The 125,459-nt window shown below is 35.9% G+C and overlaps 4 protein-coding genes across 6 annotated transcripts; 2 read left to right on the top strand and 2 right to left on the bottom strand.

The window, feature by feature from the left end:
• The first annotated feature begins 20,512 nt into the window (after positions 1-20,512).
• LOC130074067 (cortexin domain-containing 1 protein) lies at positions 20,513-55,543 on the top strand. The gene is made up of 2 exons (XM_056239580.1): positions 20,513-20,659; positions 54,249-55,543. The coding sequence occupies exon 2, from the start codon at positions 54,303-54,305 to the stop codon at positions 54,480-54,482; it is 180 nt and encodes a 59-aa protein (XP_056095555.1). The 5' UTR covers positions 20,513-20,659; positions 54,249-54,302; the 3' UTR covers positions 54,483-55,543.
• A 7,780-nt stretch (positions 55,544-63,323) lies between these two features.
• Positions 63,324-81,984, bottom strand: fah (fumarylacetoacetate hydrolase (fumarylacetoacetase)). Its single transcript, XM_056239574.1, has 14 exons — positions 81,794-81,984; positions 81,139-81,249; positions 80,935-81,056; positions 80,354-80,403; positions 78,388-78,478; positions 76,578-76,675; positions 75,817-75,869; positions 75,203-75,302; positions 68,272-68,402; positions 66,832-66,907; positions 66,672-66,718; positions 64,822-64,923; positions 63,816-63,933; positions 63,324-63,664 (listed from the first exon to the last, which is right to left on the bottom strand). Exons 1-14 carry the CDS (start codon positions 81,956-81,958, stop codon positions 63,588-63,590), a joined length of 1,341 nt encoding a protein of 446 aa, XP_056095549.1. The 5' UTR covers positions 81,959-81,984; the 3' UTR covers positions 63,324-63,587.
• Positions 81,985-83,625: 1,641 nt separating this feature from the next.
• Positions 83,626-94,670, bottom strand: zfand6 (zinc finger, AN1-type domain 6). Of its 3 annotated transcripts, none has more exons than XM_056239576.1 (7): positions 94,513-94,670; positions 91,555-91,708; positions 88,693-88,762; positions 87,158-87,237; positions 85,654-85,800; positions 85,211-85,312; positions 83,626-84,357 (listed from the first exon to the last, which is right to left on the bottom strand). In XM_056239576.1, the coding sequence occupies exons 2-7, from the start codon at positions 91,697-91,699 to the stop codon at positions 84,209-84,211; spliced, it is 693 nt and encodes a 230-aa protein (XP_056095551.1). In that variant the 5' UTR covers positions 91,700-91,708; positions 94,513-94,670; the 3' UTR covers positions 83,626-84,208. The 3 variants fall into 3 exon arrangements, with proteins under 3 accessions (XP_056095551.1, XP_056095553.1, XP_056095552.1); XM_056239578.1 differs by having other exon boundaries at positions 85,654-85,797; XM_056239577.1 differs by lacking the exon at positions 94,513-94,670 and adding an exon at positions 93,630-93,721.
• Positions 94,671-95,745: 1,075 nt separating this feature from the next.
• On the top strand, positions 95,746-108,372 carry mthfs (5,10-methenyltetrahydrofolate synthetase (5-formyltetrahydrofolate cyclo-ligase)). Its single transcript, XM_056239579.1, has 3 exons — positions 95,746-96,012; positions 98,728-98,992; positions 107,384-108,372. The coding sequence occupies exons 1-3, from the start codon at positions 95,902-95,904 to the stop codon at positions 107,605-107,607; spliced, it is 600 nt and encodes a 199-aa protein (XP_056095554.1). The 5' UTR covers positions 95,746-95,901; the 3' UTR covers positions 107,608-108,372.
• The last annotated feature ends 17,087 nt before the right edge of the window (positions 108,373-125,459 follow it).

The raw sequence follows: 125,459 nt of genomic DNA, 5'->3' as shown, positions 1-125,459 counted from the left end.
TTAGTGTCTTTAAAACACAGGTTCCTTTATCAGAACAGATGTGAGGTACAGTAATGCTCATTGTTTTGGACTGAAACAGCCCTCAGTCGACTCCATCTTGTTACGCACAGTTCTTACCCCGCCACACTCACAGAAGTGATGGTGCCCTTTTTATATAAAGATGATGAAACACAAACACAGTGAAAACATTCATCTTCCAGTGTTCCACTCCAGTAACTCTTTTGATGATTTATGATGGAGCAAAAAACTATTTCCCTCTAGATGAAGTGAGGGTCAAACAATGAGTGATCAACACTGGAGGAGGTCGGGAAGAAAATGCAATTCAAGAAAATGCACACACAAGTATACACACACTATGATGACACAATGCTTGACTCTTTTAGATTAATTATATACAGTCTGAATTTCACATGAGATTACTCATTTTAACTAGAAAAAGAAAAGTTTGTCAAGGTAAAATTGTAATGCTTGTCAAAGCCTGGTATGAAAGTTTTAAAAGCTTGAAGTCGGAAGGTAATACAATCAGGACATTAAAGAGATGCCATTGATATGTTGTGATTATTTTCTAGAGTGTTGCTAGGAAGATGCTAGGGTGTTCTAGATGGTTACTCACAGTTTTTCTCAGTCGCTTTGGTACATTTCTCGAATCATCCTCAACATTTGCAAAACAGTAAGTGCATTTCTCAAAACAATTTGTACAAATAGCAAAACACCATGGATTACCTGCAAAAGCCATTCTCTTGCTCAAAATCCTTAGTTCATCTCTCAAAAGTAAATATCTGTGTCAATGAACATGCCAGTGCCATCAGAATGACAAGTCCTTGTGTCATTGTGTACGGATAAGACAGTCAAATTGCTTAGTCATGTTGTCAATAACAGTGTACCCTGGAGGGATGTTCTGATGTAAACTATGCATAAAGTTTTGATGACAATTATTGTAAATTGTAGGTTACACACCTTAGTGTATGTGGGAGTTTGATTTCAAGAGACTGGACAAGATTCATATTTACGCTTTTACCGTTTGTAATGTTATTTGTTGACAAACCATGTTATTGCAATACAGAAAGGAAAAGACAGCACTGCAAAGCACAAAGAAAAAAACTGGTGATTGAAAACCAATGCTATGAACTAATGCCCAAATGTTGTGGGGGCTGAGACAATTCAACAGAGACCCATTATAATAGATTTTGATCAACATGACATAAGCAATTGATAATGTAGGAAACAGCAGAGAATTGTATGTAATCATTTGCATGGATGTACCAAAGCATTTGCAACTTGTTCAAAGAAATGAGGAACTACTTTTTTGATGTGCACAAGTGACACAATGATGTGAAGATTGAACAGGTAGTTTTGAGAATTTCAATTCTGATCTGAGAAATGGACCAAAGCGACTGAGAAAAACTGTAAGCTTTGCTAGACATTTTTTCTGAAGTGTTCCAAGTGGTTGCAAGACAGTTGCTAGGTGGTTGCTATGGAGTTCTGAGTGATCGCTATGATGTTCTTAGGGTGTTGCTAAGGTCCTGTTTACACTAGTGCGTTTTCGTTTTAAAAAGGTTTAACTCCAGAGTTTTCGACCCTCGGAAACGGAGACTTTTGGAAACGCTGCAGACACCGTTTTAGTTTGGAAACTCCAGGGTTGCGTTTCAGTGTAAACGGACCCAAACGGAGACTTTTGAAACTGAAGTCGTGGCTGCCCACAATAAACTACTAGAGCCGTCTCTCTCAACAGCTTGGATGGATGGATGGATGGATGGATGGATGGATGGATGGATGGATAGATGGATAGATGGATCCATCTATCCATCAATTAAATGGAGTTGTGCCAGTTTTCCTCCTCTAGTTTCTCCGCAGTGCTGCTCTGACCTGGTTTAAAAAGCTCTTGCACTGCAGACACCTGCATAAGAAGTTTTGCTGATCTCTTCTTTATTAAACATGCTTTCCGGGCAAAGAAAAACTAGCCTGCGCTTTAACAACAGACAGGGTTGGCAGATCAAACTGAAAAGCCAAACTAAACGAGGGGTGTTCATTGAATTTTAATATTCAGCAGTCAGAACAAACTTTGAGCCCTGTAAAGGTCAAAAGTGAAATTCCCTACTGCATGTTGTTACATCAGCCATCAATGTCTTCATCTCACCGGCCCCTCTGCTAAATATAAGAACGGACATAATTTTATACGCATTTTAAGAACAGCTTTCAAAAAGGAATTCAATTTACTTTTCTTTTTTGATCCCAATAAAAAGAAAGCATTTATTTGAAATAGATTGTTTTTGCAACATTGTACATCTTTACTATATATACATGTATATTTATATATAACTTTGTCTTAGATGTCTTTCTCTTTGTCTAAAATCCCTTAAGAGAAATAGTATTGAACATTAACAGTTATTGACATACATTAAGAGTACACTGAATGTGGACTGGAGCACCGATTATTTGGTTTTGGAAGATGAGAAAAGGTTTTATTTGATGAAAGAGATATGGGGGGTTGGGGGCATTTATGCATCAGTTTGGAATATATGAAAACAGCAATGTTGAAAAGTCCCTGAAGCACATTTGCCATTTTGAATAATGTCAGGTAGCAAATATTGAGCTATGAATGTCGATATAAAGATATTGACTAAGTGCAAGTTTCCATAAAGATATTGACTAAGTGCAAGTTTCTGTTTACACTGTTCATCATGAGATCGAGATACCCAGCAAATGACAAAGTGCATTCATATGATCTTCTACACTGCACCAACTTCACTTGCTCAAAGCTCTCTTGTTTGTCCTTGTTAGGCATGTTTATGGGACAGGCAGACGGAGTGGCGCACCTGTACCGACAGCACTAACTGCTGACAGAAACATCCAGAATGCAGGAGGATGGTGAGAGTGCCTCTGCTGCTTGTCTGCTTCCATTAGCATCACAGACTTTTCACTGATACATGTGACCGCTCATAATCTCATGTTCAGTGGGATTAGTAAAACAAACAGCTTTTTAGTGATAATGTGTAAATGTTTCAAGACCGTGTAAACATCTTATGACCTGCCAGCTCTGAGGTTAAGTGAAGTATTTGCTTATGTATATGTCACTGTGATTTTCCACTGGTTTTTCAGTCAATTTTCTTCAAATATCGCTACATAAGAATGGTAAGATTAATACAGTTTGTTTTTTTTTACAATCGTTTGGACACATTTCTCAATACTTAGGTATTTCCCCCCAAAACTCTTCAAACAGTTCTCCTCACCAATTTTCAACTTGGTACAGCAGTTCACATTCAAAATGCACTAAAACTACCAAAACACTTCGGACATGTCTCAAATCAAGCCATTCTTTCATAACACTAGCACACAAGTTTCTCAATCATAAAATTCTAACATCAGGTAGCATTATACTATATTTTCTTTTGCAAACTTTCTTTACAAAACGAGCATGACACTCTCTACTGCTTATGGTTCACTGCAGAATATGTTACATAGCCCATGTTTACATTACAGTACAAAATTAAAGTTTTCCCCTTTTGAATGGATGATAATGCAAGTGAATTACTAAACACTTAGGTGTTCAGTTACTTATAATTGCTTTGATAAGTGTTTGATTTTTTTAGATTCAGAATATATTTCAATATGGTATTACTGTATTGCAGAAATGTTGCAAATTTATGTCTTGTTCGTTTTTGTATGTTAGGTTTTTGACTTAAGTTTAACAGTTTTGAAAAGAGTATGTAAACATGTGCAAATTGGCCTATACATAAAGTTTTGGTGGTGTTGTGTCTAAGTGAGCAAAGAATTCATGTAATTTGAAAGTAGTCACTGAATGCATTTTGTGCCATAGCAATGATAAATTAAAGCTGCAAGCAGCATTTAGCGGTGTTCAAGCATTTAAGGCCTTTAAGGCCCTTAAGCACAAAAGCATCAAAAGACATTAAGTTGTATGTAGCAAGCATTTAACCACTGAGAATAGACCATGTTTTAGCATGATTTACCATGATATACCCCATTTCAGTGTGTTTTTTCATTATTTACAATGTTCCAGTATGATTTACCATGAATCTAGCATGATTTACCATAGTTTACCATGATATGCCAAGTTCTAGTATGATTCACCATGATTTATCCTGTTCTAGCATGATTTACCACAATTGAACATATTCTAGTATGATTTAATATGATTGTAGCATGATTTACCATGTTATAGGATGATTTACCATGATATACCACATTCTAGAATGATTTACCGCAGGATTGTAGCATGATTTGCCATGATACACCATGTAATAGTATTGTTTACAATGATTTACCATGTTTCTATCGTGATTTACCATGATGCACCATATTGCTAGCATTAATGTGAAGTGTCAATAAAAATGAAGTGATAAACTTTGACAAAATATAATTGTGTTATAATAGTTCACATGGAAAAACTGGTTTGCTTTAGTGCAGAATACTGGTGAAAATCAAGTGTGTCAAAATGAAAGTGAGCCAATAAGTGGTCTTCTACTGCCCTCTGCTGGTCACTCTACTTAATAATAAAGTGTTTTCACAAGTGCTTTTGCATTCATATGTAGACATATGCTTACACACACACACACACACACACACATGGGATATGTTATTGTGAAAATCTCTTTTAATGGTGTATAAGCATGCATTTCACATATTTCTTTGTGATGTAATAATATAAAACTATATTAAAACTAATAAAAAAATAGCTTTAAGCGTTTGTTTGTTAGCCAATGCTGAAAGCTGATAAAAAAGATTAAAAATGTCGGTAACACTTTACAATAAGGTTCATTTATTAAACATTAGTTAATGTATTAATTAACATGAACTAACCATGAGCAATACATTTGTTACTGTTTTTGTTCATCTTTGTTAACACTAGAACGGCCACGACGGTCATTTTGACCGTTTTGAATTTTATATCTGCAATAAATTTGTTGAAAAAATAAATAAAATCCTGCTGGTACCTGACTTTTCCTAAAAGTGTCTGTATTTTCATTTAAAATGTTTTTAATATAAATTACACATAAGGCAAACAAACAAATGAACATATTTACCTATTTCGGCCATAGACGGTCATATTGACCGCACTGAATTTTGCGGTATTCTTTTGTTACATTTCTCGCGGTTGACCTTTGTCTATTAGGAAATAATCAGAAGATTCAATTGCAAAATGACAGATATGTTTATTGAGAGCTGGTCAGATGCTGGGAGAGTGAAGGTGTGCAAATGTCCGGTATGAAGCCCTTGGCAGCACAGGGACGCTGGAGTGAGTGCTGAACCAGGAGTGCTGAACACGGGATGACACACGGAAAACAGATACAGGCAGGGAACAAACACGCAGGAAAAATCCACAACGATCTGACAAAGGGCCTTTCTCAATCTGTGTTCTTGTCTGTACTTGTGTCCTTGTGTTCTTGTGAAACGTCATCTTTTGTGGCCCAAGTACTGTCCCAATACAGAAGTTTGCATTTTGGCAAGAACAGTTAAAAATCCCGGATGTGTTCTTGACACGCCCATTTTACCGAGGATGCATCGGTTGGTAACTTGTGTGAACTTGACGGCAGAAATATCCCAGCATTCAATTCGGCATTCGAGGAAGGAGAGGCAGGTCAATACAGTATTTCGTTTTTCTACAATTACGTACACTATTTCATCACTAAATTCACTTCTGAGAACATTTGATGCGAGAAATCAACTGTGTAGATTTCAAATATTGGCATTTTTACGAAAATGTATGGCTAATCGAAAATGTGCTCAAACGTTTTCGGAAGTGAGAATCTCCATAAGCGCCGGCGGGTGTAACGTTAGCTATCGAGCCAACCGGCCAGTTTGCTCACAGACTCGTTTTTCCCCACAGCCAAGAGACCATTGCAGCCTGGCTGTTATCGTCAATAATTCTCGTTATGTTAGGGTACTGCAGACGGTGTCTGTGCGGGGGTATTATTGCGCAATACCAGCAAGAACACATCGTCTCAAACTGTCAGCAGCGTTCTGTGTGCTCGTCACCTTGTGAGTTCATTCTTCCAAGAACAACTAGCAAGAGCGTTCTCCCCAAGAACACAAGTCCGTTCTTTGCATTCTTGGTTTTGAGAAACACCCAAAGACTAGGCGAGAACAGTAACACTGAAAAGGGTCGAATCGCTGATCAGTTGCAGCTGGCGCGTTAATCAGAGCGCACGTGCTGATCAGCTGCATTGATCAGCGACCACGCACACACACACACACACACACACAACAAGACGAGAAAGGAGACAGCGAATTCATAAACCGTGACATTGTCTCTCTCACTGTCAAAAGAATATCTAAATAAGATACTTTTAGTTGTTATTATCTTGTTCTGAGTTATGTTGAAGGGATATGGAAATATAGCTCTGTTGTGAATAGGCCCTATGCGATAATTACGGGCTACTGATATTATTATTTATAAATGTATAATTAAACTTTTTAAAATGTACAGTTTGGTGTTGTTTTGTTTTTAAAAGATATCTTAATACAACAAATGCATTAATCTCTCAATTGGGTATTTATCATTAAAGATATAGAGTTTGCAATCTAACGGTCAAAATGACCGCTTGTGGCAGTTCTAGTAGTTATGGAATTCTGGCACTTCTAGTGTTAACGTTAGTTAATACAAATCCAGCTGTTCATTGTTAGTTCAGGCAAGGAACGTATATTGACAAGAAGTGAAAGCCAATAGAACGTTCCATTGCAACACCAGCGCCCAGCAGCAGCCCTACGCGTCCGCCATTTTGGGGTGAAAGCGACTCGGCAGTCATATATTGTACATATATTTAGTCCAGTGCAGAGGTCATTTTTAGGTTGAAATAATTAGGTGATTATTTTAATTCACAACAGTTAACCTTATATCCGTTAAAAAGAAGTTGCTACTAGGCTTTTCCCCCACATAACTTGAGACAGGGAAGTTCAAGGATTTAATTAATTATATTAATCTCTACATTAAGTGTGACAGGTAAGAAGAATAAAGTGATGTAAGTTCATAAAGTTATAACGTTAGACCGTTTCCCAGGAGGTACACATAACCTTACATACAAAAATAAGTTCAATGAAATAAACGAATTCAGCAAATAAATGTAATTGTACTCAAATGTAAATGTTGGACAATAAATATATAACAGCAATAGAATAGCTTTACACTACAGCAAACTGTTTTTTTGCAGTACTATTTTATATTAATTTTCTTCTTCAGAACCGGTGCCCAGTTAACCAATTCCCTGGAACCGTTAGTATGCCTGCTTAACGATCCGCTTATCGGTTCCAACCTCCAATATGCAGAAACATTTGGCCACACATCATGAACAGACTTTAGTCCCATGAAACTTAAACTGGAATGTCACTGTTTCTATCACTGCGACTTCACGAACGGGTGAACACGCGCACGCACACACACACACACACATCACTTTTGAAGTAAAATTGAGGATGCAGTGCATGTAATGCATCGAGATATCAAATTGAACTGAATCGATGACATGATAATCGGAATCGAACCGAACCGTGAGACCATTGTAGGTTCACACCCCTAATACTCTGTGCTGTGTCAGCGAGTTAATAATAATTAACAAACAAAATAAGTTATAAGTTCAATAAGTTAATACAAACAAACAAATTTGTACTTATTCCCTCACCCAATGAGAATCGATAAGAGAATCCATAAGGAATCGAATCGATAAGCAATATCGATAATGGAATCGGAATCGTTAAATTCTTATCAATTCCCATCCCTAATCAAGTGTGTCAAAATGAAAGTGAGCCAATAAGTGGTCTTCTACTGCCCTCTGCTGGTCACACAAGTGCTTTTTCATTCATATGTAGACATATGCTTACACACACACACACACACACGGGATATGTTATTGTGAAAATCTCTTTTAATGGTGTATAAGCATGCATTTAACATATTTCTTTGTGATGTAATAATATAAAACTATATTAAAACTAATAAAAAAATAGCTTTAAGCGTTTGTTTGTTAGCCAATGCTGAAAGCTGATAAAAAAGATTAAAAATGTCGGTAACACTTTACAATAAGGTTCATTTATTAAACAGTAGTTAATGTATTAATTAACATGAACCATGAGCAATACATTTGTTACTGTTTTTGTTCATCTTTGTTAACATTAGTTAATACAAATCCAGCTGTTCATTGTTAGTTTATGTTAGTTCACAGTGCATTAACTAATGTTAACAAGATTTTTATAAAGTATTTGTAAATGTTGAAATTAACATTAACAAAGATTAACAAATGCTGAAGGAGTATTGTTCATTCTTAGTTAATGTTAACTACATTAGTTAACATTAACTAAGAATTCGTCGCGGGGGGCGTTCCCGAGCCCCGCGACGATAGATTTGGATCAAGAACCCCGAGAGAACCTTACCTAGCGTGCAGAGACTTTCTGTTTTCGAGTTATGAGTGAATTTGTACTTGGGGGGCGTGGCCCAACGTTATACTTTCGTTTTCAGCCTTCCTGTGACACAATTGTAAATAGTAATAAATAAAATAAATAAATGCAGTCCATAATACTCCAATAGATGAATTTGGACAAAATGTGATTGTAAATGTTAAAATAATGATTTAATAAAGTCTACATTTCAATTATATATAACAATATTAGGGAGTAGTATGATGAAATGACAGCAGGGGGCAGTAAAATACCACTTATTGGCTGTTATAGCCATCCAAAATCTTATAGCCATCCAATTTACACTATTATAGCCATTCAAATGAAGAAATGATACCTTTTCTGATAATTATTGATCTAGAGAGTCCAGATAATTGTACTGCACTGGTTTTAAACATTAAGATATGACAATTTTACAATCATAGATGGAAAAGGCCATTTACAGCCAATACAGGCAATTTACCATAGGAAATGCATGGTTTTAAAGCTTTTCAACAGTTATAGCGCCACCTATTGTCCGATCTCCATGAAACTTTGCATGCTTCTTCACCATGGTATGACACATATGCTCATCAATTTTTGTCAAGTTCTGAGTTTTTATTTATGATTTATAGGCTTTTGAGTGTATTTTGACACGCCCCTTTTCTAAATGACCCTATTATAGCCATACGAAAAATGCAAAAGTTCAACTTTTTTTCGATAATTATTGATCTAGAGAGTCCAGAGAATTGACCTAGACTGGTTTGGTTCCGATCGGGCGAAAAACCAGGGACTAGTTCGCAAAAGTAGGTTTTTAACATATTCGTAAATATTTAATGAACGATTTGATTGACAGCAATGGTTCTAGAGGCAAAGTTGTTTAGCATGAGGAGATCTATCAAATGATATGCATATTGTGGGGATGTGTGCAACACCACGTGATTACAGAGCCGTAAAACTCGTTAGCTCCAACTAGTGGCCGATTTCTTTCAAAACTCTTACAGACCTCTTGGGCCATGAGTCGAACATGCCCATCGAGTTTCGTTCCGATCGGCCTTCGTTAACCTTGTCTAATAGGTGCTCAAATTCATTGGCTAATGGCGGCCATGTTTTTTGAGTTACGCCAATTTCCTCATACACATACATGGGGCCTTGGACCAAGACACTGCATACCAATTTTCAAGTCAATCGGACTAACGGTCAGGTGGTCATAGCCCTTTTTATGTTTTTTTTAATGTTATAGCGCCAACTAGTGTTCGATCGTCGCGATCTTTTTACTGTGACCTCAGACTGTCCTCATACACATATCTCTTGAGTTTGGTGAAGATATCTCATTTACTTTTCGAGTTATAGCCATTTTAGTAAAATAGGCTCCTCCCACAACGATCATTTTACTCCCCCTAGCGACCGTGAATCGAAAATTCAACTTTTTTTCAATAATTATTGATATTCAGACTCCAGAGAACATGTATGCATTTTTTTTATTTTGATCGGGCGAAAAACCAGGGACTAGTTCGCAAAATTAGGTTTTTGACAAAATTCAAAATGGCGGAAAAATTTGCATACCGGAAATGAAATCGGAGATATACGTTTTTTACTTCAGGCCTCCAGCTTTCCAATGATATAAGACACTTGAGTCTACGACATACGGTTTAGGAGTTATGAGCAGTTTTGCGCAATTGATCGCTGTAGCGCCACCTATAGGCCAATCGGGCTCATACTTTGATAACCTCTCCTCGATTTTTGTACTACCATCTGACAAAGTTTCAACTCTCCAGCACTTACGGTTTGGGCTGCACGATGCGTTTTACAGGAGAATAATAATAATAATAATAATAATTAAAGCTGCTAGCAGCATTTAGCGGTGTTCAAGCAGTTAAGGCCTTTAAGGCCGTTAAGCACAAAAGCATCAAAAGACATTAAGTTTTATGTAGCAAGCATGATTTACCATGATATACTACATTTCAGTGTGATTTTTCATGATTTACCATGTTCCAGTATGATTTACCATGAATCTAACATGATTTTCCATAGTTTACCTTGATATACCATGTTATATGATGATTTACCATGATATAGCACATTCTAGAATAATTTACCAGGATTCTAGCATGATTTACCTTTTTTACTATGATTTACCATGTTTCTGGCATTATTTACCATGATTTACCACGTTGATAGCAATTATATGAAGCATAAGAACAATTGAAGTGATAAACTCTGACAAAATATGAATGTGTTATAATAGTAATTGTTATATAAGTGATTTTATAGTGTCTATATACAAAAAAAGACTATTAATAAGAAGAGTGGCCAGCAGAGGGCAGTAGAAGACCACTTATTGGCTCACTTTCATTTTCAACTACTTTGTTTCTCCAGTATTCTCCACTGAAGCAAACCATTTTTTTCATGTTAACTCCATAATGCATGCTTACACACACACACACACACACATTTTTGGGATATGTTATTGTGAAAATCTGTTTTAATGGTATATGAGCATTTCACATATTTCTTTGCAATGTAATAATATAAAACTAATTAAAGAAAATGCTTTAAGCATTTGTTTGTTAGCCAATGCTGAAAGCTGATAAAAAAAAAGATTAAAAATGTCTAATGCTGCTGCTCCATCTAGTGGACAACAGTGCTATTACAGCCTACTTATACAATAGGCCATGTTTTTCATATAATTTAATCTACACACGCTCATTCTGATGTAGATAGAGACATTTGGAACTTCAGGAGCCAATGTGACTCAATTGTCACTTCAATAGACGATTTTTGACTAAATGTTATTGTAAATGTTAAAATAGTGAATTTATAAAGTCTAAATATTAATTATAGTTGAGTAGTGTGACAAAATGACTTTTTTAAACAGCAGGGGGCAGTAAAATACCACTTATTGGCTGTTAGCCTTTTTCAAGCTGTTATAGCTGTTCTTGACCTTATTTTAAGAAGCTATGAGCATTTATTGAAAAGATATTGGCTTTCGGTCAAGGCTACATATTGAAGTGACCCTATTATAGTCATCCAAATGAAGAAGTTATACATTTTCCTATAATTATTGTTCTAGAGAGTACAGAGCAATAGATGAATTTTGACAAAATGTGATTGTAAATGTTAAAATAATGATTTAATAAAGTCTAAATATCAATTATATATACAAATATTAGGGAGTAGTATGATGAAATGACAGCAGGGGGCAGTAAAATACCACTTATTGGCTGTTATAGCCATCCAAGCTGTTATAGCTGTTATAGCCATCCAATTAACACTCTATTATAGCCATCCAAATGAAGTAATTATACCTTTTCTGATAATTATTGATCTAGAGAGTCCAGATAATTGTACTGCACTGGTTTTAAAGATTAAGATTTGAAAATTATACGATCATAGATGGAAAAGACCATTTACAGCCAATACAGGCAATTTACCATAGGAAATGTATGGTTTTAAAGCTTTTCAACAGTTATAGCGCCACCTATTGTCCGATCTCCATGAAACTTTGCATGCTTCTTCACCATGGTATGACACATATGCTCATCAATTTTTGTGAAGTTCTGAGTTTTTATTTATGATTTATAGGCTTTTGAGTGTGTTTTGACACGCCCCTTTTATAAATGACCCTGTTATAGCGAAGCAAGGGGCAAAGTTCAACTTTTTTTTGATAATTATTGATCTAGAGAGTCCAGAGAATTGTCCTTGACTGGTCTGGTTCCGATCGGGCGAAAAACCAGGGACTAGTTTGCAAAAGTAGATTTTTAACATATTCGTGAATATTTAATGAACGGTTTGATTGACAGCAATGGTTCTAGAGGCAAAGTTGTTCAGCATGAGGAGATCTATCAAATGATATGCATATTGTGGGGATGTGTGCAACACCACGTGATTACAGAGCCGTAAAACTCGTTAGCGCCAACTAGTGGCCGATTTCTTTCAAAACTCTTACAGACCTCTTGGGCCATGAGTCGAACATGCCCATAGAGTTTCGTTCCGATCGGCCTCCGTTAACCTCGTCTCACAGGTGCTCAAACTTCATTGGCCGATGGCGGCCATGTTTTTTGAGATACGCCAATATCCTTTTACACATACATGGCACCTTGGACCAAGACACTGCATACCAATTTTCAAGTCAATCGGACTAACGGTCAGGTGGCCACACCCCCTTTTATGTTTTTTTAATGTTATAGCGCCACCTAGTGTTAGATCGATGCGGTTATTTTACTGTGACCTCGGATTGAGCTCATACATATGTGTACCAAGTTTGGTAAAAATATTTCATTTCGTTCACGAGTTATACCCATTTTAGTAAAATTAGCTCCGCCTCCTTCGAACGTTTGGGCACCCCCTAGCGACCGTGAATCGAAATTTCAACTTTTTTTCGATAATTATTGATATTCAGTGTCCAGAGAATCTTTCTGCACTGGTTTGGTTCCAATCGGGCGAAAAACCAGGGACTAGTTCGCAAAAGTAGGTTTTGAACAAAACCGGAAATAGCGGAAAAATTTGCATACCGGAAATGAAATCCTTGAGGCCTTTTTTGTTCGGCTTGAGCCAAGGATTCCAATGATATAAGACACTTGAGGCTGCGACAAAGGGTTATTGAGATTTAAGCAAAATAGTGCAATTTTTTTGTTTTTTGCGCTATAGCGCCACCTATGGGCCAATCGGGCTCATACTTTGATAACCTCTCCTCGATTTCTGTGCTACCTTAATCCCAAATATCAAGTCTCTAGCACTTACGGTTTGGGCTGCACGATGCGTTTTAGGGCGGAATAATAATAATAATAATAAAAATCGGCACAATTACAATAGGTTTTCAGCACTTCGTGCTTGAACACCTAATTAAAGCTGCAAGCAGCATTTTAGCGGTGTTCAAGCAGTTAAGGCCTTTCAGGCCGTTAAGCACAAAAGCATCAAAATACATTAAGTTTTATGTAGCAAGCATGATTTACCATGATATACTACATTTCAGTGTGATTTTTCATGATTTACCATGTTCCAGTATGATTTACCATGAATCTAACATGATTTTTCCATAGTTTACCTTGATATACCATGTTATAGGATGATTTACCATGATATAGCACATTCTAGAATAATTTACCAGGATTCTAACATGATTTACCTTTTTTACTATGATTTACCATGTTTCTGGCGTTATTTACCATGATTTACCACGTTGATAGCAATTATGTGAAGCATAAGAACAATTGAAGTGATAAACGCTGACAAAATAAGAATGTGTTATAATAGTAATTGTTATATAAGTGATTTTATAGTGTCTATATACAAAAAAAGACTATTAATAAGAAGAGTGGCCAGCAGAGGGCAGTAGAAGACCACTTATTGGCTCACTTTCATTTTCAACTACTTTGTTTCTCCAGTATTCTCCACTGAAGCAAACCATTTTTTTCATGTTAACTCCATAATGCCTGCTTACACACACACACACACACACACACACACACACACACACATTTTTGGGATATGTTATTGTGAAAATCATATAAAAAAAGATTAAAAATATCTAATGCTGCTGCTTCATCTAGTGGACAACAGTGCTATTACAGCCTACTTATACAATAGGCCATGTTTTCATATAATTTAATCTACACACGCTCATTCTGATGTAGATAGAGACATTTGGAACTTCAGGAGCCAATGTGACTCAATTGTCACTTCAATAGACGATTTTTGACTAAATGTTATTGTAAATGTTAAAATAGTGAATTTATAAAGTCTAAATATTAATTATAGTTGAGTAGTGTGACAAAATGACTTTTTTTAAACAGCAGGGGGCAGTAAAATACCACTTATTGGCTGTTAGCCTTTTTTCAAGCAGTTATAGCTGTTCTTGACCTTTTTTTTAAGAAGCTATGAGCATTTATTGAAAAGATATTGCCTTTCGGTCAAGGTTACATATTGAATTGACCCTATTATAGTCATACAAATGAAGAAGTTATACATTTTTCTATAATTATTGTTCTAGAGAGTACAGAGCAATAGATGAATTTTGACAAAATGTGATTGTAAATGTTAAAATAATGATTTAATAAAGTCTAAATATCAATTATATATAAAAATATTAGAGAGTAGTATGATGAAATGACAGCAGGGGGCAGTAAAATACCACTTATTGGCTGTTATAGCCATCCAAGCTGTTATAGCTGTTATAGCCATCCGATTTACACTCTATTATAGCCATCCAAATGAAGTAATTATACCTTTTCTGATAATTATTGATCTAGAGAGTCCAGATAATTGTACTGCACTGGTTTTAAACATTAAGATATGAAAATTATACGATCATAGATGGAAAAGACCATTCACAGCCAATACAGGCAATTTACCATAGGAAATACATGGTTTTAAAGCTTTTCAACAGTTATAGCGCCACCTATTGTCCGATCTCCATGAAACTTTGCATGCTTCTTCACCATGGTATGACACATATGCTCATCAATTTTTGTGAAGTTCTGAGTTTTTATTTATGATTTATAGGCTTTTGAGTGTGTTTTGACACACCCCTTTTATAAATGACCCTGTTATAGCGAAGCAAAGGGCAAAGTTCAACTTTTTTTCGATAATTATTGATCTAGAGTGTCCAGAGAATTGTCCTAGACTGGTCTGGTTCCAATCTGGCGAAAAACCAGGGACTAGTTTGCAAAAGTAGGTTTTTAACATATTCGTGAATATTTAATGAACGGTTTGATTGACAGCAATGGTTCTAGAGGCAAAGTTGTTCAACATGAGGAGATCTATCAAATGATATGCATATTGTGGGGATGTGTGCAACACCACGTGATTACAGAGCCGTAAAACTCGTTAGCGCCAACTAGTGGCCGATTTCTTTCAAAACTCTTACAGACCTCTTGGGCCATGAGTCGAACATGCCCATAGAGTTTCGTTCCGATTGGCCTCCGTTAACCTCGTCTCACAGGTGCTCAAACTTCATTGGCCGATGGCGGCCATGTTTTTTGAGATACGCCAATATCCTTTTACACATACATGGCACCTTGGACCAAGACACTGCATACCAATTTTCAAGTCAATCGGACAAACGGTCAGGTGGCCACACCCCCTTTTATGTTTTTTCAATGTTATAGCGCCACCTAGTGTTAAATCGACGTGGTTTTTTTACTGTGACCCCAAACTGTCCTCATACACAAGTGTGTCAAGTTTGGTGAAGATATCTCATTTACTTCTTGAGCTATAGACGTTTTAGTAAAATAGGCTCCTCCCACAACGTTAATTTTGCGCCCCCTAGCAACCGGAAATCAAAATTTCAACTTTTTTTTGATAATTATTGATATTCAGACTCCAGAGAACATTTCTGCACTGGTTTGGTTCCAATCGGGCGAAAAACCAGGGACTAGTTCGCAAAAGTAGGTTTTGGACAAAACCGGAAATAGCGGAAAAATTTGCATACCGGAAATGAAATCGGAGATATACGTTTTTTAAGTCAAGAGTCCAGCTTTCCAATGATATACGACACTTGAGTCTACGACATAGGGTCTAGGAGTTATGATCACTTTCGCGTTTTTGTTGCTATAGCGCCACCTATGGGCCAATCGGGCTCATACTCTCTCAACCTCTCCTCGATTTCTGTGCTACCTTAATCCCAAATATCAAGTCTCTAGCTCTTACGGTTTGGTCTGCACGATGCGTTTTAGGGCGGAATAATAATAATAATAAAAATCAGCACAAATACAATAGGTTTTCAGCACTTCGTGCTTGAACACCTAATTAAAGCTGCAAGCAGCATTTAGCGGTGTTCAAGCAGTTAAGGCCTTTAAGGCCGTTAAGCACAAAAGCATCAAAAGACATTAAGTTTTATGTAGCATACATTTAAACACTGACATAATAGATGGAAAAGACCATTTACAGCCAATACAGGCAGTTATAGCGCCACCTATGGTCCGATCTCCATAAAACTTTGCATGCATGTTCATGATGTTATGTCACATATGGATTTATTCAGAAACATGGAACTACACACACACACATTCTATTGTAGATTAAACTGTCTCATTCAGGGTTCACATTTGTCAATGTGACAATGAATTTTGACTAAATGTGATTGTAAATGTTAAAATATTGATTATATAAACTCTAAATATGAATTATAGAACAATAATAGTCAGCATTATGACAAAATGACTATTTTAAACAGCAGGGGGCAGTAGAATACCACTTATTGGCTTAATATGCCATTATGGTCATATAATTTCCCCCCTTTTAACTGTAATAGAGGCAAATTTTGTCCGATCTGTCTGAAAATTGTCATGCTTGTTTAGAGTGATAGGTCTCATGTTCTGAGTTGTTTTTAATAAGATCTGAGCATTCATTGAAGAGATATAGGCTTTCGGGCACACTCGGTCAAGGCTACACATTGAAGTGACCCTTTTATAGCCATCAAAATGCAGAAGTTCAACCTTTTCTGATAATTATTGATCCAGAGAGTCCAGAGAATTGTACTGCACTGGTTTTAAACATTATGATATGAAAAGTATACGATCATAGATGGAAAAGACAATTTACAGCCAATACAGGCAATTTACCATAGGAAATGTATGGTTTTAAAGCTTTTTAACAGTTATAGCGCCACCTATGGTCCGATCTCCATGAAACTTTGAATGCTTCCTCACCATGGTATGACACATATGCTCATCAATTTTTGTCAAGTTCTGAGTTTTCATTTATGATTTATAGGCTTTTGAGTGTATTTTGACACACCCCTTTTATAAATGACCCTGTTACAGTGAACCAAAGGGCAAAGTTCAACTTTTTTTTGATAATTATTGATCTATAGAGTCCAGAGAATTGTCCTAGACTGGTCTGGTTTTGATCGGGCAAAAAACCAGGGACTAGTTCGCAAAAGTAGGTTTTTAACATATTCGTGAATATTTAATGAACGATTTGATTGACAGCAATGGTTCTAGAGGCAAAGTTGTTCACCATGAGGAGGTCTATCATATGATATGCATTTTGTGGGGATATGTGCAACACCACGTGATTAAAGAGCCGTAAAACTCGTTAGCGCCAACTAGTGGCCGATTTCTTTCAAAACTCTTACAGACCTCTTAGGCCATGAGTCGAACATGCCCATCGAGTTTCGTTCTGATTGGCCTCCGTTAACCTCGTCTCATAGGGGCTCAAAATTCATTTGTCGATGGCGGCCATGTTTTTTGAGATATGCCAATGTCCTCATACACATACATGGTGCCTTGGACCAAGACACTGTATACCAATTTTCAAGTCAATCGGACTAACTGTCAGTCCTTTATATGTTTTTTTCATGTTATAGCGCCACCTAGTGTTCGATCGTCGCGATTTTTTTTACTGTGACCTCAAATAAAGCTCATACATACGTGTACCGAGTTTGGTGAAATTATTTTATTTTGTTCACGAGTTATACCCATTTTAGTAAAATTAGCTCCGCCTCCTGCGAACGTTTTGACGCCCCTTAGCAACCGTGAATCGAAAATTCAACGTTTTTTCGATAATTATTGATATTCAGACTCCAGAGAACATTTCTACACTGGTTTGGTTCCAATCGGGTGAAAAACCAGGGACTAGTTCGCAAAAGTAGGTTTTGGACAAAATCCAAGATGGCGGAAAATTTTTCCAGACGCAAATAAAATCGGAGATATACGTTTTGTCCGTCTTGAGCCAAGGATTACAGGGATATAAGACACTTGATTCTGGGATAAATGGTCTAGGAGTTATGCACGATTTCCTACTTTTGCTTGCTATAGCGCCACCTATGGGCCAATCGGGCTCATACTTTGATAACCTCTCCTCGATTTTTGTACTACCATCTGGCAAAGTTTCAAGGCTCCAGCCCTTACGGTTTGGGCTGCACGATGCGTTTTACAGGAGAAAAATAATAATAAAAATCAGGACGATTACAATAGGTTTTCAGCACTTCGTGCTTGAACACCTAATAATAAAAATCAGTACAAATACAATAGGTTTTCAGCACTTCGTGCTTGAACACCTAATAATCCATTGTTTAGCTCACATAGACTGATGTTTGCTCACTGTGTGAAGAGATTTGGAAAAAAGTGACCTAAGTATTGAGAAATATCTCCTAGAATGTCACTTCAATATGTCTTAAGTATAAATAAGGGAAAGAAATCTATGAAATCAAGCAACATTGCTTTTGGCTGCACAATTTATCGAAATTATCGAAATATCGCAAATGTATATTGGGATATGCATATCGCAACAGCTTGCAATAACTGGGGTCGTGAATAAAAGACAAAGAGAAAATCACTCACTGCTCTTGGCTGAATAACTTTTGTAGCTTTATTAAGAATCAGTAGGCTATATATTTAATTCATACAGTGAAAACTAAGCAGTGTTTTATTTTTACATTTGATTATTCAGTTTATGTTGTTAAATAAACCTAATGTCTAACTGACACCCTAAACCCTGTGGTTTACACTTATGTTAAAATAACACTTCTTATGCTACAGTAAAACATTGCAGGTTATCTCATTTAAAATATATTTTTAAAGATAATTTAAGTTTATTTTACACACTTTAAGCATTATCGTATCGCATATCGCATTATTTAATGAGTTATCGCATATCGCACTTTTCTTCAATATCTTGCAGCCCTATTTTCAAGTAGCCTAATTTTTTGTTTAAATGACGTTTAGATAATTTATCAGGAAAAACATGATACTCGTTAGGGGCAATTCACAAAGAATGCTGTGGCGAGCAGGACGAGGACAAGGTCGAGGGCCGTGGGAGGACGGCGCGGCGCGAGGCCGGTGGCGTGATTACTAATGAGTGACACCTGCGCGATGCACCGGTCTCGTCAACAGCGGTCTCGTGTTATTAAAAATTGTTGAACGTTCGCCGGTTCCCGCCTCCTTCTTCCCATAACATCTGAACTGCATTACAAATGCATTTTTGCATTCCACTGCACTTCCTTTTTATGTTCCTTATCCTGTATACTACGTGTTTATATGTAAACAAGTGCTAGGCAGACATCTTTTACAAACTACTTATATATTTGCATATATATTAATATTTTGCACTAAACTTTACCTTGGATGGGCGGACAGACAAAGAAGGAAAGAAAGAAAGAAAGAAAGAAAGAAAGAAAGAAAGAAAGAAAGAAAGAAAGAAAGAAAGAAAGAAAGAAAGAAAGAAAGAAAGAAAGAAAGAAAGATCTACAGACAGACGGACAGATGGATAAATACTGTTGACAGACAGACAGACAGACAGATGGATAAATGCTGTAGACAGATAGACAGACGGATGGATACTGTAGACAGACAGACATGTAGATAAATACTGTAGAGTAGACAGACAGACATATGGATAAATTCTGTAGACAGACAGACAGCAGACAGACAGTCAGACAGATGGATAAATGCTGTAGACAGACAGACAGACGGATGGACACTGTAGACAGACAGACAGCTAGATAAATACTGTAGAGTAGACAGACAGACATATGGATAAATTCTGTAGACAGACAGACAGTCAGACAGCAGACAGACAGTCAGACAGATGGATAAATGCTGTAGACAGACAGACAGACAGATGGATAAATGCTGTAGACAAACAAGCGGACAGATGGATAAATACTGTAGAAAGACATACAGACAGACAGACATACAGATGGATAAATACTGTAGACGGACGGACGGACGGACGGACGGACGGACGGACGGACGGACGGACAGACAGACAGACAGACAGACAGACAGACAGACAGACAGACAGATAGATAGATAGATAGATAGATAGATAGATAGATAGATAGATAGATAGATAGATAGATAGATAGATAGATAGATAGATACAGAGACATACATACAGACATACATACATACATAGATACATACATACATACATACATACATACATAGAGACGGATGGATAGACAGATAGAATGATGGATAGACAGACAGACGTCAAGACAGTCAGATAGATATGCTCAAACGTTGGTCACAACCAGAAAATGTTGTCTGTGAGTGTACAGTATGTGGAGTGGGAGTCCCTCACTTCCATTTCCAAATACTCATGCTCTTACACACACTCTCTCTCTCTCTCTCTCTCTCTCTCTCTCTCTCTCTCTCTCTCTCTCTCTCTCTCTCTCTCTCTCTCTCTCTCAGTCTGTTTTAAGAAGCAATGCAGTACGAGTGAGCTCTGAGTGCAGCAGGATCCACAGCCTCAGTGTCAGGCGCTCTGCAGCATGCATCAAGAAACACTTCATCCACACTTTCTGCTCCACGGGATGTGAGTTCAGGTAGGACCATATCCTTTCTCTCCTTCATGTCATGTCTCTCTGCTGCTCCCGATCCCTCGTATCCGCCTTGGGAATCCAGAACGAAGAGTCTGGTCACAGTGTCTCTTGTCTTGTTTCAAGAGAACCAAATAATTGTTGCATGTTTCATTGAATGAGAGGTGGTTTGAGCATTTTTACCTGTTTAAAGCTGGATAATGATGTTGAGGATTGACGACTTCACCTTGTTTTAATAACTGAGTTGTCTTTCATGGTCAAGGGAATGCAGAAAGTTTTTGCAATCTTTAAGATGAGGATGTGATTTTTGTGTGATTCACAGGCTTTTGCCTGTGAATCGTTCAGTCTTTCATGCAATCGCCATAAAAAGGCAGAGGCATTTGTATAACCGTTTAAATTTCACAATTCATCATAATATCTTTCTGTCTGAGACAATGAACTGTGACTCTGTGAGAAATTTAAAGTGATATTTAGGTATAAATGTGTTGTTTTTTTCAAGATGTTTCTTCTGTCTAAAGGGTTGATTGAATTTAAAGGCCTTTGAATTTAAACTTCTGTACTGTTTATTTTATCTTTTGTTAATACTTAATAAGAATACACGCTAACTGATAGCTGCTGATGGCTGCGATTTTGAGGACAATTATAACACTAGTTTTGAAATAGAAATTGCATGACTGATTTGAAAGAATGAATCTTTAAAATATCTTGAACATATGTCTCTCATAGACTTCTGCTTTAAACACATTATTCTGGCATTAAAAATAAGTCAATCAGAGCGCATGACTTACTGTATTAATCTCTAAATTATGATCATCTATCTCAATTTAGATATTTTAATAGCACTGTAACGAAGGTAAGGTGAAGCTACAGAAGCGTGTCTCAGCTATTGATTCATATCAGTCAGTCAGTCATGATCAAGCAGAATCTGAATCACTGTAATCATTTATGACTGATTCTCTCAGGCGACTGTCAACATTTTCAATGTGTGCTGTATTAATGATCACATATAGCACAGAAATACATGAGTGACATGAGCATGCTGAAAATGTGCTGAGAAAACAAAAAAACATCTAGGAACGTTATACTGAGATCGTTTTTAGAAGTTATCAATCAAATGAAAACTGCATTTCATGTACGCACGCACGCACGCACACACACACACACACACACACTGAAGATATATTTATAATAAATAAATACATCTTTTTGATGAATACATCACTATCCCTTTAAGAATCTTACAGTTTTTCTGTCTCTGAAACAACTTTCCTCCCCTCCAACCACCTGTCAAAAAAGACACATTTCACAATCCAATCAGAAAAAATATCCAGTCCTTCATTATTCTGTATCAGAAAATAGATCAAATTATGGAAATCAAAATGCTCTTGACTTTGAATTGAATACGAGTGGCAACATAATGAAGGATAACAGAAATAATCTTACAGTTATGTCATCAACCAATTTGCATCCTTGGACTATTTTGTAAAAGATCATTTTGCAAAAAACAAACAAACAAATATACCTTGATGGAGCATATGTTAAACAGTTCACACACTTCAACACCCCAATTTTCAAACCAAAACTACTACTGAGGGAGCCAAACAACCAATCCCCCCCCCAACAAAGCCCCGCCCCCTTTGGTGAGTACCGGCTTTATTTTTCCCACTTCAAGCACTAATTACAGTTCTGTTTGTAAGTGTGTTTGCATTTAGCTCCAGGGAACACTCCTCTTGCTATACCGCACACTTTCCCCTCCACCCTCCGCTTTTCCTCTTTATTATGTTCAATGTTCTCTCTATTCCCACTTGTTTCTCCCTCACATTCTCTCCTCTTTCCACAGGACACTGCATCATCATGTGGTTTCAAACTCATTTATTTTTAATGTAGAGCACAATAGGATAATTTTATAAGCACTTTTATGTTCAAATTCTGGGTCCAAAAATAGTTATGTTACGAGTCAAATTGATCCAAATTGAATTCAATACAATTCAACAAAAATCACAATATGAAAAACATCAACAACAAAAAGTAAAACAGTGAACCTTGCACGTTAATAAATCTCACACATTACAAGAAAATGTAAACATGAGAACATATTCTTTATAAAACTGTATTTAACAACCGTTTTTAAACATTTGTTTTTCCCAAAATTAATAATATAAACAGTATGTTAAATAGGCTACTTTTTTTATAAAAAATAAATAAAATAAAAAGTAAAAAGATAAATATTATTAATGTGTGCTTTCCTGAAGCTTAAGAGCTTGGTGCTAGCAATGCCAAGATCAAGGGTTCGATTCCCAGCAAATTTTGGGTGTCTTTAAAATTTGCGGATCAACATCACAACATACAGAAATAACATCACAATCGCAATAGAAATTTTGTATGCACATTCCACAAAACCTCAGAGTATTGAAAATTTGCAGGCATGACACCTATAAGAAATAGTCACACAATTTTCCGACAACTCAAAAACGTGCTGTGGGTCAAATTGACCCGGAAGGCCGGAACACACTATAAGGGTTAGAACAATGTTCCAGATTCCTCCAACCGCGTCGATAGCCATGCATGCATGTGAACATGCTCATGATGCATTGACACAGTCAACATAAGATGACACAACCAAACACTGGTCTTCTAACACTTCACAGCTTCCGATCATTTGATTTCACATGCTTCTCTGGATCAAATAAATGGAGGCAACTGAGTTGATGTGATGTGTTTTAGCAGAGTGAGTGGGGAATCCAGCCAAAAGGCCTTAAATCAATTCCACCACAATCCCAATGGCAATAAGCCCACACGAGTTCACTTTTTCTCACTTTCCTGCTTTTCATCAGTATAAGCGAGGCTACGGTACTATTCTTCTGACACAGAAAAGCCTACAAATCAAACAAACGGCTTCATATTAGTGTCAGGTGTAGATGTTTAATATAACATCATTTCTGAGTGAATTCCCAGGCGGACGATGGGATTTGTATACTGATTTGTTAACTTGTAAGTCACTGATTCAAGTCATTTAAGGCCTAAGGAAATATCTAGTTAAATGTTGCTACCTGTTTATTAGTAATTAGTATAATCTTGTTTGTTCACATTTAAATGTTCTTAATTGAGATCATGTTTATTCATATAAAAAAAAAGTTTTGGGTCGGTAAGATTTTTAAAATGTTTTGAAAAGAAGTCTCTTATGCTCACTAACTTTTTCATATTCAAAATTAAGTTTTCAATTTGAATTACATTTTGAAATATATTTTTGTCGCGGTAATTACTCCAGTCTTCAGTGTCACATGATCCTTCAGAAATCATTCTCATATGCTGATTTGCTGCTCAAGAAACATTTCTTATTATTATCAATGTTGAAAACAGGTGTGCTGCTTAATATTTTTGTGGAAACCATGATACATTTTTTTCCCCGGGATTTTTTATTTTCAAATAGAAATCTTTTGCAACATTATAAATCTCTTTACTGTAACTTTTGATCAATTAAATGCATCCTTTTGGAATAAAAGTGTTCATTTCTTTAAAAAACTGATCCCAAACTTTTAAAAGGTAGTGTATGTTTAAAAGATACTGAGATGTAGATATCTTTTATTAGTAGCTACAAGCTATTTTTCAAAGGAAATGTCACCATTGTAATGCCTGAGGGCTGCTTTAAAGTAATGAGCTGTTACAAAGTGTGGCTGCTTCAATCAATCCACAAGAGAATCATACAGCTCCTCTGGGCCAGCAGGGATTTTTAATATTGACCACATGAATTTTCCTAACCCTCAAAAAAGAGATGGAGTCTTTACCCTCTAAAAATGGTTGGCTTTTATGACAGGAATTATTTTTATGCAAGTACACAAACACAGACACAATCTCCCATTTTACACCATGTGTATTACATGTGTATTTGTTTGTGTCTGCGCAGGTTTTAAGAGGTTATCGTTTATTTGTGGCACAAATAGGAGGCTAGTTGACATTTCAAGTAAAGCACACACACTTCAGTTTTATTTTAGTTAAAAGTTTTAGTTTTAGTCATTTTTAACATTATTTTTGAACATAATTTTTTCATGTTTTATGGGGACTCTCCGTAGACATAATGATTTTTATACTGTACAAACTGTATATTCTATCTCCCCACACTAACCCTAGCCCTAAAGGCCTAAACCTATCCAACACAGACAATTTTCAGCATTTTTACATTTTCAAAAATATCACTTAGTATGATTTATTAGCTGTTTTCCCCATGGGGACCAAAAAATGTCCCCACAAGGACAAAGATTTCAGACTTTTTTTGTCCTCTCATTTTGTCCCCATAATGCCCCCCCCTTTACTTTTCATCAGTATAAGCGAGGCTACGGTACTATTCTTCTGACACAGAAAAGCCTACAAATCAAACAAACGGCTTCATATTAGTGTCAGGTGTAGATGTTTAATATAACATCATTTCTGAGTGAATTCCCAGGCAGACGATGGGATTTGTATACTGATTTGTTAACTTGTAAGTCACTGATTCAAGTCATTTAAGGCCTAAGGAAATATCTAGTTAAATGTTGCTACCTGTTTATTAGTAATTAGTATAATCTTGTTTGTTCACATTTAAATGTTCTTAATTGAGATCATGTTTATTCATATAAAAAAAAAGTTTTGGGTCGGTAAGATTTTTAAAATGTTTTGAAAAGAAGTCTCTTATGCTCACCAAGGCTGAATTTATTAAATCAAAATACAGTAAAACAGTAACATTGTGAATTATTATTGCAATTTAAAATAACTTTTTCATATTCAAAATTAAGTTTTCAATTTGAATTACATTTTGAAATATATTTTTGTCGCGGTAATTACTCCAGTCTTCAGTGTCACATGATCCTTCAGAAATCATTCTCATATGCTGATTTGCTGCTCAAGAAACATTTCTTATTATTATCAATGTTGAAAACAGGTGTGCCCCCCCCCCCCCCCAACACACACACACACACACACAATTATAGGTGTGTCTCCAGGAGAGCATTGATCAATGTCACATTTGTTTCCACCTAGTGTTTATTCCAGATAAATCATATGCCAATATTGATGCGTTTAATCATTTCTAAATAGCAGATGGAGTGTGATACAGATCCTGCCATTGGCAGTCCAACGGTTTCAATCATTAATAAAGCTGCAGTGGCTTTAACTGCATCCACCAAACAGAAAATACCTTTTTTAGCTGCAATAATAGGGTTAAAAAAAAACGTGCTGCCTTATTCTTTATCAATTTCATTGGTCGCATTGTCATCTAAATGACCTGCCTCCGATTCCAATCATTGCAGGAATGTCAAAACAAAGGAAAAATTGGTTATACTATTCAACTTGATGAAAGCACACATTTTATGGTTTCAAGAGTGTGCTTGCATGTGTAAATGCAAAAATACAATATAAGTGCAATGACAAGCTAAAGAAAAGCTACAAAAAATGGGATAATGCAAGCAACATAAGACACTAATATTTCAATAGATTACTGATGTTTTCTAGTGACATATTTTGTTTTAGAGGCTCTTAAAAGCATGCAATGGACTTTTAATTTAATTTGTAACTGCCATTGAGATGAATGAGATTTCTTTCCATATATTATAGATTTTAAAGGGTTAGTTCACCCAAAAATGAAAATTATGTCATTAATGACTCACCCTCATGTCGTTCCAAGCCCGTAAGACCTCCGTTCATCTTCGGAAAACACAGTTTAAGATATTTTAGATTTAGTCTGAGAGTTTTCTGTCCCTCCATTGAAAATGTATACACGGTATACTGTCCTTGTCCAGAAAGGATTGACAACAGAACCAGAAGAGAATACAATGCTGAATAAAGTCATAGGTTTTGTTATTTTTGGACCAAAATGTATTTTCGATGCTTCAAAACATTCTAACTAACCCACTGATGTCACATGGACTACTTTGATGATGTCTTTATTTCCTTTCTGGACAAGGACAGTATACCGTGTATACATTTTCAATGGAGGGACAGAAAACTCTCGGACTAAATCTAAAATATCTTAAACTGTGTTCCGAAGATGAACGGAGGTCTTACGGGCTTGGGACGACATGAGGGTGAGTCATTAATGACATAATTTTCATTTTTGGGTGAACTAACCCTTTAAGGTCATTTAAACAAACACTTTCTGTCTATCCTAGTGGAAAAAAAACTATACCAAAATGTATTTCAAAATAATACATTATTTCATACTACATTAACATATTTACTGACATAATGCTTGAGGCTTACTGATAAAAAATATTATTATTAAACTTTATTTGGAGTACTTCTTTATTGCACAATACACATTTCTTAATATTAAGCCTAAAGTGTGTTTTGATATCACTATGATAGTACTAATATATGATCTCTGTATAATATCAGTCTTTAAAATTCAAGATATTTAAAGTGTACCTAAAGTATAACAAAAGTAAATGAGTTGTTCCAATTAAGCAGACTTTAAGTATACAATTTAGTAGTACAATTGCAGGGTATTTATATTAGGTACGTGATATGTAAATGTATTTGTAGTAGCTATACTTAGCATAAAATAAATGTATTACAAAAACATTTTGATTTATTTATTTTTAACTAGGGCTCCTCTTATTCTTCCATTCAGTCTCTTATACATTATCTCTCTCTCTCTCTCCTACCCTTTTCTTCAGATCTCTCTGAGAGGATAGTTCATATCTTGGTGCCCAGAAAATATTCCGTGAATTAATTTCCTGTATGACCTCCATTCACCCCAATAAACCTCAGGTCCAAACTGGAGAGTTTAAAGCGCAATTTCCATTTTATCATCATTGCTAAAGTCTGCTGACTATAAGGGTCTGTACTTCCACAGGTTTAAAAGACCAACAGTTTTATTTTGAGGAAGGAGAACATTAGAGCTGATTTAAAATTTCCAATGAGATTATAGCAAAAACCATCAAAGTGTGAGTTCAAAAGAAGGGGGCAACACTTTGATCTAGAGGGGGAATAGTGAAGGTAAAAATTATTAAGCCATGGTTTAATAAATCATATTCGTCACGATTCCAGGCACAAATCGATGAAGTGTGTTTGCCAGTATAATCTTTCATCTTTAATAGTCAGGCACCAACACACGTTCTCTATGAGGAACATTCTTGTCAATATGCTCTCAAAACTGTAAGAAAGGGGTGCTTTGTTGTGGTTATTTTATGTAATAACAGAGTAAATGTTTCATATTAGCAACTATTAGTGGAATTTCACCTCAGTGAGCTTTTTCTTTGGCCATTAAGTCTCGTAAAGACTTTGACATTATACTAATACCTGAATTTATAATTACTTTACTATGATGATGAGTTAAGACATGTAGGCTACTAATGAGGAACTAACCTTAACTACGACATGAGTCATATGAATTCCTGCATGAATATACCATCTTAACTACACGTTAGTACATGCTTGTTAATTAATGCATTAATTAACATTTCGGGGTAAACTAAACTAGATCAGAAGAATGATGTACTAAAAGGGCACAATGTAAAATTGTTCATAAATTTGACACCAGCAACTGTCACAAACATCAGTGAATGACACTAGATGTCTTGCAATGCTTACATTTACTCATTGAACACACAATGATGCATTCATCATTAAAAATAATTTAATCTCATTCTGTTTTAAGTAATTCCACTGCTGCCATCAAGAGTGAAATACCTACACTAACATATTCATTAACAGATGCAATTTTCAAAAGTAAAATCAGTGTTAGCACAGATGATGGTTATTTATGTGGTTATTTTATGGATTGGTTTACTGTCTTTATATCATAATGTTAGTCAGTTAGGCTTCTTGCTCTTCTTTTGGGCCACAAAATGTGTACATTTTCTAGAGCAAGTTTGATTTAGTTTACCCCAAAATGTTAATTAATGCATTAATTAACAAGCATGTACTAACCTGTATTAAGATGGTATATTCATGCAGGAATTCACATGACTCATGTCTTAGTTAAGGTTAGTTCCTCAGTACATGTCTTAACTCATCATTAGTTCATAGTAAAGTAATTATTAATTCAGGTATTAGATTATTCATGTACTATTATAAAGTGTTACCCTTTTTTCTTTCTTTTTTATCTATAGCATTTGTTATGAAAAACAGCAACCTACGCATTCAGAGACTCTAGCTACAACATGCCACAGTTGTAATATAAATCTTTAGTGAAAAATCTATTATAAATTCCACAACTACTCAAAATTTACCAGTAAACACAGTAGAAAAAGCTTTCTAATTTATGTTGGTGCATGATGTTTTCATCAGTCTTTTTGGTGGCTGTTTTAGATCACGTTTGACTTTCTCTGTAGAGTTTTACTACATTCTAAATATAATTCAAATGCACATTTATTATCAGCGTCGCGGCTTGTGCAAATTTGATCACACTTTAGGAACGCGCTGGTGAACGCGCCTATGGGGGTGATTCGCGCACCACTCATGCAAAATTAAACAAGTGGGCTCATATCGCGCAGATAGTTGATCAGTTCAGTTCGTACAGCTTATAAAAGCTCCGCACGATGAATATAATTAATTAATTAATAGCCTGATTCTATCTTTCGGTGTGTGCGCTCAGAGTACCGGCAACCTGCACTGTAAATTCTAACAAGTTCAGTTTACTTAAAAAAAGTTTGGAAACCGATTGCCTTATTTTTGCAAAGCAAACTTAAAAGGAAAAATGAAGTTAAGTTAATAATCGGCTAAAAGTAAAGAAAGCTACATCTTCCCAAGTAAATTAAGTATACATTTCAAGTTAATGTAAATTCTAGTTAACATACTAAATAATATTTACTAATCTTACTTAAGATTTAATAGTAAGATTACTTGAGTAATTCCATTTAACTAACAGTGTTATAATGTGTTCTGCAAACATCTTAAATACTATTATTCTCAACATGGTTTTAATCTGCCATTTTAAGCTATGGAGACTTAAAAAAATATGTGCAATCAGTTTCCACATTTTCTTCAAGTAAAGTGAAATAGGAATAGTATGTTGAACTGACAAATGCTTAGTTAGTATAGTTCACTTACACAAGAGTTCTAGACACTAAACAAGAACTGTAGAGAGTACTTGATAATTTACTTTAAAATAAATACAATTTAATTGTTACCATTGTTGTGTTTTGCATGCTGAATGTTGAAGTCTGTGTACCGTAACTCAAGCATGATCAATTACAAGATTGTCACTTTTATATTTAACTTTTATTTGGGATTATATAAACCCAATTACAAGTTTCACAAGGTGTTTAGGACATAATAGATCATTAATAAATAGATAATTAATTGACATGAAATAGAGTTATACATCAATCATACACACATTCATACATATATATATGTATATACATATATGTATATGTGTGTGTATGTATGTTTATATATATATATATATGTGTGTGTGTATATATATATATATACACATACATACATTCATATATTACTTCTCTGCCTTTGAAATCATATAATTGGTTTCTTGTTGCATCACTGCATCAATGGGAAGAGAATAATAATAATATAAATGAAGTTCCAAGTGACCAACCAAAGGGAACATTAATCGCCATAATGGTGACTAAAAATATTTTAGGAAAATCAACAAGTCAGCTTATGTGATGTTCTCTCAAAATGGACAATTCACCACTCAAGATGACTTTGGGAAATGAGTGAATGCAAACAGAGAGAAATAACTGCAGAAGTGGAGGAAATGAGTGAAAAGTCCATTAAGATTTTTCCCGCCACAAAAATCACACTCAAACCAATCAATTAATCTTTACTTGGGTTTTCTGAGTAAACAAAGCATAGTGTGTGAATAAATATTACTAGATATTTACAATTAAGTTAAGACATTAAGTAAAGTTTACTAAAAAGTGTTAGTTAGTCTAGTCAAGTAATGTTTACTTGGGTTTTCTGAGTAACAAAGGCATAGCATGCAAACAGTTCAGATTACTAAATTGTTTTAAGTAAATTCAACAAATTATTGGAAATTAAGTAAAGTTAACTAAAAAGTCTTAGTAAGAACAACTGTTAGATTTTACAGTGTGTAGGCTACACAAGAAAAAGTTAGGTTACGCTACTGATTAAAACACAGAAGTGGCAAGCAGTACCGGCACACTTCGAGCACTGACTGTAATAGAGGAACTGCTTGTCAGTGTGAAAGGTATCTAATCTCCATCAAACAGGACTGCAGCGTCCAGAGATTGTAAACAAAGAAAGTGTGAGTGCGTATTCATGCTGCTGGATTGGCCCGAACAGATGCGCTCTCTCTGGTCTTCATCTCTGACAGATGGCGGTGATTACAGCTGGGAATTGGAAAGCAGTTGCATTTGTTAAAAAGTAATGGAACCGAATGATTTCCATGACTTTCAGTTTGATTAACAGTTTTGAACGTATTCCGCTGCCAAAGTGCATGGACCACTGTATTTGTGTTCGGGTCATTTTGACCCGGAGAGGATATTCTTTTCCCCGAAAATGCTAGTTAACATTATCGCATTGCACTAAAACTTACTGACTTTACTCACACCCAGGGTATAAATACTTTTTATTTTAAAATTTATTTTTATTTTTATTGAGATTGTGTTCCTTACCGGCCTAATAATTGCTTATAATTCTCTCATTACTCTATATTATCACCAAATATTGGATTCAATCTTTTTGTCAACTTTTGTATTTCTTTTTTAATCTGACTAATACTCCTTTAGCTTATGCACCTAAATGTTTGACCAAAAAAAAAAGCCTTATTTGTGGGTAATTTTGGAATATTGAATAAAAATATATATAAAAAAAATAAAAATAGAAATCTGTACAATTTATCACACTGTGCTTTAATGTTTTACCAGGAAGTTTGTTTTGAAATGCTTTTATCTTGTACAAAATGGCACAAAGTCACCTAATTGAAAGAAAACAAGTTGACAAAAAGATTGAATCCAATAGTTTGTGATAATATAGCATAACAAAAGATTTACAAGCAATTATTAAAAGGCTGGTCATTTTTGACCGGAAACACAAAAGGTGTTACAGGGTTTACAACACAGTGTTTCCAGCAGCATGACTGAATCCACAACCAAACAACAAAAGAAATTATGTTTAAGCATGCAATCTGAATTAAAAAAATGTTAGCCACAAAACAGTAAAAAGACTACAGTAATTTTTCACAACATTACATTGCATTGTTTTCACTGGTCGCACACAACAGGAACCATAAAACATTACCTGTAGTCTGATTCGTGAACAAAAGACTCTTATGAACTAATTATTTTTCTTGAATCAGTCAGAAAGACTGTCTGTTTATATTGATCTTTTTCATATTGTTGGTTGTATTAAATTTGTATTATGCTTTTAATCTTTTATTCATGCAGTGCAGCTCAAACAATGTTTTTTTTAAGGATTTAAAGAATTACTGGAAAACAGGTAAAAAGACAATACATTAAAATGAATAATGGAATTAATTAATACAAATTATAAATATTTATATTCATTATTATTATTTTTAAAGTAGTTTTGTTCACTTATTTATAAATATTGGACAATATTTGGTTAAAAAAAAAAACGGATAATGGAATTGTTATAAGGAATAGTTTTTTAAATGTAAAAAATGTAAAAGTTTAATCCGAGTCAGAATAATTGTTAAATTCCCTCCTATTCCCTTGCCATGATACATGATATTATTAGCTGCTAGCTTCCATTTTTTCATGCAACTAACCCAACACACAAAGGCCCATACACAAGAGTGTCTAAAGAGGTCCAAGAATGTATTTCCCCTCTAGTCACTCGTAAATTGAGTTGTTCTTCATGTCAGGCCTGAGTGGCACTGTAGTCTCTCTCTCTCTCTCTCTCTCTCTCTCTCTCTCTCTCTCTCTCTCTCTCTCTCTCACACACACACACATACACACACACACACGTTATCTTCCATCCCAGCTTCAACAGCTTAACACCCTCAATGGCTGAGTCGTTAATCACAGCATGCAATTATCAAAATACTGCAAATGTCATACACTATCACAGCTTAAATGAGAATTTATCTCCAGCGACAGCTTTTAGACCCTTTAACCACCAAAACGTACAAGACTCAACTAAGGCCAGAAACATTCTGGATGCAAGTACCTGGATGCTTGGCCAACACATTGAAAGTGTTCATTGAATATACTCACATGCTCTCTTGCATTGCTGTGGTGATAATGCCTGTGACACAATGTTTTTTTTTTTTATTCAGGCAGCTGTAATATGTTGACGGTTTAACTTTAACTTACTTGTTTAGTAAGATTCTCTTCAGACTGTTGCTCTGCTATGACAGTAGTTGGCCTGAAAGAGAAAACTGACTGAAGATGTACACAGTTTATGCTAGTACCTGGGTTGCATTATGAATTGCGGTATGACATATTTCATAACTAGTAGTGCTTTCATTCGCATACTTGCCTTAAAGGGATAGTTCGGCCAAAAATGATATTTAACACATGCATTACTCACCCTCAAGCCGTTCGAGATGCATATGTCAATCTTGTTTCAGACGAACACATTTTCAGTTATTTTAGAAAATGTCTTAGACCCTTCAGTGGATATAATGTGAAGCAATGGGGTCCACCTCCTTCAAGTCCCAAAATGTGCATACATCCTTCACAAAAGTAATCCATCCGGCTCCAGGGGGATAAACGAAGGCCTTCTGAAGGTAATCCGTGCGGTTTTGTCGTAAAAATATACATATTTAAAACTTTATAAATGAAAATATCTGACTTCCGGCAACGATCGACGCGCGTTCACGGATGGAAGTCGGCGTACGAGGTATGACGTAGCGTAGGAACCTTCGTGACGTAGAACGAAGGCGCCAGCGCAGCCAGAGAGCAGAGCAAAACAAAACTCCACTCAGTTCACCCTGAGTTCACCCGTGAACGCGCGTCGATCGTTGCCGGAAGTCAGATGTTTTCATTTATAAAGTTTTAAATATGTATATTTTACGACAAAACCGCACGGATTACCCTCAGAAGGCCTTCGTTTATCCCCCTGGAGCCGGATGGATTACTTTTGTGAAGGATGTGTGCACATTTTGGGACTTGAAGGAGGTGGACCCCATTGCTTCACATTATATCCACTGAAGGGTCTAAGACATTTTCTAAAATAACTGAAAATGTGTTCGTCTGAAACAAGATTGACATATGCATCTCGAACGGCTTGAGGGTGAGTAATGGTTGTGTTAAATATCATTTTTGGCCGAACAATCCCTTTAAAGGGATAGTTCACCAGCTCAAACGTGCTGCGTAACACGCAAAGAATGAACCTCCTTGGTTCTTGCTGAAGCTCAAACGTGCTGCGTAACACGAGAATGAACCTCATTGGTTCTTGAGGAAGCTCAAACGTGCTACGTAACACGAGAATGAACCTCATTGGTTCTTGAGGAAGCTCAAACGTGCTACGTAACACGAGAATGAACCTCATTGGTTCTTGCTGAAGCTCAAACGTACTACGTAACACGAGAATTAACATCATTGGTTCTTGCTGAAGCTCAAACGTGCTACGTAACACGAGAATTAACATCATTGGTTCTTGCTGAAGCTCAAACGTGCTACGTAACACGAGAATTAACATCATTGGTTCTTGCTGAAGCTCAAACGTACTACGTAACACGAGAATGAACCTCATTGGTTCTTGCTGAAGCTCAAACGTGCTGCGTAACACGAGAATGAACCTCATTGGTTCTTGCTGAAGCTCAAACGTGCTACGTAACACAGGAGAATGAACCTCATTGGTTCTTGCTGAAGCTCAAACGTGCTGCGTAACACAGGAGAATGAACCTCATTGGTTCTTGCTGAAGCTCAAACGTACTACGTAACACGAGAATGAACCTCATTGGTTCTTGCTGAAGCTCAAACGTGCTACGTAACACGAGAATTAACCTCATTGGTTCTTGCTGAAGCTCAAACATGCTACGTAACACGAGAATGAACCTCATTGGTTCTTGCTGAAGCTCAAACGTGCTACGTAACACGAGAATGAACCTCATTGGTTCTTGAGGAAGCTCAAACATGCTACGTAACACGAGAATGAACCTCATTGGTTCTTGCTGAAGCTCAAACGTGCTACGTAACACGAGAATGAACCTCATTGGTTCTTGAGGAAGCTCAAACGTGTGCGTAACACGAGAATGAACCTCATTGGTTCTTGCTGAAGCTCAAACGTGCTACGTAACACGAGAATGAACCTCATTGGTTCTTGCTGAAGCTCAAACGTGCTGCGTAACACGAGAATGAACCTCATTGGTTCTTGCTGAAGCTCAAACGTGCTGCGTAACCCGAGAATGAACCTCATTGGTTCTTGCTGAAGCTCAAACGTGCTGCGTAACACGAGAATGAACCTCATTGGTTCTTGCTGAAGCTCAAACGTGCTGCGTAACACGAGAATGAACCTCATTGGTTCTTGCTGAAGCTCAAACGTGTGCGTAACACGAGAATGAACCTCATTGGTTCTTGCTGAAGCTCAAACGTGCTGCGTAACACGAGAATGAACCTCATTGGTTCTTGCTGAAGCTCAAACGTGCTGCGTAACACGAGAATGAACCTCATTGGTTCTTGCTGAAGCTCAAACGTGCTGCGTAACACGAGAATGAACCTCATTGGTTCTTGCTGAAGCTCAAACGTGTGCGTAACACGAGAATGAACCTCATTGGTTCTTGCTGAAGCTCAAACGTGCTGCGTAACACGAGAATGAACCTCATTGGTTCTTGCTGAAGCTCAAACGTGCTGCGTAACACGAGAATGAACCTCATTGGTTCTTGCTGAAGCTCAAACGTGCTGCGTAACACGAGAATGAACCTCATTGGTTCTTGCTGAAGCTCAAACGTGTGCGTAACACGAGAATGAACCTCATTGGTTCTTGCTGAAGCTCAAACGTGCTGCGTAACACGAGAATGAGCCTCATTGGTTCTTGGACGTCAAGCGAACATGCTTGAGCTTCCGCTTACCACAACTGATATGTGAGTTGATACATTTTTATATGTAAATTAAAGCCTAAATTTAATCTGTTAATCTGTTTAATCCGACCAATTCATATGGATTAGTTTTACAATCTCTCTATGAACTTTTTGAAGTGTCAAAGTGGTAGTTGCGTAGCTGTCAATGGAAAAATCAGTCACCACAGTTTTACTTTTTTAATAAGAACTGGAGTATGGTATTTTGGCCAAAAACTAGACTGCCATGGTAGATTTCTTGGTAGATGGTAGATTAAAGGATGGTAGATTAAAGGATTGCGATGCATTAGCGTTTGTATTAACTAATAACTCTCACACCTGAATGTTGTGATTTATTGACAATTAAAATCTTTAGCATTGTTGTTTCATAATTATGCTAAAATATGCAGTGTTTGATAGGGCTAATTAAGTTGTGATTCAAAATGGCAACCATCACTAATACTATTGCCAGACATGGGCAGTATTTCAATTAAATGTGTTTTAAATACGTATTTAATTACTTTACTGTATTTTGTAATTTGTATTTTGCAGGTGTGGAAAAAATAAAATGTAGTTTGTAACAAAATATTTTGAGGGAGTGTATTTAGAGTATTTAAAATACTTAAATACTTAGGAAAAATCACCATAGTAAAAGATTTTGCCATATTTTCGGTCTGATGTTGGCAATGGCAATGTCCAGGTTAGTGTCACGGTGCGGGTTTTGTGTCTTGTTCCTTGTTGTTGTCTGTCATGTGATTCCCTATTTGCCATGTGTCTTGTTAATTGTCTGATCATTGTTCCCAGGTGTTTCTCATTAGCCACGCCCCCTTGTTATCTTGTTTGCCTGTGTATTTAAGCCCTGTGTCTAGTTCAGTCTTTGTGAGTTCTTGATGTTGTTTTTGTGTTATGTCAGGTTGGTTGTTCTGTTTCCTTGTCATGTTCCCTAGTCTGAGTTTTGTCTAGTTTGAGTTTGTTTAAATAAAGTAAGCTGCATTTGGATTCTGCTTCCTCCTTGCTTCAACCACCTCTACGTAACAGTTAGATGCACGAAAATCACGTGACACCCTGTAGACCGGGCTCCCTCCAAGAAGTGAATGAGTTTTGAACACAGGAGAAGAAGTGGTGCTGCTCCTCTTAAAAATGGCATTAAAGGTGCTATCAGTGATTTCAGGCCCAAAAAAGACCGAAACATAAATGATCACATTCATCTAATTTTTCCTAGCGATCCGCTAGCTGCCCGCCCCATAAGCAGGCCGTCCAAAAAACGCGTCTCTGTAGGCAGCCTACGCTCTGAGATCTGCACACAAAAACAATGGGTTTCACCAACCACCAAAACCTAAATAAACAGTGTTCCAACCAATCACCGACAGTGTTGCGAAGTCGGAGCAAAACCTCACAACACCCACCCCCTGTCGGTGATTTCCCCCTAGGAAAAATTAGATGAATGTGATCATTTATGTTTCGGCCTTTTTTGGGCCTGAAATCGCTGATAGCACCTTTAAGGTCAAGTGTTTTGTGAAAAATATACAGTCCACACACACACACACACATATTGCACACTAAATGGCATTATAGAGAAAATAATTGTGCCTTATGAGATCAATGCACTGTGTTGTCATTCATAAAAGGACATCATATGCCCCACCTATTATGAAACAACGCTTTTTATCAAAACCAGACCCCATGAAATAGTTTGCTGAATGCAATTGTCTTTCTTTATTTCTTATTGAAACATGAAGTTGGAATGAGTGTAAAAACATATAGTGTAAGTTCACAATGTACTGTTAATATGAAGGAATTTTCCTTATTGATCTTGTTTTACTTGCATTTTGAATTAAGCATTGCATTGTTTTGTGTTTTAGGGTTAAATGAAATGTCTGTAAACTTAACAGATAATGTCCTTGCAGAAAATGAGTGTGTCAAAATTAGCCAAAACCAGTGGGTCAAGGTTTGCCCCTGCTGGTTTATTTTGTAACTACACCCTGATGCAGGAATGAAGCCTTTTTGTCTTACATTTCGTAATGAACTCAGACAAGCTCAGTTCTTTTCCGCAAATTGGAATGTGTGCAAAGGATTGTAGGTGACTGAAAGATGTGTAGGATTCACTTGATCCATCCTTCAAAATTAACTGAATGAAGGACACAAAGCTAAGGCTGCCTTCCAAGGATCCTTCGAATTGAGACGGCCTTCGGCGCCGCTTGATGACATGGCAGCCGAGATATGCAGCCTTCCATTTGTGAAGCACACTTTAATAGAAAGCTGAAGTGATGATATATTTTTGTAGGTCAACCCGGAAAATAGCTTCAACCTGGTTCTCTTAACCAAAACCAATAGGACTTTTCCATTGACTTTTGGACTATGAATTTTGAAGCCTATAAATACAATTACCAGAAGTAAAAAGCTGAAGTTAGGCTATAAATGATCTTCACACATGGTTGCATGACTTTAACGTCACCAGCATTAAGCTTTGACAACTTTTCAATCTTTATTTGAAATCGACAAGTTGAAAAGTTTGAGTTAGAATAATTTGCAAGTGTGTTATTATAAACACATTGAAGCTGTGAAAGTAAATTAGTGAGTAGATGAGTTTACCTGTTTGCCGTGATGATGTTTAAAAGGGATATTTCACCCAAAAATGAAAATTCTGTCATTACAATACAATACAATACTTTTTTATTTTTATTTCTATAGCATATTTAAAACAACTGCCATTGACCAAAGTGCTTAGATTATACAACAAAAGCAATTACATTCAATCACACAAACAAAATTAAATCATGTTCACTCAATCAGTTCTAAAAGCCATACTAAAAAGATACGACTTCAAACTAGACTTAAAAGCATCCACAGATGAGGAAGATTTAATGTGCATTGGAAGAGGGTTCCATAAGTGTGGAGCTGCCACAGAGAAAGCCCCATCACCCTTTGATTTTAATCTAGTTTTAGGAACATGAAGTTCATCTGACTAGAAGATCTCATATTTCTTGTGTTTTGATAAGGTCTCAAAAGGTCAACAATACATTTGGGGCAATACCATGCAACGCTTTAAAAACCATTAAAAAAAACCCCTCAATTTTACAAGCAGCCAGTGTAAAGAAACCAAAACTGGGGTAATTCCATCTCTCTCTTCTTTGTACGAGTCAAAAGTCTGGCTTCAGCATTTTGCAATAATTGTAGACAAGATAATTGTCCCTGTGAGAGACCTATATATAAAGATTTACAGCAATCAATGCATGATGATACGAATGCAAGAATAACAGTCTCCAGGTCCTTAAAGGAGAGAATTGGTTTCAGCTTAGAAATAGTTCTGAGTTGATAAAAACCAGCCTTAACAACACTAGTGACCTGTTTATCTAAAAATATCTTGACATGATCTGAAACACTTATCGACATAGAGTTCAACCTACTTATTATTCCCATAGAGGCAGAAGAGGGTCCAAAGACAACACACTCAGTCTTTATTGGTATTAAGATGAAGAAAATTGCTTGCCAACCAGGCTTTAATCTCACATTAGCACTGTACAACTGCATCAAAAGATTGAGAGCCTTTCGGATCTATTGGAATATATAACTGAATGCCGTCTGCATATAAATGATACATAATATATACGAAAAATTGAGCCTATAAAGGGCACATGTTCAAAGAAAATAAAATAGGCCCAAGTATGGAACCCTGTTGCACACCACAATGTAAACCAGGGGGTACCCTTAATGCCAATATCTTCCAAACGGCGCAATAAAATACCATAATCAATGGTATCAAAGGCGGCCGTGAGATCGAGTAGAATAAGGATAACTACCTTTCCAGAATCAACTGCTAATAAAGTATCTTTAAAAATCTTAAGGAGGGCCGATTCCGTACTATGAAGGGACCTAAAACCTGACTGAAACATTTCTATAACAGCATTTGCATCTAAGTATGGAACAAGTTGTTATAAAACAACCTTTTCTAAAATGTTCGATAAAAAAGGTAATTTCGATATAGGTCGGTTAAGACTGTACAATCTAAATTAGGTTTCTTATAAAGTGGCTGCATACTGCATGTTTAAAACAGGCAGGAACATTTGCATTGATCAAGCTACTATTAAAAAGAGATTGAATAGTAACTAAAAGATCAAACAAATTTAACAACAGCCGAGGAAGGATATAAGGATATAGAGTAAAAATTTACTAACCAATGGCTTAGGAGGACAACACACATGTATATTTAAAGCCAAGTAGTAAGCCAAGAATAAGAAAATGATCACAGGTGACAGGAACTGTGACAGACTTTTAAAAAAAAAACTTAATAAATTACTTATTGTACCTTGGAGGCCTATAAATAAGTGCACATAGTAACGAAGAGGCAGAGTCAACCCTAAATAATTGCATTTCAAAGCTGGTTTAAGTCCCAGATGGCAGCTGACAACATTGACAAAATGATTTTTGTACACACCTCCACCTCGCCCAGAAGTTCTAGGAGAGTTAAAAAACGGAATAATTAAAGGGAGAAAGTTCCGATAAAGGACTTAGGTCCAAATCATCAAACCACATTTCAATTACAAAAAGGAAGACCAAAATTTTTGATGAACAATAATCATTTAAAATGAAAGATTTATTCACCAACGACCTCGCATTTAACGGACAGAGATTGACATCTCTTTACAGAGATGGAGTTAACAACTTGTGAGAATTTTTAAAGCACTTATCTCGTTCCAGCGATCGAAGATTAAACCCACCCTCAAGTTGTTCCAAAACTGTATGAATTTCTTTCTTCTGCTAAACACAAAAGAAGATATTACGAAGAATGTGGGTAACCAAACAGTTCATGGACCGCAAAAATGCTAATTTCTGGGTTTTAGGACTCCGGGTTTTAGGCAGTAGTCTCTATGAATTGCTCTCAGTGTTTTCTGTGTTGTCTCCTTTTGGCTTTTAAATAATCAGACTAAAGTTTGCCTTAGTCTGTTTGATATATTGTCAGAGTTGCTTGATGCACCATATTGAAAGTTTTTTTTTTTTATCAGCTTGTCAATAATTGCTTTTGATTCTCAGTAGGAAACACCGAAAAAGTAAACCAATTTATCAGCTTTTATCAGCTATCCTTTCAAACATGACCATTCCAGAAATGGACCGAACAGATAAATGGAGAAGTCATTAGCTGGTTATCGGAGATAATATCTGAGCAGACACTTTTAGTTTCACACTGTCCGTGTTTGCGCTTTATTCCCAAAACAAAGCGGTTTCTAAATGATTTAGGGATTCTTTATCAAAGCCGCAGCCCGTGTCCACACCGGGGTTAATTCGGAGATGAAAGGTTTCCTTCTCCGTGTCCTGGTCGGAGGGGACAGCTGTAATTCTCTATTAAATTGCTAATGTCGTTGCCATGGTTACTGTTGCCTGCGTCCTTGAGTGAACACTAATTACTGTTCCCAAACAGCATGTCCGCTTAAAGACCAGACCTCACCGAGGACGTGAAAGGGCTCGTGGGCTTGATGAATGCAGGGATAATCCACAAACCTGCTGACAGAGGTGGAATGTGGTTCGGTTCTTCCAGACAAGGCCTCTCAGATTGGAAATTTGTTTCATTATTAAAGTAGATTTCTTTTCAATAGCGCTAAGGGTCATATAAATGAGACAGGATATCGACTGAGAGGATTGGTTGTTCAGTACTGCTTTACATTATTTACTCGCAAAAGTGATGCCAAAACCTTGAGTAACAAAAATACAGTGAGACTTGTCAAGATGAGGAAGAGCTTACAAACAAACATTTACAGAGTAATGTTACAACTCACATTAATATAGGATTCAACTGATGTGTGAATTCATGTGTAAATATGAGCTTTGAACATGGCTCATCCAATCAGAATTTAGAATTGGAAGTATCCATTTAACAATTTAAAATTATAAATAGTAGCACTTTATTTTACAGCCCTGTTCCCCATGTACTGTACATACAATGTACTTATTATAGTTATTACAATAACTGGGTAACAACTAGGCATTAACCCTGAACCTACCCATAACCTAACCTTAACCCATGTAGTTGTAACACTACATGTAAGTGCACGTACTGTAAAATAAAGTGCAACCTAAATAGGCCTAAATCAATATTATTTATTAAATCTTCTAATTTGTGTCCATCAAGTTCCAAGTAAAAAAACAAACAAAAAAAACCTATCAAATTAAACTCAATTAATTCACTGAATAGCTGGGTTTCAGTCACGTGATTAGGATGACGCGCGAAGGCGGGGCGATTTCAGATGGAGGATAGTTTATCTAAAACTACACACTACTATTTATTTAAAGTATAAATAACTTTATCAACATAATAACATACTTAAAAATTACTTATACCAGCCTATTTGGTATTCTATTTAAGCCTTTAACGCATCCCTTGGGTCTTTATTTCAATTCACATTTCAATTCACATTTATTTGTTTAGCGCTTTTCACAATACACATTGTTTCAAAGCAGCTTTACAGAAAATGCATGAGTCCACATTACAATTGAATTTAGAGTGATCTGTTATCAGAGGTAACTGTCTAAGTTATGTATTTCAGAAATGTACATATACAAATCACAGTTAGCTAAAAATGTATTAATTTAAACAATGTAATAATTTAAGGCAGAAACAATTAGCTCATTAAAGTAATAAATATGTTTGTTAACAAATGATTATGATATAGAACATTGTAGCATTGGTGCTCCAGGACGTAATTCACTACCCTCCTCCTCATTCATTTTTTAAAGTTAGACATTTCTCAGTCAATTTATTATATCTATTTATTTTTTAAAGAATGCCTGTTTTCTCATTCATTTTTTGTAAAAAATGTATAGGGCTGCTAACGAACTGAGGTCTGTAACAGTGTAAGTATTTTTTTTTTTTGACTGAATAAGTGCAATTCACCTTTATTCACCACTCTGATATACAATGATGAAGTGCTGTTCCACTCATAGTTACCGCAGGCAGAAAACAAAAAAACAGGAAGTATCCTCAGAACTGCTCAAACTGAACCCTTCCCAACTCTAAAAGATTACAAAAATATGCTTTATTTTATTCTTCTGTAATTGTTACTCTAATATCAGGAGAGTTTTATAGTATCGCGAAAGGTAGAGATCCATCCGTGTTAGATATAGATCCGGGTCGCTAAAGACCCGAATATGTAATGATTGGCGAAACATTCATGCATTTAAGGGTTAAAGGTACTTTCTGAATCTGATCCATTCTTGGTGTTCATTGAGATTGTTTTAGTTAAAATGGGGGCAATTAATTTGTTTGAAAAAGCACTTTATCATCATAATGATATATCCATCATCATGCTTTCTCGTGAAGATTCGGCGAAGCATCACATATTGAATTTGGGATTCACTGTGATAAATGAGATATGTTCTGAACTGCATTGCAGAACATTACTGGTTTAAACCTCGTTTAATTCAAGTACAATATATCAACATCCACAAACCTTTGATAAAAACCTTTTCTATAGAGTTAAAATATGAAGAAATTTAGGCCTCTTGGGAAATTTATTGAAATGAACATTTTAACAATATTTAAAAATAATTTCTGTTCTTGCATTTAAAAAGGAGAGAGAGAGAGAGAGAGAGAGAGAGAGAGAGAGAGAGAGAGAGAGAGAGAGAGAGAGAGAGAGAGAGAGAGAGAGAGAGAGAGAGAGAGAGAGAGAGAGAGAGAGAGAGAGAGAGAGACTATAAAGTTTTTGGGCTTAGTGACGTTTAATGACATCCTTTCAGTGTTCCCCCATTAACTTCACATAATGTCACTTAAAATGACCTCAGACAATGTGTTTAGTATTGTTGTCTACAAAAGAACATACTTACCCAGCAGAACTGCAGGACTAATGGAGCGCAACGGTGACATTTTCAGCACTCCTGGTTTTTTTAGAAGTATTTCCCCATTCTTTTCTTTCCACAGAGATGAAAAAAATATTCAATAAAGAGTTCTGATCCATGTAACCAACACAACCAGGGGGCTGTTCCATAAACCAAGATTAGAGTATAAGCCAGGCTTATTTCGGTTAGTCGGGCTTATTTTTGGTAGATTCGGTTTCATAAATCAAACTTAAAAAAGTTCAAACTCAGTTACCCTGGCAACTTATGCTGGGAAACTAGCCTGGTCCAGGGCAGGCTAACTGTCAGGCTAAGCCTCAGTTGTTACACAGATCCTCAACACTGACCGACAAGAACACAATGATATTACCACTGACAGTCTCTAATACCATTATTGGACTTTATAAATACACAGTATACAGAAAATCAACTTAAATAAGGCTACAATATAGACACATATATAAGGCGTTTTAAAGTTGTCCGTTTAGGACATGTCATTTTTGTAATAAAGACATTTTAATTAAGGAGTGCCTCGGTTATCATATATATATATATATATATATATTATGTACTTTAGTATGTCTTTCAAACACATTTAACACAATTATACAAATGGACAGTTCCTTTAAAGACATCATATATCCCCCCAATAAATATTCCTTATTTTTCCTTCTACTTTTTTTTCTTTTGTGATAATACCAACACATATATATAAATAAAACCATAAATAAATATTAATAAAAATATAACATTCACATATATCAAACTCTTATAATGAATGACACATAATTCCTAATAGTTATTCAGGTAATATTATTTAAATATCAAATATTCAATATTAAATAAGTAAATAAATAAAATAACAAATAACTAGAAATAAAAGGGAAGGTTACATAAAAATGTAGTTAATGTAGGCCAATATATATTCCTTTATTTTATGGAATATTCTTTGATTTTAGAGTTGCACATATCTTTTCAAAATGTATACATTTGTTCTTAATTTAATGTTATCCTCTCCATAATGTACTTTAGAAACTAAATCTAACCACTCATTTAAAACTGGGGATTCTTGCTTTCTCAAAAAAATGATTGCATTAAAAGCTGTAATTCTCAGCATTCTAAATACGTATATATCATCTTTATAAAGTAGCATAGGTCCTATACCCAAAACTATATTTTGTATCTTTATATATTTAGTTTCTTAAAAAAAATCTTCCCTGAATTAGGCTACTTCTGTTCAATTTCTTTTTTTTTTTTATTAGAAGTATAAAATATATGAGTGTAATAAACTAGAAGTTCACTGCAACTTATCCAACATCCTAAAGAGAAATTATTATAATTAGAAGATATTTCTAGTGTTAAATAAACACAAATAAAAAAATATCGCATATTAATTTTCCAAGCAAAATGTATATTTTAGTCAGAATTATTGCGCTCCTATTTGGCGCGCATGCGCGCAGCAGCGCTCGTTCAATATGAAGATTAGCAGCAAAATGGATACATTTGCACGACTTTCTAACATTTACAGATGGAGAATATAACTGTAAAATGTCATTTTTGCACTGAAAAAAAAAAAAAAACATGTCACAAACGCATAAAACAGCACAAAATATACGCTGTTTGAAGGTGGATCGATTTGATCCACGATCGACCTCTAGGGCTGCTTCAGAAACGCGTGCACACGCAATTATCTAGACTAGATAAACCTGGATCAAATTAGTGAGATTGCGTGAACTTCAATTACCTTTTATGGAACCACTTTAGCCCCAACTTATTTGTTAGGCTCATTCAAGTCCGGTTTTGGAGTTTAATCCCCGCTTTTCTAAGCTTCATTTATGGAACAGCCCCCAGCTCTGAGATGAATCACAACATTACAAATCTTTAAAAAAAAAAAAATCTGTAATTTTAGGATCAGTGTTGCATCACAATAAAATAACTTTTTATTTTTGAGTTTGAAGTTTAAGTTGTCTCCGCATAAAGAACTTTCCTAACTTATATCTGAATGAAATTTAGTATTGAACCCCTAAGAGGCCATTATTATTATCTTGAGATCATGAGAAAACAAGACATTCTCAAATGAAAATCAACATTTACCATGCTCCCTTAAAAGCTACACCCATCTGAATGCATTTAAATATGTTTGTGTAAATATATTTAACACCTGTTGGTGAGAAAAGCACCCTTAAACAGATGAAGTTTATGCAAGACTAGAGTCAGTAACCATTACCAGATCCACTTCACAGCCAGTCATAATCAAAGGATGGTAAAAAGACAATCGATGCTTCTAAGAAATGCATTAGCAACAGTACTCATTTCCTTTTTGGTGCAGACAATGAAATTTACTGATGCGGCAGATATTGAAATGCAACCCGCTACTAATAGAAAACCAATCGATTACTCATGTCTTCATATCTAGACATAAATAAGAGGAAATAAAATCATTATAAAATTGGACTTGGCATCTTCGCTCAATTATGTATCTGAATTAATGTTGTTTAGTGAGTAATCATCTGTCACATCAGCCATCTGTACTGAACTAAACGTGACTCTAACAGAGGGGACTAATGCGTGTTTTGTGTGCACTTGCAAAACATTTTCATCACTATGCATCCACTTCTTTTGAATTACTAATATGGCACTATTATGGCTGAACATCACATTCATAATACATGTTTAATGATCTCATCAATGATTCATGTTAAACTCTAAAAATGCAGCACACTGCATGATTACAAACTATAAAACACATTATGGTACAACAGCAATGACAGATAAACATTTACAGTTATTTGTTTAACAGAGAATAGAACATGTTGAAAGGAGATAAAAAAACTAAAGAGAAAGTAACATGAAAAGTGATGCAATGCAAAGAGTCTTTAGATGTGTGCATAGTCAAAATTAAAACAGTCAAACTGCTGAAAATTCAACAAAAAAATTATTTTATAAAATACTCAGTATGAAATATTGTTACAATTTAAATTGTTCTCTATTTTAATATTACTGTTTACTGTATGTTTGATCAAAAAATATATATATATAAAATGCACACTCTAAACTCTCTCTCTGTCGGGAGTTTGGGGTGTGTGAGTGTCTCACTGTTGAGAGGAGCGATTTAAATGTTTTTTGTTCTCTTTTCTTCATTTTCTTCATACTTCTAGTTTTGGCTAAAATCTTTTCTGATACATGTTTTCTCCCTTTCTGTTTGCAAGTGTTTTTTTGGTTTTCTTAAGATAGCATTAGGTGAGGGTTTTCTCTTTGTGTGACCTTGTGGCAGGTGCTCTCTCACTCCGTCATGGAGTTAGATGCGTACCTGAGGCTGGTGTTTCAGTAGAAGAAGTGCTCGTGGCAATAGGCGAACAGGTGGGGTATGACAACGTTGTTTCGGCTTAACAGATGAATAAGGCCGTCGTGGTCTTTCTAAAGGAACGGAACCTACTAACCAGTCGTTTGGTTGAGAGCGGCATTTGGGTGAGTGGCGTCGCTGGTGTCACAATCGAGCCATATCTCGAATTGTCCCCCTTTCATACCAAATCATGACATAGAAAAAGAACTTGTTGAGATTTGGGAAAATAGCTAGTGTAATTAAAATGGTTCCACTAGGATGTAACAACGAGTCACTGAAACATGTCACGTCTTCTAGACGTCAAGTGTTTATGTTTTTAGATTCAACGGCTCTTGACATTTCCTTTCGAGTCCTGTATGAAGGCAAGTCCTACACTGTAAAAAACAATGAGTAAAATTTACTTAATTTTTTTAAGGCAAGTTTTTGCACTGATATTTTTTGAGTAAATTTCACACATAGAATTAAGTAACCTATACTTAACTAAGTTAAGTGAAAGTAATATAAGAAATTAAGTAATATTTATTTAGCTAATTAAAGGTAAAGTAATATCTATTTAATCGAATTTTTCTTTGTACAACATTTCACTCAAACAATATAACATTGGATTAGACTGCACTTTTTAAGTATATGATTTACTCAGAAATGTTTAAGTAATCAATACATATAGTGTGTGTCACCATATCTTCATTTCTAAAGTTAAATGTGTGAACGCAGACCTCAATACTTGGTAGACAATACACAATGACGGTAACATTTGATGGATCATTTTTGTGTTTAAATGTGTCATTTTAAGTAGAAAATGAACTCCAAATGTCACAAAATGGCAGGTTACTAATCCTAATAACAAAGCAATGATAAAATAGTGTAAATACATATGGAAAACAGTGAAAAATATACCTCATTAATTATTCATGGCCCAGTGCATGATGGGAACACCAGTATCAGAAAAGTTGAGTAATTTTACTTAATTTTATAATGTTGATATTTACGCTTTCATTTCTACACGATTGAATTGAGTACTACTATAGAATTTACTTTTTTTTTTTTATTCTTGCCTGAACTAACTTTTTTCATGTAAATTACATTGTTTTTTTCTGTAGTATTTACTTCACCACAAAATCATTTTTATCAGTGTACATGCTTTATGCAAATACTGGGAGTTTAAAATGTTTTGAATGCGGTGAAATAGGACACAAAAAAATGCGTGCCTTTGTTAAATGAACACTGAAAATAATGAGTTGGACAATTAAATAGCAGGACCGAGTGGGTCAAATGAAATGGCTGGGCCAAGTGGGTCAAAAGACAATGATGGTGAGAAGGACAATGTAGGAAGGAATTTAGATGAAACTGAAAAGAAGGGAGATGAAACAGAAAGAAACGAAACACAGAATAATCAGGATGTATTAAAGCTGTGAAGAAACAAATGTAAAAAATTGTGGTACTGGTGGTGAGAGTTGAGGAAACTGAGGCGAATGTTTCTCAATGTGAAGATGAAACTGGATACATTAAAGGAGCTTTGCGGAAGTTCTGAAATTTCTTACCGTTACTGACACCAGTGGCCGTTAGAGAAACTGCAGCCAGTCTCATGCTCGGTCTCGGTGCGCATTCTCGCACACTCGGTGGCCGCACTAGATACGTTTTTTTTTTTTTTTTTACTTACGAGGAGTTTCCGTGGGTATCTGGATTGTGCTGGAGGCTGGTCGCTTCTTTCCGTCCACAGAGTCCATTTGAAACACTACTGCTAGCGATTGCCGCTGCTTACTAATGGCTGCCGTACGGATGTAAGCCCAAGTAGACGAGAACGCGCATGACGTCACATTTTGTGAATTTTCACGCCAATTCGGACCCGACTCCTCCACACACAATTGAGCCTACAGGCTGATAGAGGCAACCGTGGTGGACAGTCAAAGTGTCATTCTTTCTATTACATTATGGTTGGCTCATAAATGTACAAATGAAGACTCTATCTTAAAGATTTTTTTAAAGATCAAAGGGTGTTTTTTTCTTTTTGTTCTCTTCTGATTGTTTGTCTTTCTCTTTTTTCTCTTTTTATGGAGAGCATTAAAATAGGGACAATTAATATTAATGGAGAGGAATTATAGAAAAAGAGCCTCTTTGTATGAATTGATTCAAAACAAACATATGGATATAATTTGTTTGGCAAGAAACCCATAGCGATTTAGGTAATGAAGTAGAATGGAAAATGTCGTGGGAGGGTAAGATCTTTCTAAGTCATGGCTCTAATCTAAGTGGAGGTGTTGCAATTTTGTTTTCAAAGAAGCTTAATATGACTAAAATATCTTCTATGAGATAAATAAGGGCAGAATTTTGATTGTACAGGTGGAGTTAATGGGGTTTCCATTTCTTTTCATGAATGTTTACTCACCAAATAATGGAGCAGAAAGGGTAGAATTTTTTTACAAAATTATCTTGTGAATTAACATTTTTTGATAATCCATATATGGTTCTTTGGGGGTGACTGGAATTGTACCTTAGATTTTACACTAGACCGAAATGGTGAAGAACCGTATAAGGAAATATGACTTAGGCTATCTGATGTATGGAGGGAGAAACACCCAACAGTGAAACAATATACATGGGTTAAAGCAGCTCATGATCATATTAGTGCTGCTAGGTTGGATAGGTTTTATGTAAGTAAAAATAATTCTAATAGAGTTTTAAAAGCTAATATTTTTCAAAAATGGTTTTATTGATCATCAGTGCATGATTGAAATGAGTTTAAAAAAGTCACAGCGTTCTAGTTATTATTGGCATTTTAATTTGAATCTATTACATGACTCTATATTTTGTGAAAAGTTTGGGTTATTTTGGTCAAAGTGGCAAGAACAAAAAAGTGACTACGAAGATTTAGTGCAATGGTGGGAGGTTGGAAAAGCACAAGTAAGATTTTTTTTTGCCAGAACTATACAGCCCACTCAAATAGACTGGTAAAGAACACCATTAAAATACTTGAGAGAGAAATAACTGAAATTGAAGAAGGAATTATTGAAGAAAGTTCAGAAGAAGTGGAACAATTAAGAGAAAAAAAGACAAAAAAAAAGTTTTGGAGTCTCTGTCCAATGAAAGAGCAAAAGGGGCTTTAATAATACCCCCGTTTTTTGCTTCGATGCTTCGAGCTCATATTTTCAACTTGGAGCGGAAAGAAAACTACCTTATGGGACTTTAACAACTAATCCAAAAGAAATGAGAAACCATGCAAAGAACTTCTATACTGATTTATTCAAAGTAAGAGACTGACATTAATTGCATGGATGACCTACTAACTAAGAGATTCGCCAAAGCTCACCGATGATCAGAGACAATGGCCGATATTCAATTGGACGAAATATCAGAGGCGGTAAGGAAATTCTCCAATGGTCGGTCCCCTGGCATTGATGGACCTTCTGAATTCTATAAGCAATTCTGGACTCTTTTAAAAGATGATATACTTGATGTTTTTCGATTTTCTCATAGGAAAAATGAACTGCCGACCAGTTGTAGAAGAGCGGTTCTATCTTTATTACCAAAAAAAAAAGGTGACCTTTGACTGTTAAAGAACTGGAGACCAGTAGCTTTACTGTGCACTGATTGCAAAATTCTTGCTAAGTGTCTTTCAAATAGATTAAAACATTTTTTAGAGTATGTTATTAATGATTTTCAAACGGTATTGCGTGACAAAAAGAACAATAATGGACAATCTTTTTCTTGTGCGTGATATAATGAATTTGAAGGATATAATGAAATGAAAATGCTGGTAATGAGGATGTGGGTTTTCTGTCAATTGACCAAGAGAAAGCTTTTGATAAAGTTGATTATCTTTATTTATTTGAAACTCTTAAAGCTTTTGGTTTGGTGAGAATTTTATCTCTTGGATCAAACTGTTATACACTGGAGTTTCTGCATTGTTAAAGGTTGGAGGTTGGCTAAGTTATCCAGTGTTAGTTCATAGAGATATAAGACAAGGCTGTCCTTTATCAGGACATTTGTACTCTTTAGCAATTGAGCCTTTACTATACAAACTTAGGGAGAAATTGCAAGGGGTTCTAGTTAAAGGTTGTGAAAACAGGCCAATCCCTCTTTCGGCTTATGCTGATGATATAACTGTTTTTATAAGAAGTGATACAGATGTTATGAATTTAACAAATGCTTTAAACATTTACAAAAAGGCTTCGTCAGCTAAAGTAAATTGGGAAAAGAGTGAAGGATATTTATAGGAGATTGGCAGGGAATGAAGATGTTGGGAGTGTTTTTAGGCAGAAGAACTGGGAGGGTATGGTGGAAAGAAAGTGTGACCGATTGTCACGATGGTCATGGGTGCTGCCCCAGCTATCGTATAGGGGCAGGGTATTGGTCACGAGTAATCTGGCTGCATCTGCATTATGGCATAAAATTTATGTTCTGGATCCCCCAGAAAGTGTGGTTGAAGAGCTATAAAGAAAGTTAATTGACTTTTTCTGGGATGGGCAGCATGGGAAAAAATCTGCTGTACTTTTCCTACCTATTCAAGAGGGAGGACAAGACCTGAAGGACATTAAACACAGAATAAAGACATTCCGACTTCAAGCAGCACAAAGATTACTGTATGCAGAACTGTGCTGGGCTGATACAGTGCATGCTGTGTTGAGGAAGATTAATGTTTTCAAGTATGATGTGCAATTGTTTTTGATCAAATTGCCTAACATGGACTTGAGGGATGTTTCCCCAATCTACAAAGCTGTTTTGAGAGCATGGACTTCAGTTTTTAAGGTTAAGAGGGTTCTCTCAAATATTGGACTTTGAACAGAGAATTAACCTCTCTTCAATAACCCACTGATACCAGCACAGGCACTGGAGCCCAGGAGCATTCAGAATGTAATGGCAAGAGCGGGGTGTACAAGAATTGCTGACCTAAAGACTTGTGAAAACTGGAAAAGTCCAGAGGAAATGTGCAACAAGACAGGCATCAAGTCTACACTGATTATAAAGAGAATAATGGACGGAATTGTTTCAGCATTACCTTCTGTCTTCAGACAAAGCTCAGAGGAAAATGAAGTTCCTGAACAGAACAGAGGGAGTCATTTTCCCCAAGTGGAAATTTCAGCAGCGGTGGATGAAGAGCCAGAGGAAGGTTCTCTTCTAAATTTCAGGACTCCTGTGCTGTTTTGAGACTGTCTCAAAAAAGGCACTATATAATATTTGTGTGAAAGTTGTCTCACTACAACGTACTCAAAGATTGCAAAGAGACAAATTGGTCAGATTTGTTCGGGCCAGACTTATCCCCTTGGGGCTGCTGGGGGTCCCTGTACAAACCTCCTATAGAGAAACGCACTGCGGATCTCCAATGGAGGGTTCTTCACTGGGTGGTAGCTACAAACAGACATGCGACACACATTGACCCCACTGTAGAGAAAGAATATCCTTTTTTTCGTGGCACTGAAGAGTCAATAGATCATTTGTTTTAAAATTGTTTAAGGTTAAGAGGATTGTTTCAGATCTTAGATGGGTGGGTTAGAGATTTGGGGGTAGTCTTTTCATTTTCGGACCAAAATATGTTGCATCAGACAGGAAAAAAATCTTGTTAATTAATTTTTGTGGTTGGAGGAGCAAAGATGGCAATATGGTTAACACGGAAAAGGAAATTGAAAGGAGAGGGGGAAGTAGGTCCTGAGGTGGCTCTTATAGCAACTAGAATCAAGGCAGAGTTTGCATATTTTAAAGTAATTAATAATATGGACAGATTTATTGAAATTTGGGCTTTGAATGATGTTTGGTGCACAGTGGATTATGAAAATAAGCTGGTATTAAATTTATGAGTTTTTGTAACTTATAAAAAAAAGTTGTTTAAATGAGGACTGTAAATTTTATTCAACAATTTGCTACGTTTGAGAAAATAGATGTTTATGAGGAATGTCTATACAGTGTAATTATAAATAAAGGTGTGATTAAGGTCTCTCTCTCACACAATCTCTCTCTCTCTCTCTCTCTACATATATATATATATATATATATGTATACACTATCCATATACATGTGTATAATTAGCCCTCATGTTCCCATTGCCTTTGTCTAGCTTTGTTCGTGTATCACTGGTGAGTGTTATGTTATGTCATGTCAAGTCAAGTTATGCTTAGTCAAGTCTTTGTTTATTTTGTACACGTGTCTGTTAAATAAAATAAATAACCTCTGCTCCACTTTAGGTTTTGTTCATTCTTGCTTGCATGTCTTCAATTTTGAAATTTTGTCATAAGGCTATTTGACTTGAACCGGCGCTGCACAGACCGATCAGTGAATGACATCAAAATACAGCGAGAGCGATTAGAGAGCAGACAGCTCTGTATGCTTTACAATCGCTCTCGCGGTACTTTGATGTCATAAACCGATCGGTCTGTGCAGCGCCGGTTCAAGTCGAACAAGCCTATAGATATGGTTCCTGTTTGTCATGTGATTACTTGTTCTGTCATTTGCTTCCCTTAGTTCATGTGTTGTGTTGTTTTCATTGGTTGGTTTAGTCATGCGGTTCTTCAGTTCTGTTTCCTGGTATTGGTTCATTGTGTTCAGGTGTTCCTTGTTTAGTGATTAGTCCATGTGGAAAATTAGCCCTCATGTTCCCATTGTCTTTGTCTAGCTTTTTTTGTGTAACCACTGTTTGGTTCGTGTCGTGTCGTGTCGTGTCATGTCATGTCATGTCATGTCAAGTCATGCTATGCTTAGTCAAGTTTGTTTATTTTGTACACATTTGTTAAATACTGCTTTTGGGTTCGTCAAGCTCGTCTTTAGTGGACTTTATTACACACACATCAAACATACAGTAAACAGTAATATGAAATAGTATTACAATTTAAAATAACGGTTCTCTATTTTAATAAATATTTTATAAAGTAATTTATTAGTTAAATGTTCAGGATCATTACTTCAGTCTTCAGTGTCACATGACCCTTAGAAATCATTCTAATATGATGATTTGCTGCTCAAGAAACATTTCTTATTATTATCGATGTTGATTATTATCAACGGTTGTGCCTCTTAATAACACTGTAAATGTGTTTATTGGGGGGGGGGGGGGGGGGAGGAATTACTGTTAATGTGCCAAAAAGGCAAACTTATCCTCTGGTATCTGGCCATTTTAAAGTTATCAGCATCGGCTGATAATTGTGGCCATTTAAAATCAGTTTGGCAAGGGTTAGAGCTATTACTCACAAGTTTGTAGTTCAAAACCATGTACACATAAGAGCTAAATATGGTTGTTGGTTTCTTCACAAATTACTCCTCTCTCACTCCACATAGAGTCACTGAAAAGTCTTTCAAAAGTCAAACAATTGATAAATAGCTCAGACCGAATGTAAAAACGAACACATCCTGAGCGAATGGCACCTTTACAGCTCAAATACAGATTTTACTACAATATTATCTGTGGTAATTCGACAACAGGCCACAGATGCTGTTGATGGACTTTAAGCTAACCTAAAATGTACTGAACCTAAAATCCAGGCAGAGATTTACTTGTCTCTCAATCTTCCCACCCTCAGATAAGTGATCAGGATGGTAGCAGAGGCCTGGACTGATGAGGACAGACCGAAGCGATGGAGGAGACAACACCAGACCCTGCTTTTGTGGATGTGGACCAGGGTCTGACCCTGGCATGCATAGCCTTCCTCTGTCTACTGCTGGTGGCAATGATCATCCGCTGTGCCAAAGTCATCATGGACCCCTACAGCGCCATTCCCACGTCCACCTGGGAGGAGCAGCACTTGGACGATTAACAGATCCGAGTCTGCACCAACACCATGTTTCAACCAGTACAAGATGACTAGAGATATTTAAGCTGCTAGTCATCAACTGCTTTAAGGACCACAAAGTTTACTAAGCTGAAGACATCTTTATGGAAACTGAATTTAATTCTTTGCAGTTAACTCTATCAAAGAAATCATGAATCCTGAAATGACACCCAATGAAACCACTCCAAAACCGAAAGCGCACAAGGCCAGAGAACCAGACCAAACAAACCAAAATCAGACACTTCTAAACCACACTAACCTGATGCTCTGTTCTCACAACCAATGCACCCTGAATTTATAATAAGAAACATGGGAGCAAATTTATACTTTTATATTACATAATGATATACACACCTGAATACACTTCTAGCTAAGCAAGCTAAATTTTGTATGCAAACAAAGCTGCATTCTTAGCATTGCCACAAGGGGTGCAATAGCAGACATGAACTTTCTTCTACTGTCAATCTTCTCTTACTTATGGTGGAGCAAAGTTAGTAAACAGTAAACATGTTTATTAGACATTCACATTTGCAGTTAACTATCGCCCCCTTGAGTAGCCTACTTTGTAATCACCCCTACAAGTACAGTTTGTACAATGGAACTGCATACTTGCAATTCATTGATGAAGCGTTCACATTTACATTGTTTTTGATCTTAATTGTGATTATATTTTGCAAGACGACAAAACCTTGACTGAATGCCTTGGGGCAAAATACTTAAGATGAAAAACACCACAAACTGTTTCATTCATCTTGATGTTGTTTTTACAAGAGCATCTGTCTCTTTCAATCACAGTCTGATTCCCTGATGTGATTTGATTTTGTTGTCTTTGATTAAGTGTACGCATTTGCAGAGAGCTATAGTCTGCACTGCATGATGTCAAGTGCCTCAGCTGAAGTCATAAAAATGAAGTAATGAATGTATCTTTCATTCACGGGCACAAAGAAAAAATGCCAATGTGTCCTGTCTGATGAGAAAATGCAATTGTGCTACATGTCTGTTCTGAACCACAATAAAGATTATATTGATTCCAATATTGTGGTAAATCATCACCAACCACACTGCAAATCTTCTCACTGGAAATCTTAAAAGGGGCTACATGCAAGAATATTGATATAGCTTATTCATCGCTTTTTTTGTATTGCCAATGTGTGAACAGCTTGTAACAAAACTTAAACGAGACCTTCCTCAACTTCCTAGGTTGTCTATGAAAGTCTGTAAACGGATTTTTATGTGAAGGACTTGTGACGTTTTTACCGGGACAATCCAAAGGATGTGACATTAACGTGCGCTCGATCCGAGAACCTTCAATGATGAAATGAATGCTTAGCCTATACAACATTCAGAATAATACCGAAAGAGCCATTCTGTACAGTAATGTCAATGTGTCATACAAAGAAAAGTGATGAATTCAAAATAGTCTCATATAGCCAGATCTATAGTCTATAGTCTCAATGAATATAGGCCTATTGAATAAATATGAATAGATTACTCACATGATATGATGTCAGTCGATGCCATAGTTAGTCTGAGAACTTTTACCTTTCTAACATGTTATCTTCCTTCATACCGCGCTCGCTCCAATGTTTACCAACAGTGCACCTATATCTTTTAAACATGACATCATGACTTTGCGTAAACATATACGCCACTTACAAGTCAAGTGGCGTGTTATCTATACGCATTTTGAGCTATCCGCGTGTATGTCCACGCCGAAACGAACCGTCATCTTTTGCGTGTATGTCTACGCCATTAAATGTCCGAGTGATTCCGCGTGTATGTGTACGCCGTTAAATGTCCGAGCGAAACGAAGCAAAATCTATCTGTGGAGCGATATTTTTTTTCCTAGGATGGTAGGAGAAGACTCATAAATTGTATTAACCCCAGTGACGGGTAGGTTTAGGGACGGGGTTGGGGTAGGTCATATATTTATATATAATACAGTAATGTAACGTTAAGTCAAACACGCTGAAAAGCGATTATGCGTGTTGATAGCACGCCAAAAATGGAAATACGAATTGGCGTGTCATTCATACGCCATTTCATTTAAATGAATGAACTGAACTGGTTCTGAATCCGTAACTCTCGGGGTAACATTTCAGTCACTCATGATGAATCAGTGCAAGACGAGTGGTTCTCGAATGAACAATTAACTCACAACTCCTAAAACTGAAAATGTTACTTGAACCAAACATACACGACTCGATAAGCAGAATGAACAATTCATTTACTCACTGAACCGATACATTTTTCTGTCAAATATGCATACAGTGTTGCATTAAAGGGAAAGTTCACCCAAAAATGAAAATTCTGTCATCATTTTCGCAGCCTCAAGTTATTCCAAACCTGTATGATTACTTCTGTTGTGGGGCACTGTTTATTTCCATAGTTTGGAAACAAAATAGAAGTCAATAGTGCCCCACAACTGTTTGGTTATACTAACATTCTTCAAAATATCTTCTTTTGTGTTCAGCAGAAGAAATTCATACAGGTTTAGAACAACTTAAGGGTGAGTAAATTATGACAGAATCTTCATTTTTGGGTGAACTAAATACGAAGCAGAGTTATTGAAAAAATCCATTCAAAACTGATCGGTTTGACTATATGTCATCCACTGATGGAAGCCTCACTGACACAACGAAGCTAAGTTCTGACGTCTACAGAGCGCCTCGAGACATTTATCTGTGAAGAAGGTTTTATCTAGACAACCAGAAGTGCTTTGGTTGTTGATTTTTAACTTTTCTCATGTAGAGTTTATAACAAATTGTATATGCTGTAAATACACATACAGCAGCATTGAGGAGCGTGACATCAATTCTGTCCGCCTGCTGTGTGTTATGATCTCTTTCATTAAAAACTGATTTATGTTTTTCCCTCGCATAACTCCTTATCTCGTAGCCTACAAAATGACCCGATGATTCAGCACAGTGACAGTGAGAGCATTTGTTGTCCATCATAAGAACCACAAGTTTCTTTTCTCTCAACGTATATTTAGCCATATGGGCGATCGATCAAGCTAAGAATACCTCAGCTTTTTGTTTGCGGTTCAATTCATTTAAATGCTACAAATACATTTCCTGCCAGAGTGGCCAACATGTTACTTAACTCTTATCAACGTTTGCATTGCATTTTAGGTTTTTCTTTTTTTTTTTGGGTGGGGTGGGGGGGTCATTCATAATAATAATAATAATAAACATTTTAATTTATAATGCACTTTTCATTTGAGAACAAATCTCAAAGTGTTACATTCATGACAGAGTTTGTGCAGTCCAAAAACAAACTGGTGTTTTAAACTGGAGTCCAGATTTGAAATACAACAACAAGACATTATTACTGCCCTAGAACAGCTGGTTCATGATGCAAAGTACATTTAAAAAATGATCAAGCAGCACTTTCAAGGGTTCAATTAAGTTCAATATAATTATTTCGTTAAGAGTATATTCGCCTAATGGAAATATTGATCAATAGCCCAGTAATGTTTGGTCACCTTTTTTTTCACAATAATGTCCAACTTCCAAACTAAATGGAGCATGGAGCATTTAGTAATCAAATGAGAAGATCATTGTTGTTTTGAGGTCTTGTACACTGTACTTCAACATAGGCAATGTGTCGAATGCATCAGACCTGGTTTTCATAGCCAAAAATTGTCAACATCAAATGCAGTTTTTTTAACACGCACTGATGGATTCTGCATAATAAGACCATGAGGATGTATTTAAAAAAGTTAAATAGTAAAAAAAAAAAGTGAATTTCAGAGAGGCGGCTCCAGTTGTGTTTTCCATTTTTGTTTTTTTATAACCATATTTTCATACATGTTTTTATAATTTTATAGAACAGATTGAATATTTCAAAGTTACACAATATAACTACAAAACACATCACAGAATTAATCAAATCCATTGTTAATAATTATAATATAATATAATCTGTTTCCCTCCAAATTGATGTAATTTTCTGGAGGATACTATAATTTAGTATACATAAATGTAAATATGGGGGAATATTTTGAAGAAATTTTTGAAAGATTTCAAGTTCAACAATACCTAAAACAATATTAAGTTTGAGTGTATTTAACTTTTTGTTTTTATTTCTATATTTAGATTTTTTTTTCTGTTTATCCTATGAACCCCTGGTATTTGAAAATATTTAAAACTAACTATTTAACCAACCAACCAATACATTCATAAAAAGGGACTTACATAATGGTAAATTGATTTTCCATTAAAACATAATTCCTAAGAAATCATGTTGCTTGAAGAAAGGACAGTGATAAAAGAACACATCTTTAAAAAGTTAAATTAAATATATGATAAGAACATCAAAATGTAGGCTATACTGCATAGGAATGATCATCTTACCAAAACATGCACAGTGTGCAGTATATATTCTATAAATACTTGAATTATTTGATTTCCAATCAGTGTAAATGTGTTTACATCAGTGTTCAGGCAATTGTTTGAAAGCTTTGAGATTAGCTGTGCGCTACTAACTGAACTTTCACACACACACACACACACACACACACACACACACACACACACACACACACACACACACACACACACACACACACACACACACACACACACACACACACACACACACACACACACACACACACACACACTACAACAGCACTGCTCCACTTGCCACAGAACACACACAAATCAATACTTCTATTAACTTTAGAGGCACAGTAACTATGGGGACATGATTCATGAGGGGCAGCTGGGTAAAAGCTCTCAGCAGAGCTAACTGAATTATGCTAACAGTAATCATGTGCTGCTGTTGTGGCCGATGTAGTAAAAACAGTAATATTGTGAATATTTTTAAATAACCATTTATGTGAATATTTGTTAATATGTCATTTATTCCTGTGTTGTCAAAGATGGATCATTATTCCAGTCTTCAGTGTCACGTGACTCGTCATAAATAATTCTAATATGCAGATTTGCTGCTTGATTCTCTGATGAATAGAATGTTCAACAGAACATCATTTGGAATATAATAATAATTTAAATAATAATAATAATGATGATGATGATAATAATAATAATAAAGGTAATTTCTTAAAATTTTAATGGAAAAAGTCTCAAAAGTATCTGTGTAGCTATATGCTGTTAGCACCTGTTATAGCCCTTTTGTATATCTTTAAACTTACGTGTGTGTTTGGAATCTGATGTTATTATATTTTGAAATGCAGTGTGAAATGAAAATGATTCATGTTTTGTACATTTGCATTTATAATGTACTTCTGCATTGATTAAGTACGCCTCTCGTGGATTTCATTTATAACACTCTGATGCAGGGTGCCCAATTGATTGGTGGCATTTCAAAGCATTTCACACACACACACACGTGCGCGCATGCACGCACACACAGAGCTTAATAATCAACCCCCCTATGAAAGTATTACAAGTTTTGGTAACACTTTCTTTGAAGGCTGTGTATAATACCGCAAAATAGTATTAAACCATACCAGACCATTTCCAGTGTTCATTTTAATTTAAGTTTGAGTAATTTTGTATGTGCTTTTGATGTTTTTGTTTTTTATATTTCTATTTAGATTTAATATTTATTTTATTTTTAGTACTTCAACTTAAACCAATATCTTGTATAATGCAATATACAATATTTCAGTAACCAATTCAGGTAGTTGCCCAAGGCATAGTTGTTGTTTTTTTTAGTTTAAAGGTGCACTATATAACTTTTGGTCCTCTAGTGGTTAAAAAAACATAACTGCATTTTTTGAGCGAGAGAGGTTATCCTACTGATCATAAAACATGCACTATAGGCTTAAGAGATATAACCAGTTTAGATGGAAAGGATCTCAAACTGACAAGCTGAAGACGTTAATGTAGATATACCCATTAATACACATGGGGCCTTTCTCAATCTGTGTTCTTGTCTGTACTTGTGTCCTTGTGTTCTTGTGAAACGTCATCTTTTGTGGCCCAAGTACTGTCCCAATACACAAGTTTGCATTTTGGCAAGAACAGTTAAAAATCCCGGATGTGTTCTTGACACGCCCATTTTACCGAGGATGCATCGGTTGGTAACTTGTGTGAACTTGACGGCAGAAATATCCCAGCATTCAATTCGGCATTCGAGGAAGGAGAGGCAGGTCAATACAGTATTTCGTTTTTCTACAATTACGTACACTATTTCATCACTAAATTCACTTCTGAGAACATTTGATGCGAGAAATCAACTGTGTAGATTTCAAATATTGGCATTTTACGAAAATGTATGGCTAATCGAAAATGTGCTCAAACGTTTTCGGAAGTGAGAATCTCCATAAGCGCCTGCGGGTGTAACGTTAGCTATCGAGCCAACCGGCCAGTTTGCTCACAGACTCGTTTTTCCCCACAGTCAAGAGACCATTGCAGCCTGGCTGTTATCGTCAACAATTCTCGTTATGTTTGGGTACTGCAGACGGTGTCTGTGCGGGGGAATTATTGCGCAATACCAGCAAGAACACATCGTCTCAAACTGTCAGCAGCGTTCTGTGTGCTCGTCACCTTGTGAGTTCATTCTTCCAAGAACAACTAGCAAGAGCGTTCTCCCCAAGAACACAAGTCCGTTCTTTGCATTCTTGGTTTTGAGAAACACCCATGGTACTTCCTTCAAAAATAAATTCCAGCACAGCGCAACAACAACCATAATCACAACAGATAATGCTTTACAATGAATTCTGTTAGAGAGCTACATATAGCAATTTATCTGTTCAATAAAACACCTTACTCACCTGTTGAGTAATAAAAACACCATCTCACAGTACCAGTCTTATTGGTAGTATACAGGACACACACTGTTTTCAGAGATTTATCACCTGCCTCTCCTTCAGTAAGTGAAAGGTCAAAGCACTAAAGTGCATCTGTGAGGCCGACAAGACACATCGATTAAAGTTTGATCACAGAGGGGGAGAGACACACAGTAAGAGTGAAGCGTATATCCTATGCCAGCACAGAATCACAGACCATCTGACCTCTGATGTCTCAGTGACTCACAGGCGGGCCCTCGTGATCTCCAGCAGCACGGCTCCAAACGCTCAGCACCATCTGTTAGCAGGACATGAGAACACAACAGAAATGATTCATTGCAGAGGAAGTCGTAATGAAAGGGTCTGTAACAACAATCGTATGTTTTATTTTTCAGTTTGAGTTGTCAGTTTAAATGTGGTTCAGAGCGGCGCTGCCACCTGCCCTTACTGTGGTGATACCATGGCATCAGATACTATACCATAAATACTTAACATATCAAAGATAATTCAGTGAATAGCTTGTCAAACAAAGAAACAAAGAAAAAAACACCAAAACTGTATTGCCATGGTGCACATCCGAAATACATGTTTGTACTATGGTACATGTGCCAATAAAGTAGTACCATGGTGCAAGTACATGTCCAGAAAAATGAAGAATAAAATGGTAAATGTGTCAAATAAATAAAAACATGGTACTGTCATGGTACATGTACAAACAAAAACATTGTAGCACCATAGTCATGTGTGTGAAAAAAAGTAAAACCATGGTGCAGGCACATTTCCAGAAAGAACTGTGTTGTAAAATGGTAAATAAATAAAAAATAAGAAGTCCAAAAGACATGGTAACAACATAGTGCATATGTGAAAAATATAAGAGAAAATTGTAACGCTTCCTTTTACAGTCCTGTTACCCATGTACTTACTATGTACTTATTAGTAATAATAATAGTAATAGTAATTAGTAATAATTAGGTAGTAACCCTGAACCTACCCCTAACCCGTGTACTTACCTTATATTAGCCAGTACTTTATAGGTAAGTACACTGTAAGTACACGTAAGTACTGTACTGTAAAAGGAAGCGTTACCGAGAAAATAAAGTAAGATGGTACAGGTATGTCCAGGAGGAAAAAACATGGCAGTAAATGGTATTTAGATATCGTCAGCACAGGTATCCCTACCTGCTGGGCATCGCTGCCTGACGCACCTCCGCCGGTGCCGTTGGACCAGCTGCGGGGTCATCAGCCGGGAGCCACCCTTCACTGATGTTTTGCTCCTTCAATCCCGGAACATCTCGAGGTGGTGGAGCGGCCCCCAGCAGCCGGTCCTAGGATCCCTGTTTACCAGAAACTCCCTCTTTCTGCCTCCTCTGCCAGATCTCTGAGTGCCCTCTTTTGTTCACGGCCGGTGGTACCCAAAGACTTCAGGAGCCGCTGGGTAGATGCTCCTATGTAGCCTGCCGGGAAGGTAAGAGCCCTCCACCCAGCTTGAAAGCACGCAGCTGCCAGCTCTGTCCACAATCAAAGACAAAGGGCTCAAGCAGTGACCTGTCAGTCAATCTCTCCATTTGGGAGCATTTTTCACTGTACCTGTTTGAGAGTCTCTGACAGCCAGGCCCTGTAACTCCAACAAGAACAATGCTGGTTGAATCCTAGACTTTAAGGTTGCATTTAATGTGTCATGGAGTTCGCAACAACAATAACATTTTGTTATAATAGATTATATACAATATATTCAATCAATCAATACAAAGAAAGTAAAAAATGAAATTATTAGTATACATTTTTGTTGTATTTTACCCAGTATTTGTGTGGTGTATTGATTTTATTGTATTGAGTCATTCGCTCAGCAACATGCATATGTTTTATGGACATTATGTTACAAAATAAAAGCATGACTTAAGACATTTTAAAAGGAATCAGTAACTTTATTGAATTATTTTTCAATAACACAGAATAACAAACCCTTTCATGTGTGCCATTTCTGCAGTAACTAGCTGAATTGCTTTAAAGCCCATGAAGACTGCTTTTCAATCATTTTCTCAAGATCACAAAAATCACTTCATTGTGATATTTAACACCCACTTTTCACAATCCAACCAGTTCCGATGGTCAAAATCAAGTCCCGTCCTGCATTTTTTCTTAATGAATCCTGTTTCACCCAGAAATTCTCCAGATTACAGGTGTAAAAAGAGTTTTACGTAATTTTTAAAAGTCCTAAAGACCTTTAAATAGGTTTTAAACAGGTTATGAATACTAGAGGATGAATAATACTGTAGATGCCATGTGTTTTGTCTGGCTTACAGTAGGGAGGGAGAGCAAGAGAGGGATCACTGTTGCAGCGCAGGAAGGATCTTCCCCTCACACAGACCGAATCCCACTCTATAGCCACTGCCCTCACAATAACCTGCACAGAGAGAGAGAGTTCATTTCCTTTAGCAAAGAGCAATAGGGATCACATTTCTATCAACTTATAGCTCTCCAACTCAACAACAGGTAAAAAGCGATGTGACAGAAACCCTCAAACATGCACACGCACACCAACTCTAAAAGCCCACCTGAGAGAGTGACCTCGTCTCCATCCTTCAAAAAGGTCCTTGTCTCTCCAATGCCGAGGTCAATAGTCTTGGATCCCCTCCATGAGAGCTCCAGCATAGAGCCAAAACTCTCTGGATCCTTTGTGCACACAAACACACTGTCAGTACTGTATAATACTGATCTGTGCAGAAATATGCTACTTAGTTTTTTGTTTGTTTTCAGAAAACAAACAAGCTTGACATATTATTATTATAAACAATTATAGTTAAAATGAATCATTAAAAGTTATATAAGTTGTTATATTATTTACTGAATTTAAAAGATTTGAAAATATAAATGTGTCTTACAGTTTATTTACTTAAATTAGTTGTATTATATAATTATTAATTATAGAAAAATGTATAATTAGTTAGTTAATTATTATATTATTCACTGAATTTAACAGATTGAAGAGATTTATTTTTAATAAATATAAATTACATTTAATGATTATAGTTAATTATTATATTATTTACTGAATATAACAGATTAAAATAAAGAAAATATAACTGTTGCCCCCAGTGTAGTTACTTAAATTAACAAGTTTTAAATTATTATTAATAATTATAGTAAAATGTAATAATTCAAATAAATTATTATACAATTTACTAATATAACAGATTTAAATAAAACTAAATATGAATGTGGCTTCCAGTGCAGTTATTGAAATTAATAAATGGTTTAAAATTATTAATAATAATTATAGTTACATTTAATAATTTAAGGTAATTGTTATACAATCGACTAATTTAACAGATTAAAATAAAAATATATAAATGTTAGTTTATAATATATAAATAAAAATAAAATAAATGTGGTTTCAAGTGTGTCTACTTGAATTAATTAATAAAAAAAAAAAATTTAAGGTCATAACATAACAAATTTGTCTCTTTAGGCCCATCATGAGACAGCAGACTTTTCTTTTTCGAGTGAACTATTTCTTTAATATACTCTATATCAATGACATGCTTGCACACACACGCGTACCGGTCCACTGATGGTGCCAGATGCCAGCAGGTCGCCCGCTCTGACGTTGCAGCCGTTGACTGTGTGGTGTGCCAGCTGCTGTTTCATGGACCAGTACATGTACTGTGAAGACACACAACACACAAGCAGCTGGTGTCTATTACAAATAGAGAAAATGTCTTTCTCTGAATGTGAAAGAATGGCGTAATCTCTTCTGTCTGCTGCGACGGAATGGGTTTTTCCCAGAACTGATAAAACAAGGAGCCCAACACGGAGCAGGCGCTGAGAGATAGAGGCGGGGTTCACTAAGAATGAATTGCTTTGTTTATTTGCACTGCACAGCCTGTGTTGTTTTAATGCCTGATTCACTAATGGAGTTATGCAAATCAGGCAATGGTGCAAAGTTGCAAATCTTGCACAGGGCAATTTATGGCGAGGCAAATAGATGCAAAACCACACATATACAGATGTATTTATGGAAAGACAAAGACTCCAAAAATAATCTCTAATGGGTTCAAAGTGTGATCAAATAAAAATGCTAAAATATTTTCTGACCCACGTTTTCAGTACTTTGCCGCTTCTTGTCCCAGCATGACAACATGCTTAAAATATGTTGGCCAACCAGTCTGAATATTTGTGTAGTATATTGTTATTGCCTTATGCAATTCCTCTACGCATTTTTTTTCCATCTGGCTTGTGGTGGAGTTTTTCCAGGGAAATTCATGTATAATCATATGGATACAGTAAGAGTAACTTGTCACTTGTCAGTAAGGATGCAGTAGGGTCCGATACTGCACTCGTGTCGTACTCATTAAAATGATCCAATACCAACAACTGATATAACACAGCGTGTAGAGTACGGTGCTTGTGACAAAGAAACACCGACAACAGAGCAAACAGAGAGGAGAATTGATATATCAGAGAAGGATGTCTATGAACTAAATGTATCGAATAAATAGAAGGCAAACAAATGAAATATTTACGCCTATATAGCTGCTGTGCACGAGCTGATAAGCGAAACACGTGGAGTGGATTAAGCACACAGCGACATAGACCCACAAGTTTGTCGAGCGCATCCCTTACAGACATCGCTGGAAAGTTGTTTATTTGATCACATATTTTACTAACGTTAACTGACGGTAAAGAGAGAGAGAGAGAGAGAGTGCGCGCACTTCTGTTGCATGCTCTTGATTGCTGATCGCTCACTTAACACACGTGTCATTTGGATTAAAACTAAATCGTATTTGTGAGTAAAAACGTGAACTGTTACGTGATTTATGTATAACGAGTGATTCCCTATATTATTACAGGACAAGAAGTTTAGTGCGCGCACACATCCGAAGCACGCACCCAGAAAGCCGTGTCTCAGAAAGTACTTGAATACTGAATTGAATTCTCTTTCACATCTACTTGCGTTTGAACTGACGAATTCACACAAAATTATGTAAAAACGCCAGTCTTGGCGAGTTTCCTAGCTAGTAGCCTTAGCATTGAACCCTGCTGAAGCAGCTCTTAATACGTGCTGTGCTATTAAATGAAAGATAAAATATAATAGAGCAATAGAATGAACAGTGAAAGTAACAGAAGCATGTACAATACATTTTAACAGGCATATTTAAGCATGAAAATAACTTTGTTGAAAAACCAATGAAAATGATTCATATTATTTAGCTTTCTCTACCTAATATAATTCAAAGTTACAAATGCAATAAATATACAGGTATCGATATTGGTAAGTACTAAATTAAAAGTATCGGTATCGGCCTAGTTCAGGAAAAAGTGGTATTGGTGCATCCCTACTTGTCAGTATGAGTTTGTTACTCTTGAAACAGCAACGTATAAACGCAAAACTAATGCAAAATATCTCTTACCTTAAAATTAGACTTGCAAATGGTGGCGGCCTCTTGCATCTCCTCACCTGGCCAGATGAGAAATACATGAGGAAGAAAACGAGACTGAGCACTTAAAGGTAAAAAGTGTCATGTGCAAAAGAAGCACAATGACAGAGATGTTACAGATGCTGACACACACCTTTCACAGTGACAAAGAGGTTGATATTGAACATGTAGGGGTCATCGTGACACAAGTATGGAAGAGGCACAGGGTCCTAAAATTATATACAAATATATATAAAAAAAAAACATTAGAAAAATCCCACCAAACATTAAGTGCACGTCTTGGCCAGTATATGGAGACTCATCCGAATTCAATGTTTGCATCAAGAGGTCAAGGTTTTGTCTGGTTTGCTTGGTCCAGAGAGCCCTGCTTGTAGATGCTGAAACTACATCATTATGCAGGAAAAAGAGAATGTCTTTGCAAAAAATATTTGCTGTTAAAAAGTCCATGTTGAACTCCTAAAGAGAACGGCATTAGAAAACAAGCATCAGAACAGATTTTTGGGTGGCGACCCACCGATTGAGAATCACTGATCTAACAAAGGAATGCATAAAAGAGAATAAAGATGTGTTTTTGCCTCATTCACTTATAGTGGTTTGGTTTTTTACAGAAAGAAGAAAGTAGTTAACTCAAAGAATGGCTTTTAGCACGTCTCATTTCCCGCTTATATGCAAAGTCTGTACTCTGACGTCTGATGATGACGTGTCCGTTCCTCAGAGCTGTAACAGGACTGTAAAGTTGAATAAATTCAAACTATGAATATCATTTTTAAAGATAATGGGTTGCAATGGCCCTTCCAGAGGTGCTAATAGTGTACTTTGTCCAAAGCCTATGTAGGCAGCATTTCAAAGGCAACACAAGCATGAGCGCAAAGGGCTGCTACCAATAAGTATAATTATGCTGCCTTTTAAAGACACCCATCCATTTTGCATGAAGAAGGGCAGTTTGCGTGACACAGAGCTGTTGCCTATGTAGAGAGATCCAAATCAGGCACTTATAAGGCTTTTTGAAAAGGTTTTCATTTTTGAAAGAAGTCTCTCATGCTCACCAAGACTGTATTTATTTATCAAAAACAGTAAATCTCAAAAATCTACAGTAAAAAAAAAAGAAATATTGTGAAATATTAGTACAATTTAAAATAACTGTTTTCTATTCAAATATATTTTAAAATGTTAACTCAAATCTGAATTTTCAACATCATAACTCTAGTCTTTAGGGGCAGATGATCAAGAAATCATTATAATATGATTTGCTGCTCAAGAAACAATTATTTTTGTTATCAAAGTTGAAAACAGTTGTGCTGCTTAATATATTTTGTGGAAACTGCGATACTTTCTTTTCAGGATTCTTCGCTGAATAGAAGGTTCAAAAGAATAGCATTTATATGAAAATGATGTTGATGGTATACATCTTATACATCTGTACTCAAATCTAGGCCAAAACCTCAAACAACAAGCCAATGTATTGTGCATGCACGTCAGAGTTGTTGTTGTTTTTTTACTCATTTTAACAAATAACTGTCTGAATTTAGTGTCAAATCATTATCAGAATATTTATACAATTAACCCAATTTACCTGGACAGGATTGGGTTCAACAAAGGGCATCAGTGCTTCCATGGGAACAACCCAGGGAGAGATGGTGGTCCCAAAATTCTTGCCCAGGAATGGACCTAATGGAACGTATTCCCAAGCCTGGATATCACGAGCTGCAACAACAGAGAGAAGAAAGACACTACAGCAAGAAATCTATACAAATCATGCACTGGCATAGTGGAAGTGAGGTTTGCAGGGAAAAACACCACTCAAACTTTCTTCAAACACTGCAAAAATATAATTTGGTCCCTTTATCCTTTATTTTTTGTTAGAAAACATCTTAAATGTATGTGTCCTGAACAACTAGATGCATTTACATTTGAAACTTGTATGCCATTTGTACAGTGAAATGATCATGCACACAGGCTTCTCACTGCTTTCTCTTTAAACTTTATTTCTTCTGCTTCTTGCCTAAATACGGGTATGGATGGTTCATTACTTGAGGCATTTCCTCTTCCTCGACTAAATTCAATTAGTTTCTTCAAATAAAATGTACAATTATTCACTGTACATATCCCTACTGAGGCACAAACAAGCTGTGTTCCAAAACCTAGTGAACTGCCTTGCCGTCTACAGCCTACATAGGCATATGTGTGCATATATGATGATCGCTTAAAATGCAGCCCATGTAGTTCACCAAGTTTTTGCAGCAGAGCATAAGAGCCTTATCTTAGTGATAAACTCTCCAAAACTACATTTGATTTGTTTAAGGAATAATTTGCTGCAGCATAATTTCTCGCATTTCACCATAATGCATTATAGCGCAATATAATTTAATTATACAACCCAAAATTTCTTGGCAAAGTAAGTCTTATAAAGCGTTTGTCCAGACAAATAAATTTGATCGCATTGAGCAATATTATTGAATTTATAACCCGCAAGCTTTCATAAAGTCTGCCGCCTCATGACACTGATATTCTTTACCGTGTCAGTTCTTTATTTATTCATTGCGTTTCAAGTCCATTCATATATCTGAAATTAATACAGCCCAGAAATCCCATCCAGATTGATGCATCAGAGTATTTTTCATGGCCTTACGCAGAACAGATGCCAAAGAGACACTAATACGCACCATCAAGACGTCAATTGCATCTGCATGTACACAGACAGGTTCTAGTATCTGTTCCAAACAGGACAAACTATTCTGAGCTGTACTCATATAAAATACAGATATCTACCCTCTGCATAATTCTGACAGAATCTCACTAGAAGACAGGTAGCATGTCTAAGGAATGAGACCTGCTCGCTGCTGGTGAAGAAGTAACTTTGTAGATGAAAGAGAGGTTTTCACAACTTATTGATGCATTTTGGTATAATTTTTTTTATTTTGTATTACATGTATTTCTCTCCACTACAGTCTACATGATACATGAAATCCACCAGAGGGCACTCCTCCCGACTCCTTTGCGTTCCCATCATGAACTTTATTTCCCATTAACCATTGACTGTACTCATTATGCGAATATCTTCAGCTGAGTGTCATTACCTTGTTAATGCTTGCCTATAAGCCCTGTGTGTTGACTCTCACTTTGTGAAGTCTTGTTGGTCTGATTGCATTTCTGAGCACTGGTACTTTGGATTCCTGTTCTTTGGGTTTGAGCTTCTGCCCTGTTTGCCTGTTTCTTGGACTCTGCATATGGAGCGAATCATGTGCCAAAACCTCACACACACACAAAACGTGTTTTACTCACACCCAATGATTCACAAACAAACTCAATGTGGTTTGTAAATTCAAAACATCACTCACAAACTAATGCATATTGTTCTGCAAATAAGAAACGTACCTATAAAACAAATACAGTATGTTTTACATATACATAGAAACGTATTTCTTCAATGACAAAAATATCATCCAAGTACAAACTAAAATCTTTCAAGTACAAAACAAAATTCTACAAGTACGAAACAAAAACCTTCATGTACAAAACAAAAACCTTCAAGTACAAAGCAAAAACCTTCAAGTACAAAGCAAAATTCTACAAGTACAAAACAAAAACCTTCAAGTACAAAGCAAAAACCTTCAAGTACAAAGCAAAATTCTACAAGTACAAAACAAAATTCTACAAGTACAAAACAAAAACCTTCAAGTACAAAACAAAAACCTTCAAGTACAAAGCAAAAACCTTCAAGTACAAAGCAAAATTCTACAAGTACAAAACAAAATTCTACAAGTACGAAAAACTGTCACGTGACTTTTGACACTATTTTTCCGCGTCCAGGCAGATTTTCTCACAAATGCAGTTGAGCAACTTCCTCTTCTAGAACAGTAGATGGCGCTAAGATAGGGGATCAATTTCGCGCTAGTCTCTCGGGAGAAACACTGATGTGAAACGCGTGCTTGCCTTTGCCCATGGGAAAATGAGCGGTGAACAGGTGTGTTTCTGTCTTACTTTATCTATAATTTACCTTATTGAGGTTTTGGTAAATGTTTATTATATAGACAGAAATCCACATTAGCACTTAGTAGCACTCCACTCTAGGATAAGGGAATCTATAAACTGAAAGCTCTGCCATCATATTGCTTTTTACATTTTTGTAAAAACGTTTCATTTACTGAATGAGTCTGAATGAGATTTCTTTCGTTCTCCATAAATTAATGAGAACATTTCATTTAATTGAAAGGGTCCCACTTATTCATTAATTTAGTTGGAATTCAGTCAGCGTAACTGTTAATGTAATAAAATAATGAATGAACAAAACAAACAATATACAATTGTTTCTTAACTTCCCTGTGACGTATTGCCCAAATTATTATTTTGGACAGACAAATGAAACCCTCCTTTCAATTAAATTAAATGTTCTCATTAATTTATGGAGAACGAAAGAAATAGATTCGTTCAGTGTACATATTTAGTAATTTCACACACGTCTTATGTAGATTTTTTGTAAAAAAAAATTTTTAAAGCAACATATGATAGAGCTTTCAGCTTAGATTCCCCTATCCTAGAGAGAGTGAAGTGCTACTAGCGGTAATATGGATTTTTGTCTAGATGTAATAAACATTTTGCAAAAGAAAACCTCAATAAGGTTAATTAGATAAAGTGAGACAGAAACACACCTGTTCACCGCTCATTTTCCTCAGCTGTAGGCAGTGTTCTATTTCGTTACAGAATACATGCCCAAAAATGTAATTTGTAACATATTCCGTTACATTACTCAATCTGAGGGATTACGTCTGCATTGAATTGCCTTTTATAAATGTAAGAATGCGGCAATCTTATCCTGCTTACTAAACAGGCCTATTCTGGTGGGTGCAGTGCGGTGGTGACGCGTGTACCATGTAGGGTGGCACTGCCAATAAAGCACCTTAAAGCTGTCACAAAGAACCGGCAAAAGATTTTGAATATGTAAAATATAGCAAGGAGATATTTTAATTGTTTAATAATAAACAAGTGTATTCTTTGTCAGTGTGTCGGCTGAAAACATGAAGTTGACGATGGTGACTCGCGATCTTCGCAGTGAACGCGCCAGGATTACATAAGTAGAGAGCAGTCTGTAGTCTTTTTTCTTTCGTTTTGAATTGTTCGTTTAAAAGTAGACATGTCTGTGACTGTGAGAGAGGCTACCTTATAGTTTGTAGATTGAGTAATGGAATACGTTACAAATTACATTTTTGGGCATGTATTCTATAACGAAATAGAACACTGCCTACAGCTGAGGAAAATGAGCGGTGAACAAGTGTGTTTCTGTCTTACTTTATCTAATTAACCTTATTGAGGTTTTCTTTTGCAAAATGTTTATTACATCTAGACAAAAATCCATATTACCGCTAGTAGCACTTCACTCTCTCTAGGATAGGGGAATCTAAGCTGAAAGCTCTATCATATGTTGCTTTAAAAAAAAAAATAATAATACATAAGACGCGTGTGAAATTACTAAATATGTAAACTGAACGAATCTATTTCTTTCGTTCTCCGTAAATTAATGAGAACATTTAATTTAATTGAAAGGAGGGTTTCATTTGTCTGTCCAAAATAATAATTTGGGCAATACGTCACAGGGAAGTTAAGAAACAATTGTATATTGTTTGTTTTGTTCATTCATTATTTTATTACATTAACAGTTACGCTGACTGAATTCCAACTAAATTAATGAATAAGTGGGACCCTTTCAATTAAATGAAATGTTCTCATTAATTTATGGAGAACGAAAGAAATAGACTCATTCAGTAAATGAAACGTTTTTACAAAAATGTAAAAAGCAATATGATGGCAGAGCTTTCAGTTTATAGATTCCCTTATCCTAGAGTGGAGTGCTACTAAGTGCTAATGTGGATTTCTGTCTATATAATAAACATTTACCAAAACCTCAATAAGGTAAATTATAGATAAAGTAAGACAGAAACACACCTGTTCACCGCTCATTTTCCCATGGGCAAAGGCAAGCACGCGTTTCACATCAGTGTTTCTCCCGAGAGACTAGCGCGAAATTGATCCCCTATCTTAGCGCCATCTACTGTTCTAGAAGAGGAAGTTGCTCAACTGCATTTGTGAGGAAATCTGCCTGGACGCGGAAAAATAGTGTCAAAAGTCACGTGACAGTTTTTCGTACTTGTAGAATTTTGTTTTGTACTTGTAGAATTTTGCTTTGTACTTGAAGGTTTTTGTTTTGTACTTGTAGAATTTTGTTTTGTACTTGTAGAATTTTGCTTTGTACTTGAAGGTTTTTGCTTTGTACTTGAAGGTTTTTGTTTTGTACTTGAAGGTTTTTGCTTTGTACTTGAAGGTTTTTGTTTTGTACTTGAAGGTTTTTGCTTTGTACTTGAAGGTTTTTGTTTTGTACTTGTAGAATTTTGTTTTGTACATGAAGGTTTTTGTTTCGTACTTGTAGAATTTTGTTTTGTACTTGAAAGATTTTAGTTTGTACTTGGATGATATTTTTGTCATTGAAGAAATACGTTTCTATGTATATGTAAAACATACTGTATTTGTTTTATAGGTACGTTTCTTATTTGCAGAACAATATGCATTAATTTGTGAGTGATGTTTTGTATTTACAAACCACATTGAGTTTGTTTGTGAATCATTGGGTGTGAGTAAAACACGTTTTGTGTGTGTGTGAGGTTTTGGCACATAATTCGCTCCATATCTGCATGTTGGTACAAATTCCCCATTACAAAGTCAAAAGACTTGTGTTTTACTCACTCTGCTACAAAACACAGTATATTCTGTGAATGGAAACTTAACAGCTAAGCAGCTGCTGTGTAAATGGATGTATGCGTGCTTCACCAAGCATCACCCAGTGCCTTCTCGGCCTAAAAGTGTTTCTCATTTTCTAAATCTGCTCAACGGCTCATAAAAATGCAATGTGTTTAGTGTTCTCAAGAAGGAACCATTGTAGGTTTGGGAAGAGATAGGGGTTGTCAGATAGTCAAGTAGTACCAATATGGTTTTATGACATAGGAACTTCTCTACAAGAGTCCTTCATACAAGTACAGTGCATGATAATATTGTTGTATGGAATTTTATCCTGTTTTTCAATCCCTCTCAAATCTCCGTTGCTATTTTTCCAAACAAAGCTGTCGTATGGCATCAGAAGATTTGGAATATAGGTGCATTAATGCTATCTTGTAATACCGAAATTACGAGATTTAAAGGTGAAGACTCATTTAGGTGCTGATACTTTTGCCATAGAAACGCATAATTCCCAGTCTGAGGAGGTGAACAGCTCAGAATAGAGCATCACGTGTTGTCATCTCGAGACTGCGGTAATTACATACTGTAATCTCATACTGAGTCTACCTTTATGATATTTTTAGGGTTCTTTTTTGTCCTTAAATCATCACCCAGTTCTGTTTACAGCTCAGACATTCTGCCTTACATTTCACTTTGATATTATTATATAATTTCAATCTGGTAGTAAATTATTATTGGGAAAACTAAGTAAATGATGGCAAAACTTATATTTTTGGGGGGAAAACCTTTCCTTTAAAATGGCCCTACTAAGTCTCCAACATGCATCCAAGGTCAAAAAACACTTTGGTTTCACTTTATTTTGATGTTCCCTTTAACACATTCTGTTGACTATAAGTAACATTGCACCTACATGTCTACTAACTCTCATTAGAGTGTTAGTAGAGTATTAGAAGAATGGTAGGGTTAGAATAAGTTGACATGCAGTTGCAAAGTGTCAGTAGAATGCCTGTTGGAGGACCATCACAAAAAAGACTTAGCAGATATTACGTTCAAAAGGGACCATCAGAATGATGTTACCATACCATTTTCTCATAATATACATTGCAGCATCACCTCTTGTCTCAGTCTGAAACGGTTTTGATCAAGAATCCAGTCTCTCTAAACCCCTCATTTCCACAAGCCTACTCTACTCTGATGGTCAGACAGCCCTATCTGTTGTGATTGGTCTACCGCTTACAGCGCTTGTCGGAAATGAAACGGCCATTACCATATCTGAATTTCAGCTGATGCACAGCGATAAAATGAGTAACGATGGCGTCTGTTTTACCATATCAATTCGAGTGTGAGTAATTATCCTTTGGAAGTGCATGCAAAGTGCATTTCCTCTTGCAGAACAGAAAACAGCGTCTTCTTGACATGTTGACAACACGAACCAAACTCTTCCAAGCCTCAGCTACAACTAGTGCTTGAGGGCGGGTCAAAGTAGACGTTATTCGAGGGCATCCAATGAAAACCATAAGTTGGCATTAAAGAGATTGTTCACCCAAAAAGGAAAATTCTGTGATCAATTACTGAACTCCTTTCAGGTAGTTCAGAATCAGTTCATTTTTTTTTGGGAGAATCTAACTCCATTTATTGTGCACTTTGATCTTTGAAACTTTGCAGACCTTTTACATTCACAAACAGCTGTATTCCAAAAATGGAGCACTTTAAGCTTATATAAAATCATATAGGATGAGAATATGTATTGCAGAAGACAACATATTGCTGGTTCTCACCACTCCAGTCGTTCATAAGCACCATGCCGAAGATGTGCTCGTGAGCCTTCTCCACTGGGATGGGTTCTCCCAGATTGTTCCCTTTTCCCACAAAGAACGCCTGAACAACAAAAACATCCTTCATTCATCTTTCTTAAAACTTGCATAAGATATTGCACCACATGCACAAAAATATCGCAAAGCCACGGTAGACTATATTTAAGAGGGGGAAAAGTGACAGGAAGTGCACCAAACCTGGTGCAATGTGTATAAAAGCACAATTTTCAAATGTTTCATTGTTGCATAGAAAATCAGTTAGAGCCATTTTTAGAGCAAATACAATATAGTGCGTATCGACCATCAGCTGCAAAACATTGAGACCTGCAAGGAGAAATCAATAAATTGAGTGCCATTTATGGAACATTTCCACTGAAAGTACATTCATTGTAAAGACATTTCTCCTGAGATTATGTGCCTTGTTTATATGAACAATGGGGAAGGTATGAGATCTATATAAGTATTTTCTGCACAGGACTGAATCAGCAAGAACTTATATTCAACTAGAACTTATTCAACTTATAGAACATGCTCAACTAATAAACTAATGATCTATATTGCATAAAACATTTACTCACCATCTCTAACTCTATATCCAGCTGTTTGCTAGGTCCAAAGATGGGCGGCTGAGCTGAATGAGAAAGACAGAGAAATATAGTTATGAAACAAACAGATTTACAGCTGTTTTAATGGATAAATCAGCAGAGTTCATTATAGACTGAATTTACCTCAAATTTATAGTTCTCACTTAAACATGTCAGATCAGTTCTCAAGTGAGGCTGTAATAATGAACGGCACGGGTTTGCTGACCAATGAAAGCAGTCATTTAACGTAAGTGAAAATATAAAAACAGCCCAATCATCCACATGGAAGTTCTTCATAAAACATGATGCCATTAATCATTGCTATGATGTCTATGAAGCAAATAAAAAAAAAAATCACATATTGTGTTTTGTTAATGCTGACTGTGCTGTATGTTAATACACATCACATTATTCAAACAGAGAATATTTCAATTTGCACTTAACTGCGAAAATAAACAAAAAATATTTTGCAAGGAAAACTGCTTTTGTGCTAATGTTTTGAGAACATTATTAATGACCAGATAGTTTTGAACAAACATTCTATTAAACATTATTCTATTAAACTTTGAGAGAATCTTGCCAGAACGTTAGCCAAAGTTCTGAGAATGTTCCCAGTTAGCTGGCTAAATTAGGAACATTTTTAATGCCATTTTAATGTGCAATCAAACAGAAACCATGTATTCAATTTTAAGCTACTTTACAGTTGAATAACTTCTGTTAGCAAGCCCACGGTTTGTCCAATGTCTTTTGCTTACCTGCATCTGGTCTCATCTGTCCTTGAGGTCTTCTGATGGGTGTTCCAGAGACCACCACAGAGGAAGCTCTCCCATGATACCCCACTGGCAGTCTCAGCCTACAGGACAGGATAATATGTCATTCCCTTTAACACGACACATCATAATCTTTCTTTTGTTCCAATAAAAAACTGTGTGACTTTCTTCGCTCTCCAGAACACAAAAGAAAATATTATGAAGAATTTTGACTTTCAGTGTATGAACAAAAAAAAACAGAAAATTGAGACATTTTTCAAAAAATCTTCGTTTTGGATGTACTATATAACCATCCTTTATCTTAATCATGTAACTATCTAATCTCAACATGTGACCAGCAACACCTCTCTCATCTATAGGTCGTGAAAGTAAAGTAAAATAATCTGTTTAATGGAAAAGAGCTAAGAGTTATCTAGGAAAACTGCCCAGTGTTGTGTAGTTTTCAACGTTTTATTATTTGATGCATTTATGGTTTCATAAATATTGCAAGTTTTATAAATATCAGCTGTTAACTGAAAATCATCCTTTCTGCTCTTAAATCTCATTCTTCACATTTGAGCTAATCAGAACCAGTTGTGTTTTATTTTTATTACACACACATTTCATATAAATAAACATTCTTATATAAAAGTCCACTTTACATTTAAGAGCAAAGGCACATCAGTTACCTAAACATTATGTATTTAGGCTTCCAGATAAAAATCTTATAAAAAATAAAATCGTAAGCATTTAAAAAAAGCATTCTCTACATATTCAATGTCATGTCATTTTTTTCTTACAAATAACAATGGTCAGATATACTTTCAATGCAGGTGAATTCAAATCATTCCTGTTTTTGGTTTTTAAAATAATGAATATACCTTTCCAGTTAGGATAATACTTGAATTTAATAAAGTTTTTTATGTATGATGATCACCCAAAATTATTGTATTGTATGGTTTCAGTTGTAATTTAATGTCAAGTGTAAACAACCATTTCACTGTATTAGACCCACAGGAAACAACAAAAGCACAAAACCAACATAAATGCATAATATCTTTCTCCTCTTCTGAAAAATGACACATTTGAGTTTAGTCATGGTTTGTTGTATGGAAAAGAGCAAAATAATAATAATAATAATAATAATAATAATATATATATATATATATATATTAAAAATCGATCTGTTCCACAGAAAACAATTACCAGCAAACGGGTTTGGAGTGTCTTGAGGGTGCGTAAATATTGACAGAATTTACACTTCTGGGTGACCTTGTACATTTCATCCTACTCCAAAAATCACCCAGAAAACAAAACCCCAGCTTGAAGCGCGTTTGGAAAGTCCCAGTGACAGATTGACTGAGCCGAGGGCAACTTCAGGTAGGTGACTAAAATTGAATTTAAAAAAAAAAAAGTCCCTTTCTATTTCCACACGAGTCCTTGTTCTGTCTCCAGGCGAAAAACCCCCTCTCTGGGCCTTGTAAGTGAAAATGTGACAAGAAATACAGTTCTGTTTTGGAGGGAAGAGTTATTGCTAAAAAGACGTTTTTCACAGCGAGCTGGAAAATACGCAGGTGCATTATTTAGCCTGACAGGCGTATGATGGGAGAAAATAAAGAGACTGTTTATGGGTATAACTTAGAGGAACTTTGCTGGGTCTTTAAAACTCGAATGCGTATGGTTGCTAACTCAAAAGATGAGTGAAATATATAAAGTCAGCAGGAGCTGCTGATGATGTGATTGTGTTTCCGGAGATACGATTGCTTCGGATGTTAGTATTTAAGAGGGTGAGGAATATTAATGGCCTGTCACGTACCAGTTAGGCATCAATGCGTTTTCTTTTCCACGGAACATTATTCCAACGTTGGTGGCATGATCTTTCGATGAGTAAAAGTCTGTGTAGTCACCTGTTGGAGAGAAGGGAGAATAAAAGATGACGGAAAATGACTAAGGGGATTAATGAGGAATAAACACATGCAGTGACAGGAGTGAAAAATCATCATTTGTCCCCCCATATATCTGTTAGAATTCAGTTCTGTTTTCGGTGCACTACACTGAAAAATGTTATTTAGTTATTATTAATAACTAATCCATTTTTTCAAAGATGTATGATGCTTTGTGTGAGAAAATGAATTTTATACTTATGTCTGAAATTTGCATTTATTTTAGTTCGCTTATAATCGCCACCTCGCGGTCTTAAATCTCATTCACAATTTTAGATTTGTAATTGGTCACGTGGCAATTGATAACTAATGACATGTGGTATAAATTATGCAAATTCTGATGCAAGTGATTTGAGAGCTCCGGTGAAGGGGAAGAAAGTTTCATCAAAGAAAGAAAATAATTCAGGGCCGTAATGACAGGACAAAATGTACAAAAAGTAATTTATTTACACTGAATTAAATATAAAATAAAATAAATAAAAGTAAATAAAAGTAACTTTGAATGTTTGAATAAACCATCCCTGCAACTCCTTTATCAAGCCATTATGAAACCACCTTTCACAAAAGGTTCCAAATTTCCCATATCCAGAAACTTCTGATCTCTCTTCAAGAAACGCTAGATCTTTGACTTGTATGGGACTCAATTTGGCTATGTATCTGCAGCTATCTGTCCTTATTTATTAATGAAATGTGCTCTCAAAACAATTATATGTGTAAATAGTGCTAGAAAGAAAAGACCAATCAAGAATTCAGTATTCAAATAATATGACGACCTCATTATTGATTACATTTTGAATCTGAATAACATTCTATCAATGTAAAGGCCTGTTCACACCAAGAATGGTAACTATAAAGACTATAATAACTATATTAGCGTCCACACCAGCAGACGATATTGTTCTGTTTATTATAAGTGTGCGCTGCTGTTCTGTCGTCTGAATGATTCATTCTGATCTTGAATCTTACATTTCTTACAGGAGTATTAAGAATAAAGTTTACAAAAAACTAAAATAAATAACAGTAATAACAAAATAAATATGTTATATATAAAAGTTAAAGCTGAGGTAACTACATAAGTTAATACTTAAGGTTAGAGTATTAGAACAAACCCTATCCATAATGTTTGAGGAAAATTAATTATTATTATTAATGATTATTAAACACACATAGAAAACACCAAACACATAGTAAATACCAAAATAATACAGAAATAACACACAAAAAACAAGGCTGTAATCTATGGCATGAGAAAGGGTGTTAAGGTTTCAGAATGGCTCTGAAAGCTATAGTTAGTGAACAGTGCACTCTAGTGGTCATTATGGAACATAACCATAAATTACACTAGTTTTTATGCCGCATCCGAAACGATCCAATTCATAAAGTAGTCAAACTGTTTAAAACTGTTTTAACTTTAGAGTCAGCATGAAAGTGTTGATTATGTATTATTCATGAGTGTATGTTCTTCCAAAGTAAAAAAAAAAAAAAAATGTCTTCAATAACTTGCTCTGCCTCTAAAACAACTTTAGTTTTTGGCTGACATGCCAAATCCCTTTTGTTTCAATTCTTCACCACCATGCTTAATTATGTTATGTCATGATGATCCATCAATTACTTATGGATAAAATTAAGTCCCGCCCATTATTTTTTTCTAGATGATTATTTTGTTTTATTCTGAAATACAAATGATAATTGAAGTTAAACAGTTGCAAAAGGGATTTCATGTGGACTTTAAATATAAATTGAGGAGCAGAGTTGATATAAAACACGAGTAATAGATTAAATATGGAAATATGATATGGAAATATGAAGTCTGAGTATAAGACAGGCCATCACACTCACCTATCTCAGCTGGGATATGCATCACTGCTGAACTCAGATGAACAAACGCCCTGGAGATCACAAAATCACAACAGAACACACACACACACACACACACACACACACACACACACACACACACACACACACACACACACACACACACACACACACACACACACACACACACACACACACACACACACACACACACAAACACACACACACACACACACACACACACACACACACACACACACACACACACACACACACACACACACACACACACACACACACACACACACACACACACACACACACACACACACACACACACACCATAATGAATGCCATAATGAAATTTATTTTCTTCAGCTTCCCTTCTAAAGGTCATCTCAAATAAAGACATGTTAAATAAACAAAATAAAAATAAATAATATAAAATGAATAAAATGCTACTATTTAAAATGTTTGATGTTGCTGCATAATGTGTACTGTTTTTTTTTTATAGGCAGTATACAGTGCATACTTACTTAGTAACAATATGCAATAAAAAGTACACTAACGAATGGACTCCATCATGTGGGAGGGACATTTACCTGCTTCTTAAACTGACGTCATCACGCAGCGTGGACTCATTTGCAGCCAGAAGCATCTGGAGGCACTTTCTCGCTTCTCTCCAAGCGTCATAACCCAGAGCCATAAATGCATTGAGTGTGGGCTTTGATAGGGGGGGATAAACAAGTGTAAGCATGCAGAATAACACATAATATTTAATACAAAGCTAAACTGATGAAGCTCACCTGTTCAAAAACATGCTGGTGGGGCCCAAGAGCTGGTCCATTGAAAAGATGCTTGATAACACTAAGGTCCAAAATTTGGTCTCCAATGGCTACGCCGATTCTGCGCCTGGGCTGTTATAACCAAATATGTTATACAAGTTTGAAAGGATTTTGTGATTAGAACATTTCTGCATGAATTTCAGAGTGTCTTTAGTTTTATTTTGCTTGTATGACAGCAGCACAAAAACCAATCATCATGTTCTTCTGCATGTTCCAAAGAGCATCGTGTGCTTCTGTGGAAGGAATAACCATTTTGTACAAAGGAATTTACATGGACACAAATGTTATTATCATTTTGCACTGTCTACTTTAATAATCGAAATGCTATATATGCTTAGGCAATATTTGAAATGCTGAAAATCATGCCAAATAAAGCTTTGTTGACAGAGAGGGTTTACTTTAGATTCTGAATCCTGATTTTCAATATGTTCCTTGACCCTTGAAACCAACTGTGTCCACACACAGAATTGCAGTGCAAGTAACAATATTCTAAGTAACATCATTTAGTTTTATAATCTTAAACACACTCTCATTGCATAACATTAAACAAGACTTTAGTAATTCGGTTCGACCAAACATACTGACATTTTTAGGATTGAATAAACTGTGTACTTACATTATCTGGCGTGGAAAAAACTCCGTAAGGCAAATTGTGATAAGAAAAGTCACTTTTCTCCTCAACTTTTACGAAAGACATTTTGAAGTTACAATGGTACTCTGAAATACTTCTCAGAGTAAACAAAAGCGCAAGTAACTTCTTCCAGATGCCCAGTTGAGACATATGAAAGTTACCGCCTCACGTGTCGAAGCGGCGAGCCAATCAGAGACGCCCCCTTCTATCCTCCCAACCTCAAGACCTCTTCGTCAACTTCGACGTGACTCAGCAGAAAAATACCAACCACAGAACGGTACCCTAACGTTAGTGTATGGTTCTCATTATTTTTTAGACAATTACTAATGTTGTATGAACGTTCATTTTAACAAGCATAAGCGGTTTTTACGTGGCGACCTAATGTTCCAAGAAAGTAGCAGAGTTTTTTTTTTTTTTTTTTTTTTGATAGACTGAATTGGCTTTATCCAACACTGAATGTATATTGTTATTTATTTATTTATTTAAATTCCTAAAATTCTAAATATGTTGCTTTTTAGGTTTACAATTACAAGCCTGGTAATAATTTAAGCAAATCATACAGGCTAATATGTAAATAATAATTTACAGCACCTGCAAAGCAAATTTTGATTTACAATTTGTCATATTTCATAATTCTCTGCAATTAATTAAGCTCCAGTCAATTATTCCCAAATTCCTAATGTTCTAGGAAAATACTTTTTGCTAAACTGTTTTTATGACAACCTAAAACAATGTTGTCTAACGTTTTATTTAAGGGTTTTATAACCATGAATTAGAACACAACATTGAATAAACACCAGTGTTGGGTGTAATGCATAAGTAATTAATTACTGTCATTCAATTACATTTCCCTTGAAAAAGTAAAGTCTTAATTGTTTCTGTAATTGAATTAGTTACTTCTGATGTAATTGCATTAAATACTATATAGACTATGGAGAAATTCTATATAAAACAATGGATTTTACATAAACATTTAATGCATTTTGAAATGTGTTTTTTTTAATGTAACCTGCCTTTAAAAAGTTGGTAAGTTCAAGAATAATTTGAGCAATTTTATAATATTTATTTCAAGGAATTAAAAGTGTAGTTTCATTTCTATCCTTGTATTGTTCAACTGGCTAAGGTTGATATCAGATTTAGAAAGCAATTAGTAAATAAGACACTACTTTTTAGAGAGATAATTTAGTACAGTAATCGATTTACACTGTTGAAAATGTAAATAGCTAGCAATTAATTGCTTTTTTTGGAGTAACTTACCCAACACTGATAAACACTCAGTGTCTTTTTTCATTTCTAATGTCCTAGGAATGGTGGGTTTCATGTTTCCTAAATACAAGCCAGGGTTACGCATGGTGTGAAAATCATACAGACGCATGCAATATGTAAAATGATCATTTACAGCATTCGCAAGGCAAGTACTACATTACAATTTGTCATGTTTCACACTTTTCTACTCACGTCATTCAGACTAAAACATTTTTGGGCAGATGATTTCAGCCTTTCTGTATGCTGTTGGGCTTGTTTTTCTTTTAGCTTTAAAAAGTTGTATAATCTACAACTAACACGGTGTACCGTTACTACTAATGATATCACAGATGTAATGATTATATTCAACGTACTGTCAGAAACCAGACGGTAATATTACACAATGTGCGAACCACTGCAACGTAAAACCAAAGTCAAGATTTTTCATCTGTTTAAGCAACAGTCTTACGCTAACTTTTAATACTAACAGTATACACAGATGCATGTAATTTAGTAATTATAACAAAACAGGGAATGTATACTAAGCTAAATTGATTCACTAGAGCCCTTACTACAGTGTGACGTGTGAAACTTTATTCAACATGAACACAGTGTATTCACAAACATAAATAATATCACTCGCAACTTTCACTCACTCGAATAAATGAACTATAGGAAAAATGTAAATCACAGTCTGTAATGAAGTGCAAAAAATCTGTTAAACCAGAGATCGCAGTCACACACATAATAACTTGTATATTAAAAACATGTATTCTTTTATATTAAGTAAATTGTCTCATTTTCTTGCTTACGATCCTTATTGAGAAAAAATAAAAATTAAAGACACATTCTGGCAATGGTTTTAACATGCAAGCTTTGTTCATCACCAGAAATACACAGCCACCCCGAAAAGTCATCTTAACATGAGAACTTAAACGCATTTAGTAATGCAAATTAAATTACTGCAATCATATAAATATTTTGCGGTTTACATACCAACGCATTTTGTAAGTAAATAAATTTGAGGTGTAAAATGAAACAAAGGGACAAAACAAATTTGCGTAAATGTTTCATTGTAGCATGCACAATTCAAAGATCTTGTAAAGGGTGTTTGTGGGGAAAAGAGGGTAAAAAAACATCTCTGCAATCTTCAGCTCAAATCTTCTTGATTTTCTCCCCAACGACAAGCGGGTTTTCTTTCCTTATTTTCTCTGCTGCATCAGCCTTGTAATCAAAGCTACAGTTGTGAACATCTGAGTATCGGTGCACGCTGCAAAACAACTGTCCACACCGGCAGTCAAAGCCTGTCAGGTAGAAACAAAAGTTAAATTAACTCAAGAGACCTTCATACAGAAACAAATTTAATTGTCATATACTTTAAATGCAAAAAAATCTCAGCAAAGCATTTAGGCAGCTAACAAGGCTTTGTAACACAGCCTGTGTGTATATGTAAGGGATAATCCACAGCTAGCTGTGCATTAAATGATTTTAATGCACAATGTGAAGGCAAAGAACCACTCGACGCCAAGCGGAGTGCATTTAAATCGTTTAATGCACAGCTAGCTATGGATTATTCCTCTTATAACATGGTCATTTGCCAACATAGAAAAGGTAAAGTTGTTATTGATGGCACAATATTTGATCGGAAGGGTACAATGACGGTTAATTTAGTCAGTTACGGCTCATTAGACCTGGCATTCGTTCGTTCGTTCGTTCGAGAGAGAGAGAATTACCTGCGTCTGTGCACACCTTCCAGCCAATCAGAATCGAGTATACAGACAGACCATGGTATAAATATAAATGATAACACTTTACAATAAGGTTCATTAGTTAACATGACCTAAGAATGAACAATACTTCTACAGCATGTATTAATCTTAGTTAATATTAATTTCAACATTTACTAATACGTTATTAAAATCAAAGGTTGTATTTGTTAACATTAGTTAATGCACTGTGAACTAACATGAACAAACAATGACCAGCTGGATTTGTATTAACTAACATTAACAAAGATTAATAAATACTGTAACAAATGTATTGCTCATGGTTAGTTCATGTTAGTTAATGCATTAACTAATGTTATCTAATGAACCTTATTGTAAAGTGTTACCATATAAATAATATAAATAATGTATAGTATATAATTTTGCATACCAGTGAGCCCCACTTTCTTGCGGCAGGTGAAGCAGCGGTTCTTCTTGGGTTTGGATTGCTCTGGCACATCTGAGGTCTGCTCTGAGACATCTAATTCTGAGGCTGTTAAGAGTTTAATACATGCAGGTGGCAAAGATTTAGAAATGCTGCTAACAAGAAGAACATCTCAATGAGATTCTGAACATCAACAATTCTTGGTAGGCACCCGGTTAGTGTCTGAAACTTTTCCTCAGATATTACTGATCTGGAGTGCGTTTCCCGAAAGCATCGTTATCCAACAATGATCGCAATTTCCATTGAACTCTATTGGTAACAACGGAACTTGCGACCATAGTTGGCTTTGGGAAACGCACCCCAGAACGTGCTGAAGGAGCGTGTGTTCTCATAACTAGGAGGTTATGGCAAGCATGAATCAAACCGATAAATATGAACTCTGTACTCACCGGACACTGCTTCTGTGGCTTCAGAAGTTTCATCTAACTTTCTCTTTCCTCTCGATGTGCCATCCTCCAGCGAAGAGCTACCCGCTGTAAGCAGCTTTTCCGTGGTGGATTCCAGAACGTTTCTCGCCAGTTTACTGCATGATACTTCTATACAAACAAACACACAGTCATTTTCCCTAAAGAATCTACATGAAGGGTCCATAAACTCAAAGACTTTTAACACTAGTATACACAGATGTAACCCTGGATTATAAAGCCCTGGTTTAAATGTTATTTTTAGTTTTACATAATATTTTTTCATGATGTACTAAACTTGACTGCCATGTTCAGATTCCATATATATATGCAAATAAGAAAAGTTAGTCAAGTCAATTTCAGCTGTAAATAAGCTCTACAGAAGAGAATAGTGTCATTCAGTTCAATTTAGTAATATTGTTCCAATTCAGTTCAATAACTGTGTTGATGTTCCAAAGTTCATCTATTATGAAACGAGTTTAATTGAGCTACAGTCATGTGAAAAAGAAAGCAGACCCTTTTGAATTCGGTTTTACGTATCAGGACATAATAAAAAACATCTGGCCCGTGGCAGGTCTTAAAATTAGGTAAATATAGCTTCAGATGAACAACACCACATGACATATTACACCGTGTCATGGTTTATTTAACAAAAAACTAGGCAAAAATGGAAAAGTCATGTGTGAAAAACTAAGTACACCCTTACTGCTTCCATAGAAATTAAGAGTTTTAAGTAGCAGTCAGGCAGTGCTAATCAAATGCCAGATAAAATGATCATCAGCAAGCGTGACCAACTCCATAAAAGCAGACGTTTTGGCAGTTTGCTGGTGCGTGTTAACACAATGCCAAGGAGGAAAGACATCAGAAATGACCAGATTATTTTTCATTATGTCCTGATAGCTAAAACCATTGAATTCAAAAGGGTGTACTTTCTTTTTCTTTTCTTTTTTTCACAATGGTGCCAATATTCAGCTCAAGTCAGTTCAATGTTGATTCAATTCAGATCAATAACAGTGTCAGTGTTGCAAACAGTGCAGCAGAGTGATTAGGCCCGATGAACGACCCTGGATGAACAATCTCAAATGTGGACAGCCCATATGTAAAAGAAACTACTCAACTAGCATTAGTTTGCTGGCAAAAGTTAAGTTTGCTAAACCAGTGTGCTCTGTTATTTAGTGACTTTCATAATTAATCTCTCTAATAAACAACTCTACCTAATTAAGTAACAAACAAGAGTCCTATGATCAGTCAAATCAGTCGACAAAGAAATGTACACCTGTTTACCCCTGAAAAAAAGAAGACGACGTAATCAAATGTAAAAAGTGAACTTTGAACACTTTCTAGCCTGGTCTCAAAGCAAACAATCAGATGTTTCTATGGAATTTTGGAGAGCTTTTGTCTCTTTCTGTGTCATGGTAATCTGTTCAGTGTCTGGTTTTGGAGCGGTGAATGACATAATAATCGGGTCAAAGTGAAAAAGGGAAGGTACCTGGCATTTTCAGGCCTGATTGAGCTGCTACTGAAGCACCGTCTTTATGTGTAACTGCTGCTGTTGTTGAAAAACACTGACTGGAGAGGATGATGAGGAGAAAAGATTATGTTACATAAGTGAAAAGACATCATAACAGTGTAAAACATGTAGGAGTGGGTGCTAAGACCAAAATCTTATATCACAGGATGAATAATTTTATATCGCAGCTGGAAATTAAATGAGAAAATATTGTAATAACCATGCTGTAATGCCTATTTGTGGGTAATCCTGTTAATTGAATACATTACAAATAAATGGTACTCATTTGATTGGCATATTTTGTAAATTTAATTGGAACTTGATGGACAGAAAATGAAAAAAATAAGACTATTTATAAATGAGCAAGTCTGGCATCAGGGCAAAAACAGCTTCACGTTATGCAATATGTAATACCAGAGTTTAACAAAAGAATCAAAACCTTAGAACTGCCCACTGATAACCATACAAATATAGAGATATTGTTATATACAGGATTCCAAACTTCCTACACATTTTTCATTTCAAAATTCCATACTTTTCCACACTCAAATTTTCAAACCTGTAGGTTTTTCAGACCATATTTGTTGGTTCATACAGCATTAATTTAGTAATCTGTAAATATTCTTAATTTCTCCGGGGATTTTTTTTCATTGATTTTCTCGAAGTGATAACATGCGCTTACATAATGAAAAGAAACCTAGGTAACATTTTATTTTACAGTGTCATTGTTACATGTTAAATACAGTTACTGTAGTAATAACTATAAATTATGCATAATTACATGCAATTAACCCTAAACCAACCCCCATTCCTAACCCTAACCCAATAGTAAATACATGTAGTTAATTATTATTACTCAGTACTTAAATGATACCTTAAAGTAAAGTGTAACCAAAACATAAAACACTTTATAAACTGCATATATTCACCTCACATCGGTTTGATACTGTAATCATGGTTTGATGTTGAATGATCACCAAACAGCAAAGTACAGTCTGATTTAGATGATTGTTCGTTCCTTTATCTGTTGCTGGTTTGAGTGACACACGCACATTCATTTAGTGAAGTTCAAAAGAGACTCGCTTATGGTACAAGACATAGAGCTTTGCATAATAAAAGTGTGCCTTGAATTTATTCAATTGTGTTTAACAATCACAAAAGGATCACTAAATTTTTGCCATGAAAACACTCTGGTTGTATGATACATTTATTTTTAGAAATTCTTAATGTTATATTTTAGAAAACTGAATAGGGTTGATAGTCTGGAAACAAATATTTTTCCATACTTATCCACCTGGAAATTAACCAAATTCCAAATTTTCCATTCTTTTCCAAACTGCGTAGGAACCCATATAAAATGGTAGAGCAGAATGATACATAGGGCTGAAAACAAGCTTTTATTTGCCCTTCTGATATAAAAGTTGCACAAATTAACTAGATCCTATGCAATTGCAACAACTTACACAACTGCAATGAGGAATTTTGGAGGGGTGGTAAAGAGGAAGATGTTCTACCTGTTTTGTTCATGCTGTGACGTCGATTGTACAGTCATAGATTCTCCTTTACTGCTTATGCTGGAAGACACTGCAGGCAATGAAAGAGCAGGAAACCCAAAATGTCAACACTACCATTTTAACTTCTCCCTATGTGAGGGTTTGTTTTTTGAGACACATTTCAGTATGACACTGTGGTCCCAACCAGGCATGACGGAACAACTTACAAGTTTACAGTGGCATTGCATTCATGAATGAAGGTTAAATGCTGTAGAGAATAATGAAATTACAGCTTATCAAAAACTTTGTGATGTAGATAAGCAGGATTTTGGTCCAATGATATTTCATTGTGAGCAGTGTTACACACACCACACAGAAATCTTAGAGTTAGCGATAGACGCACTGCAGTTCAAAAGTTCAGGACGAGAAAACATTTTTTTTTTTTTTTTTTTTTTTTAAGAAATTAACCCGTTTATTTATCAAGGATGCATTAAGTTGATCAAAAGTAAGAGAAGGCTTTTACAGTATAATGTTACCAAAAAAAAAATCTATTCAGCACTTTTATTTTAAAGGGGTGGTATAATGCCCTTTTCACAAGATGTAAAATAAGTCTGATGTCCCCAGCGTGTGTATGTAAAGTTTTATCTCAAAATACCCCACATAAATTTTTATATAGCATGTTAAAGTTGTCACTTTGTGAGGGTGAGCAAAAACGCATTGTTTTAGTGTGTCCCTTTAAATGCAAATGAGCTGGTGCTCACGGCACAGAGGGCGGAGCTTCAACAGCTCATGTTAAGAGCTCAAATTACACAGACAAGCACTGAAAATTTCAAGCACTTTTAGCCCTTTTATGTTCAAACTGGAGTCAGACAATGATGGAGATGACAAGTATGCAACAGGACATTTCTGAATGGTTAGTTGATGAATTTATGTAGCTTGTGTAGTTATCTTCTAGTCATCGATTGGCATATTCTGTCTTGATAACCCTTCACTCTCTAACTTCCCTCAGTCTCGTTCACTCTGATGTACGTCATTGCTTATGTTGCACGAGTGCTCACTACTGGTGGAAACTGCAATAGGCTGAATTGGAACATCCTAAGCCCTTGATCACTTGGAATCAGCTATGGAGTTGATTTATTATTTAATTTTTTTTCCCTTTAAAGGGTTAGTTCACCCAAAAATGAAAATTCTGTCAGCAATTACTCACCCTCATGTTGTTCCAACCCCGTAACACTTTCGTTCATCTTCGGAACACAAATTAAGATATTTCTGATTAAATCTGAGAGCTGGATCACTCCTCCATAGGCTTCTTAAGGGATCGAAACTGGCCGGCCCAAAAGTTATGAAAGACATCGTTAAAATAGTCCGAGTGACTACAGTGGCTCAATCTTAAGTTTATCAAGCGACGAGAATACTTTTTGTGCGCAAAAAACAAACAAAAATAACGACTTTATTCAACTAATCATTTCCTTCTCTGTTCGGCCGTGATATTTCACGTTGTGAAACTACGCAAAGCTTCTAGGTTGTACGTCACGCATCACACACATGACCAGCGTCGGCCAATAGTGAGCCTACGTGTGACGTGCAACCTAGAAGCTTTGCGCAATATCACTACGTGAAATATCACGGCCATACAGAGAAGGAAATGATTAGTTGAATAAAGTCGTTATTTTTGTTTGTTTTTTGCGCACAAAAAGTATTCTCGTCGCTTGATAAACTTAAGATTGAGCCACTGTAGTCACTCGGACTATTTTAACGATGTCTTTCATAACTTTTGGGCCGCACAGTTTCGATCCCTTAAGAAAACTATGGAGGAGTGAACCAGCTCTCAGATTTAATCAAAAATATCTTAATTTGTTTTCCGAAGATGAACGAAAGTCTTACGGGGTTGGAACAACATGAGGGGGAGTAATTACAGAATTTTCATTTTTGGGTGAGCTAACCCTTTAAGAAATGTGTTTAATGCAGCATCCAAATGTATATAGGTGTGTTTGGGCTGTTTTAAATTAAAACATATATAATTAATATATCATGGAGTTGTTAGTGGTTGTGGTGATAAGACGAGATCTGCGGCGACGTCACAATCGTGTTGCATTGTGGTATATGGAGCTGCCTGAAGTGTACATATGAAGTAGACTCGCACCCTCTGTCAAAATCGAGGGTCTGTCCATAAACTTCCCTCGTCCACTTCACGAAGTGGAACGCACTTCAAAATGGCGGCAGGGATTCCCCCGAGGGGAAGTGCTTAGGGAAGTTTGCAAGTGCGTGTCTAAAAGTGGACTGGACAGCCTATAAATCACGTTCCCGGGGGCGGAGTTTATGTAAATTCTAGGGTTGGTGATGTCACTAACCCGGGAGGAATGTCCTGTAGTCCCCACCAGCCATTTGTTGTAGTCCTTAAAAAGCCATTTCTTTAAAAGAAAAAAATCTCCCTTTTCTTTTGAATATTTGAGCTTTGTGACTTTGCAGATATTGTTTATGCTCAAACAGCAACATTACACACTAACTAAAGTTAGAAAAGTGAAATCATAATCAACCACCCCTTTAAGGTTGGTGTTCTTGTCAACAGCATTTTGGTTGTTTTTCTCTCCGCTATAGCTATACCTTTGCATGAATTTAAATTTCATACATTTAAATTTGTCAAATGGCTTAAATATGTGTAGATGTAGGCTACTTGTTGTAGAAATTATGTGGGACTGTCATGTAGAGGGAGTAAGAGTTGATGATGTTATCATCGTTTGCCATACCTTGCTTTTGGTGAACTGATGCCACTGCCTGACATGATCAAATACCTTTGTATTTTTACATATGTAAAAGTAAAACAGTACTTGCTAAGACAGAACAGTTGGAAAGGAGTCTATTTTTGTGAGACTTCTGACTCACCTGGATCACTGGATCTGCCACTGTTGTTCTGCCGCTGTAAGGAGTCTTTGTAGCAGACCGAGCACATGCCGTTATTACGTGGGTTCCCATAAAACCCACAACCATTAGAACAAAGCACTTGGGTCTGATTGGTCTCCTGAGCCATATCCCTTTCCTGTGGAGAGAACAAAACAAGAGATAACTATTAAAAAGTCACAATTGTATGTGGTACCATGGTTTTTCACCAATAAATTGGTCACATTGGAGTAACAGTTACTTTGACGTCAAAATCCAGAATTCATGAATTTATCCTTTTTGGGGCTAAACAACAGAAAATTGCATGCATGAGAAACGAATGGTCTGTTTCACCTTAAAAGAGCTCAGAGTCTACGATCTGTGCTTTGAATACTGAGTGTATGGCTGAATTACACTGTGTAGATGTTTGAGTGAATAAGACACTTATCTGATTGTCCTCTGACATGTTCTAACTGTCTCCCTGCACCTGCCTGTAAGGGTCTGTTTCTAAGACTACCTCTACAGCTGTCTCACACTCATATTGTACAGGAAATATCCTCGCTGTGTTGGGAGAAAGGGGACATTAATAGATGGATAGATACAGATTGACATATAGATCTAGAGAGACAAACAGATAGACCAAGACAGACCGATAGACCAAGAGAGACAGACAGACAGATAGACCGAGACAAACAGACAGAGAGAAAGATAGATAGATAGATAGATAGATAGATAGATAGATAGATAGATAGATAGATAGATAGATAGATAGATACAGACAGACAGAGCAAGACAGATAGACTGAGACAGACAGGTAGACAGACAGATAGATACAGACAGATAGATATAGACAGAGTGAGAGACAGACAGACAGGTAGACAGACAGATAAAGAAAAACAGACAGACAGACATTTTATTAAATATGCATTTTAATAAAAGCATTATTAAATAAAATAAATAAACAAACCAGGTATAAACACTGATCTGTCTTGCCTGCCCGCTTGAGATTGGATCACACTAGATGGATGCTTTTGGTTTAACACAGGTACAGCTCCATATAGATGCAAAATAACACTAGAAACATAAAAAAGAAAATACAGTCACTATTTTCACTAGAGTGAAACCAAACACAATGCTTCAACATATCAGTGTTCAGTCAATGTTTAAGCCAAACAGCAGCTTTAAATCAACTTTAAAACAGGTTTAAGTTGGACCTAGTGCTGACACGAGGCATAAAAAAGAGCTTAATTCTGTTAAAAGGTAAGCCAAGCAATTGAAGTTGCTTCAGAACAATTAAATTACTCAAATCATACTCATCAAAAAAAAAGGTGCAGACAAACCTACACTGTCTGGCTAGTGTACAGTAAGCCGCTGTGCTCACATGTGTTGCCCTGTGAGAAGGTTATTAAGCGACATGCCCTGGCACTAGATCAAAAGGTCAGATAAAGACACTCAGTTTCTCTCCAGCTCCATGCAACAGGATCACAGAAGTCAAGAACACTAACCAAGACCAAGAGCATCATAAATATTACTGCTCGAGGTCAATATCATGAACTACTAACACTGAATATGAAACTTTGGGGTGTAACTTGTCACACACTTTAAATTATTTACTTGTACTTTCCATAGGGAACAGGGAAGTTGAGCGCATTTCATTTCCTAAGGTCAGAAACTCATCTCATTTACAATTAGAATGGACATCTGTCTCAGGTGACCCAATAACAAATGGCCAGCGATAAAGCCAGGTCTAAACATTGTCCAAATTTTGTGTAACTGGATTTTTCAAACAAATGTGACTACATTGTAATAGGTTTGCAGTCAAGAATTGGGTGCATGTAAATACTCACTGTTTAGGACAAAGCCTATAGTCTTCTTAAATCACAATGAGTGTGTTTCTGACTACAAATAGAACTTGTAACAGTCGGATCTGAGCAACGGGATTAATCAGGTTTCCACGGTAACTCTTGCACTATTTACATTGTCCTTTGTTTAAATAATCATATACTATAAATGACAACACCACAAGAAGCAGATTTCAACGTAATATCTCTCTCATATGTCGATACGTTTGACTTCCTTACCTGGTAAATGGTTTATAGTGAGCACCTCTGTTTATCTACTAAGTAACGTCGCTAGCTGTTTAAATGAAAGCTGGACATCGTAAAACACATTGAGTAATAATAGAAAGGGTTACGTACACGCCCACTGAAACGCTATTGGCTGCGTACTGTAAGCCACGCCCATGTGCGTGATCACGATAGTCTTCCAGTCATGTTAAGTCCGACTCATTTTAGCGAATCGGTTCATTTGAACAGTTCATTTAAAGGCCAATTCGGTCTGATTAGTAAATGAAAGGTTCAGACCGTTTTGTGAACTGTTTTAAACAATTCATTGATTGGAATCGACTCTGCAGAACGATTCGACACGAATCAGACATCGCTATTTTCTTTATTTTACGCGTAAAGTTAAAGAAAGTTGCACGTTGATTGATGTCGTGGACGATTTGGGGATCACTACGGATTAGCAGCAATAACTCACACTATATGGGAAATGTTAAAAATGTATAACCATCACAGCTACTTCCCTAAAGATATAAACAGAAGTTAACATCTGGCATGCAGATTTCTTGGAGACAGCGATTTTTTTAACAGACCTTGCAAACTAAAAGGCAGTATAGTAACGTTACAAATTAGCAAATGGACAACGTACTAGTTACTATTGCACCAATATTTACTTTTCCAACTAATGATCTCGCTATTAGCTTGTCAGTAACAAAGCTACAAAGCTTTTCTAAACTAACGACTATTTGCTCCCTTACGAATAAATAGGCAATTATGAAGTAGCTTTCGCCACGCGACCATATTATACAACAACAGGTTTGCTCTTGTCAAGTTGGCTAACAGATCACAAAACGCCGCAGCTGTTTCACTGATTCAATTGATTAACATTCGCATTTACACTCACCTCCCGACTCCTGACGGTTACTATATCAATGTCGCTGGGTTAGACGAGTTTGGTTTATTGTCTTGCACTATTAAAATGTTTGCGAAGTGTTTTCGGCGTTCACCAGCTTCCCTTCCCCCACCGAGAAACAGCCTGTTTGTTAGTTTTGACACTCCAGCCCCCACTTTAACCTACCCAGTGACGTCATGATGGGACTTTATAGTTTTCAGTATAGACTGTCCCATGTGACATATCAACGTTTTACATGTTTAAAAAATGTTTTTTTTTAAGGTATAGAGGCACCTTTTGTGACACTCCAAATGAGTACTATGTATCTCTTTGGGACTGTTCGTTTATATAAAAACATATTTGGACTCTTTTTGTTTTTTTTTATACTTTTAGTCCAGAATGTTATTGTATTGTTATTCTTTTAAAGTTACTTTTAGAACAAAACCAAGTATGATATCCAAACATGCATGTAACCTTCATGTGAAAATCTTATTAGTAATATTATTATTAGTTTACTTTATATTAAATTCACCTGGCACTAAAAATCTTTAAGTATATATATATATATATATATATATATATATATATATATATTACCAGGTAAAATTTTAAATTACTTATTAAACATAAACCTCAAAATTGCTTTGTATTATGATTATGATATGAATCATACCATTAGTCTGAATTACAATATAAAATAATTATAATATTCTCTCATCATGTACTCACTGTCACCTCATGTTGTTACAAACATATACTTTATTATTTTAATGTGTATTTTGTGTTGTGTGTTTATGTGAAACTTTGGTACAGTCATCCTGGCCAGGACTTCATAGAAGATGAGATTTTTTTTTTTTTTTTATCTCAGTGGGACCTTCCTGGTAAAATAAAGGATAAATAAATACCATAGGCCACCAAAGGTTAGGCAAATGGTCTGTGCTCATTCACTTTCATTGTATGCCAAAAAGGACGAAATAAAAGAGGGCAACTCAGGCTCTCTGCCCTTAAAAGTCTGGCAAAAATCCTATTGTGTTTCCCACGGAATAAATTAAAGTAAATCAAATTTGTAACAACAGGGTGGGTTTTCAAAAGACTTTTAATTTGGGGGTGAATTGTCCCTTTAAGGCTTTTCCCTTGAATGTTTACCTTTCCTCGAAAGGCATGAGCTGTAAACTGACTCCGCCCACTCAGGATGGCTAATCCATTTTTACACTGGCCACGCCATTTCAGGCCGACTAATCTATCCTGCATTAATAGATCACACGCACATGTGCAGACTCCACTGATGTTATCACTTTCTCACGAGTTAATAATTAACTGAGCTGCTGCAATGATTACAACGATCTGTATTTTAATGTGTCTGTTTGCAGTCTGAGTGGATTTGAGCAGTGCAGATTCATTATGGCAGCTTTGCGTGCAGCAAAACAAGCTTTAAGAAGAGAAATCAAGAGTCGAGTGGCTGCAGTGAGTGATCAGGAGAAACTCAGGCAGTCTCGAGTTGTCTCACAAAAGGTAAATGTCATCGATGTGTCAGCTGAGCGACACGAGCTTTCAGGGGTAATATACGGGACAGTAGTTAGATTGTACTTTGCACATAGGATCTCTACATATACGCTAGTACTTAGTAACTTTACCTAATATACACCATGCAAATGTTATGTTGTTGCAAATATTTTAGAGCAAAGCAAATGCACAGATACATTAACTTTTTATTATTTATAATGTTGAATATGTTATGTCTCAACTTTTTTTTTAGGTTATTGACTTTTTTACTACCACCAATTTCCTTTTGAGATTTTGGATATAAAGTCAATTCTGGCTTTACTGGCAGAGGGATAAAGTAAGCTGTATTTCTGCACATGACTCAGGAGTTTCTTTGCATCCTGGTGTCCTGCCTGTTCTTTTATTTAATTTTTTTTTTTTTTTTTTAAGGCTTTACTTTTCTTGCACAATGTCCCTGTATATGGACAGTTTTAGCGCAGGGGTTTTCAAACTTTGGTCCATACTCCAGGGGGCCACAAGGGAGTGCTGGGGGTGTTGGTGGAAATGTTTAGAGAAAAACAAAAAATAAATACATTTAAAACTACGATTTAAATAAATAATTAAAAAAAATATTTAAATAAATCCAGGTAGGTTTCTTTAAGCGACTTGGAGACGTTGCCACAGTTCTTCTGGACTTAGTCTGTCTCAGTTTTTTCTGTTTCTTCATGTAATCCCAGATAGACTTGCAAATAAATGCTCTAAATGACAATATTTCTATTTGGAATTTGGGAGAAATGTTGTCAGTAGTTTATAGAATAAAACAAAAATGTTAATTTTACTCAAACACATACCTATAAATAGTAAAACCAGAGAAACTGATAATTTTGCAGTGGTCTCTTAATTTTTTCCAGAGCTCTCTCTCTCTCTCTCTATATATATATATATACACGCATACATGGTCAGAATTATTGGAACCCTTGGTAAATATAATCAATGAATGCTGTGAAAATAAATCTGCATTGTTTATCCTTTTGATCTTTTTTTAAATCACAAAAATCTAACATTTCATTTAAGTAAAACTAATAATTGTGGGGAGAAAATCACATTATGAAATAAATGTTTTTTTCTAATACACGTTGGCACCAATTATAGGTACCCCTTGAAATTCTTATGAGTAAAGTCCCATATGAGTAAAAGTATATTTCCAGTTTTTATTTACAGTTTTTAGCCCACCTGGGTGACTAGGAACATGAAATCGTTGTTTCACAGGAGTATAAATATGAGGAAACAAAGGCCAAACCAAAGAATATAGTTCTGATGTGCAGAAAAAGAGTGTTGAGCTTCACAAAACAGAAAGTAACTGTAAGAAAATAGTTAAAGCATTGAAAACTCCAAATTTCCACCATCAGGACCATAATTAAGAAGTTCCAAACAACAGGAAATGTTAAGAATCTGCATGGAAGAGGACGTGTGTCTATATTGTCTTAATGTACGGTGAGGAGGAAAGTTTGACAGGCCAAAGACTCTTCAGGGATCACAGATGGAGAATTGCAGAAAATAGTCTTTATAATAGTCTTGGGGCCAGAAAGCATCAAAGAATATCAAACAGCACCTACATCACCACAAGTTGTTTGGGAGGGTTTCAAGAAAAATCCTCTGCTCTCATAAAAAAAAACCCCAGCATATTCAGTAGTCATCTAGTCAGACACTGGAACTTCAAACAGGACCTGGTTCTGTGGTCAGATGAAACTGAAAAAAAAAAAAACCTTTTTGCCAGCAAACCCACCAGATTGGTTTGGTGCAAACAGGGATAAAAGTACTCAATCCATACTGATTCAGATCCATAATGCTGGATCTTTAATGTTGTGGGCCTATTTCTGACGGAAGTCCTGGACATCATGTTCAGATACATGGTATCATGGATTCTTTCAAATATCAACAATAAAGAAAATCTAAATTTGACGGCTTCTGCTAGAAATCTCATAATGGGCTGTGGTTGGATCTTCCATCAGGACAACGATCCAAAACAAACATCAAAATCATCACAAAAATGGGTCACTGAGCACAACATGAAGCTTCTGCCATGACCATCCCAGTCCCTTGAGCTGAACCCTACAGAAAACTGAAGAGGAGAGTATCAATATGGAGCTGGGAATCTGAAGGATCTGGAGAGATTCTGTATGGAGGAATGGTCTCTGATCTCTTCAGGTATTATAGGAGAAAACCCAGAGCTGTTACCTTGGCAAAAGGTTGCAAGAAGTATTCAATAAAAGGGTCCCAGTAATTGTGGTCAATGTGTATTGGAGAAAAACATTATTTCATAAAGAGATTTTCCCCACATTTTTAATTATGTTACTTAAATGAAAGAATTGTTTTTTGTGATTTTTTTTTTGTGTGTTTGTTTTGGGGAGAAAAAGGGTCAAAAGGATTAACAATAAAGATTTATTTTCATATTTACCAAGTGTGCTAATAATTCTGATCATGTACTGTATATGTAGACACTCTCCTGAACCTAATCAGATTTGCGAAACTACTCCCTTATTGAGGCATTTTTTAACCTATTTTCTTACAGAGACATTATGCAATTACATACAGTCTCATATATGGAGCAAAATACAACTAAGAAACAAGGCCTATGTTACTGTAATCATAGCAGTAAAACATTTATGTTAAGCATGTTATAAATAAATAAATTATTGTAAATATGGTTTGTGTTTATTAACTACCATCCAAACTCATGTCTAGTTGTTCAGGCATCCCAAATACCTGTCCAGCCAACGTGTCGCTGTCTTCCTGAACATGCATGATGAGGTGCGCACAGAGGAGATCATCAAGGACATCTTCAAGAGGGGGAAAGTATGCTTCATTCCCAGATACTTCACCAAGAGCAGTCATATGGACATGTTACGACTTCAAGACATGGAGGACATGAACACGCTGCCCCTCACATCCTGGGACATCCGGCAGCCAGCAGACGAGGACACCGACAGAGAGGAAGCCCTAGATATAGGTGAGTTAGACCAGAAGATTTAGACAATGGACCTGCCCTATAGAAGCTTGTTTCTGCCACGGAAAAAAAAAGTGTTTTTATCTCACAATTCTGCGAAAAAAAGTCAGAATTACGAGTTATTAACTTCAAATTGCGAGAAATAAAGTTGGAATTGTGAGATATAAACTTGCAATTGTGGGTTATAAAGTCTGAATTGCGAGAAAAAAACGTAGATTGTGAGATATAAACTTTTTTTAATGCAAATTTATATCTCAATTCTGAGAAAAATGTCAAAATTGCGAGCTATAAACTCGGAATTGTGTTAAAATAAGAATTGCGAGTTATAAAGTCAGAATTGCGAGTAATAAACTGAACTGCGAGAAATAAAGTCAGAATTGCAAGATATAAACTCACAATTCTTGACGTTTTTTTTTTTCTCAGAAGTTCAGTTATAAACGAACAATTGTCAGTAGATGAAATCCAAATTGTGAGATATAAACTCTCAATTGCAAGGAAAAAAGTCAGAACTGTGAGATAGAAAGCCACACTTACCTTTTATATTTTTTTTATTCTGTGGCAGAAATAAGTTTCCATACTACCCTCTTACAATTTAAAAAAAAAAATTTGGGGTAAAATAAAATGCTTATTTACAAAACAGCCGAATGCTGCACATTTTTCCAGATATTGTGTTGTTGACTATTCTCAAACCTCCTGTTTCTCAACCTAATTCATCATATTTTAGTTGGAAATATTAGCTGTTTTATTGCATTTAATTTAGTCTAAAACACAGTTTGTAACATGTATTGAGGTGAGGGGAAATGATCCCATCAGACTGAATTTATCTGTTATTTAATTTACTTAAAAACAGCCAAAAGGCCGTAGAAGGTCCGTGTCAAATACTCAAAAAATAGGTAGATAAATTACTTTGCTTAAGCTCAATAAACAAATCAAAGTTCACGAGGCAAGAAGCTCACACACATAATACACAAACGTTTTGTCATTACATTTGGCCTCTAAATAAAGTATTGTTTGTAAGAAATCTTCTACTGTTATGTGTGCGAGCTCCTCTCCTTGTTGAACTTATTTAATTTACTTGTAATAAAATAAATTCAAAATACAACACATATTCGCAAAGCTGTTTTAATTGATAATTATATAATATAATAATATAATTATAACGTGAGGAAAGTGTTATGAAGTGTGGAAAAGGAAATGCATTGCACCATTAGATGGTGCTCTCACCCCACAGGTTCATTTGGCTTCATATTCACTTACAGTATAATCGGATTTTGATGCTTGTATAATAGAAGTTTTTGCATCTAAACATTAACATTATGATATTTATTTTAGTTTGATACTGTAATATTGCATTTTGTGGTTGAGCTTTTGCACTAAGATAGAAAAGGTGGGTTACTGCATTGCAGTGTTTAGGAATTGTAGGCTACGTATGCTGAGTAGTAGTTACACCAAACTGCTCGATTCATGTTTTTTAAAGTCCCTTATGAGTTTATGGCTTAGAAATAGATTAAAAGACCACAGCGGCACCTAGTTTTACTGTAATCCCAATATATTATCTCTTAATGTGTGATTTAGAGTCATATATCAAACATGAAATGCTCTTAGAAACAAATTTCACTTCCATAATTTTTGCATATTTCAATTAATGCAGAGAGTGCTTCATAAATTGATGGTGAAAAGTGGGTAATACCAGAAGGGAATCGGGTGGTTAGAGATGGTGTATTTGTTCCTTTTTAAAATATGCCCCAATGAATCATGCACAATAAGACCAGATATGTGTATTAAGAAAATAATTGTTGAAATTCAACCATTACCAGGAGGTTTAATGAGTGTATCATTTCTTCATTAATGTGTAATTTAGTAGGCTAATTGACACGTTGTTTATTGTCAGACTCGTGTCGTATATTGTGTTTTAGTGCCTGAGTCAGGAACTTACCATCATATTTAATTTATTCCCCCACATTTACTTGCTGTAAGTGAATTATGATTCATAAATCATGCTGTTTCCTGCACACAGCTAGTATTTATGGGGTTTGTGACTGAGGACTGTTTATGTTTACGTCCTAATTTTTCATCTATACAACTGAACTGTTTACTTTATCTCTGTAATTTATCATCAGGCTAATTATAGCTTAAGTAAATCTTACATTTAGCAGAAATGGTGGTTTTATAAAGCAAATAGGAAAGAAATCACCCCGTCTTACTGTGTCTATGTGGTGGAAAATAGAAAGGCAGAACTGAGCAGGTGTTACAGGACGGCAGAGGCAGACCAAAGCCTCTCGCCCCTGTTGAGTAAGTAATGACTCTGAGATTAAAGTATGTGTGTTTTAAGACACACATTTGATGGGGTGTTTGTGTATATGTGCATTAAAGAGAGAGAGGAGCGGATGAAAAATACAGCCATTCAGGAGAAAGCAATAGAAATGGGGGTTGATATGTGAAATGCACATGAGGAGGGGTGTAATCGCACTAAACTATCCCAGTGTGAGAGGAAGGTGGGTGTTTTTGTGCATTTTGTTCCTGCAGAGTGAAACCGTGACCTTGAGCTCGGGACATCCTTTGGACTTTAATGCTACTTGCCTTTAAAGTCAACATGAAAAAAAAAAAAAAAAAAAATGACCTTAGTTGTTTTCCTAGGCCCGTTTACACCAAGGACGATAACAATAAAGATATATTTTTTTAAAATCTTTCTAAATATAAAAGAATGGCAGAGTCCACACCACAACTATAATGATAACGACACAATATCGATAACAATATCGTTGGAATCAGTTTGAGAAAAATGTTTTCCCAGTTGATAAACGATAAAAACATTGACAGCCAATCAGAATTCAAACTGCTTTAAGCGCTTGAGCATTTAAAGTGGCAAACGACAAAACTGCAGTGAGTGCTTATAATAAACAGAATGATATTGTCCGCTGGTGTGGACGCTAATATAGTTATCGCAAAGGTTATCTTTATATTTATTGTTGTTGATGTGATTCAAAGGACCTTTATTGTGGATAATTCATCAGTGCACGTTAAGAAAATGTTTCTATTTTAATCAAACCTCTGAAATCACTTTCCTTTATATAATATTAACTATATAATAGCTATTTAGATTTTAAAAAAAAATTAGGTTACAGTTTGGAAAAGTCTGGAATTTGATTTGAGTAATTTCCAGGTCTGGATAAGTATGGGAAAATATTTGTGTTTCAAGACTATTCAGTTTTCTAAAATATAAAATTAAGAATTACTAAAAATAAATTTGTCTTTGCAGGTTATAAAGCATTTTAGGTTTTGTCTCATCATGTAAGCGCATGTTTTCACTTCGGGAAAACCAATGGGGAAAAAAAAGAGAAAATAAAAATATTACAGATGACCATACTCTATACCAAATACACTCACCAGCCACTTTATTAGGTACACCTGTCCAACTGCTCGTTAACACTTAATTTCTAAGCAGCCAATCACATGGCGGCAACTCAGTGCATTTAGGCATGTAGACATGGTCAAGACAATCTCCTGCAGTTCAAACCGAGCATCAGTATGGGGAAGAAAGTTGATTTGAGTGACTTTGAACGTGGCATGATTGTTGGTGCCAGAAGGGCTGGTCTGAGTATTTCAGAAACTGCTAATCTACTGGGATTTTCACGCACAACCATCTCTAGGGTTTACAGAGAATGGTCCGAAAAAGAAAAAACATCCAGTGAGCGGCAGTTCTGTGGGCGGAAATGCCTTGTTGATGCCAGAGGTCAGAGGAGAATGGCCAGACTGGTTCGAGCTGATAGAAGGGCAACAGTGACTGAAATAACCACTCGTTACAACCGAGGTATGCAGCAAAGCATTTGTGAAGCCACAACACGCACAACCTTGTGGCGGATGGGCTACAACAGCAGAAGACTCCACCGGGTACCACTCATCTCCACTACAAATAGGAAAAAGAGGCTACAATTTGCAAGAGCTCACCAAAATTGAACAGTTGAAGACTGGAAAAATGTTGCCTGGTCTGATGAGTCTCGATTTCTGTTGAGACATTCAGATGTTAGAGTCAGAATTTGGCGTAAACAGAATGAGAACATGGAACCATCATGCCTTGTTACCACTGTGCAGGCTGGTGGTGGTGGTGTAATGGTGTGGGGGATGTTTTCCTGGCACACTTTAGGCCCCTTAGTGCCAATTGGGCATCGTTTAAATGCCACGGCCTACCTGAGCATTGTTTCTGACCATGTCCATCCCTTTATGGCCACCATGTACCCATCCTCTGATGGCTACTTCCACCATGTCACAAAGCTCTAATCATTTCAAATTGGTTTCTTGAACATGACAATGAGTTCACTGTACTAAAATGGCCTCCACAGTCACCAGATCTCAACCCAATAGAGCATCTTTGGGATGTGGTGGAACGGGAGATTCGCATCATGGATGTGCAGCCGACAAATCTGCGGCAACTGTGTGATGCCATCATGTCAATATGGACCAAACTCCCTGAGGAATGCTTCCAGCACCTTGTTGAATCTATGCCACGAAGAATTGAGGCAGTTCTGAAGGCAAAAGGGGGTCCAACCCGTTACTAGCATGGGGTACCTAATAAAGTGGCCGGTGAGTGTATAATGCTGAAAATAATGCTGTATGAACCATGTTAAATATGGTCTGAAAGATCTACAGATAGGTTTGGATATTTGATTCTGGAAAAGTATGGAATTTTGAAAAGAAAATGGAATTCCCTGAGGTTAATATTATGATTAAATTGACATTGACTTTAAATGTTGCCAACAAAAAGAAATGAAAGAGAGCTGAGACTAGATGAAAATGTCAGGTGTGTGTGTTTGAAGGAGGGACAAGCATTGAATCTGTGTGTGTAAACTGACCAATCTTTGCACGCTTGTATTGGTAGTAGATCACTGTGACACTAAGTGCTAACAAGACTGAATGGTTTGAATCCACCGAAGTGCACTTCATTGCCTATCTGTTGGTGTGTCTGATTGAGGTGCTCCGATAGCATTTAATCCCGCAATAACACTCCATACCTCACTGTCTTCCCTTAAGGTCAAACGGTGCCGCTTGTAAATCAACAAGTTTTTATGAGATTCCAACAAACATTTGGACTTAATGACCTGTGCTGTCTGGTAAAAATGACTCTCACATTTCCGTTTGCAGTTGTAAAACCATCTCATAGATGCATTTTTCAAAGTCTAATGATATAATACTGCTATCAATATTATATCCTTTAGGTTTGAATGTATAATTTTATAGTTTAATTTTAGTTGTAAGTTACCATTTGTGTATTACTTATATAATGTTATTTAACATTTGTAATACACCACCGTTAACATTTTTAGGGTAATTTTGAACATTCTTCACAAATTTTTTGTTGTTGTAATATTGTGAAATATTAATACAAATGATTTTTTTTGTTTGAATAATTAAAATGTAATTTATTACATATTGTAATTTATTGCTGCTTAATATTTTTGTGGAAATCGTGATACACTACCATTCAAAAGTAAGTGGTAAGTAGAAAAAAGTAAAAAAAAATAACAAATCAATACTTTTAAATAATCAAGTTTGCTGTAAATTGACAGTAAAGGCATGTTGCAAAAGGAATTCTATTTCAGATAAATGCGGTTCATTGAACTTTATTCATCAAATGATCAATAAAGCATCACAGTTTAAAAAAAAAATATTAACCAGGACAAATGTTTTCAATATTGATAATAAGAAGAACCATTATTCATTTTACTGTTCACTGTTTTTACTGTATTTTTGATCAAATATATGCAGCCTTGGTGAGTCTGAGATCTTAATTATTCTAATTATTTTAAACTTTTGATTGGTAGTGTATATCATCATCAAGGCCTTTTGCAGCGCAAGCGCCGATCTGAACGGTGTCTGACATGCCGTCTTTATGTGCAAAAGCTGGTGTAAGCATGGCAGGACAGAGTGCCAAAGCTTCCCGGTCTTCCGCAAGGTGATGCCATCAGTGAGGGTTGATGTTATGTAATAATGTATATATATATATAAGAGCAGCAGAATATTCTCAATTTATCTCTTTTCTCATTTTAGCAGCACAATATGACTAAAGGTTTATCATTGGGAAAAAAATGAAAGCAATCATAAAAGCGTGCTCTTCATCAAATCTAAAAACCTATTGTACATTTAAGAGCCATTTAAAGAAATGGCTTCTTGAATTTCAGAGCTGTCAACATGAACACATTTCTCTAGGCTTCTTGCCTTGTGTGTGTGTGTATATGTTATGTCTTTGTCAGAAGTTTGTTTGATTGCTGGTTTGCTGTAATTCGATTGTATTTTATTTTTTTTACATAATACAATGTATTGTACTTTTTTTTTTCTTTTTTTTAATGTAATTTTTATTCTCTTTTAGGGTGACTTTTAACATCTGTCCGGGGACTGCAGATGAAAAATAGCCTTCTGGCTAATTCTGGCATATTGGCAACAATGTTAATTAATATGCACTGTCCCTGTAATAATAAATAGATTTAAAAAAAAAAAAATGAATGTAAATTAAAAAAAAAAAGCTGTGGAATCCCCATGGCCAAACTCCTGTTTCTTCAGATCCTTTCTACTTCACCTTTTACACCAGAGGATCGCGAACTGGGATCGGCACTTAAATAGATGAGATGAAGAGATAAAAAGACAGAACAATTTTTGAAATCCTGCAAAGAACTGATGCACTTTCAGATTGAAACCTTGAGCAATTTGGCGACAAAACGGGGCTTGATGTGGAGGTATTGGACAGTCCTAGGTGTTACTCTGAGATGAAGCCTGCAGGCCTGAGAAACATGTTTTGCAGAACTGATAAAAGAATAGGATCTGTGATGGCTTGTACCTTGTCTTGTTAATATTGGAGATTGTCTAATTGGTTCAGGCTCATTAATAACACTTTTTATTTAAAGCGACTGTTTGCGATTTGTCAACACAATCGTATCAAGTTGAGTAATGTGTATGTAATAATTCTGCGTAGATACATTATTAATGAATGTTGAAGACAGTCTTATTAGAACAGAGCCGAGAGTGAAATATGGAACGAGGTGCAGGAACAGGCTGCAAGTGTGAGATCATTGATATTAATATTTAATGGTTTTGCTTGTGTTTGAAATTCAGACTCGTAACATATTTCATGTAAACCAATATATCAGACTGTCTGGCCACTGTCATTTGTTTTATCTTCAAAATTGGCAAATTTGTAAGGCCTTTATATCCAATGGGCCTTATTCATGAATGTAGACAGAACGTAAATCCGTTTGTACTTAAATCAAGTACAATTTACACAGATGCATTTACAAAAATGCAGAAAATCATTGATTATTCATGAATGAGGCCCATTGTGCTCATTAGAAATCTAGAGTTCTTGTGGCTACAGCAGCAGAACACAAATCTATTTGTACTGAAATGAATGCAACATTTATGCAACACTTCTGCACATATGGGTTCACAAACAGTTAATGCAGGAATTCGCTCTGCTTGTGTTTTATGGTTGTGTGAATTTAATATGTAGTGTTTGTTTGCTTCTCTACACAAGCAGAAAGTAAATTCTTTTGTACATAAATTGGTGAATGCAGTTCAGAGACAGTTTATGTACTAATGGATGTATGAATGATATGCATAGAAACTGGTTCCACTTGCGTTTCATTTGCAACAAATTGGTTTACAAACAGTTGACCTATACATTTGTTCTACTCATGGTTCTTGTGGTGGCCCAAATTGTGAAATTAAATTGTATAGTGTATATCTTAAATCTATACGCAAGCAAACCTTTGCACTGAACTTTTTACATACAAATGGGTTTTAAAACAGTTAACAGAAATTGAATCACATTTCATGAGGCTCATTGTGTGAGTTTGAAAAGTAGAATGTTTTTTGGCTATGCATAGACTGCAAAACAAGCTACTTTCTTCCTCGAGAGGTTCAAATCAAGAGGTCAAAGGTCAAATCAAAAATGAAAGTTTATACATATTTCGCAGTGTTTTTATTGCTACATTATTCTATAATAACATAATTATCCACTAATTAGCTGTAATTGCATCTGCAACTATCAAGTAGCTAAGTCAGAAATAGACATGCATTGGTTATTATATCTGTCAATTAGGAAACATGCATGATGCATACAAATAACCAGAATGTTTGCAAATCAAATCAAGAATGTAGATGAAAAGAAGTTATTCTATAAATCACATGTATCTTTCAAACTCCTGTCTGTAAGCACACAGATGTTAGTCTGTACTGTCTACATTTCTACTTAGTGAATGTTTGGCTTCCCTGCATGTTTTTGGTTCTTAAGAACTTAAACTTCACTGTATTGTGCTGTAATGGTGTCATTTGAGCTCCAAAAACAAATCTGCATAATCCACATAATCTTATTTAATTACTCTTTCCTTTCTAATTTTGTTACAGGAGGACTAGATCTTATCCTCATGCCTGGTTTGGGATTTGATAAGAACGGGAATCGGCTTGGCAGAGGAAAGGGTTTCTATGACACGTATTTGGAGCGCTGTAGGACGCACCCTAAGGGAAAGCCGTACACCATTGCCTTGGCTTTCAAAGAGCAGCTGTGTGCTGAAGTCCCAGTGGGTGAACATGATATTCTTATTGATGAAGTCCTCTATGAAGACGAGTAATGAACTGGACCACTCCGAGCATGATTTCAGGGCTGTTGATTTGAATCCAAAGGATTCCTAACAATATGGATCCTGTTGCTGGATGAAACGCATTAAATCTCTTTGAACGCAATCCATATGTTCAAATCATATAATGTTTGCATGGAGACTCTTTTCAGAAAAGCTTCAAAGTATCTTTATCAATAGAAGATTGACCAAACTCTGACATTCTTAAAAATAGTGGTCCTTTATTGGCATCGATGGTTCCATGAAGAACCTTTTAACATCCATGGGACCTTTCAATTCCAATATAGGTTCTTTATAGAGGAAAAAGGTGCTTTGATTTGATTAAAAAAATGCTTCTTTAAAGGTTCTTGGGGAACCAAAAATGATTCTTATGGTGTCGCTACAAAAACACTTGTTTAAAAAGCTTTTTAAGAGTATACCAAAAGGCTAAATATGCAGTCTGTCCTGACATTAACTCTTTCCCCACCGTTGATGAAATTGACAATGCTTCCCTGCCATTGACAGAATTTCCCGGTTTTCTTTGTTTTTTTAGTTATACAGTAGAGTACGCTATTATGCATCTTCTGAAAGAGTACCGAATCTCCAAATCAAAACACAGACAAATAGGAGCAGAAACAAGCGATAAAAGCACTGCTTATGCACGTTGAAGTCTCTTTTTTTTAAACACGATTTTCTCAGCTTTTTGTTCAAAATTTTGCTCTTTTTTTTTTATAAAAGAAAGGCTCTGTTCTTTCTTTTGATATGTTGCATGTTCAGATGTTTATACAAAAAAATTGTCTAGGGATCCTGAATTGCAAGCTGTCAATCATGAAGTTACACCACGTTTTTTATAGCATCAAATAACTAACTAAAACCAAACTTGCTAGAAAAAATAAACACTTGAACATATGTCAGCCTTTCACTAAAATGCATAAAACCATCTTTGGAAAAAAAAACATTTGAAGAGTAATTAGATTTGGCTTGTGTCCCGTTCGATTACATGGAGAGGGTATGGCTAATGACTTATACTGCAGCCAACCACCAGGGGGCGATCAAAATGTTTTGGCTTCACTTTTCATGATGTGTGTGGCACACTTGGTTACAGCATGTTTAAAAATCATCAGGACAGTTTTTTATTTTTAAATTCGGCATGAAACAGAAGTTGCGATAGTTTTTTCATATTCCATATTGTGAATATATCAGAGTGAAACGGCTTCTCAAACAAGAAAAGATGGAGGGCGGGACTTCTGGAATCGATTGGATCGTTGTGGTTTGCTATTGGTGGATCTCATGTGAGTGACAGGTCTCGCCCTCGCACCAGTAAACGTGTCAGAGAAGAGAAATGATGTAGCTGCGAGAGGGAGAAGTTGTTTTGATATAGATTATGACGCGTGATTTTTCACTAAAAAATTATGTGTCCGGATAAATCATTCACAATAAACACTGCAATATTCAATAAAAAAAAAATATTGTCCATTTTGACTTTAATCTTGCAACTCGAAATAAATTTCAGAATTTTGACGGTAAACAATTATCAGTAATAAGTTACATTTCTGTCTGTTCCTTACACAAAGTTATTACATGGACTTCTTGTATGGTACATTTATGGTGTTTTTATTGTCCTTGTTGGTGTTTTGAAATCTGTGTGCCACAGAAAAAACTACAGCATGAGGTATGAGATAAGGGTGAGTAAATAATGACAGAAGTTGCCGTTTGGGTTAACATTTGCTTTAAAATAATCTTCTGTGCCTGATCCATTCTTGATTTCATAATTGTATCATGTTCCTGAAATGCTTTAGCTCAGGGGTGTCCAAACTCTGTCCTGCAGAATTTATCTCCAATCTGCCTCAACACACATACCTGAAAGTGTCTAGCATAAGACCTTGATTAGCTGCTTCACGTGTGTTTAATTGGGGTTGGAGCCGAACTCTGCAGGACAGTGGCCCTCCAGGACCGAGTTTGGACACCCCTGCTTTAGCTGTAGGCCTATATCTCCCAGTACAGTCTTTTATATGGGATCTGCTCATCATGGAGGACTAATCAATCTTGCTTCATTAGCTCACATGTCCAAACTTCAATCAGAATATCCATAATATCCCCCAATTTAAACCGCTTGAACATTATTATTGATCAGTGATATACTGGACAAAATATGGTTGATTTTGGCTAAAAGAAGTATTTGCTCTACTCTAATTTGCATTTGAATAAAATTGGTTAGAAACGGCTTTTAACATCGTAAGCTGCAGAAGCGTTGAGACTTGCCCTGGTGCTCTTTATTGACAAACAGCATGTGAATTAAGATGGGCATAATGAGCAGTCTGTCATATGGTCTGTCAATGACTCTCTATAGTCCCTGTGACACTTTCTCCTCTCCCTCTCTCTTCTCCATATGTCTATGCGTTGACTATGCAGTGAACATGTCTGGGACATACTTGTCCTGAAATTCTACATTTCATTTTGTTATTTCTTTGTTGATTATGGCAAGAAAATGCATCCTCCCAACAATCTTATGTATTTATTTAAAATCAATTATAGATGATAATGTATTCTTATAAAAAAAGAAGAAAAAAAAAAAGAAAAGACTAGCAGAGTGTTTGGGAATTTAAGTATTGGGTCTTTTTTTTTTTTTGAGGTTATTTTTGTTGATTTGTTATTATAAGGGAATGAGAAATTACACACTGGCTGTTGAAATTCAGCTTTGCCATCCCAGGAATACATTTATATTATAAGAATAGAAAACAGTTATTTAAAATTGTTATAATATTTCACAGCATTACTGTTTTTACTGTATTTTCCTTCACTTTTAAAAGAATAGTTCTTCTAAAATAAATTAGTAATTATTTATTCAGCTTCAGTCATTCCAAACTTGCATGATATTCTGTTTCCCATGTAACACAAAAGGAGATTTTTTCTATATAATAGTCATATTGACACTTTGGTAAAACTTTACAACTAAAAATGTACTAACAATAAACAGTATATTCTTACAGCATTTATTAACTGTTTTAAATGTTCATATTAGTTCACAGTGCATTAACTAATTTTAATAGATACAACTTTTTAATCTTAAAATGTATTATTGACATTAACATTAACGATTAATAAATGCCAACTTCAATTTGCTTCAAATCAAACTTAATGAAAAGAATTACCGGCACTTTTTATGGCACTTTTATGGTGTGTTTTTTTGTGTGTGTAATGATTCTTCAAAATATCTTTTTGTTCTATGGAAATAAACATGAGAGCAAGTGAGTAAATAATGAGAGATTTTCATTTTGGAGAATAAGTTCAGCCGAATACAATTTTGGCTTATGGCATTTCAGTCATTAGAAATGAATATATACATTTTGATTGTGCTTCTATAAAATATATTCAGAATACTCATGCCTCTAAGCTCTGAGTTGGAGAAGAAGGTGGAAAGCAAACACTCCCACACCTGAACTGAGGGAAAATTAGAGGTTATAATTACTATGAGAATGTAATGTAATGCAGATGATTCCTTCTGTGTGTAATCAATACAGCAGTAATTCAGATGCAGCAGTAAAGAACAAAAACAGGATGTACACGTTTGCCAGAGCAGTTCACAACGACTAAAGGAACAAGTATTATTGTGCCTTATTTTGTCCTTTTCAGATGATGAAAGAGGTAGAAATTGGAGAAAATCATAGAGTGCACTTACACAAATGACTCATTCTGTTCTCAGTGAATTCATAAACCAGTGCTCAGTAAGTGCAGACTGATGCTGCTTCATGTAGAACATTATTATTAAATCATACATTGATTGTTTTGTATTTCAAAAACAAACTCTTTGTCCATTGGGTGCTGCTGTGACTTGGGGGTAACAAAACATGGGCCGTGTTCATTTTTTTTTTTTTAGATGTCACTAATGATGCAACAAATAGGCTAGATTAAAAGTGACTGTAAATGCGTTCATAATGTTACAAAAATAATCTATTTTAAAAAATGCTGTTCTTTTGAACTTTCATCAAAGGATCCTGACAAACTGCATAAAAAAGCATAACTGTTTTCAACATTGATAATAATAAGAAACGTTTTTTTCTGGATCCAAATGCAGCAGTAATTAAACTAAACAAAAGAGAGCTATCTAAACAAGAGTGAACTAAACAGTGTTAGAGCACAACCAACACCAGACAATGAGCAACCTCAACTGAGAGCAATACAGAGTGAATTCAATGAACAAAACAAGGATCAGGTGTGTGAAATAAATGAAACAATGAGTAACCATGACAACCAATGTAAACATACTTTGTAACCAAGACAACCAAGGAAACACAGGAAATAATGGGCAACGCCATTTATAGGGGTGTTCCAAATGAAAGTGAACAACTGAGTCCCTTCAAGAAGGGCCATTCCACAAGACCGTTATAGCGAAGGGATCATCCAATGGGAAGTAATTTAATCGTTTATGGTCATGTGACCCAGGGTGACAAGTCCTCATGATTCATTTTAAATCCAGATATGGCGGGAGAGTTAAAATTAACGTATAAACAGAATAACTGAAAAAAAGTTGTTTTGTTTTGATATATTACACACATTTTCCTCATGCAATTCATATTAAGTTCAATAAAATTTAAAAGATAAGAAATGTGTTTAATGCTTTATGTGTTTAATGCTTAGCTTAAGTTAATAACAGACCGGGAACATAGCGTATTTTAAAAACGTAATTATATATGTACGTTTATTTGTATCATATTAACAGCAAGAATAAGATATTCCTGTTGTCACTGCCTAGCTTTGTCGTGGTAATATTCCATGTGAAGCTTATAAGGTCTTTCATTGCTCCCTTCGCCAAGTGCGTTCCAAATGGCTTCATTATGACACACAAATACCCAAAGTCCCCACTTCCAAGACTCTGTCCTACGGAGTGAGTAGGGAACAGGGATACTCACTTACGATTGGAATTTGCCCAATGAAAAACAAATTAAAAGTCCAAGAAAATGAAACTGATACAACTGAATGTGACAAATCAGCGTATTGGAATGAGTTCTGAAGGATCATGTGACACTGAAGACTGGATTAATGAATATGTACACTCAAATTGAAAACAGTTATTTTAAATTGTAATAATATTTCACAATATTACTGTTTCTACTTTATTCTTGATCAAATAAATGCAGCCTCAGTGAGCATAAGAGATTGACTACAAACAGCAGTGTATAAATGAATCAATAAAATACACTAATTTTATAAATGGTGTGTAACACAAATGTTTTAAATGTTTTAAACTGCATGTACAATCAGATTTTATCTTAAACTCCATGTATTTCATAATTAAAAGTGATTTATATATCACGGATGAATCATGTACTAAGCCAGGAGCCATGCATTAAAAAGAGTCAACAGGGTCACTTTTAGGAGCGTATTATTGTACATTCATGCACCAAAGTGGGATGATATGCTTCATAAAGCAATAAAAACGCCTGAATTCAGCAATGGCCTTTTGGACAACTGGTCAGGAAGGAACAGAAATAGTGCAACTTGTCAGGTGCACGTTGGCGGTATACGTTCTTATTCTGAAAGTCTGGCATTTACAGAGAAAACCCTGTAGACATGATGATTAAAATAAAGCTGCTCTTTGCCTGATATATATAGGGTGGTTTCATTGTGCAGCAGAAGGTTTCCTCGCCCAGCATATGTTTATCTTCTCAAACTGCCTGCTGCTTAATCAAAAACAGTAGGTTCCAGGGAATGATTAATTGGAGGGGGGGAAATCAGAGGGAACGCCAGCTCACAGAATGGGCACTCATTATAAGAAATTAATAAGGTGAAACGAAGACGCTGGATGAGTTTCACGGTTTGACAGGTGAATTTGGATGAGATGCAGAATGTGCAGAGCAACCAGAAGTTTACATCTGGAGTTTGATCTATCTATCTATCTATCTATCTATCTATCTATCTATCTATCTATCTATCTATCTATCTATCTATCTATCTATCTATCTATCTATCTATCTATCTATCTATCAACATTTGAACTTTCAGGCAAGGTTTTGGCAATCATGACATCAAAGCTGGTATTGAAATTTCTATTTTTTTTATGCTTTTTATCTCTCAATAGTTTCGGCAGAATGAATTTCCTTCAAGGTCAGGTTGGTTATAACAGCAAGGGTCAAAAAGGCTTTGATTTTTTGTGCACTAAAAAAACCCCATTGTATTACCATGTGTTCTGGACATACAATAGTAATCCCATAACATTATTTGATTTACTTTTGTGCACAATAAAAATGTTTTTTAAAAAAGTAATCAAATCATTTAGTTGCAGTACTACTATTATCACTAAACTATCGCAAGATCAACATTTGTTTCAGGGTTACTACAGGAGTCCAAATAAACAAATTAAAGTCCCCGTGAACCGGAAGTTGCAAACGACTTTTCTCCAGTGTTGTGACGTATTTCCGAGAGAAACGGAATACTAAATGAGGAAAAATAGTGGGCGTGGCTTTTTTTCCAACTAGCACCTGATTGGATCTAGAAAAGTAGGTGTTGTCATTCAGCCTGTCTACTGTCAGTTGGAGGGGCGTGATTACGGATGTTAAGCAGACACCCAAACCGTCAAACCTACGCCATCAGGGAAGGTCCTCCATGATTTTGATTAAAGATTACGAAGCCAAAAAAAATTTTTGTGTGGATTGACTTGCATGGATGAATTGTTCACCACAAAGTAAGTATGGTCAATTTTGAATTCATGGGGACTTTAAACAAGAAAAAGAGTAACCACCCTAAAACAACAACAAAAAATATCTGTCTGTTAGAAAATAATGATTGATAGATCTGCCGTAGTCTTCGACCAAATTTATCACTCCTTCATAAATGTTTTATTCTGTGTTAATGGAGATTGCCATGAACAGTGGTGAGAGGAATAAATCAGCATGTCACCAGGAAACCTGGACTGAGAAGGAACCAGGGCTGAGCTCATTGACATTCTGAAGCTTGATTTTTGAGGTATACAAGGTGTAATATGAGTTTTCTGTTTGTCATTAAAATAGCTGCTCAGACCTTGAAACAAGACCACAAACACTTCAACACACTACAACTAGACACATTTTGAAAACACTGAATCTTCTTTTGACACTTTTAACAACTTCATCTGATAATTGCATTGAATATTGATTAGCATTTTGTTTTATTATTATTTCAGGAAGTAGAATGAAAATAAATTTATTTATTTTTCTGTATGTGTATATGTTATGAATTCTCCCCTTTAAATTTAAAGTTCATGGTGTGAATGATGTTCTAGGTTATGACTTAAGTAATATAGCCTATAGTGCAGTGTTTCAAGCATACAAAATCAGCGTAGTTGCCTGCTATGGCTTTACGTTCACTGTCAATCCAAATACGATTATTTGTGTATACGATTGGAATCAGATCTAAAATGATTAATGTCCACACTGAATCGCAAATGTTCAGATCAGATTTGTGTGTCCATGCCACTCTTTCGGGTTTTTTTTTTTATTTTTTTATGGCAATGACGTTGTATAGGCATATGCCCATAGACATAATAAATACATAGTATTTATTATGTCTATGCATACGCCAACAACAACAACTGTTTATATAGCCTATATGGTAAAATCTTGTACAATAAACAGCCAAACTCAATCTGATGACTCCGAAGTCCTGACCAGAGTTCTGCAGCGATCAATGACATTTTCACCAGCATTAATTGCAATCCCCAACAGTATAGATTTTTAATAGTTTTTTTTATTTTTCATTTTAATGTATTATAAATTGCCCATAAACATTATCATACACAGCACATGTTGTATACTTAGAGATACATTAGATGATACTAATATTTAATTAATACTTTCATATTTAACTAATAATTTTATTATACTTTATTCCAATGTTTAATAGTGTTAGTTTACAATAACAACACTGGGAAGAGCATATCTTGCATGAAGTTTCCAAGTTCCAAAGCAATTAAAATGTTCCCTTTATTCTACATAATGGTACATACATTTGTAAATAATTTAAATCTTTTTTTTTTTTTTTTTTTATCGTGATATGAATTGTTCATGTAGTCATAGATTCTATTCGAGCACTGAATATTCATTGAACATCTCAAACCAGCACTTCACAGGATTCTTCTGGGCATGAATGACAATCATATGAGACTAAGGAAAGGAACAGTTTAGAATCCTTTGAAGAATTAAAGGCTTGTTTCTACACATTCATGCTTTAATGGCTTGGCAAATGGATCCCGCTCACTGTGGCTCCACAGAAGCCCAGAAACTGATTCCTCTGCCAGAGGATGAGGGCTGCTCACCACAGCTTACATAGCACTTAGTGAGAGGCCATCATGGATGGAAATCACACCGTCTCCGGTTGGCATCCACTGGGGTCTGTCTTAGTAGGACAGAGATCCAGGGCAGAGATGAGAGGAAAAGGGAGAGGCTTCAAATGGCCAATTGTTTTATTAGTTCGAAGCTAAATTTACCTAGCAAGTCCAATAAATTGATGTTTCTTCTGACATTTAGTTTGATTTCTTGGTCCAAACCAGAGTTTTATTCTAACTGCCTCCATCTGCCCTGCAGGTTTATATTTTCACCAATTTGGGGGGAGCTACAGGTTGGTTTAAAATTAGACTACACTCATACCCTGTTTACCACAGTTTTTCTCAATCGCTTAACATTCTCTAAAGTGTAACTGTCACAACTGTTTGCTGGAACATCAGAACTCTATTGCATGTCTGTAAAGTCAAGTGTAAATTTAAAATTGAATTCATGCTTCAAAACCTAGTTATTGTGTTAGTAAATTGGCCAATGCCACTAAAATAAAGAGTTTTTGTCATTGTGTGAGCCATATTTGTCAAAATGTTTAGACGATTTTTCATCATGGAAATATTTGTTATATACAAACTTCATGTCTATTGAAGTTGAGGGTGAGTCCCCCCATCCCCCCCCCCCCCCCCCCCCCCCCCCCCCCCACCCCACACACTTTTCAAAAGTAGGTAAATATTTACTGGGAAAAGTCAATACTGTAGTACTACTGTAAAAAACAGACACTGTTTTTGTTTTTTTCTGTATGTAGCTAAAAATATAGGCCTAATTAAAAAATTTAATTTAAGTAGAAATGACAAACATCCAAGTTGATTGTTGTAGCCCACTTAATTTAAGGCAACAACAAATGGGCAAACTCCATGCTTCCAAACACGATTGGCAAGATTGTGGTTCCTACTGTATTTCATTAGAATGGCAGGTCGCTTGCCAATTTAGCAGACATAACAATCATTCCATGTCAGATGTGTAATATACATGCTTATTTAGAAGTTGCAAAGAGTTTGACAATTTCACTGAGAATCAACTCACCTCTTTTGTTCAACAAGCCATGCGTGTGCATTAGTCATTGTGCAAATTGTAGACAACTTACTCTTTTGCACACATGCCAACCACTTTTTTGAGAACAACAAACTAATTGTTTAGAGATCTGAACTTATTGTTTTAAGAGAAAACAAATCTCATTCGAGAATTGAGCCAATACACTCGAGAAAAACTAGGCTATAAAGTAGGTTACAAGTAGTTTAGTAGCCTACATTGAAGCTATTTTAAAGGACAATTAAGGGATAAGCATGGCCCCATACATGCTATGTCATAAAGTAGTTTAAATTCTAATATAATGTAGGCTAGTATAATTTTATGTAGTAGGTCATAATGTTGTTGCACAAATTGCGAACATAAGCAGTGTCCGACGAGGGAAGAATCGTGCATACTTCTGTCAGTGCATTATTTCATATTAGTAACCTCGATCTACAGCATGTGGTGTCTTTCCACAGAGAGAGAAGAGAATACCCACGTTTCAGTGTTATGTCTGAGGATAAATCGTCTCGTTTCGTTCCACGCTGCTCGTCGTGGAGGCGGGAAGCTCTGGGAGCGAGACAGCGAGTGTTTGACGGAAACAGACAGCTCCGGAGGGACATGCAAGTAATTCACAGGAAGAGCAATGAGAGGATAAGGGAAGGTGTGCAAATTGGGTAGGTTTACTGCGCGAGGCACAGGAGCTGTTGACAGTCATCAAGCCTGTCTCAAAGGGCTGAGGGAAAACAACGTTAAAGTGCTCAGTCTCCTGTGATCGAATACACATAAATCTCAGGCTATTTTCATTCTTAGGTGTAGCTATTGGATGTCAGTGTTTGTCGTGTATTGCATAGTCTACTTATACATTAGACACTATCAGACATTATTCTAGGCTACAAGTTGTCTAAACTCCAAATGTAATTGAGTATAATTAAACTGATTAACATAAAAGTTTAACAAATTATTACAATACATAATATAATATAGCCTATATATATATATATATATATATATATATATATATATATATATATTTTTTTTTTTAAATAGTCTTTATTTGGGTTTTTAAAACAAATTTTGTGATTGTAATTGTGATTTGTAATTTTTTGAAGGACATGATTAATATACAAATATATAAATAATATAATAATTCATTTTTAAAAAATTATATTTTGTGGATCCTGACAGGCACTGAAGCAAAAGAAAATAACATCTTGCCGGTTTTGAAGGACATGATTAATAACTATAATAATTATTTGAAAGCAAATACAATGTCATTAGTCACAATGTCACAATGTCGTAGCTTGGCTATCTTAAATCCTAAGGACGATGTGTTACGCAGAATGAATGATGAATCAACTTTTAATAAACACAAAGAACGATAATACTTCACATGAACCATAAACGTTGAAGAGAGACAATGAACTAAAGAAGACAGAAGTCTTAAATAGGAAGTTAATCAACAGAACAGGGAACAGGTAAGTTATAATCTGTGATCTAATAAAAGACTAGAACTCGCAAAGACAATGAAAACTAAAGACTAAGGGGCCTTTTACAATACAATTTTTTTAGCTAAAAACAGAAAACTTTAAGCGTTTTTTTTTTCGCCGTTCGTTTACATGACAACAGCGTTTTGGGGACATGAAAAAAAAATTGAAAACGGTACGGTTAATGTCACTGTTTAAATAACAAAAATGCCAATTTTGTGAAAACGTGGATGTTATGTGCATGCTTATTCAGTCTTTAGGTGAGTAGTTTTATTTTACAAAGTGACATCGCCACTGGCCTGGCAGCATAATACAGTATTTTTAATTGTTTCTGCGGTCATCCGTGTGAAGGGTGATCGTTTTGACATCAATGTTGTCTGTACGCAAATAACGCAAAGGAAAAACTTTTCCGTTTAAATACATCATTGTCGTGTAAATGTACCGCAAGGGGCCGTTTGGTGAGTATTGAGCACTGAAATTATTCTCCAAAGTTTTGCTTTAGGACTCGGTATAAGTGTAACAGTGTGATGGATGAGTCCGGGACTACCTACACTTCCCATAAGTCTGTGGGGTAGGGTAATATTTATGTCACAGTAGCAAATCTTGTCTGAATCCATTCATTGATTCTGCAAACAAGCTTGTGCTAGTATCAGGTCATTTATGCTCAACTGCGTTTTAACAGTAATTTTTCTAATGGATGCATTTTAATCGAGAGTGCTGTTCCTGACCTTCTATGTAAATTTGTTTTATGCTGCTCATGCTTAGAATTGTTTGTGTCTTTATGTCATGATTCTGCCATCATGTCTCTGTTTTCTCTGGTCTTGTGGCAGGATCATGGCAGACCCATGTTTTATGTACAAGCGCATGGTCTGTTATTTGGACCATGTGCTTGTGTTGTCTCGTCTCGTAACCCCGCCCCCTTGTTATCCTCGTCTTGTGATTAGTGTCTAGTCAGTTTCACCTGTCCTCGTCATTAGTGTTCCCCATATAATCCCCTTGTGTTTGCTGTCCTGTGTCGGTTCATTGTTTGACGTTGTGTGCTTCTATCAGTGAGTATTTCATAGAGAAGTCAGTTATTCAAGAAGTGTCTGTTCGTGTCTTTATTTTGTTCCTGTCTTAGTTTCTAGTCATAGTCTGGTGTGATCTACTCTGTCTTGTTTTGCCCCCTCGTGGGTTTTGTTTTCCTGTTTTTGTATCAATAAATCCTGTGTTCATTGCATCTGCTGTCTGCGCCTGGGTTCACCTTCCCCCACATAACACTTTAGGTCACCTTCACTTAATTAAATGTGGGCATGAGGTTGCTCCATGGCATGTATAGGTTTTATCATTGAGTTAATGGGTATATGTAAAGAAAGTAGTAGACTTCTTGGGGTAGAAAAAAAGTGGTCTTTTTCTGTTGTTGTTTCAGAACTCATTTTGTATTGATTAGCCTGGTTACACACAAGGAGCCTGAAAATGCAAAGTTTTGAAAACAGCTAGGATTCAAAGTTCAAGTTTTTGAACATGATACCGTTAGCGTCTCCATGTAAACTACAAAAATGCAAATGAAAACTGTGACATCATGCCCAACTTTGTCATCTGTACGCGAAAAACGAAAGGGAAAACCGTTTCAGTTTTTAGTACATTGTTGTCATAAACGTACCCTGAAACTAAACAAGACAGTGAGAACTAAACATGACTTTGACAATATGAAAATAAGCAGGAGAAAACATCCACTGGAAAAATAACATCTTACAGGTTTTGAAGGACATGAATGATTAATAAATAATATAATAATGTTTTTGTCCTTATTTGGATCTTGACAAGCACGGTCAATTAACTACTGAAAAAGAGCTAAATAAATCGAATGCTGTGCTTGCCTGGAAAATAACATCTTGCAGGTTTGGAAGGAACTTTTTGGCTGAACTATTCCTTGACAGTAAATGCAGTGCATCTGCTATGTAAAGATCGGTCTGAAGGAGAATATAATGAGGGGAGATGGTGGACATGGACAGTCCAGTTGTAGGTTGTCAGATGGTCATTCAGTGGTCTGACAGCTTGAGGGAAGAAACATGCTTTATTTGGATCACTTTGACCTCAATGCTGCACTTACACTTCATTGTATTCTTAAATTGATAAATCATTTATTTTATCTCCATACATTTTGTATATAAAAAGTAGTGAACCACGATTAAATTTAAACACACAGCATTTTGGGCCCAAACGTATAATGTAAAAACAGACCTGTGGAGGCGTATGGGTGTAGTCGAACTCTGTTTTGAACTAAACAATCAAACCAAATGTGTTTGACTTGTCTATGAAGGTGTAGCATATAGTTTCACTATCTTTGGCTGAGTCTTTGCTTAGCCTACCCATCAGAAGTCTAAACACAGCTGCACATCTGCATGAAAAAGCACAAGAGCGTGCAAAATGTTGGCTTATGCAGCTTCCCTTCAGTCACTGAGATTTGACCTTCTCACGAAACTAATTACAGGAGTGATTTTCCCAGAACTGAGAAGGGAAAAAACCTCAATCATTCATAATCACACTCTCTGTAATTAAAGTTATCGAGACACACACAGCTCCAAAAAACATACACAAGACACAAACACACACCAGGTTTTTCCCATTTCCATTGAAGCAAATTGTTGCCATAACCATAAGAAGTAGCATGATATAGCAGATTTATTTAAAAAAAAACAAAGTTGCTAAAGTATTTGACCGTTTTGTTTGTTAAGTCTGCTAAATTAATCTGCAAGAGATGGTAGGCTACAGCAAGTTACATTTGCACACACAATATATATATATATATATATATATATATATATATATACTTTGCAAAGGGTTAGGGTTGGTAAATAAAAAACAAATGTTTTTAATGTCCTTCAGAAATCATTCTAATATGCTGATTTGCTACTCAAGAAACATTTCTTAATATTATCAATGTTGAAACCAGTTGTGCTGCTTCTGTGGAAGGCATGATACATTAGAAATATTTGATAAATAGAACGTTTTTGTAACATAAATGTAAAGGCCACCCATTGGCCCAACAACGGAATCCAACAGTGTGGGCGAAGGTATAATGCGTGTATGTCTTTTTAGTGCTCCAGTTAAGTTCACTTAATTTATTAGAATTTAGTTTCAATATTACTTTAGCTCTACTTAATCTGACTCCAATTTCGAATGATAATCAAATTTAGATTGTGTTTCTTATTAGAAAATACTCATAAATATTGATTATTATTTAATTTAGATCTTTGATAATTCTGGATATCCCATACTTTCAATTATTCGTTCATTAAGGGACCCGGTATCGCTTTGAGACGTCACGTCGTGAATGTGCGCTCACTATCACAAACTAGCCAGTTCTGGAATAGTCCGAGGATGCAGTGCAAACTATTTTACCCTTAAAGGGTTAGTTCACCCAAAAATGAAAATTATGTCATTAATGACTCACCCTCATGTCGTTCCAAGCCCGTAAGACCTCCATTCATTTTCGGAACACAGTTTAAGATATTTTAGATTTAGTCCGAGAGATTTCTGTCCCTCCATTAGAAAATGTATGTACGGTATACTGTCCTTGTCCAGAAAGGTTAGAAAAACATCATCAAAGTAGTCCACGTGACATCAGTGGGTTAGTTAGAATGTTTTGAAGCATCGAAAATACATTTTGGTCCAAAAATAACAAAAACTACGACTTTATTCAGCATTGTATTCTCTTCCGGTTCTGTTGTCAATCCGCGTTCAGTGACGCTGGTGACGTAAGACGCTGCTGACGTGTATCTGGTGCGTCCGTGTATTCGGGTTCAAATAAATATGGCTGGGCAAAAAAATGCAAGTCTTCCTCTGTGTCGAAATCCTTAGACATGTTTGCGAAGATTGTTTTGTTTACAGCGTGCATCTCCCTCAGACTGTAAACGAAGCTCGGGCGCACCAGACACACGTCAGCAGCGTCTTACGTCACCAGCGTCACTGAACGCGGCTCGACAACAGAACCGGAAGAGAATACAATGCTGAATAAAGTCGTAGTTTTTTTTATTTTTGGACCAAAATGTATTTTCGATGCTTCAAAACATTCTAACTAACCCACTGATGTCACATGGACTACTTTGATGATGTCTTTATATCTTTTCTGGACAAGGACAGTATACCGTACGCATTTCCAAAGGAGCGACAGAAAACTCTCGGACTAAATCACGTCCGGGTCTGCGCAAGCGCCGGAAAGCGCCGGAAGTGATCTCTCGCGCGGTTGCGAAAAAAATTCAACGTTGTCTGCTGATATATCGAAATCGTCTTCCATTGCGCTTTCCTGTATATCTAAATATGTTTAGATCTTCACAGTGAAAGGTAACACTTCCGAAATCTCTGTGTAAACAATGAGTGACGTACACGCGGGAGAGATCACTTCCGGCGATTTCCGGCGCTTGTGCAGACCGAAGCGCCCGTGCCCTCAGATCACTTGGACGTGGCTGTGGTTACAAGAGGTAAAAACGATATAAATACTGTTCGTTTTCTCACACAAACTGCTCATTTTGTGTCTTAGGCCATCAATGTGTACTTACATTTACGAGTCATTAAATCATGTTTAATTTGGACTTCTCTGTGCATGCTCTTTGAGGTGGTGACCATAGACCTGCATTATATGACTGACAGACAAGAGCGGTTTGACCTAAAAATATCAAAATTGAAACTACTGCGGAAACAAAGACACCTACATCTTGGATGATCTTGAGGTAAGCTAAAACATACCAAAAATTAATTTCAAAGTGAACTATCCCTTTAATGATGTGCTCCATGCTCCATTCATTAGTGCATTCAGTTTGATCTATCCTGGACAGAGATTTGAGGTAACACCAGACTCCACAAAGATGACTCTAAGAGTAAAAAATGTATACATGACAGAGACACACAGTGGTGTGTGAGTGTGTTCCAAGTGTAAGCCTCGGGAAGACACTGACACAGCACTGCATGGGGGTTTTCTGGTTACAGGTTCACAAAGACTGCTCTGCCATTTACCCTTATATACCCAGACCATAACAAAAGGCTTAAACAAATATTTTTCAGAGTTGTTTTTGGGTCTATTCGTGTACCCCAGGGGGTAACAGCTGGTTTCAGCGGAGAGGGGAGAATTATCAGATATCTTGAAGAGACACCACCCAAAGACGAGAACAGGATTCTCCTAAGTTTTCAATCTTTCTCATAATACCAATGACTGCACTGCACACAAATTAAGACCATTTTAACAATCACACTGAGACATTTAAAATGTTACCAAAAATGAAAAGGAAAAACAATAGATTCACAAGATACATCATATGTGATATATAGACATTCTCAGTGAACTTTTAGTGACTTGAATCAGGGGGAAAGGAAGGGAGAAGGGAGAGAGGGGATGCATATATAAACAAGGAGATAAGTTTGGGCAAGACAATGTCCTATGCTCTTTCTTTGCGATCTTCTGTCCAGGGTACATTGTATTGCTTTATTGCAGGATGAGTTTTATCTCAGCTTTTGTCTTAGCAGGAAAATCAAGTCTTACATAAATATCACTTTTTATCAGTTTAATGCTTCCTTGCTGAATACAAAAAAACAAAAACAAAAAAACATCTGCCCCCAACCTGTTGCATCAATAGTTGCGTTTTATGCTTCAGATGCCAATGGCATATTCATAGTTTACTACATATTGTACATCTCATCATCACCCTTCTATACCCTTCTTCACAAGCACATACATACACACTCAAACAGGGTGTAAATAAGGGACGGCAGGCACAGCAGAGAGAGAAGAGAAAGTGTGCTGCCAATGTCTGGCATCTCTGCTGTGCCATGTGGGCAGGAGGAAAGAAGCTTTACCAAACTCTGCGTGTGTGTGTGTGTGTGTGTGTGTGTGTGTGTGTGTGTGTGTGTGTGTGTGTGTGTGTGTTTCTAAGGCTAAGCACCATGAATAACTGTCTGGGGCCGAACGTGTCTAGACACCATGTCATCTCAGTGGGCGTTCCTGCATGTGAAGGTGGAGTGTCTTCTGTTGGTCTGAAGATCACCTTCACAATCAGTTTAATTTGTTCGAATAATGGTAGTTAGATATAAAAAAAAATTGTTGTAAAGAACTTTGAGGTGACATTTCTGCATTACGCTTTTAGGGTTAAAATATCAAAATATCATGTACATTTTAATAACTATTGAACCGATTGCCGTAGTTGAAATTTATTTATTTTGCCTGGTTCCTTGGCTTCTGCCTATTGTCAATTCATTTTCAACATAGATTTGGATCAAATTATCTTGAGACCATTGTGGTCAAAAATTGAAGTCAAACCAGTTGCATTAATGAATTTGATGCAACAACACCAATCAGGAATTGTCATGTATTTGTCTCTTGTTTTGTGTGCAAACACATGGCCGGTTGTTTTGGGCTATGTGTTGGCATTGTCTTGTGTTTTACCTGGTTTCCTTGTTAATGTTGTATCAGTGTCACCTGTGATTGTGATCATGTGTCCTTACCACGCCCCTTGTTCCCTCGTTAGTATTGATGTTCATCAGTGTCACCTGTACCTTTTGTGATGTGTTCTATGTAAGCTCCCGGTGTTTGTTCCTCAGTGCTGGTTCGTCTTGTTAACAGTCGGTTCTGTGAGTATTGTGCTCTGTCTGTGAAAGTTCCAGTTCCTATTTGTGGTCAAGTCTAGTTATTGTCTGAGTTACTGTTTGTTTGTCCCATTATGGGTCTTTGTTTTCCGTTTGTAATAAACCGTGTTTTGTAAAATTACTGTCTGCGCTTGGGTTCTATTTAGCGTAACGTGACAGGAATGATTTAATGTATTGACATTGAACTTAACTTACTTTGTATTTTTGTTGCAATACCCTGAGCGATCTTGCTATCTTTAGCATTTGATAGGATGCCAATTAAATTAGGCTGTATCTTGGAAACACGTTGGCTTACTGAAATGAACCCTAATAAATTTTCATTGCCACTATGTCCTTAGTCATGGCCAAAGGTTTTGGCAGTGACAAATTTTGTGTTTCGCAAAGTTTGCTGCATCACTTGTGGTGTTGATTCACATTGTTTCTAGATGATTGTGCAGAGGGATCA

Source organism: Rhinichthys klamathensis, unplaced genomic scaffold (genome assembly GCF_029890125.1).
Source record: "Rhinichthys klamathensis goyatoka isolate OS25496 unplaced genomic scaffold, OSU_Roscu_1.1 h1tg000567l_1, whole genome shotgun sequence".
Lineage (NCBI taxonomy): Eukaryota > Metazoa > Chordata > Actinopteri > Cypriniformes > Leuciscidae > Rhinichthys > Rhinichthys klamathensis.
The sequence above is the reverse complement of the archived record's forward strand: the minus strand, read 5'-3'. Positions and strand labels throughout refer to the sequence as shown.

Excerpts from the sequence above, each read along its gene's own strand:
- LOC130074067 (XM_056239580.1), top strand. The coding sequence starts at position 54,303 with ATGGAGGAGACAACACCAGACCCTGCTTTTGTGGATGTGGACCAGGGT.
- fah (XM_056239574.1), bottom strand. The coding sequence starts at position 81,958 with ATGTCTCAACTGGGCATCTGGAAGAAGTTACTTGCGCTTTTGTTTACT. Across the intron at positions 81,250-81,793 it reads TTTTTTCCACGCCAGATAAT|CCCAGGCGCAGAATCGGCGT; the intron begins GTAAGTACACAG and ends TGGTTATAACAG. Across the intron at positions 66,908-68,271 it reads TTGAACCCAATCCTGTCCAG|GACCCTGTGCCTCTTCCATA; the intron begins GTAAATTGGGTT and ends ATATAATTTTAG.
- zfand6 (XM_056239576.1), bottom strand. The coding sequence starts at position 91,699 with ATGGCTCAGGAGACCAATCAGACCCAAGTGCTTTGTTCTAATGGTTGT. Across the intron at positions 85,801-87,157 it reads ATCAGGCCTGAAAATGCCAG|AAGTATCATGCAGTAAACTG; the intron begins GTACCTTCCCTT and ends TTGTTTGTATAG. Across the intron at positions 84,358-85,210 it reads CAAGAAAGTGGGGCTCACTG|GCTTTGACTGCCGGTGTGGA; the intron begins GTATGCAAAATT and ends TCTACCTGACAG.
- mthfs (XM_056239579.1), top strand. The coding sequence starts at position 95,902 with ATGGCAGCTTTGCGTGCAGCAAAACAAGCTTTAAGAAGAGAAATCAAG. Across the intron at positions 96,013-98,727 it reads CTCGAGTTGTCTCACAAAAG|TTGTTCAGGCATCCCAAATA; the intron begins GTAAATGTCATC and ends ACTCATGTCTAG. Across the intron at positions 98,993-107,383 it reads AGAGGAAGCCCTAGATATAG|GAGGACTAGATCTTATCCTC; the intron begins GTGAGTTAGACC and ends ATTTTGTTACAG.